The 134,582-nt window shown below is 40.9% G+C and overlaps 3 protein-coding genes across 3 annotated transcripts; 2 read left to right on the top strand and 1 right to left on the bottom strand.

The window, feature by feature from the left end:
* The first annotated feature begins 36,810 nt into the window (after nt 1–36,810).
* Nucleotides 36,811–85,669, top strand: znf462 (zinc finger protein 462). The gene is made up of 13 exons (XM_080046744.1): nt 36,811–36,932; nt 57,574–57,824; nt 58,388–63,627; nt 64,575–64,709; nt 68,002–68,405; nt 70,459–70,577; nt 72,656–72,853; nt 75,754–75,994; nt 76,593–76,732; nt 77,588–77,811; nt 80,180–80,513; nt 81,212–81,350; nt 81,825–85,669. Exons 2-13 carry the CDS (start codon nt 57,614–57,616, stop codon nt 82,042–82,044), a joined length of 7,605 nt encoding a protein of 2,534 aa, XP_079902870.1. The 5' UTR covers nt 36,811–36,932; nt 57,574–57,613; the 3' UTR covers nt 82,045–85,669.
* A 2,679-nt stretch (nt 85,670–88,348) lies between these two features.
* Nucleotides 88,349–95,705, top strand: rad23b (RAD23 homolog B, nucleotide excision repair protein). Its single transcript, XM_080047169.1, has 10 exons — nt 88,349–88,531; nt 89,671–89,752; nt 90,924–91,003; nt 91,558–91,730; nt 92,420–92,475; nt 93,119–93,246; nt 93,450–93,573; nt 93,686–93,813; nt 94,772–94,945; nt 95,101–95,705. The coding sequence occupies exons 1-10, from the start codon at nt 88,466–88,468 to the stop codon at nt 95,212–95,214; spliced, it is 1,125 nt and encodes a 374-aa protein (XP_079903295.1). The 5' UTR covers nt 88,349–88,465; the 3' UTR covers nt 95,215–95,705.
* Nucleotides 95,706–97,310: 1,605 nt separating this feature from the next.
* klf4 (Kruppel like factor 4) lies at nt 97,311–102,037 on the bottom strand. The gene is made up of 5 exons (XM_080046321.1): nt 101,753–102,037; nt 101,490–101,601; nt 99,864–100,749; nt 98,918–99,088; nt 97,311–98,416 (listed from the first exon to the last, which is right to left on the bottom strand). The coding sequence occupies exons 1-5, from the start codon at nt 101,755–101,757 to the stop codon at nt 98,241–98,243; spliced, it is 1,350 nt and encodes a 449-aa protein (XP_079902447.1). The 5' UTR covers nt 101,758–102,037; the 3' UTR covers nt 97,311–98,240.
* Nucleotides 102,038–134,582: the final 32,545 nt, after the last annotated feature.

Genomic DNA, 134,582 nt, shown 5'->3' with positions numbered 1-134,582 from the left:
GTTTTCCTCCTTCTTTCACTCCATCAGTCTGCTTTATTTTCTTCGACTAATCTGCTGTATCTCCTCCTCCCTCTCTCCCTCCCTCCTTCCTCTCCTCTCTCACTCCTTAGTCCCCTCCGTGTCCCTCTCTCGCATCCTGGGGGAGCCTCATTTCCCCACCATGACCCCTCCCCTCCTGTCCGCTTGGCCCCTCCTGTATGCAAAGCAGGTGTCAGGACAGCGTCTACCTCACAAAGGAGGCGACAGGGTCTCACACACACACACATGCAGTAATACTCTGTCTGTGCTGTATGCCCTCCCATCTATACACATGCAGTTAACACATATTTGCTCCCTTTCTTTCACTCACACTTTAGGTCTATCTCTTTCTTTCTCTCTCTTGCACACACACACACACACACACACACACACACACACACACACACACACACACACACACACACACACACACACACACACACACACACACACACACACACACACACACACACACACACACACACACACACACACACACACACACACACACACACACACACACACACACACACACACACACACACACACACACACACACTGACAGCTCCTGTGTGTCGGAGCTGGGGCAGGGGACAGGAAGAGCTGGAGCTGTCTGTCTGTCTGTCATTAGTATTCCAGCAGGAGGCTCCTGGCCCGGCCAGACATCTGAGCGGAGCAGCCGCAGCAGATAAAGAAGAAGCCATTAATCCACGGAAGATTACCAGCACTGATACTTTATCCCACCGTAATACAGCAATGCAACCAGACTCATTCCATTAACAATGCCGTCAGAGGAAGAAAGGGGGGAAAGAGGAGGTAGAGAGAGCTCACCTTGTGGATGTGGATGGGAAGATGGCAAGACACACAGAAAAGGCCAGCTTTCCTTCTTAACTCTTATGATTTGAATTTCTTCTTTTATGGAGCAGGCGTTGGGCAAAATGCATGTGTGTGTGTGTGTGTGTGTGTGTGTGTGTGTGTGTGTGTGTGTGTGTGTGTGTGTGTGTGTGTGTGTGGTCTTGCATTTGATTTGCAGATGTTTTGAATTCAGAATGGGTCACCCGCTCTGTGATTGGTGTGTGCCGCAGATGGCCACGGTTGGAGTGAAATACGTTGGTCCAAAGAACAGCTGGCTATCTTTCCTACGCCATGCTGAGCCTGTTTAAATCTAATATCCTTAACAAGTGTGTTTAAATAGGTCTGTGCATGTCTGTCCCTGTTCCACTTCCCAAATGAAAAAGCAAGAAGCCACACCGCAACAACCTTACACTAAAAATGGCCGCCATTCTTTTCAGGTGGAATATCATATCTATAAAGTTGAAACCATTGGTCTTGTGATAAGACTATCAGCACAGTCTGGATAATATGATAGAGAAGAGGCAGGCTTGTTTGAAGATACGGTGAAACAAAGAAAACAGGAACAATTGTGCAGCAGATGAAAGAGATTAGATTGGACTAACTGATATACAGTATACGCACTAACTGATAAGGCCCAGTCATGGTTTGGATTTTTTATGGATGAAGAAACAAAACCAGGACAGGGAGACGAGATGGTTGACTCAACAACACGCAGCGCTGAGGAGAAGTGGAGACAGATAAAAGGAGACAAAGGGTTCCTGGGCCCGCGAGGAGGGAGGAAGAAAAGCAACATTTGAGATGAAGGAGGAAAGGAGAGACTGAGACAGTGGGAGCCAGGCGTTCACTGCTGGTACAGTGCTGAGCTCACGTGTCCAGCAAAAAATCCAATCCTTCAGACTTGGCAGATAGTGTTACCATGAGAACAGCAGTGGGGTTATTGTGAGGAGAGAGTGAAAGAGAGAGAGAGGGAGGAAGTGAGGGAGAGAGAGAGGCGTGGAAAGGCCAGGCTTGCTCCAGCGACCATCTGTTACTCCAGCTTACCCTGGCACTGAGGCCAACCTGCCTCTGGAAAGGAATGTACAAGTCCAACCACGAGAAAAAGGCTGAAAAACAAAGGCCAAAAGCCCCAAGTCAAAGGACTCACCTACAACCTCTACTGTATATCTCCAACGTTCACTGCTGCAGTAATCATGTCGACAGTTACATATTATCACAAGGGGATGTATACTTAAGCATATCAAGAATGTATTTGTTGGTCATTGATAGTCTTGCATTTTAAAGACCAGTTATCTTCTCATTATGTTGTCACTGCCAGTACATGATAAAGATCAAAGAGAACCTGTTAGAACAGTGACTACTGAAAAACCTGAATGCCCCACTTGAGAAACTGGCACAGTCATGTCAGAGTACTGCTGGTGTTTCAACAGTTAATCTTTCCGCCACAAACAACCATGTCTCCAACCAAAAGTGTTAATAGCTGAGCTCGCGGTGGTCCAGCTGTGGACACTGGTGTAGCAAACAATGACTTATTATTCTCTTTTTTTGGTTCTTCAAAGGACAGTAATAATTTTTCTTTAGTAAAAGCTAAAGGAAGCTAATGAGTTTTAAGAAGCCTTTAACAGATCTTAGTTTTAATAAACCGGATGTGTTTGTTGGTAACCAAACCTGAGGTGACTGCACAAACTGTAATTGGTCAGCTTGGGCTGCTTGTGTTTTATCTTAAACATTCACTTACACCTTACACCTTACTTACTACCTACAAATTAAAATTTGCATGATGAATAAAATTAACTGCTATGAAGTGCTGAATTGATCTACAGCAACTCATTTGCATGTCCATAATGGAACAGAGGTCAGCACTTCATATTAAACCATCGAGCCCTCAATAAAATATCTGATGTGCTTCGAATTAAAACTCACCACTTGGACAAATGGCAGGGGCTATAACTTTTACATTTCACCTTCAAACAGACTCACATTTATAGTCTTTAAGCAGTCCACAAAAAAAATAATTTGATTTCACAAAAGAAAAGAAAACATAGTCAATAGGTGTCAAAAGTAGAGCAAATCAGCTCCAATTGATGTGCAGGGCTCAAGCCTGGTCCCAGCTCTCTAAAGCTTCAGTATTTGTTGTTGTTATTTCTCAGTTTCGCCCACTTGTTTTCAATCATTAATCTCGACTATCTCGGGAACAGTTTTGTGCTTGTGTGTCTGGAAGAACCCTTCATCTTGATGCTTCGCCTGGCATCAATACAGAGTCAGACATGCAGAGATAACCTGGACCCTGGACATGATGAAATAAAAGGAAGTCAATGACATTCACTGAATATTTAAAAAGTATGTGACATTTACATTTTTAAGCAATTTTAACTGTAGTATATCTCATCAGATATCATCAGGGACTATTACATATTTTTTCATACTATTGTATACGTATGTTTATACTTTGTTATTCCAAAGTCAGTAGAGGGTGTCTTTAACAACTTGGTTTCAATCAATCAATCAATCAATCAATCAATCAATCAATCAATCAATCAATCAATCAATCAATCAATCAATCAATCAATCAATCAATTTTATTTTATTTTCACTCGAAAGACACTGAGGTTTGTCTCAATAAACACAATCACAAGGATAATTAATAATGAGCAGAGAAAACAGAAATAAAATAGGATAAACATTCATACATATTACTTTAAATTAAGTATATAAAATACAATAAAAAGAGCAAGAATAAAATTAGAATAATGATTTCAGCTAAAACAGTTACAGTTAAATGTGTGCAATTCAGAAATCATAGATTTAAATAAACCAAAAGTAGGAAGAGCAATAATTTTTAAGTTGTTCTGCAGAGCATTCCATGAATTAGAGGCACTTCCCAATGAAAGCTTTAAATATGAATAAAAAACAGTGTATCTAACTAATTAAAAGAGAAGGCCAACCAACTTTTTCATACAGGGAGCAGTAATGAGTTTTAAAGCAATCACCTGTGATGAATCTAAGAGCTGAATGATTAATTGAATCCAAAGGTTTTAGGGAAGAAGCAGACGCATGCTTATAAACTACATCCCCATAGTCCAACACTGATACAGACACCGCTTCGATAACCCTCTTTCTACATACCATAGGGAAGCTGGTTCTATTCCTATATAAAAATCCAATTTTCTGACGTAATTTGCCAACAAGTTTATCGACATGAGATTTAAAAGATAGTTTTGCATTAAGCCAAATGCCTAGATATTTGATACTTTTTCAATAATCAACCCATTGACAGTGGAAATGCATAAATTATTATGGTAAATGTCTCTTGCCCTTAAGAACAACATTAATTTCGTTTTGGTCTGACAAGTTTGAGTGAAATAAGAGCATTCTGAAGAGTATTAAAGGACAGTTGCAGATTCTCAATAGCTGATCTCGCTGATTTCGCAGAGTCAGAAACAGTACAAAATGGTATCATCAGCATATATAAATGAATTTGACAACCACTGACAAGAGACACAATATCATAAATATAAATGGTGAATACCAACGGACCTAAAATGTATCCTTGTTGAACACCCTTGGTTATGGGTAAAAAACTGGATAATACAGATTTATTTCAATACACAACTATTCATTAAAGGTGGAGTCAGCATTCTGGAGAACGCTTGTCAAAATCACTTTTTGTCAAAATCAGTTAATTTACTCAATATCACCTACTATACCTGTCCATACTTTGTGTATGTGTTGAATTTTTTTTTGAGGTAATACACAGCCTAGGCTCTGTAAACAGGCATGTGGCTAGCTACGGTGAGCTCCTTTGTTTACATAAACAGCACAGACAGTAAGTACAAGTTGCGGATCATGAGTAGATATTCACTGATTTTGACAATAAGGGATTTTGACGACAAGCATTCTCAAGAATCGCAGACTCGATCTATAAATGTAGGAAAACTATGATTTAAGATTAAGGTAAAACATTCATAACTTCATAAGTTATACAGTCTGCTTTAGTTACTGCATTAGTTTCTTAAAAATACAAAGACTTGTCTTTTGTTTAATAGTGTTTCCTAACCTATGTTTTAAGAAGTCTTCAAATAGGGATAACGTACTGCAAGCTTTTCACATATCAATTTGGTCATGAGTGTGTGTTTTGCAATACTGGAATTTAGGCGTATAATAGTACCCTATGATTTGCACTCTTTTCCACCGAATTCCTGAATTGAGGTTATATGCTTTTATGGCACACATATAATCATCAAACATGACACTGCAATAATTAATGCTGGTCATTGTATTTCAGCTACATTGCAGTTTAAATGTGTTACTTTTAGAGGTGGTGATAGATTTTTGGTAAATCTTGTGCAGGTCTCAACAAATGCATACAATTTGTTTAGTCAAGTTCTATACTAGTAATTTGCACTCAAACCCTTTTTTTACTCATTACTTAGTCGTGTACATTTTACATTAATAGATTATTAATTATTTAATCTTACAATTGTGATCACTGTGTGATCGCTAAGAAAGAACGAAAGAAATGTTCGAAATCACTCTTTATTATTATAGCAATAATTTACTTTCAATGATGCCCTTCTGAGTGATCTAGTTTTTGTGGTCTCCAAGGAAGAGGTTTCAATTCCCCAACCATCCCTGACCTCCACAATTAACTCAGCGACCAATCATATCAGAGGGAGATGGAAGTGGATGTGAGCCACTCAGAGCCCTTGAGACTACAGGTCCTCAATACTTCATCATCACTGTCATTATCAGCCGCATAACACAAGTGTTACTGGGGAGAACTAAATGTGATATTATCAGAGTAAAGGAAAAAAAGGATTTTCAAATACTGTTGAATCTGTATTTAAAGTCAATATTTTTGTGTTTGTAAGCATTTCATATTGTGCTGTGTTTAAGGTGTTTTATGTATACTACAGTACAAAGCTTAAACATACATTTTTTAAATTAATTTAAAATTTAGCAAGAAATTTCTTTGTGAAATTTCATATAGTTCCAGTTACCAGTCAATTTCCCTGTGTTCTAGTGGCATTGTCTTTTCATGTTTCATGCCTGTGTTTCCGGTTTTATTTTGGTAACCATTTTCTTGTTTATACCACATCCTGTCAAGTTTCTCTCAAGTTACCTGAGTCCTGAGTCTTAGACTATTTAAGTCCTTGTCTTCCTTTTCTCAGTTGTTGTTTGGCTACCCTGTTTTGTTACCTGTTTAGTCAGAGAGTTAATAGTGTTTCATCTATAAGCTACTCCTGTTTCTGTCAGCTGCAAGCCTGCTAGCTTTCACCTCTAGCCCAGCTAGCAATCCACCTGCCAGTCCTGTTGCGACTCCAGGCCTCATGTGACTGCCTCTGGGCATTTGGGTCCTATCTGTGTACCTGCTTCCAGCGTAACACAGGTCAAGATTTTCTTCACTTCAAGGTAAATATCTCAACATCTATACAGGATGAATTAGCACAGAATTGTGTACCGATATTATCATAATAACTTTCCCTGTTGCGCCACCATGGAGTTGACATTCATGACTTTGAGTGAAACTTCTAATACGCTTTGGTAATTCCCTGACATTTTGTATAGCGCTATTATCAGATCAAATGTTTAATTTCCCAAATACTTTGGTCTACTTAGGTCCAAACACGTGCAAAACAAATAACATTCAAATAGCCTCACCTGCAGGGCTGGACTGGCCATCTGGCATACCGGGCAAATGCCCGAGGGGCCGGCAGCCTTTTGGGCCGGTGAGGTTAAAAAAAAAAAAAAAAAAAAAAAAAAAAAAATTAAAATCTTTTTTTTTTTTTTTTTTTTTTTTTTTTTTGGACCCTCGGCTGTGTGACTCGGCCCGGCCCGGCCAAGTCACACAGCCGAGGGCCGAGGTCCCTTCCCTCTCGGGAGTGCCATGGACATATAAATGTGCGTGCAGGCTGTCAACTTCACCTGAAAGTTACCAGGCCATTACTATTATGATTGGTTCTAGGCTAGGCCTGGCCCAATCACACACACAGCAGAGGGCTGCCCATTCAGAGGCTGCATTGAGTTGTATTATCACGCATTCAACTTGTACTCAGTAATTATGAGCATCTGACGATGGTCAGTTTTACGTTCAGGGCCGTCGGACTGCGGACAGGCTTGGGGGGGCCCAAGGCAGAGGGGGGCTGCACCCAAGAAAAAATTAATTATTTTTTTGATTTATATTAATTTTACTGGCTCAATATAGGCCCCTGATCTTTGAAGGCCCCGACATTTTTTATTTAGGGGCTATGAAGATCAGGGGCCTATATTGGGCCATTAAAAAATACAAACGAAGGGAAAAAATTCCCGAAGCTGACTGGATTTTTTAAACTTTCTTCTTTCTGCTTTTTGGTCATTCTGTGTCTTTGAATCATTCCAGAAAATAGTACTAAATAGCTTACATAGGAAACAGTTGATTTAGCCTTTGTTTTCTCCTCAAAGTGCACCAGATTGATGAATTTTACTTTAACATTTAAAAAAAAATCTTCCGGGGGAGCATTCCCCCGGACCCCCCTAGAAGGTCCAGGGTCCACGACACAGTCTCCCAAATTCCTGTGAGAAACACTGTGTGTGTGTATGTTTATTAAGAGTCATTAGACCAGGGGTTGTGTTCAAGTACGCGTAATAATCTGGTCATTCATCAATAGAAACATTGTGTTATCTATATATATATATCTGGCTCAGAGAGTGACCAGTCACTCATACGTTTTGGACTATAGACAAACATAGCTTTTACATGTTTGTGTTGTAAGACCGCCTCTCAGAGAGCCCATCAGGACTTTCTGTATAGGGGCCCAGAATTTGGTGCAACGCCCCTGCCTCCGCATATCGTATAAACGGTGGGCTGCCATGGCCAAAAATGCCAGGGCCGATTTTTTGTCCCAGTCCAGCCCTGCTCACCTGTAATTTCTTTTTAATGCTAATCAGCAAATGTTAACATGCTAACATTAGATGGTTAACTAAGATGACCTCTCACCTACTGTAAGAGAGTCACAAGAATATTCTGGTTTCATAGAGTAGTTTAATAATGTTTGAGATGTTGTGTGGAAGATATACTTTCAACTTATCATCTGACTGTTTCTCTTATTGCAAAATTATTTTTAGCAAACATTTTGTAAAAGTCATGGTACTTAAAACAATCTACCAACCCTGGTATTTTCTAATAAAGAAAATGTTCACTAATCTCATATTCCTCACTATTGGAATGACACTTATGTCTTCAGATAATTTCTTGCCCTGTCATGGGACCAGAGCATCGCTGTAACGGGCTGTGTTATCTCCTCATTTAACATCCCCCGCCAGTGGCTGCTTATTTAGCTGGCTGTGTAGTCGATTGTGGCATATCGCCACCTCCCACAGAAGGTCATCGATTTCTTCTTGGGAGACACTTTTGAGGGAGGAGGGGGATTGGGTCTCTTTCATCAGACATTTGCCCGGGCCTCACATAACGTCACTGTTTATCAGTGACTTTTCTCTACACGAGAATACTCACAATACGTGTGAAGAACTACTGTCTTAAGCTCAGAAGGATGTGGTTTCAGTGGGTATTTGTAGGAAGTGGTTTTGGTGGTTTTCTTTGGGGGTTTAATGGAATGTAAAGGAACAACAAGCTGTTGTTTTTTCCCCCTTTTCTATTAGTTTAGGTACCTACCTCTCTGTGCTGCTCCCTGTGTACTGCTTGTTCCAGGTTCCCCGGAGAAAAGCTACAATTTACATTTGTTGTTACACATTTATGTCTTTATGAACCCACATCAACAAGAAGTTACATTTTCTCCAAACTGCATGTTAATAAATAATTTGAGCCCAGTGGCATCATGCATCTTTTTCAAAAACATTTTTTTTTCAAAACTTGTCATCTCATTCAGTGATGATTTTCTTCAGCAGAGCTCCTATACTGCATCACCATTAAAATTTTGATCCTTAAACCGGGGATGAAGAAAAATGTCTGAGAGTGCTGCGCTCTCACAGACACTCACACATTAATAACACCACCTGCGGTCAGCACATCTTTTGAATCTCAACTTGATCTTCTCTCCTCACCCCATAATCTCTTCTTTGTCCCACAATGCACTTCCTGCCTCCTCCTCGCCTCATCCTGTTTCCTCTAAGCCGAGAACATCTCAGCCCTTGCTTTGAAATCAGGAAATGAAAGAAAGTCTCAGTTTTTGGCTGAGTGAGGAACCATTCTTCCGAAAACAGTGTATGATAAAGGTTACCGAGTCACAGTAAGAGATAGAGCACCACTGTTTTCAAGACAGGGCTTATTCCCATTGGTGGATGGCTGCTTCCCATTGAGTAAAGCTCCCGGTGAATGATATGGCCTGTCTGTGTTGACAGGCTGGAGATAAGGAAGTGCCCTCAGGTATTAGTTGTCATTCCTTTTCACAGAGAAAAGCAGCTGAGAGAAGCTACCTTATTTTTTCCCCCTTTCTCCTTGGTGGAGCACCTCTCCTCCTCTTTTGGATGAATAGAGAAATTCACAACAACAAAGCCTTCCACTCTCATTAAGTCAGCCGCAAAGCCAAGCACCACCAAGGAGCACAATATCTGAGGCAGATGAGTAATCCCCCTGCTCAATCTAGAAACTGGCACAGAATTTCAAATGTCCATAATAACTACAGGAGAATGATGTGAAGGACACACACACACACACACACACACACACACACACACACACACACACACACACACATGATGTGCTCTGGGATGAAAATGAATCCGTTATTGACCATTAGCCCACTGCAGCAGAGCCAAAACTAAAATGTCCTTCATCTCACAAATGTCACACTGTGAGTGGATGTGAATATGTGTGTGCACCTCAAAACCAATATCTTCAAAGAGACAGACATGGACTACAGTCTGGTTTTTGACCATTAAATAAATGATAAACTCAGATAGCCGCGTCTGAATTGAGGAATAACCCCAGACAGCCATTAGACAGCATATGCATACACAAACATTGAAAAATGATATAGATGCACTACACTGTTATGAGCTGCAGCCTAGGGAGATAAATAGGCCTTCGTAGGCTTCAGATCAAAGTGCAGCAATACATTTGGATACTGTATTTTCTCCTTTTGCATATTCAGCAGCAGAACAAGCAGGACAGCTATAGCTGGTCAGAAGGCAAGGCTATTGGTAAAGCCATTTAGCTCCTGCCCACTTTGGAAATATGGAGCTGAAATGCAGTGATGAGTCAGCTCTTCTCGCCGGGAGGATGAATCATTCATCATGGCCGCCAGCAGGGTCTAGGACCGGGATGGAAGGGCGGCAGGGTTGAGAGGAGGTCGATCAGGATCTGATGGCAAGTTCCTCTGCTGACTCCACACACTGTATGCGGGGCTGTAGAGGCTTCTTAAGCAGCTCCCCTGGATTGATAAGAAGAGGTGGAAGGAAGGAGGCTGAGCAGGAAAAAATGTATGGTGATGATTAAATGAATGGTTTGCTTACGGGTTGAATGAACTTTAAAAGGTATTCTACTTCTTGAGAGACTGTTTTAATAATTTGGACATAAGCCTTTGGCTCAATTAAGCGAAATCTCCCGATCTCCCCAACAATTTGGGAAAGGCCCTTTCCTGTTTCTGCATTACAACGCCCTTGGGTCAAATGTGACGTCCCTCAAGGAAATTGCATTTGAGCGACAAAAATCTTGATATTGGACAATTCCGTAAAACTCTTAATTAAGTTGTATTTTAACATTTATTTTCAAATTTCCACTCTCCTACAACCTAGAACTACAGTTTTTTAGAGGTTGGTTGTTTTGGCAAATTGTACCTTGTACAGGTTATGGTTAGGATGCAAACTCTGGTCTTCCATAGAAAGATAAACTACATGTGTTCCCCAACAAAAACTCGACAACCTTAAAGGGCCAATAATATGTTGCATTAGATGTTGCTTATGGATGTTGGACAAAGATTTGAAAACCGCCATCTCAACCCTATCACACGTTTGGAATGATGAGAAACACTTAATGCAAACCAGGGATCAACTTCACTTGTGGCTGGATGGGACAGTCAGGCTCCAAATTCTCAGTGAAAGACCTCACAGAAGATTGCAGGCTATTTTATCCACATATTTGTGTGGTTTTGAAATGAGATCTCCCTCAATCACATATGGATGTAATAGTTGGCCGTTCATATACTTTTGACCGTGTAATGCCGCTGTGGTTCTTCTTGCTTTTGTATTTTTGTAGGGCAATTCATATTATCAGTCTGCATGTCTTCACAACATCTGCCTTGAGTGAGCAGCACATTCCTGACATTCTTTCCGTATGTTCAGGAGTTACATTGTCCTACAAAGAACCTGCCTGCTGTAATGTGCCATGTTTCAGCTCTTTACTTTTTTCCTGAGGGAGAGAGAGAGAGAGCGAGGCAGCGAAAGAGAGAGCTTACAATTACATCCCGGTAGGACAAGCTCACCCAGAGGGCTAGGGGGAGAAGACGAAGGGGAGGTGGGGGGGGGGGGGGGGGGAGTGGACAGACAGACAGAGCAAAGCAGAAGAAAGGAGAGATGGGGAACACTGCATTTTAGGGAATATGAGGAGAGCAACAGAGAGCAGAGTCGAGCTTAGGGGAGGCATCAAGTGACCTCCTCCCTCTCCATTGTTAGAGAACAGAAGAGGGAGGCTGGCCAGAGGCCACCAAAGGGGTAGAATACATTAGAAACCAGCCAGAATGGAAGAAAGAGTGAGTCAGAGGTAGAGAGAGCCCATGCTTCTTAATGTTGAAGTAGCAGCAAACATCATACTGGCTTAACAAATAATGCTTTATACACAGGCATTCAAAGAGAGCTTTATTACTGTTGCACATGCAAGTTCATTGGAAAAGTGTGGCAAATGCATGTGTGTGTGGTTTTGAAAATGTTAAGACATTGTATCTTCAAAGGGAAGAGTTTTTAGAAGGAGGAAATGGATGGTGATGAGAAGTAAGGATTGGATTTTGAAGCATGATGACAACAGGAAGAGGAAGTAAACCATGACACAAAAGGAAGTGTCTGGAGAGGACAGGGAAACAGGTGGCGGTACAATATGAGACGAGGTCAACATGTGGGGGTCCAGTTCTGAGGAATGCCTCTTTCAGGAAGTACTGTCAGCTACCTGAAGAAGGTAACAATCAAAATTGTTGAGATTGTTGACCTCCATATTCTGACCAGTCCAGACATTAACCCCTAATCGTCAATGGCTGGAAGGGGAATAAGTTAAATTCCTACATGGTGGACGTGTCTGACGGTCAGTCTGACTTTCAGGAAAGGGACTGAAACACACCTGCAAACTCCAAAGGTCAGAAGTGAGAATGTTTCAGTGGCAATGGACATAGACAACGGTTGTCATGGAAAGTAATGGGCATTTTTCATACAGCATCTGAGAAAGCCCAGCATTCCCCTCATCCCCCCTCCTGCTCCATTTATACAAATCCATGATTGAAAACATCCTTAAATCCTCCACCACAATCTGGTTCCAATCGGCCTCATCCTACATCAAGGACAAGCTCTAACGTACCGTCTGCGCTGACAAGTGGGTGAATGGCGGTCAGCTGCTCTCCACCAAGGAGCTGTGTGACACCAGGGTGACACACATAAAAAAGAAGGACAGGACGGATTGCCACAGAGTCTGCGCACCAAGGCAACCATCTGCTCCCAAACTCTCCCTGTGGGAGACAGGGCTTCTTCTTCACAGCCCCCTATGGAAATGTCTGTGCACCTACTACGGTTACTGCTTACATGCTACTCACTGTCAACTGAAGCTTGTTTGCGCAGTCCCTCAGAGACTGTGAAAAGCCACTGCAGTTCCTCCGTGTCCTGCAATGTTAAGTAATCTTGCATTTTGTCCTATTCAGACTATATCAATATTCTCCAGTTTTAGTATTATTATTTTAAATTTCAAAGTTGCTGTATGCACAATGTCCCCCATTGCACTGTGAAGTCCTTTCTTAGTGCATGTGCACCTAGGTTTCAAGTTTCCGCATCACAAACAAATAGTTTTCAAAGTGCCAAAACATCATGAGATGCCATAACCTGACTTTCATGAAGCCTCAAATTACTATCATTCTCTTGCAATCTTCTTTGAAACGCTGTTAAATTTCCCCAAGCATAATTTGTCACATCTGTGACATGCATACTGGTTTTTCCCATCACAGCACTGAGCTCCCAGTGTTTTTTTCACCATCACACCAGAGGGAGCCCCATTCACTACTCAGCTATGTTTTGTCCCCTTGCAGTTTCTAATGCCTCATCCCTTATGATAAATGAATGTTGGATGATGATGACGGATGTCACCGTGCCAAGGTAACTGCCATTATGGAGCAGTGATTGAAGACCGGTCAAGCGAGGCTGTTGTTTATACTGCCTCCCTGGTGTAAAGTGCTGGTGTGGAGCCCGTGTGATAACAAGGGTCATTAGCTTAGGGAAGGTCAGCGATGTTAAACTTATGCACTTAAACCTGATGGAGACTGATATCCAGCTAAAGGAAGTGACTCGTCTGAGCCTGCTCCTGAAATGGGTTTAGTATAGCTATCTCAAATGAGTCTGACACAAAGAAAAAACACAAAGGTAACACATATTTTTACTCCCACTAATAAGCATTCATAAGCAGCATACGAACACTTCACAAATCATTTATGATACACTATAAAGAAGTTGTACGCAGGTATAAGGCCGGGTGTATTTGTTCATGAAGTATTTATCATTAATTAATTAATAAGTTTAAATCATATATAATTATTAATAGTATGATAAACATAGCTCATAATGGATTATGAAACATTTATTAGGAGTGTATGCTACATGGACAACTTGTATTCAATACTCATTAAGACATGTATCCTACATCTATTTATTATAATTTAATCTGTTTAAATACTGCTTATAAATGAACTGAGCTTGACTGACAATTACCACTCTATTGACCTTTTAGCCCTTACATACGGTGGCGCTGAGCATTCACCAAATAAAAAAAAGTTTCACAGCTAATGTAGCCGTTAGCACACTCAGGATCTCATAATTACGAGATCCTGAGTGTGCTAACGGCTACATTAGCTGTGAAACTTTTTTTTATTTGGTGAATGCTCAGCGCCACCGTACTTACAGGATATGCAACTATGTTACTTTGTTTCACATCTGTAGATTAGCGGAAAAGGAAATGCTGCTGACTGGGAGTGTGGTTGTTGTGTGAAAATGATATGAATCAAACTAGAGTGTGTGAATCTGAGCCTGTAAACGTGTATGAGTGTTTTGGAAACAGAAAGTGTGTCACCGACCATAGGCACCTGAGCAAACCATGGAGGACTTTATGAAACCACTATGATGTGACTTTGTTATTACTTTCAACAATGTTGACTCCTTGAACATGAGACCATGTAAATGTTTTAATAATAAACGTATTACTGGGCCTGTGGCATTGGCCCTCATTTATCAAACTTGCGTGGAAACTGGTGCAGATTCTGGCGCAAATACCTCCCTACGACAGCTATCGCGTAGGATTTATTAAACAGTCGTATCTCGCCAATCTCGGTGTACGCCAGGCCATTATTGATAAATGCGGCGGCTGAAAACAATCGTTATTTGAATGTCACGCCCCTATATTTTCTCAGTTTAGATGCATCGCCCAGAGGTTTTACGACATGGATATGCGCATTACGGCAAAGAAGAGGAACTTCTCTGAAGTAGAAATTGACAGAATAACAGCGAAAGTAGAAAAAAAAAGAGTTTAATTTCGGAGCATTACAAGCGGCATCAAAGAACGACAGAAGGCAGCAGTTAGGAAAAAGACGCACCAACTGTCCGATGATGGTCCCCATGAAATAAATACACGTATGCAGAGATTTGAATGATTAGAATGTATTGGCCCTTTTAGATAGCACTACTCAAAAGGGTTTTAAAAACTAAAAATAACACGTTTAGCGTTTTACTGTATGACAGCATGCGCTTGGCACGAGTGGTCAGCCCGGCCGTCAGCTGCACAAGCCGACCCGGCAACGATCAGCTGTGAGAGCGCCCACCGTCCTGCTCCACCAGCAGATCAGAAAAACAAGCCGAAACGTGCCGGTTAATGGTGGAAATAAATCGCTCGCTTAAGCGATCAATGACACATTAAAAGAGGACCTAACATCTCAAAAGTGCGTCAAATATATAAAATGTTAAGCTGAATGTTGTGCCGTGGATTTTTTATCATGAAGAGCAGCGTACTACTTAATTTACTATTTAATATTTAGGCTAACATTTTGAATGAATGCAGCCCCCGTGCCTCAGAGTCCCCCCAGCTGCTCCAAGTTGGAGATAACTGCCCTTACGCAGTCCCATGCAGCGCTACTAAGTGGCCGGTGTGCGCACTGTTGAATCAGTACTCCTACTCAGTTGCACACCATAAACTGCAAATTTTTAAGTGATTAATATCTTTATTTCGGTCTGAGCAAACATTGCATTTGTATTATCTTCTAATAATTGTCCAACAAAGTCATCGGCTACCCGACACAGCCTGCACTGCGAGTCCATGCTGTTTACAAACTTGAGTACACGAGCTGAGAGCTGGCGTGGGATTTGAGCGTATCGTACGCTCACGTCCATATTGATAAATGCCGAGGTTTGCGTGGAAATGTGCGTACACCCACTTTTCTGGTCTACGCACGGTTGATAAATGAGGGCCATTGTCACTACATGTTCCAGCCAGGTGTGTTTTAGTTAAGAAACAACAAGTCTCTTGGGAATACTGTGTTTGCTTCAAAAGAAATGTCCCCGTTCTGACAGCAGTTTGGTGGAGGGTTGCCATCAGTTTGTCGGTTTGGTGTTTGTCCATGCAGTGGACAGACTAGTTCGGTTGCGTTGGCTTGGCGCAGGGTGTAGATGTGTTGGCTACCAAAAGAGGAGAAACGTGTAACTCCAAAAAAAGCAGTCTTATTTACATGCTGTGTTTTCTTAGCTGGCTTGCTAATGTTAGCCACTGGACAGTACAGTCCTGGACAAAAGTCTTGTCACTTATCCATTTTGTAGAAACAGCAGTTTATAACTTGACTTTTAATTAATCCATTGGTTGTAGAAATGCCTCATTTGAAAGCTAAAACCCTCCCAAATTATGTTTAATAAACTAAAATAAATTTGCTTCACTGAAGAAATATTGATCATTTAATGAACACAGAAAGGTCAGATGTTGGCAGGACAAAAGTGTTGTCGCCTACAGAGAGTAATGTGAAAATTTAACAAATAATTTACTTCAAATACAAAAATATGTTGCATAACATCAGTGAATTAAGTAGTGGTGCTGTGAGATCCATATTTAATATCTTGTATGACTTCCATGAGCTTGAAGGACTGCATCCTTGCGGTTTGACAATGATTCATACAATTTATTGATGAAGTCATCAGGGATAGCAAGGAAAGCAGTCTTACATGCCTCCCAGAGTTCATCAAGATTCTTTGGTTTGGTCTTCCATGCTTCCTCTTTCATTCTATCCCAGACATGCTCAATGATGTTCATGTCTGGTGACTGGGCTGGCCAGTCCTGCAGCACCTTGATCTTCTTCGCCTTGAGGAACTTTGATGTAGAGATGAAAGTATGCGATGGATCAACCATGTGATGTAATTCAACCGAAGATTCATCTGAGAAATCCACCTTCCTGGTCAAATCAGTGCCCAGAAACCAGAACTAAACAAAAGGCAATTAAAAAAACTTTTTTCGAAGGCCCACAGCCTGCTAAAAGGATGGACGCTGAAAAGTGGTAGTGGCTACCTCTTACATTCCCAACCATAAAAGGGGTAAAATTTTGCAGTAGGGTGGTGCTCCATCGCATACTTCCATCTCTACATCAAAGTTCCTCAAGGCGAAGAAGATCAAGGTGCTGCAGGACTGGCCAGCCCAGTCACCAGACATGAACATCATTGAGCATGTCTGGGATAGAATGAAAGAGGAAGCATGGAAGACCAAACCAAAGAATCTTGATGAACTCTGGGAGGCATGTAAGACTGATTTATTTGCTATTCCTGATGACTTCATCAATAGATTGTATGAATCATTGTTGAGTGTCTTTTTCCTGCATCTAACTGTTTACCTCAATTAACTGAATTTGACAATGAGTGTGGCTGACTGGTAATGAGTCGCATGAATAGTAATAAGTAGCAATTCAAGCTATTAAATTTTTTCCGTTACTTGCCTTTTTCTAGTTGGTAGGTTCTTTAATGCAATTTACAATAGTGAAAATGCAATGAAAAAGGTTGAAATTTAATACAAATTATTAAAAAGTAGACGGTAAAAGAGAATTAAGGTAAGCAAGAAAAAATTTTCAAGGGATAAGGCTCTGGGTGGTGTACTGCAATAGTAAACAACAGTTGCATGATATTTGTATTCATTTAAACTCAGTATTCACCTCACAATCCTTAACGCCGCCAACTCTCCATCTCCTCGCAGTATTTCTCCTGTTTGTCATTTCCTCTCTTTTGCCTTTGCCTATCACTACGCACAATTATATTTATTCATGCATGCCTTGGTGTGTTCTGTACAGTATGAATATTCTTATTAGATACCGCTGTTGGACCCATTTGTTTATGTGGCGTTGAATTTATATTCATGATCATGGATGCACATTCTACCTGTGTGTAATGATGGAAGAGTCATGCCCTACTACACAAGGCTATGGAGGAAGTATTATTTGTCCTATTTGCATCAGCTGGAATGATCCTGTGTTGCACAGGATGACACTTGAGTCAGACAAATAAATAAACAAATGATTAGATCTGTGTAACTAAAGGCGTATGTGTTGCAGATCTAACATGGGAAGGTTGTTTGTTGTTGAGCGATGAATATTGGATATAGAAGGTGATGTTGGAGCATTTGGATCTTAAGCTAATGAATGCATTGATTTATACTCTATACATGTTTGAGTCATGTATCAATTCAATTATGGCCACTTGTTAGCCTGGAGGTAAGATTACAATACGGATGAATGGAGACAAAAAGGGGGAGTAGACAAGACAAGGAAATGAATAGAAGACTTTTACAAGTGACATTATGGTGATTATGTTTTGTGTATGACAGCCAGGTAATAAATCTAGCAATGCAAGTAATTCACAGCTCAACTGACTGTGGCGTTACATAAAACAACACTGGCTGTAATAGAATGACTGTTTTGCCATTCAATATACAAAAAAAACCCGAAATTACAATGCAACATGAAGCCCTTGCACTAAAACCTTTGTGCAATCGTTGATTTGAATGTGTAAGAAAAACATAGAAAGGGTCTTCGAGCAGTGAATAGAGACCACCAACAGAGAGAGTACAAATGAGACAATAGCACAGCAGTTGTTCTTATTTTGCAGAAATGAGGGACAGATCGCTTACGGCACTGGACTCAGGGTAAAAAGAAATTGTCATTGTCAACATACACCTGTTCTTCATGGATATATTCACCCATATGTAGGTAGAACAGTGTAGAATAGTAGAGGGTGGAGACTTATGTTATAGTAAAGACCATGACACATGACCAGGATCAGAGTGTATCAAGACAAAGACTGTGATAAATACAGTATATGAAAGCTAACATATTATGCCCAAATTTCAGGTTCAAAATTATAATTTGGGTTTCTACTAGAAACTGTTGTCATGGTGTTGTTTCCAAAAGAAACTTCCTTTTTCTCACAGTGCCATTGCTAGATCTTCTCTTCTCAGCCTCTGTCTGATACGCTCAATTTTAGAGACTGTCTTTAAAATGGAGCCTTCCGGACTGTTTTTTTTTTTGGAACACAGCTTTTCAGGAAGGTGGAGATAAAGTGAGCGGGGTTTATTTTCCATAATAGGTGACCATTAGTCTTTGTTAGTATTGACAAAGCTCAGGTTTCACAGAAGACATTATTCAAATGTTTTTACAGGCAGGAAGGTAATAAATTTATGTAATGCCCCTGTAAAATAAATGTAAGGCAACATTGTCGGCTTTATGATGGCCAACTTATCCTGAGCTGTTCTGCAGTACTTTACAGTAATGTTTTGAAGGCAGTAATGTTTTTTTTCTGATGCATGTTTTTCTTCATGCAGCACAGACTGCACTGCGTTATTGTGGGCGTCCTTGGTTGCAGAGGAGGCAATGTCGCTCTTTGTCAAGACATCCATAATGGGACATCTGAGCCAGAGTGGGCCTACGTACAGTAATGCTAAACATCTGCTTGAATTCCTCAATCGTCTCTTGGTGCTTTTAGAGGGAGGTGACGCTGGCCAGAGCTGGTCTGCTGTAACATCTGGAACAATGACTAGTTTCTTCTGATCCCGAATCCGCTGCTCTGCTGAAATCCTTAGAACCCCCCACTGTTTTTCCTTCAAACCTTATCCTAGGTTGCGTTCCGAATCGCATACTTTCTACTATATAGTATGTAGAAAAAAGATTTAGGATGTCCCGATTCTTGTGGCCAGATTTAGGATGGTTAGAATACCCGGATGGTCTACTTCATGCGGCCAAGATTGTTAGTGTTGAAAAGTGCATCCTATTTGGGCGATTCTGACCCACAATCCAGTGCGCACGTGAAGTGACGTAACATCGACGAAGCCTATAGGTCCATGTTATGAAAACAAACGGGGATGCGACGGATATAAAAGCAAGAGGCAAGATCAAGGCGCAATGTTATGATGAAATAAGAGAGAAAAGTATGTCCCAATAGTATGTCTACTGCATCCTAACTAGATTCTTTTTATCGTCGGATGTAGTATGTAGAATAGAAAAAAGAAAGAGTATGCGATTCGGAACGCAACCATAGTTCCTTCTTCCGCAATGGAGTTCTTCTTCTGGTAGTGTGTTGGGTTTGTTTTCCAGGCTGAGAAGGGGGCTTGTGGACAGTGACACAAAGCTTTGGACATATGCCAGGTGAATTTCTGCTGCCGGCTGGCTAGGGCCAACATTGTCTGAGACAGAGACCTCTGGTGTGACCCAGCCCAGAGGTGGAATGCTGGGAACCAGTAAATTCCCTGTTTGGACGAAAATGTTGTAACATTTCATGAAACATGTAAAAAACAGAGAAATCAGACAGACAAATAGAATGAATAACAGGTGGAGGGGCAGGTGGACAGATGAACAGACATGAAAGAGGTCAATGAAGGTAGACGGACAAAACTATTGTTAACTATTCATCTTTAAAAATAATATATGAGAGGTAGCTATGAGGGAGTAAAAGCACAATGCTTTTGGTGAGGGAAAATTGAGGGAAAAACCACTCTTCACTGCCCGAAGAATGGATTGTCATTATAACTACCAGCTGCCGCACAGCGAAACACCATGGTGACAGGTCTGAGATTGGAAATATGATTGGCTAATCCTGCCGGATGAAATGAAAAACTGCACCTTTCTGAAGACCAAGGTAAACTTTGTTGAGGAAGGGGAGTTAATTGAAGTGTCACTCCATTCCCCATTTGAATGACGTGTCGGACAAATGAGACTCACTGTTCCCCCTCTCCCTCACTCCACTGCTCTGCATAAATCTCCATGTGGAGGTCACTGACTCTGAAAACACCATCCGGTCAGTTAGTTCACACCAATATCTTTAGTCACTCTCAGGCATAAAACGGTGGCTGGGCTTTTATCTGCCGCTGGTAGGCTTGACTGACATGCATATTAGCTCCTCTCTCCCAAGGCTCCGAAAACGCATCATATTTTCCACAACTTTCATTTTCTCTATTCTGATTGCGGCTACATTCGGGAGTCTTTGTTGCATACTAATTGTACGCCGCTCACCTCTGAGAACCAGCCAGACAATCTATGCAAGGAACCAACAATTTTTCACTGTCTCCGTCTGTCGCAATAAAAAGTGTCATCCAAGACAGGTTGCCGAATAGCTGTAATTCTGCATCATCTGGGGAGAAACGGTATAGATCAAAATACGGACCAAAAAAAAAGGAGATTGTTTGGGGACAAAAAGTCTACATGGGAATATAAACGCATGCTTTTTTCATCTGCAAACCCACTTTTTATTCCTCTCGTCCTACAGCAACGTAGTGATTTCCCCACCTTTCCCAATTCTAATTCCACGGCAATCACCCTTGGTTTGTTTTTTCAATTTAATGACAAAAATAAGCCCTTTGTTTTCTCTCCGGAAGGTTATCAGAAGATCCCTCGGATGCATCTCTCAACCTTCACGCTCCCGTTGTTGTGCTGTAAAGATATGTTATTTTCCGCCACAGAGAAGAGATGATCGCAAACAATGAAATGCCCGAGTGACATGTAAAAACATTACAGTTCCGAGGCTCGCCCAGGTTCCAGTTGTTCCACTCAAATGTAAAGGTTTGGTGGAGGGACAGACGTATTTAAAATAACTACTGAGACAAAGATCACATCTGAACGCACATAACAGATTTTGTGTTACCAGTGAGACTTCTGCAACGTACGACTTTAATAGTGGAGAGGGCTGCTTATTCACTGTATCTCATGTCTCTATTATATCTGCAGCCCTTTTGATTATTTGTATGGTGACGGTGATGCTCATGGAAAAGATAAAAACATTTTTTTTAAATTAAGTGTATCTGCAACCCTGTCTTGTTGCCCGTTTTATTGATGGCGTGATGAAATATGGTCTGAGCAGGCCTTGTATTTGGAATGAAATTAGTAAGTGTGTGTGTGTGTGTGTATGTGTGTGTGGTTAGGATGGTATGAGTAACATGATGATGGGTGTCGGAGCCAGAGGATGCATGAGTCGCACTGTGAGGACGGAGGAAATGGCAGCTGCCGTGGCACGATCACAGACCTGAATACAAAGAAACCTCAAAAAGTAAAAGCCAGGCAACAAAACCTCTTCTTAATTTTTAATGGGACGCCTGCTGTGGATTTTATTTTTAGGTAGATATTCTTGTACATTTGTTATTTGATTTGATTTATCAATTTAAGCATTTTAAATCGATCAATCGATAATAAGGGTTTACTAGACATTTAACCGTTAACACTGGAATCCGGAACGTTGATCAAATGATTAACAAGAAATGGAAAACGAGAACAAAGTGATTTCAAGATACCCACAAGGAAATGTTTTGTGTCTCTTTCAGTCTGTGGCGTCTTGTCTCCTATGTTGACCTTTCGAAAAGTCTGTGTCATAGAGCCCATAATCTATCCATGACTGTAGGCTATTTAAAGTTACAAATAGCAGCTATCTAAGGACGGCTATCACCAATCCAAATCGTCTTGGTAACAGATGGAGACAGTCAACAGAAATGGATGAATGCTTGTGGAAAAATGTATTTTCTTTTATGATATAACTCGTGCTTTTTTAATTTAATTGCAACCTCTTGATCCAATTGAACATATGTAGGAGGAGAAACAACATTGTTCTAGTTTTTATGGTGGATTTGTGTTACAGATAAAATTACAGATCATTTTCAGATTATTCATTAAGGAATGTGCATGGACCCACCTGGGCTCTGACACAGATGTCTGGCAGGTGCACGAGGAGCCAAAGTGTCAGAGGAGCAGTGGAGTCTGTAAATATGAATATTAATATACAGTAGAGAAGCTGCATTGTTATGCTAAAACCACTCTGTCCTTCTGGCTTAGGCAGATTTACAACCAAGATGCACAGTTCACTGTCAGCTTGCTCCATCAACTTTTATTTATTTATTTTAATTACAGAGGAAGAGAAGGAAAAAGAATGAGCAGCTTTCCTGAGGAAATTTACTGGATTATATTGCATATTGAGTGTTTTAATAGACGTTATAATTTCTTTAAGCCCCAGTCCCTGCTGGCATCATTTGACGTGTGTGTGTGTGTGTGTGTGTGTGTGTATTTTGTGTGCATGTTGTGTAAGCGAGAAAGTAAGGGTGAGGAGTTTGACAAAGGAATGTCTAAATGAAATGAATGGCTAAATCTGCCCATCAATAAGCAGCTTGGGCCGGTGCCACGAGGGCCGCATGCCTCCCTGCAGCTCCACTTAAAAAAATAAAAAAGCAGATACATCTGGATCTCAAATTTTGAGTGTGATCTTGTGGATGTGTGTGAGCGTGCGTGCCACATGCAACTTGGTGCTCCTTCCAACGAGGATTAAACTCGTGGACATAGACTCATCTAATCACTGATGGCCAAAATGGAGAGAGAAAATCCAATCCCCTCCCTGTGGTCACAAATACACACAGAAGCAAATGTGCACCAAGGAGAATGGCTCCCTCTCTTTCAGGCCAGTGACTGTTATTTTAAGGGATTGGTCCATTCAAATAGCTCCACAAAAAAAAGACTGCAACAATTCAAAACAATACTCAATTAGAAGTAAATGTTCTGCATTATTGAGAACACTATTTATGTTGAAGTAGAGAAGTATTAAAAGCAAAATGTAGGCTACTTAAAGTATAAAAGTACTGGATTTGCATTAAAATGGCACTTGTGACTGATATACCTATGACATTTTTCTTGGGCGAACAAAACCAAGGCTCCCTATCTCTCCATATCTCTGGCAGTTGAACTGAAAAAATATGTTGTAAACAAACAAACTCTTCTGATAAAAGAAAAAACAAATTCATGAAATAAATATTTATAGCCTGTCAGTTCTTGAATTACCTGACAGGAGGAGATGGAAAAGAGAAAGATGGAAGTGGATATAGGCTTGCAACAAAGGAATATATTAAATACATCATGATATAGTATATGAATAGTAGCCTATGCACTGAAACAAATAGTCAAAAAAGACACATTTTTATTGTTAGATGCTGTGGCAGTATAGCTCATCTCATTCATGTGGATTGAAATGAAATTAAGAGAAATAGCCAGGGAGGAGAGGGAGATGGAACAGATCTGACTTAGCTTTGATTGAATTCTGCACAGACAGTGGCCAGATACACCTGGGTTCCTCTATTCATCTGAATATGGATATTACTCCTGAATATAAAACATCACAAGCCTGAGAAAGCTGCCTCCAGTGTTTCCAAGATAAGGTGGAGCACCTTCACCTAGTTCAGATGTGTTTATATATACTATATATATATATTTATTTTTTTACAAAGGTGCTGCCTTTGTGAGCCTTAGTGCCCTCCAACATAAAAACAAAACTAAGAGCAATCCAGCTGAAACATGACTGCTAACACTGACGCATGTAAAGTGGCCTTATCGGAATAATTTGTTTCCACCAAAAGTAAGAAAATGACTGTTAACAAATGCAGAGACATATATTTCCTACTGAGGCGTACCCACCTGTGAAAGCTTTTGCTTATTTAAAGCAGGTACTGTATGATTACCTTGCAGCTCGAACAACTCACAGTTCTCCAGTACTGATGCATACCAATTAGATCCGACCGGATCATGATGAAGACATTGTTTGAAATAATTCACAACCAATTTTCACTCCACTCAACATTTTTCAACACAGTAGCTATGGAAAAAAGTGCAACACATGTCATCACACCTAATATTTTTTTTATAGTTTGTCAAATGTAAAAAATAAAATAAAGTACAAATACTGTTCCCTGTGGCAACACACCATTGTCCATTGTAAGAAAATAATCAGGTCTTCACTTCTTTTTCAAATCCACACAATTCCAACCAACCTCGAGAAATCTTTACTATGTAGTAACTGATTCATTTATATTTTCTTTTAAATCAATTGATTACTCTGAATGGGGCCTGTATTTCAGTTATGTAGCTATTTGTTGTTTTCAGAGTCAGACAAACAGTGTCTTATAAAGATGAATAATAAACATTACTTATTGGAGCCCAGGTTTGCCCTCAATGTGACCTACCCCCACAGAAAGTGTCAATTACTCTGTAATGTCGCTTCCCACAATTACATCTTGGTACACCGTACACCTCCTGACTAATTTATTGTTTCTGTGAAACTGCACTTCATGCGATTTTGAGACCTTCAAATACAAAGAAAATTGTGGCTATCTCAGCGGTGACATTCAACATGGCCGGTCGTGAGATCAATAGCTTCATAATGATGCCCTGTGAGGATTTCGATAGACCTGGGGAGGATAGGACTTTAGCAGACCTCTGATTCAGCTCCATTTCACTGATTTCCTCACAAGAAGCAGCGGAAAAGTAGACCATATTCTCTATAGAGGAGCTGCAACATTACAGCCATTTCCACAGCATTATCCGATGCTATCGCAAACTGCTGCAACACTCCTGTCATTTCCACCATGTTACATCAGCTCCATGTACAACACCTGAAAGAGTGGCTACTGCCAATTGGCCATGCACAATTGAGGAACGTAAACTTTTTTTCAAGGATTAAGCTGGGTGATTTTGTCATGTTGGTTGTCTGTATACCTGTGTGTGTGTGTGTGTGTGTGTGTGTGTGTGTGTGTGTGTGTGTGTGTGTGTGTGTGTGTGTGTGTGTGTGTGTGTGTGTGTGTGTGTGTGTGTGTGTGTGTGTGTGTGTGTGTGTGTGTGTGTGTGTGTGTGCACGCTGTGAGGGAGGATGTGGATTATAGCTCCGCTACCTCTGTCTAATGAGCAGAATCCTTAATCCACACCTACCAGCTGCTAATTCCTAACCTGATTCACCTCACACTCTCTTGCAACTGAGTGTGAGTGTGTTGATGGCAGCGTGACGCAGCTTCACAAGGAGTTATCCAATAGCACCTGACATTGAGCAAAAAGGAACAAGGAATTAAAATCGCATTGTATTTTTCTCCAGTTAAAGATCAACTGATTTCACTGGTGACACAATTTCTAAATTATCTTTCCCTACCTGTATCTGCTATAAGCTTAATATTGGTAGCAGTAGCTAGGTTAACCATAATTCTAAAAAAAAACAGACCTGGACCCTCGAGTGTACAGCACGTTCATGCATGTGTGCATGTATGCATTAATGCACTCACCATCGGCATCAGCATCACTTTCCGAGAGGCCTTATTAACGTATACCGCTGTTTCCACAAATGTGCCCAAAAATAGTTTTATCCAAGAGAAATATACACGATACTTGCAGTATTATTATAGACTATATTTTTTCAAACAAAATGTAAGGAGACTTCTAATTCAGTCCAACTTTAAGGTGTAAGGTAGAATTTCCTTCATGTAGAGATCAAACAAATGCATGTCAGCACACTCCCAGACGAACCAGCACACATACACAAACACAAAGACACAGACATCCACACCCTTGCTCATAGACTATACACACATAAACACACACACACACAGGGGAACTACACAATGTGTTGCCCCATGTGAGAACCGTGTACCCATCGTTCAGCCAAAAGGACATCCTCTTTGAATAGGCCCCGATCACAGACACACCATATTATCTGTCCTTATAATTTGGGCTTACTGCAGCTGACAGTTGTGATGTCCTTTTATACACCAGCTGAGGGGGAGAAAGTGCTGACACGGACACTTGTCCCATGAATTTTGTGCCAGCGGCGAGAATCTGCTGACGTCGCTGACTGTCTCAGGAAGAAATCGCCACAAAGAAGTGAAATTAAATGCCGACATCTTCTTCTGTGCTTCCTGGAGTTACGCCCCAGCTTTAATATTTCATACCTGCTTCCATTCCTTTTTATTGACAACTATGACCTTACTAGAACTCAGTTGAAGGAATAAAGACAACATAACAAAGTGCTGTTTCATGGATGGTGATATTGCCAATTGTTAGGTCACCCTTCAATTACCCTTATAGTAAGTCAATAGGGAAATTCAAAAATCCATTTTGGCTAGCAAGTTAATTGTAATATAAAGCAGTTTACAATTTATGTAAATGTTATCCTCTTCTTTACGTATCGGTGGTTTAGTCTACTTTTCATAATTCCATGCACTCTGTATTTTATTACTGGAATTGTTTATATTAAAACCTTACCATAAGATCAGTGACAGCATTAGAGCTGCAACGATTAATCGACAAATAGATTATTAATCGATTATTAAAATAATCGCCAACTATGTTGATAATCGATTAATCGTTTCAAGTAATTTTTTAATAAAAAATTTCCAAATTCTCTGAATTCAGCTTCTCAAATGTGAATATTTTCTGGTTTCTTTAATCCTATTATGACAATAAACTGAAATATCTGTGTGTTTTGGACATAACAATACATTTGAGGACGTCAACATGGGCTTTGGAAAATTGATCAACATTTTTCACAATTTTCTGACATTTTACGGACCAAAACACTAATCGATTAATAATCGATTAATCGAGAAAATAATCGTCAGATTAATCGATTATCAAAATATTTGTTAGTTGCAGCCCTAGACAGCATTAGTGAAAAAGCTTGACAAAGATCTGGTGAAGTGAACCAATCTAGTCATTTGAGGGAACTGACCACATAATGAAAATATGGGTCACTATGTTGCCCGGAGTTTTGGATTTGATTGTTGGCATGTGATTTAAAGGAAACATTCACCCAGATACCAAATTCACAAATAATATTGCTGTCATCTTGCCTAATGTAGGAATTCATATAATTAAAATATAAATATGTATGAAATCCTAATAGATAGTGCACCCTTTGTGGGATTTCAAAAGACCAGAGCTCAGTGTTTGTTTTGGTTTCCCCCTCCTTCGGGATGCTGCATGCTTTTCATTTATTTCTTTTGATTGCTTGACGGCCTTGGTGGAGAGAGTGTGACCTTGAAGAGACTGTATGTAAAGTCTATGTAGCTTCTGTTGGTGTATCAGAGATATCCTCTCATGATGGTGCAATGTTAGGAATTCATCATTTTATAAGAAAATGTTCAATGGTATTCCTGCAATACTTGCATATTTACCGAGCTTGCAAGGCTGTCATCAAATAGCAATGGAGAGAAGAACTCATCTCTGATCTCACCGCCCTCAGAGGCTTGTTGAGAGTTCGGTAAAGATAGTCCTTTGAATTCTTGATCAATTCTATGAGGAGGTTAAAATGTGTGGTTTTAGTGAGATATATCGATGAATATGCATCAGGAGATCAAAATAGTACAGTACTCAAGTACTTTGTCAATACATGAACACCCAGAAACTCCCATTGAAAAAAGAGCAAGAGTGCCAACACGCAAAGACTAAAACAGTGAAGATTTTAACATAGTCATTGTGAGCATGTTAGTATTTTGCTCAAGGTAGGCTACCACTTTGCTATGTTGATAAAAAAAAACTCAAATATCATTGTTACAGACAGCAAAGTCGCGTCGAAAGAACCCTGCCAAATCCACATAACGACAACACCAAAAAAAGCAAAGCTTGTTGGACTTCCAGATCTGGTACGAAGAAAAAGTATTGGCCACAAAAACTGCTCAATGCATTAATAGGCAAGGACGAAAAATACAGCAGTGTATAAACAACATGTAGTGGTCCCATATGGCAGCAACATCAAGACGAAGACAAATGAGAAGCTGTAGTAATATCAGTGCTTTCACAGGAACTAGAGAGGATGTGGAAAGACTGTGGTTCCCCAATCTTGATGGGACTGCTTGGTGCTTTGACCTCAGTGTCGGGATAACGGCTTCAAGACATTCAAGGAACAACTTTCGAAATGTCTGTCAAAGAAAAGCAAGATACAGCAGAGAATCCTCAAACTTCTGCTGCCCTGGTAGAAAACCAAACTTCAGAAATACATAACATATATAATATAAATGTAATATTTGGCTATGTTTGCAGAGACTTTTGAGTTCTATAGTACATGTGCAATAAAACGGCAGGAGGGATGTCAACGTTTTAAATATACTGTATGTTCCCGCCGGAGCCGAGTACATTCAGATGCACCCTGGGCTTGAGTTGCCAAAAGCATTACGTTTTAATTTAACCCTGAGCAATAAGTAAATGGAGATGTTGAGGCTTACAGTAGATGCTTTTGGGAAAGTCAGCCCTTAATGTACAATTTCAGATCTCTGAAAGACGGAGACAGCAAGAGAGAGAGAGAGAGATAGCAGTTTCAAGAGAATTGGTCAGCATTGGGAAGCATAAAAAATATGAAAAATCTCAAACGTTTCTCAGTGATTTACGTGTGATTGTTAGCTATGCATGTCGGTGTCTTGTTTGTCTCCCTCCTGCACTCTAAACTCCCCCTGTATTAGTCGAGATGCTCTTAAGGGAGGGGGGGCTGACAGCAAAATGGATTAAATGGGGTTTGCTGACGGAATACATATCAAATCTGTGGGCATGCAATTGTGGACTGCGGCATTTGCAAGGCTTATGACTTCTGCTGAGGCTGTGGATCCATCATGCCTTGCCTGCTCTCCTCTCCTCCTTGCTTTTGAGTGAGGGAGAAAAGGAGAGAGGAGGAAAAAAAGGATAGAGCTCTTGATCACCTGCTTTGTCTGAAGTGAGTCACCTTGCAAATATATGAATAGCAAATGCAGGAAAAAGTAATCTGGTGGCGCACTGGTACATCCTCCTATTTGCATACCTGCCAGCCCCTGTAGTTAGCTAGCTCTAGCATTTCAGGTTCTTCTTGGCACCCTCAAATAACACAATGGTATGCATATATTTGCTTCCTCTTTTCTTATAACTGTGTCTCTTTCTCTTCCCCTATCTCGCCTTCCTTTGTCTCCTCCTCACTGCTGTCCATCTTCGCCCCCGCCCTCTATTTGCTTCTCCCTCCCGCACTCCCTCCACACCACCGCACCTCACTCATCCTTTTTTCCTCAGACATCAGGGTGTACCCCCCCCCCCCTCCCCCGTCAGGATGCATGACAGGGGAGCAGGTGGAACTGAGAGCGAATGACAAATCTCTCTCTCTCTCCCCCTCTCTCCATCTCGGCCACTGTCCTGCCAGAGGGCCTTCCTTCCTTCCTTCCTCCCCTCCTTCCAGTTTACCTTCCCATTCCATCTGACCACATTGATATTCAAATCTGCCGAGGCTGCTGCAAACCACCTTGTCTTGCCATGAAGGTCTCCCTCAAACCACCACGGGAGTAAGAAAGAAGGTGGGCTTAATGTCCCCAACCCTTATTCTTAATCCACAGCTAAACGTTTAAAGAAGAAAGATAGAGCATATTCTGTAGGTGGTGCTCTTTGCAGCACTCATATCCGGCTCACCCAAAAGGTGGTTCATGAAAGATAGAGAGACTGCTTGGATAATAAACGTTGGTCCTCCCTGGGGATGAATACACTCATATTTCCTGTCCTAAACCATGTATGAACATCTTGTCTTTCCACATGTAGTCCCTTCTATGAGACACAATTCCCAATGAGAGAGGCCAGAAGTAAAGTGAGTAAAGACTGTTTGCCTGCTGTTGTTATTGACATGGTCCCACATGACATGCGAGTGGAGCCAACGTCTCACATCTGGCCATGAGCTATCATTATCTTTGCCTTCTTCTCTCTGATGAATCTCCCCCAGCTTCCTTGCTGAGGAGCCGGGCTTTATTTAATGGGCTCTTTCAGCCGTGGTTTTGCTATGCGGAAGCCTCTTACAAACCCATTTAAAGAAGGGTCTATGGATTTCATGGCTCCCCGGGCGCTCTCTCCTCCTTTCAATAAGGTGAAGTCCAAGGCTTTATCCATCCGTCAATGGGCCAGGGACCCAGGGTAACAGTGGATGCAGCAGTTTTTTAATCCCAGAGATGCCACTGTCCACTGTATGCTTGGCTGTTCCCTGATAGGCGGGCTTCCTTTGCCCTGCTCTCACCTGGGGGACTTTTTAGTTCCTGTGGCAGAGCAGATTTATTGGTACATAGATGAGGATGAAGACGGGGCCATATTGGAAACAGCCTGCAGGAACAGACAGAAACCGTTGATAGAAGGACAGAGGGAGGAACAGAGACATGAATAGCACATTCCATTCATCTGCATCTTATACCTTATTTAAAATTGCTTTCGACAAGAAAAAATATGTCTTTGTGAGGATGTACTTAGGCGCACCAGATCTTTGGACTATCATCATTCTGCTATCATGCTCACCATGACAACGCTTACATGTTTTGCAAGCATAATGTTTTTTATGTTCACCATCTTAGTTTTGTTTTGTAGTATGTGAATATTTGCTAGCGCTATAAAGTACAACTGAGGCCTACTGAAATGTCATGGTGGCGCTATATGGAAAAGTCTTTGCACTTCACCCTGAGGGGGACATGTATGTCTGTATCAAATATCACACCAATCCATCCACTAATTGTCAATATATTTCAGTCTAAACCGACCAACTGATGATATCACATGGCTAAAATGTTCAAAACGGAATAAATTGTTGCAAACAAACTAAACACAATATGTTAATAATGTGTTAAAAATGGTTAGGGTTAGGATTAGGGTTAGAATATGAAAATCCAATATTGTTTAAAGCAGTAAACATATTTTACATTAGAGTACCATTTGTTACGGACCATTCATTTGACGGTCTTTCTCCGCCTCAGCCACTGGCATACAAATGAAGGCCTTGGTAGCCAAGTAACCAATCGATGTATGATTCAGTTAGTTTTGAAGCAAATAAAATGTGGTCAATTTGTGCCCTTTTATAAATCAGGAGTGAGAAACATCCACACCTCTACCAGAAAAAAAAAATCTATTTTCTGTCTCTTGACTGTGCCCCAGAGAATTGCAGGGCAGTGGTTAATGGCATTATCAGAGGCAGTCACTTCACTGAGGTCAGTGAATGAGGACTTGAAAGCAATAAAAATCCCCACAATGAGAAATGATCTGCCAGCAGACAAAACACACACACACACACATACATGCACACTCAGTGGTATTTCTATTGTGCAAAAGCATTTGGCAAAGCACTTTATAACAAATTAAACCTTTTTTTTCTGCAGAAATTGAAATCTTTACATGTGGCATCAATGTACCGTATCTTATACGTATATCTCCAAATATAGAAAACTGAAATTAGTCTTATAAAAGCCATGTTGGCCCGCTTTGTCCACCACTTTGGTCCAGACTGAACTATCTCAACACACTACTTTTATAGTAGCACTGCTGAATACTACCATGCCATGACATTTTGTACGGACGTTATCTAGCAGCACCTGCAGGTAAAAGTTTTTTATAACTGCAATCAGTAAAATATGTTATTGTATTGACACACAATTTTTCTTCCCATATCCATGCGTCCTGGGGGATTTATGCTATTGATTTCATGAGGCTACCATGATATTGACATTTGTGGTTTTAAGTGAAATGTCTTGAGTACTATTGTATACCTTGACATGGAATTTGCTGCCGGCATTCTTGTTTCCCTCTGGATTAATTCTAATAACTTTGGTCATCCCTTAACTTGTAATCTAGAAACAAAAGTAATACTAATTGCATTACTTTACATTAATGGCATTTCCATTAGCCCTAGTTGTAGGCCTACGTTGTGATCAGTGTTCAATAGCAAATGTTAGTATACTGATATGCTAAACTACAATGGTGACAATGGGAAAATACACCTAATACTAGCTTCTAACATCAACATGTTACCATTGTCATTTAGGCATGTTAGTAAAGCATGTTTATTAGAAGTATTTTATCTACTAGATGAGGGCATTATTGTTTGGCGAGTATACCCTATAGTCAATTATTATATTTGTATTTTTTTGTGTTTATGATCTGAAAATAAAAAGCATGGAACCCACATGTTGTCTACAATCCAAGTGTACGAGTAGTTCCATAAGTAGCTACCATCAGCAGCAGAGAAGCAGTCACATCCAGTCAGCCATGAGGGAAACCAGTGATAAACAGGAGTGGCAGAGCAATCCCTCAGCCCTTTAGAAAGGTGATACATCTACAGATTAGAATAGGATAGTCAAATGAGCTGTGGAAAGGTTATGCAAATCACTGTGAGCCTGAATTTAAAAACTGGTTCTGAAATCTTGGAGCCTTTGTCACAAACAAGACTGCATCAAATGTTGAAATATTTAAAAAAATACTTTTTATTTTTTCAAATGCTGATTGAAGTAGCCTAAGTACAAATGCATTTTTTTTTAAATAAATGTATCTATTATTTATTGTTGTTTTTCTTGCTGAAGGCCATTGGAAAAAGAACTACACTAATGTCATAAATAGTTTTTTGTTGTATTTTGTTAAAGCATTAAATTAAAATTAAAATTTGACTTGAAGAAACATAAGGTACAACAACCCAACTAAAGAAAGCCTCAGAGACATATGAATTACAGAATGTATTCATATTGTATCATATTGTATCATATTGTATCATATATCATATTGTATGAAATGTAAAGTCCACCGAGACAAATTTATTTGTAATTTTGGGCTATATAAATAAAACTGATTTGATTTGATTTGATTTGATTCGTCTTTTTACGAGACAACCTCATAAACTACTCAAATGTTATATCTTTACTTGTAGATTATTTTCATCACATATATTTGCATATTCCTTGTTCAGAGTCCTGGGGAGCTGGACCCAACATTCCTTGAGAAGACAGCAGAGAAACATGTTCTACAGGTCATAGAGACTCCAAGGTACACAGAAAAGAGCCATGTGCACACTAAAAGAACATGTTTCATCCCCGATGGGCAAGATCCGGGTTTGTTTTAAAAGAAAGACGCCTGAGCGACAATTTCTAGTTTTTCCGAAAAACATGAAGACATTTCTGAATCACTTCTGACGAGTTATAGGGGCTTATCTAAATGAAATAATAACTGAAGCATTAATACTTCATGATCAGTCCTCCATTTAGACATATGCCACGACAGTTTGCTTGATCTAACATCTCTGTTTTAATAGTCCTCGCAGCCACTGCTCTTTATTTCCCATTCTATGCACATCGTTCTACTTTGTGTTGTGTAATTCGAGTGATCGCTCATGCAGTGGCAGCAGTGTAATTTTGAGAGAAAAGTCTATTCTGGGGAGATGGTGTGGATACTGATGAAAGAAACAATAATACGTATTGCTATTACTTTCATCATAATCTCATAGAAAAATCCATTTCAATTTTGAAGACGTGTCAAAATCCATTTATTGGAAGACTCCCTTCAGTCTGCCGCCTGTCGTACATGAGGATATACAAATGGCATCAGAACTGAACTGGCAGGTATGTATTTATATGGACATGTATGTGTTCATTGTGCCTGCATGAGGTTGTCTGTGTTTTGTGAGGGGGGAGAAGTCAATAAGATACACACACACAAACACAAAAACATGCAGCATTATCACACTTGTAGTCACACATACTAACGTTACTCAATGATTATTCAATCATTGTATCTACTTGTATTTTCTCTGTCCCTTCTCTATTGGCACACAGTAGACCTCTAGTAATGTTTTGCTGGCCCATACCGGACTCCACTTTTCAAGGAGGTGCATTTGAATTCTCCCAAAGCATAAAGAAAGGTCATGCAGCCCAGAAGGTCAAGAGCTGCTTTTTTTTTAACCAATATATTTTCCCCCAGTGTAATGGTGATACATTCATATTAATGTATCCTAAAAAGTTACCAGGCACCTCCTAAATCTGGACAGCACCCTGACCCCCCCGCCCCCCAAACAGGTCTGTTTTTAGCCGTGCTGGAAGGAGGCCTGGCACAGTGTGCGGGGGAGGCCGCACCCGTGGGGATGTCCTGGTGCAGTCTGTCCTCTGCTGTACGCTGGACTCCTGACCATCCCATATTAATCAGATTTTGCCGCAGCAGCCATATGTCCAAGCAGCATGATAAACCCAGGCTGCTACCTGGCACCCACAGGACGCACTGTCAACTCAGTGTGTGTTGACAGTGTGTGTGTGTGTGTCTGCATGGGTTTGTGTATATCACACATCACTCCTCTAAAGAGACACTCTTTCAAAAGGTCTGTTGAGATGTCAAAAATGCTAATTAGGCAAAATATTACCAGAGATATTTGCGGCGTTTTTTCATTTACTTAAAAATGCTTTGAAGAAATAAAATGTATTGTTAAAAAAAAGGAGAAAAAAAGAATGAACAACAGGGCATCAGAGGTAACCCTGAAGGAGGAGGAAGTCATGTTTGGTCCAAGTGATCATTTGTCACAGTGTTTGGGAAATACATGGGGCTATGTACGTCACTGCAACAGGAGAACTGGCACTATGGCCCTGCATAAAAATTTAAAAAAAGGCTCATTCCTGTTTCCATCTGTCACCGTATGCTTAACATACATTATATATTTTTCCCATTCTCGTATGATTCGGATCCCATGGTGTCCTAGGATCTCCAAGTTTGATACGAACAATGTCTAAAATATAGACATCCTAGCCCTGCATTAACACCAGTGTCACGGATAACAGGTTGGCAATACAAAGAAAGACTGTCTGAACATCATTTCTAATCTGAGGCTTTCTATTCAATTCCACACAAAAAAATGTATTCCACAATCCATAATTCATACCCGAAACCTCGCAAGAGGCAACACCAACACTTGTCAAACTTGATTAACTGCGTCTGTATCTTACACAAATTTAATTCCTCTCTGTGTCCCTGCCTGTAAATCAGCCAACAATCACCAGCCAAACTCGGCTCACAAGATTTGTGGCTAAGGTTTTAAAGGTGTTTGAATATCACAGACAGGATTATGGAGTGACAAAAAGCCAAGTTCCTGGGATTCAAACAACCTTGCACCTTGATATGAATAGCAACTTGCTGTTTAATTGTGCAGAAGAGTTCAAGTGATTTTGGTATAATCAGAACACAAAGCATCTCTCTCTCTCTCTCTCTCTCTCTCTCACACACTCACACACACACACACACACACACACACACACACACACACACACACACACACACACACACACACACACACACACACTTCAAACTAAATATATTGGTATTTAGTTTAATAAAATGTAAGTATGTGTTTTCTATTTTTTAAATCTTTTTTGCATTCTGCTGTAAGACCAAAACAAAATACGACCTAGACCCAAGGGGAGATAACTTCAATGCAACTTTATATCCTGAATATATCATTCATTCAGCTGCAAGAATTAAAGATCAACTAAGGTCAGTTTCGGAAGAACAAAAAAAAAACATCACACTGAATCCTAATCTTGAGACAGTCTGAGTGTTTAAAGATAAGTGCTCTTGACATAAGAACTCTGACGTTTAGAAATTGTCATCAATATCCTTACAGAGCAGCGATATGACAAGAACTCTTACATTGTGTTGGAACTTCTCAGTATTACATTAAAGGGCGACATTAGTGGTAATAAAACATGACAGTGGCAGATAAATGTTCCACCAGGGGACATTGTTGTTGCTCAATCATACAAGGTGGACTCTCCTCCTAGCTACCCACCCACCCAACCTGCGCCTGCCCATGCGTGCCCCTTCTTCTCCCCCCACCCCCCACACACACATCCATCCATCCTTAAGGCTGACATACATCTGAGCAGGAACCCTGCACCTTTTGTCTTGGGCTCCCTCTTTGTTAGCAGCTGGTGGACAGAGCAGCAGCAGCAACATGTTTACTATACAGTGACAATGTAATGACAGCATACTGCAACACATCAGCCATTGTTTATTTCTACTGAATGAATTGTGAGGCACAATGTGTGTTGTTCATAATTGGTTTTCATTTGATTTGATTTGTTATTTTTGAACACATGATAAAGTGATAAAGCTCAGGGGCAGTGTTGGATTGGATGGGACTGGTGTTTATTTAATTTTTTAAAATATAATATTATTCATCAATTTTGATAGAATTTAGGCTATTAGATAAAAGTGTTATTTTTTCAATTCTGTATAAACAAATCTATCCATCTCTTTTGTGTCTGTGTTGTGTAAGTGTGATTGTGATTGTGAAGCAGCATCATCATCACCACCAAAGTGAACTGCAGATAACCCCATGACGTGGCAGACACACTATGGAAAGCCTAGCCTATATATTTATTTAAAAAAAAAAAAAAAAAAAAAAAAACGAGGCACCGTGGCCGCGTGTATCTTGGTGGTGGTCTGAAACGGCTTTGCAGCAGGCGATATCTGACTTCTGTCTAGATGAAGGATGAGCTTCTCAGACACCATAGACGTTGTCCATCCTGCTGCTGCTGATGCTCCCAGTTCGTCTCATCGTAAACTCTTGTGCACCCTCTGGTGCTTGCTAGTCACCCAAACTTCTTTGTGTGTAGCCTGCTTTGCAGATTGTCTTCCTTGTCTGTGTGGTGGTGGTTGCTCATTATTCAGAGACAGACGGATCTCAGGTCATCTGCAGCTGCAGCAAAGGAGAAGCAGGAAAGATGGCGATCATCCATTAGACCGACCGGGCGCACGCATGAAATACGAGGACAACTTTTGGGAGGATCGCTTGAGGAGAAGATTGTACCAGTGAGTTTGTTTCTTCTTCTCTCTTCCACTACTTATTATTTCCAGTTTCGCCAAGATTTCGGCTGGGGGGCTTTCAAGGTCTGCGAGAACGTCGCGTTGGTAGATCATGGGATATAATGTGGAGAGCGCCTCGTGAATGACCTGGAAAAAGGAACTGACCCCCCCTTCTCGGTCTCTCGTTCTTCTCTGTTGCTGCTTTTGGTCCAGGGTCCAGCCGACTTGGTTGGGAGAGGAAGCCGGGGCGAGATTTTTTATTTAGTCGGGTGCATGGGCACTCCGGCTGGCACCCATAGGCTACACGCAGCTAAAGTCAAGCGGGTCTCCTCGCTTCCCGGTTAATATCCTATACCCAACCTAGCGCGTCCTCTCGCTATGTCGCCTGTCGGTTTGTTGTCAAAGTGACATAAGGAAATGGACGCGGCGGTGTAGGCTACCGAGAGAGGAGAGAGAGAGAGAGGAGAGAAGAGAAGGGGTCTGCTGCCTGCCTGCGTGTTTCGGCAAAGCACCAGAGGAGTGCGGAGTAGCCTAATGTTTTGTTATTCTGACATGTCTGGTCAGGGGAATTACTGGCTGTGGTGTGTGTATAACCACCCCTTCCCTACTAGCCTACCGCGCGAGTTGTTGCGCGTAAGCTTCATGGAGAAGAAGCCATTGCACTGATTGCTCTCCTCTCCTAAACCAGCCTCCATTAGCGACACAGGAGGAGCTGGCATAGCCCTTGGTCCACACACATACACCGACACTCAAAGAGAGACACACACACTCACTATGCCATGAAAGCCATGTCCAGTGTGAGGAGGTTATGTGTGCTCCCTTCCCCTCCTTCTCATGCGCCTCACAATCTTTCCATAAAGAAACCTTATCTGGTGGTGGTTTTGATTCCACATGGGTTGGAGCTAAAGATCTCTGTGGTAGGCTACTGCTGAAATGACACAGTATGGTTTTTCTGATTGATCATATTGTTCATTCTAATGTTTTTGTTATTTGGTGCTGCTTGCTGCTGCTATACATTGTCCCCTGCAATCTGTTTGGATGCCTATTTTATTTTGCTGTCACATGGTCTCAAGTCAGGTATGTCATGCTACTAGGTAGATAGTGTCAGGGCTCCAGCATAAAATGGAGGAAAGCAGATGAGTCTCCAAGGAGAGCCCTGGAGTCACACACAGGCAGGATCCCTCACGCCAGAACAAAGGTTGTGTTCAAAGAGAGAGAGAGAGAGAGAGAGAGAGAGAGAGAGAGAGAGAGAAAGAGAGCGACCACAAGCTCTTCTCTTCTCCTTCTGCTTCCTCTTCTTCTTCATGTGCTTCTTCATTCCCCCCTCCTACTTGCTGTTTTCAGCTCGGAAGTTTGCAAGAGGAAGCAGAAGAACTATGAAAAAAGCCAGCCAAGGTCTCCTTTGGTGGTGCTTTTCAAGGTTAACTCCAGGGGGTTTTCTTTCGCACCAATAAGCACAATTGTAGCTTGTAATAAACGTGGGATATCATTTTTTTTTTATACATTTGAAGGTTTGCAGCTGACATTTTATTTTGGACAGTGTGTGTGTTTGTGTGTCTGGTGATGCGCTGAGGGACATGAGGGAGGAATATTAATGCCCAACAATGCAGTGTTTTGGCCGGGCAGGTAGTTAATGTTCAACAAAGTGGTCTCACACACTCCCTCTCTCTTTCCCTTTCTCTCAGTATATATATATATATATATATATATATATATATATATATATATATGTGTGTGTGTGTGTGTGTGTGTGTGTGTGTGTGTGTGTGTGTGTGTGTGTGTGTGTGTGTGTGTGTGAAAGTTTCTTAAAGGAAGTACTCAAGATAATTCTTTTCTTCTGGAGGAGTTTTCTTGGGAGAAATTTGACCCATATCTGTAATCAGTAAAGTGTCCTGGTTTGTAGTGTTACTACTTATAGCTATTGATGTTGTTTATATGCCTGTTTCAAGTAACTGACCTTTCAAAGTTCTAAAGACTAATAGTCATCTGTTAACCAGCTCCATGTTGTCCACTGCCCCAAGGTGCTTTTCTCACGTTGTGTCCTAAAGGTGTCTGTTGACCAGACCACAGGGAGGTGTATTAGCAAGCTATAGTGTGTGTGTATGTGTGGGGCTACGCTCTGCAGTTCCCCTGGCCACTGTGTGTGAAATCTTGCTGACAAGGAGACTGTGAGCTTGACACACTGTGCTGCGACAATGCCGTGGCTGAGGAGAAGCAATCAAAATGGTGGCGATGTTCCTTCTCCTCTGGCGTGGCAGCCTGGCAGGGCAAACAGGTTCTCAAGGAGGAGCCCACAGAGGACAGAGGCTGGGCCGGGAAATGTGCTGCGCTCAACACATTTGTCTAGCAGGCTGGATACAGTGCAGTGGTGGATGACTTGGCCCATGTTCTGCTAAACGAGCCCAGTGATTTCAATCTGGATGTGATTGTGATGTTTTTTAAGTTTTTTGAAGATAGTCTACTACACACAGATTGTCTCGGTTACTCGACACTGTGCGCTGTACTCACTTGTGCTTTGAGTTCCTGTTGTAACTTTCACAAGTCCTGAACACATTCTTGACTCTGTCTCCGTTGTAAAGCTTATTCATGCCATACTGGTAGCTAATCTGTGTGCTAAGGTTTTTCAGTATAACTCACCAACTGAGGTCAAGGCTGTTTGCCTTTTGATCATAGGCATAGATGGCTTTTCCAATAGTTTGTGTTGTGGTGAAACCAAGACCTTTTTCCCATTTTGTTTTAGTTCCACAATGTACTACTAGTACTGCAATGTTAGGATTTGCTGCTTTTTCTCATTTTTATAGTATTCTAAACGGTTGCCTCTCTTTGTCATACAACATGTTAGAAAATGTAATATCTTTGGACCTGTGCCATTAGATTAAACGAGAAGCATGTCACGCTGGACTGACGTCTTTTTCAGATGTGTTCAAACAACCTCATTCAAGAAATGAATCACTGGATTAGTTGATACTGAAAAGAATCACTTGTTGCATTTCCACTACATAGAGTTTGATTTATTTCATACCAGCAAACATGGGGAGATACTTGTTGCTTTGTGAGACTTAACATGCATTGGAGGGATGCTGTGTGTGGTGGGCTTAAATAGTTTTTAAAGTTGCTATAGTTTTATTAAACACACAACACCATGTATGTTATATTCACACTTAATGGATTTGTTAAAGAGATAACATACATTATTGCAACTTGCTATAATATTATGTTGTCATGTTGCTCCTTCCACTTCGGTCCAATGGACTTGACTAAATATTGAATCATGTTTGGAGGTCTACACAGGTGATCCAAAATTAAACCGTGGATTTTAATAGTGTGTTTTTCACCTTCTATTAGATGGTATTAAGCAAAGGATTGAAAGGGGAGAGAAAGGGGGAATACAGGCTGTATACGGCCTAGGCCTTAGTCAAACCTGGGCCCACTACGATAAGGACCTCTGCCTTAATGGTAAGCGCCACCGGGGCAACCAAACCAGTGGAATTTTTGGACATATTGTTGCCGCAGTTCATACAGGGCGGAACTGATCTGTGGTAGTAACTTTTACAGGACAATTACCTAACTGGATTATGGCAAGGTATTTCAAGGGTTTCACTTTAAAAGCTCGACAGGGGATTTAACAAGAGAGACTTCTGCGATGGTTACAATGCTGGAAGGAAGTCGGTGTGAAGCTCATCCCTCACTCTGATACTCTTTTCACACACACACACACACACACACACACACACACACACACACACACACACACACACACACACACACACACACACACACATATGCACACACCCCTCCCTCCCTCCCTCTCATTCACCCACTAACATTGGGCGATGCACTCCTCCATTCTTCTCTACCTGGGGCAGCGACGAAGGCTTGGGAGACGCACAAAAGCAAATTGAAATGCTCCAGTGAGTGCTTTCTTGACATGATGCATGGCTCATGAGATGCAGCCCTGGCCCGGCCTGTACACTCAGTGTGCTGAAACACACAAGGCCCCAGATCCACACATTAGTCATTACATTGCAGAAAAAAATAACTTGCTTTCTCTCTTTTTTTTTCTTTTTTTTTTACTGACCTTCCCCACTGCGTTAACACATTTTCTCCCTGGATTTAGATATTTAGCATCAGATACTAAAGCCTTTTTGGCATTGTTGAACAACTTGCCTTATGAATAACTGAATGTTGTGAAACTAGCTGTAGGCCTGTCTGAAAAAGCCAAAAAGCAGCAACATCATGTCAGGGGTTTAAATAAATGGAACAAGGAAGTGGCTTGCTAGAGGTGTCATTCCAGTTTTTGTTGTCAGTTGCCATGTCCCGCTGCTGCAGAACTGGTTCCTCCTCTCTGCTTTCCACCAGAACATCACAACAGTTCAAACCTCACCTTAGCTCACAGTTGTGTCTGTCCCTGCCAGCTTCTTTGTTTAGCACATTGGGGGCTTGTTTGATATAAAATTAGGACTTTTGCATCTAAGTGGCCATGCAGATGAAACAGTTTGTCCGGTGGGATAAATGAAGCCCTCTACACGGGTCGTGCTCAGGTTTCCAGCCTGAATTCAGGATGTATGCCCTTCTCTAATAAGACACAGTGAACCAACTCTGTCAGCCCTGGAGCTGCCTGTGGTGGAAAGAAAAAAAAATCCTGAATTCTTTGGAGACGCCCGTTCCTTGGGCAGTGTGTGGTGCCACTGGACAAGGCCTTCATTGAGCAGGAACAGGAGTGGTCTTGTAGAAGGGATCCACACTGACTTGGGCCTACGAAGCAACAGAGCTGTCCGAGGACGATTAAATATTTAAGAGCTCGGAAAGGAGGTCTCATTGGTAAGTTAATATTAATGGGTCTCTCGTCTTTCCCCTTCTCAAACTTGCTGCCTCAAGTGGCCGGCTCGGTGAACCTGGAGACAGGAACCTCACCTCTCCTCTTCTTCTTGAGACAAACATACCAGTAGCTATAAACAGCTGTCCGTAGAGACTGCCTGTCCTCCAACATTTCTCTGACGAAATCAGACTTTTGAGGTTGGCTTTTCGTCTCTGTTTAAAACAGAAATGTTTTATTGCTTCCCGTGTCCTCTGTTGGTCACTCTGAAAAACTCCATCCTGACGAGCTTGTAACCTCACCCACTCCCTGTAACTGTAGTAACTGCCATGTCAGGCTCACAAGGAAGTCAGCATTGCAGTGTTTTCTGGCAGTTGTCCACTGAGCACCACTTACAAGAAACCCTTCTTTGCATCTTACAGACCTTTTCTGGTAATCTGTTTTTTTCTTTCTATTTCCAGAGTGCATTTTAATTGATGAAAGGAAAACAGAATATCTATCTATCTATCTATCTATCTATCTATCTATCTATCTATCTATCTATCTATCTATCTATCTATCTATCTATCTATCTATCTATCTATCTATCTATCTATCTATCTATCTATCTATCTATCTATCTATCTATCTATCTATCTATCTATCTATCTATCTATCTATCTATCTATCTATCTATCTATCTATCTATCTATCACTCAGATACTGGATACTAGTTTGGCATCTCGAGAGCTGACCTCAGTTTTGTGTTTTGTTCTCAGTGGTCCATAAATGCTGTCTGATGTAATGGAGAATTTATTTGAGACAGCAGCATAATGATTTACGTCCGGAAATGGTTTCCTAGGAGGGATGGACTACAAGTCTGCGTGGAATGTAAGGTTTCCTGGAGTGATTGTCTTTGTGGAAAACCACTTCCTGGTTTTTCTCCAAGATCTGTCCTCGGACATCCCTCACTTGCCCAACTCTTCAGTGTGCTGTTTATTCAGCCTGTGAACCCAAGTTCTTGGATGTACTCTGAACAAAACACCGTTTTAAAAAGCCTCATATGTCTGACTGTGAACATCCATGGTTTGTGTGTGATTTTTTGCTCCCGCCTACTTGTGTACAGTACTTGATAAAATAAGAGTTTTCTTAGAATTTTTCTCTTTAGGCTGGAGGGAAGAAACCTCTTGAGGAAACCATATATATCTACCCATTCCTTCCCATATAACAATTGTAAAAGATAATCACGCCCAAGGCTATTAATTAAACTGTGCACTTAATAATTTTTGGGTAGAATATTTAATGGTGTTTGCTGAGGATTTCCCAAAGTTAAATATTTTGTTCTTTTCAGTCTAGAAGAAACGAATATTCTACTTCTCTCCTAGAGGCACTAAAACACGTGAATACCTTTTTCGGGTCACCTGTATTTGTTCCCAGATATCTTCTTAAGCTTTTCCTATTATTCAAAGCTCCATACTTAGAGAGACAAAATCCTCAGATCTCCTCAGGACATTGCCTTCTGCTCGTGGAGAACAGCACAAGCCGCACTCTAGGTGGCTATGTTTTGCAGCGAGCAAAAACCACACATCTCACTTCTGCTTCTGCCGACTGCCATGACAGGTCTGCAGAGGAACAGACAGTCAGACAGACAGGCAGGCAGGGGAAGCTGCTCGCTCAGGTCCGTGCTCTTTATGGTTAAACACTTCCATCTGTGTAACGAGATAGCAGAGTGAGCAAGAGGCAGCAGCTCCACTCAGCTGAGCAGGACAGTCAAAGACCTTGAGGAGCACAAAATGGTGGATGGTCATGCCACTGATACTCCAGCATGATTGGCTGGATTGTCTCCTTGGCCACAGTGGGGCTGGCTGTGTGAAATGGAGTCCTCTGTGTGGAGCGCTGGCCCAGCCTCAGCTCTGATGCAGAAGATAATTCTGTCAGCCCCGAGAGAGGGAGAGAGAGAGGGAGAGAGAGAGAGAGAGAGAGAGAGAAAGAAAGAGATGACAGTAGTAGCCAAGTGAGGTGACTTTACCGAGGGAGGGTTGAGCAGTAGACTTCCAGAGAACTCAAACCTCCTATCCTCACTCAGCTACTTGATTTCGTGGGCTCTGACTTCTGCTATGGTATGAACACACACACCTTGGCTAGAAAAAAATATTTTTTTGGTCTTGTTAACAGGAATGAAGAGAGCGGCTATGCAAGGGTATTCATTATCTAACCTTCACACCCAGCAGTCTTTATCTGGGGGAATTATAACCCCCCCCCTTGTTTTGTTGCTTTGTAAAGATTTCAGGTTTGAAGGTCACACAAATATCTCTGAAGGCTAGTGATTAAAACCTGAAGGCAGGAGATGATAAAAATAATAATGTGCAAACTACATTTTGAATGTATAATTTTTTTTCGACATACCAAGTTTTCACCATGACAACCTGAAGACAGTGGCCACATAAGGTTTGTCTCCTCTTAATCTGCTTGGTCATTATCTTCTTGTGCAAAAGAGGTCAAATGTTGTTGCTGAGTACTCTGCATTTGCACCCCCCCCCCCTCTTATTTTTTTTGTAAGAAACAATCTGAGCCCTTCGCCAAACACAAAGGCTACCCTTGGAGCAAGGTTACTTCTGCCATGATGGCCAGCTTCTCTCTTCTTCTTCTTTTTTTTCTTTTTTCTTTGGTGCGGCTTTAGAGAGAAACATGTCATTAGCAAGTTGGATATCTTTGATTGAGAAAGGGGACAGTGAGTGCGGTGATATTAAGTATTAAAGGCTGTCTCACTTTATGGGTGATGTCAGGTAACATCTGTCAGAGAGAGGCAGGCTGACACAGGCGCCATCTGACCTTGCAGTATGGACGACCCACACATGAAATAGAAAATGATCCTCTCGTCCTGGGATTAGCATAGCATTGCAACTGGGAGCCATTCTAATGGCATCCTGTCCCTCTGCTCTTTCAGCTTCTCTGTCTCTTTTTCTTTGGTACGATGACCTGCTTGAAGGCCTCAGTCAGCAGAATAATCTGAGGTTTAAGATCAAAATCCGCCAATGCTCTAGAACAGGGGTTCTCAAACTTTTGATAGCTGAGAGCCAATTTAGGAACCCAACATTGGACCGAGGGCCGCCGAAGGAAAAAAAATTATAAAACTGAAATAATTTCAATGGCCAGCGTCTTTGCGTCTTTACAGTTTACATGTATTGGTCAGCATCCAATACTGTGTAATTAACACATTTAAAGTAATAAATGAAGGGCTAGGTCTCATTTCAACATTGGGGAACACACATTAAAAGCGGGGGTCTGGGGGTTGTCCCCCAGAAAAATTTGAGGTTCGAACACTTCATTTTGTGCATTTTGGTTAATTTTTATGCAGTAATTTGTGTCTTCTGTATTTATTTATGGTGGAAATGTTAAGGAAAAGACAACTCGCTCCCATTGACACACATCTAATGGAATATAAATCAAGGCACTGAGGCATTCTGTATTGCATTCAAATATTTATTCTACTTTATTGTTCAAAACTTTCTACACATTGAAAACGTATCACCTTTTGGAGTGTTTTTTTGTAGGACTCACTACTCATGATGCATCAGCAGTGTTAACTATTATGACACTATACATTGGAAATAAACAGGGTGGGCTATCAGCAGTCAACTAGGCAGATAGTTCCATGGCTATCAGCAGCTAGCTAACGTTAGTTTGTTAGCTAAACTTTAGGCAAAAGAGTTAGAAACCAGATAATGTTAGCATCCATCCTTAGACACTTGACCTAATCTAATTCACCTTGAATGTGAGAAAGTGCATCGTATTGGGCTTGACAAGCTCACTATCTAACAACTTACATTGGGACCACTACACTGCCTGCTGCACTGCGGGAGGCTGACCAGCCGTCTGCAACGAGAGGCAGAGGCCAGCCGAACTTCGCAAGTTTAATAAGTGGGGAATGAATACAAACAATTAGGAGGGATATTTAAGTGTTTCGACCCCTGTACTGTTTTTACTGTTATGGGGGACGCATCCCCTCCGTGCGTTTCAATTAAAAAAAAAAATAAAAAATTATAATTTTTTTTTTTTTTTTTTTTTTTTTTTTTAATAATTCATAATTCAATGCGGGCCGCGGGCCGCCAGATATGCTTCCGCGGGCCGCCATTGGCCCGCGGGCCGCACTTTGAGAACCACTGCTCTAGAACTAGCTCCCTGTTTCTACCATGTAATGCATCAGCATTGCTGTTGGAATTAGAAGATATACCTAGCATGATATTGATATTTCAAAACAGACTTTTAAGGGGCAGTGACTTTCCGTAAACACTGCTGCAGTGATACAGTAAGAGGGGAATTACATGATGCATCTTCTTCCTCATTTTGTTCCATTAAACCTGCATTTAGTCAACCTAATAGGATGGTGGTAAGCCTACATGATCCCCTTCTTAACCCAGAGTCCTTAATGGTTGCCTGGGCCCGCAGTGGTGAGGTCTGTCTTTTAAATGTCCTCCGAGTGTGACACCGGTGAAGGTCAGACTGCAGACAGATCAGCAAAGCTCACTAGATTGCAGCGCAGAATTGTCCTCTGAGACAATTGGGGTTTAGTAAGCCGGTTTCCTGAATGTTCACCAGAAAAATCTAGACCATTGGAAGAAAGCTAAATACACAAAGCTACTGTTCGTAGTCCCTCAGTATACACATGCTGCATTCATTTAGGGTTGTGTTGTTGAGTTGCATTGATGATCAAAAATGGAGCTAATATTAATTAGTAGTGATTCTAATTACATCAAACAAAACTAGATGTTCAGTGAATGTCAAAGTGTATGAAGACAAACATGGACAGCAAGGAGCCAACACAATAATTCTGAGATGGTACTGCTGAAAAATTCAGAGAAGGAAACAGATAAAATCAGATTTAAGACCTTTCTGGAACATAATGAAGACAAACTTAAAGACTTAAGAGGAGTCACTGCACCACCGAGACCTTATCTAGATCAGGTCATCTTTCTATGATGGATGGTCATGTAAAGAGGAAGCTCTAAAGGAAAAAGTACCAGGAGGCCAACGGCAAGCTAATAATAACTAAAGGACTGTATAGCACATTCTATCCACAACATGCACTTAGCAAGTGTTTTATGTAGTCTGAACACATCTGAGCTGAGGGGCAATGGGATGAATAACACGTGCATTTTGCAAGTATGCTGTTCATTCCCATGGAAATGGAACTTGTGATCTGGTGAAGCCAAGGTAGAGTGTTTTGATCTGACATATAGAGCAATAGCACCTTAAGGACAATGCCTGAGGTAACGCACTGCCCATAATAGTACACAGCTGTTGTGTTGGCTTCAAGGGAAAGAGAACAGTTGAGAACACTAACACAGTATTTGGGAAAATATTTTCCTTGTAAAGAAAAATAAATGGTTAAAGGGAGTTTCATATTCACGGTGACTTAAAAGAAATATCCTGAATCCACCTGTACAGAAAATGCAAGGGATGTTTTTTTCTGAGTAATGCTGCTCACGCCATGTCTCAAAAAAGAAAACGTTTTGTATATATTTATATTTTAAGAACCACATCTTGTCTCCAAAAGTAAACCAGAGAAGCACTACGTCACAATCCGACTTTAATTTAGCACAATTTTATGTGATCCTATTATAATTTTGCCAAACAGAGGAATCGGTGGCAACAAGGGGATGTGGGAAGTGTTAAAATATAGCTGAACAGTAACACAAGTAGACAAGAGTCACAAGGTTAGAGAAGTGACGGTAAAGTCAGCTACAGAGGAACCTTAGCTAACATTAGCCCCTCTTAAGTTACTGGTCATAGCAGACCAAGTGAGTCTGTAGCAGAAAAAGGGTGCAATGTATTTCTTAGGAAGTCACCTTTTTAATTTGTAAGAGGAAACATTTCTCATTTAGAAAGCGACATAGTCTTGTTTTCACACTAAGTGTTTTACTTCACATCAGATCTTTCAGATGGATGTGGCTTAAGACGTGCTAAGAACGTTTCTGGTCAAGGCTGTGTTTGCTGGCTAATGGTTGACCTACTTCTTTGAATCCCATCTACTTCCTGAAACAGATTTGTTGGCATATTAACACCAGCGTTCTGAGTGACCTGGTTGATAATACTTTATGACACATTCTGATGATATTGGCCTGTCCCAGAGACGTTTTGAAGTTTTTGCCCATCCACAGTAGGTTAATTAATTATTATTGTGATATGGTCTCAGCATTGTGATTCAAATGTGTAGGTACATACTGTAGCTGATGACTTAGTTTAAAAAATGATCAGTCTGGCTGCTCAATCTGCCACATTTATTGCACATATTTACCCAAGGGAATAAAACTAAATCTATATATTTATATATAAATATGATCATAAAGATGAACAGTTTGCCGGGACGTGTGTAATGGCATTACTGTTTTATTTCTAACTCTACTCTGTCTGCTGCATTTCATACAATGTTCATCCCATTCATCCCATTCCAGCCGATGTCTGATGAATGTTATGACAAAATGTTCATGCTGAACATTATTGATTCCCTCACATCTCCCCTGAAAAGGCCTGGTCCATTGATCGGCCAGGTGGGATCGATGTCTCATCTCTTTGTATTCAGACTTCCTCAAATGAGCAGCACCATGTGATCACATCATTTAAGGAAGCTCTGTGCTCTGATCACAGGCAGAGAGGGGAGGGCTCACTGTCCTGCTCACTATAGTTCTTATCACCCACGTGGTGAAGCACTGTCGCAATGAAACAGATATGCTCAATACAGTACAGAAACAAGATATATATCTGTCACATGCAGGTGGTTAGGTTGAGGTATTTGAAATTAATCCAATATCAAAGTCTTTTAGATTACCTAAAAAAAGTGGATCATCATCACTTGTTTAAATGCATGTGTTATAATCAAAGCATTCAAGGCCAAAGTGAAAGCTAACAAGTCAAATGGTCTTCCTCCAGCCATTTAAGTTTGGTGGTATAAAGGGTTCATTATTTTTACACAAAAAACTAAATAATCTTTATATAAAAAAATACATTTATTTATTTATGTATTTATTCTTTAATTATTTATTATATTTTTGCCAGTTTCAACTCCTAATTTTTTTCTCCTAATTTCTCCTCACATTTCTCCCCACTTTATTGTCTTAACTTCCCTTTTTGCATGAGGACTTGGTTCAATGACAACCTTGGTGTCTTCCTGTAGCAGGAACCCAAACACTTTTGGGTGCAATGGGACAGAACAACAGTCTTAAAGTCACTTTTAATCAATGCACTTTTTATGAAAATCTTTGTAACCCAAACACTGATTACTGATACACTTCAATGTTTATAGTATTTCCACTTTCCATGCTAAAAAACACAATATGAGGCTCCTATGAACTGTTGTGGTTGTATTCGTCAATATGTTATTCTTATGTGAAGGGATTAGACAGCAGAACAGTATTGGAATATGAAGGTCATTGAGGTCAGACCAGCTTTTCCGTTTTGAACTAGTGTTGTTATCTGCTATAGCACTGACAGATAAAGCCAAACTGTGAGCATACCAAGAGTGTAAGCTGCATGCTGGCCAAATAATCGCTGCAAACTCTGACGCTTTTATTTTGGCTGGCTTGCATTTGAGGGCACCATTTCTAATCTGTACCAAAATAATTTTGTATTAAGAAATTCATAAGAGATCCTTTTTAAGGGAGTAATGCTCTGTGACATATTCAAAACCCATTTCTTTAATGTGCCTTTTGAGACCTGCAGGTGAGGCAAAGCTGTGAAAAATCCAAGACATGTTGGCTTCAGACCTTTGCATGTAGTCGAGGTGAGGTGTTGGTGCTGAGTAACTGTGTGCATGTGTGTTGTGTAATGGTGTTCTTCCTCTTATGTTTTGCATGGGTGCATAAGTGAACGTTAGCACAGACCAAGCTGTTAATTAAGCTGTGCGCTGTGTATGGTTTCAGTGCCTGCCCTGTAGCAGCCCTGTGTCTCTTCACCATAAATAATACAGCAGGGATGTGCCATAAACAAATTATATATGAAATGTGTCCGGCCCAATAACACTATTAACAATTTCATCTTATTTTATTTACTTAATTTCAATATCTGACTATGTTTGGTCACTTGGGGCAGCTGAAACAAATTATGAACACAACATTGACTTATCCACACATTTTAAGTTGACGTGGTAAAGTGTTAACAAACAAACTACAAATCCAGCATTTATCCAGGCATGATTCTGGCCACCTGATGAATAGAAGTTTAATATTCACTCTCTTTCAACTCTGTTTTTCATCCCTACCAATTCCTTAAGGAAACGTTTGGCTCTTTAGCTTCTAAATGCTCCGCTATGTTCACCAGCTTAAACGTTTATTTTTTAATTTACTTGATTCAAGCAACAAAACTAATAGGCTGAAGCCAGGTTATAGGCTATGTAATAATGTACTTATGCATAGCGGTGCTTTGAACTAAATGCTAACATGCTTACACTGACGTTAAAATGTTGGTTTTAAGGAGGTAGCCTATAATGTTCACTATGCTGTCCATCTCGCTAGTTGCTAACTGGGTCTGTGTGTCGTTCGTTCGGTGCTGAGCAGATAGTGAACAGTGGGTTTATAGAACTTGTTAGTCCAGAATAATTTTTGATCAATTTAAAGTCAAAACAAATAGTTGCAAGGATAGAGGGAATTCTATTAGCCTAGATGTTGTATTTGAAATGGGCATTCATAAATTATAAAGTTATAGTTTAATCATCCAACTAACAAGTCATTACAGAGCAAACTCACAAAGGTTAAAAAGGATGGTAAGGTTAAGGGAGTTCACTACAGCTCAAACTGAAATGGTATGTTAAGATTTCCCACAGATGTGGAAGAAGTGACTCAGTTATCCTGATCCTCTAGTCAGCGTCTATGGAGTCTTTATTTGAAACTCAGGCCTGCCTGGATGGTAGAGGCAGTCTGAACTGTTCCGGCGCTTCATCTGAGTACGTTTTCAATCTGTTTTAGGAGCATTGTATGTAGTTTTAACCCTGTCAAGTCTAACCCCACATATAACAATCACTTTAGCAAGGAGGAATTTCCTTAAAGATCTCCCATTACCAAAATTAAAATGACGCTTGTAAGTTTTAAGGCTGCTTTCTATCACATGAGATAAAGAAGAAAAAAAATACTTGCAATGGAGTAGCCAAAACTAGAGATTTTTGCTAGTAAAATTGATCAACATAGTTAATAATAGACCATAATTTCCCATCAAATAACTTATTATTCGACTAAAGTCTGCTTTGGATCTTCAACAGATAAACAGTGAATCTTTTACCTTATTTTACCACAACATGCACCTAATGAAGTCTGTGCATTTACATTTGTTTCATTGTCAAATTACACCCCTTGATACAGTTACTTGGTTTAGGATGAGCCAATAAAACCGAAGCTTACCTACCTCAGTGTTTCTGGTTTCAAATTCTCTCAGTTGTGTCTGGTAAAGAGAATGATTAAAGGTTTGTTGCCAAAATAAATATTTCTTGCTGCTGCCTCACTTGAGCCATACTTGCATCAGCAGATGTTGGATTTTGCGATGATGATCTGAGCCTTCAGTAACAAAGTGTTTCTTCTGCAAGGCTGCACAGAGATTTTGTCACACTGCGATAAAGACAGGTGCATGGTATTGTTAAAACAAATAGCCAAGAGGTCATTTACGTTTCTTATGTAAGTGCATTAAAAAAGAAAACAATTTGGTGACTAAAATAGCACTCTATATTTATTTCTTCTTCCTGCAAGGAAAATGGGCTTTCCCAAAACTTATTGTAACAATAGGATTATAATTGAAAAGTTATATTTACTACTGGTATTAACAATGACATTGCCATTTACAATATGTGACATTAAGGGATGAATTGACCAACATCCAAAACAAATTCAAATGAGACAGGAAAACAAGTGCAGTTAGTTCCTCACACTATGTCTAATGAGATTGCCCTGTAATTAAAGTAAACATCAGGTAGTTACGGCACTGCTCTAGTGTGTGTGTGTGTGACCTGCCTGCAGCTGCTTCACAGTAAAAGCCTTTCATTTTAGCTTATATTATACCTCTTAAAATATGACATTTTGTCATTTTTCAGTTCCATTAATTCAGTTGGTGATACATGTTATTAAAAAAAAGTGAAACATTTAACTGCACACTCTCAGATAGGCTCTTGTTGACCAGATGTGAAAGATATTAAATAGTTGTCTTGCCTCGAACGGACTCTTCTTTTGTCGTACCCTGTCAAAAGTTGATATATTTCACAGCAGGGAGTGCTTCAAAGTGGAACAATGTGCCCAAAAGACAGGTGCATATTATTACTGTGAGGAAAATGTCTGGGATAAGGGAACAGTGCAGAAAGAGGTAAAGCAATGATGAGATTGTCAGAAAAATCTGAATATTAGTTATTTACACGGAGAGCAGGTGCGGCAACATGCAGTATGCTGGTCATGAACCTGTTTGCTTTGCCATGGTGGTTCTGCAGCGGACTTCCTGTCTCCTGTGTCTGAAATAAAATGTCTGATTACATAGAGCTGCAAAGGCTAGACCAAAAAAAAAGGTCATGTGTACTGCTACCCTTGTAATGAGGTCTAATACAAATCATATAGAACAAAGATGGTAGCAGTTTGGCAAAATCAAATCTGATAATGAGTTCCATTATCATTGGTTTCTATTTATTGTTCATTGAGCATGCTTGATGAACATGTCAAGATGGTTGTGTTAGGTAAATATTTTGAATGTGGTTTTGGCTGGAGATTGAAAGGTCATGTGTTTAGTTTCACCATAAATGTGCTGCTTCATGACATTTGTTTGTGATCCTTTTGATATGGGTTAATTGATTTGATCTCATAGTTTCACATTCATCTGAATGTAATAGGGTGACATATACACCTGCACCAATACCAAACTAATATACCCTTGCAAGCAGTGCACCTGATATAGTTGTTCAGCTTAAGCATACATTGTTTTGGTGAAGGCTTCTGTTAAGAGATGGGCTTCTTCAACTCTTTGGTATTTTTTTTAAGGCCTGTATGCGTAACATCACGCAGGGTGTGATTGGTGTATGAGCAACTGCTTAGCACACTATGAGATCCGGTGGGTTGAGTTCTCCTGGGCCGATGACATCAGAGGATGGGAGTAGCCATCTTGGTCTCCAGCTCCAGCTTTTCTGATCTCCTGTTTGTGCAAAAGGCCACATTCTCTCTCCTGCAGACACAATGAGGTATTTCTCTGCTACTGCCTTCGACTCCTTTTCGAGTAAGATGAGTGGAGGCCGTGCACTAGAGAGATCATGATTTTAAGTATTACCTTTGAAATCCCCTCTTTAAAATAACTTTTCTGAAATAAGAAAAATGCATAGAATTTTCATCTCTCTGTGCAGAGAAGAAAAAATCAATTTCCATGGCTCTGCTGCTGTTATTTCAACAGTATTTTTCCTTAAAAACAAAGCAGGCTGTCCTTTTTCGATCAATTGGTCATTCATTATTGAGGGTGTGCGGGTTGACAAGATGCACGTCCTGTCTTGTTTGTCAGATAAAAGATCTAAAGCCAGCCAGGATGCTCTCCCAAATAATAATAACATTGACACAACAGTGGATTTTTCTCTCCCTGACGGCATGAGATGGTAGTAGCACTAACCAACAGTTAAGGACAAAACCTCTGTACTTCTAATCAGCTTAATGCTGGCTTAATCAAAGGCCTTCTTTCAGACAGGGCAGCAGCTGCTGTCAGGCAGTTTGAGTAGAGGGTGTGACTGCTAGCAGAGCTCGCCGATGCAGAGAGACCGGTTGGTGATTAACAAATGTCAGTAGACTTTGGAATCTAGGGAGCCCAGTCTGATGGCTTTGTCCTCCGTTTGCCTTACAACTGAAGGTCTTCCAGGTGGCTGTGTCATGCTCTCTCCCTTCTCCTCCCACCCCTTTTCCCCTTCAGGGCCCGCTCTCCCCCTTCTGCTTCTCTCTGCCCCCGTTATCGTCTTCTCCCCAGGGCTCAAGGTTTCCGAGCTTTGAGATAAAGAAGTTCAGACAAGCCTCACATTTTTTAGACCCCCTTGTGGAAGGTACTGTAGTTGGCCACTCCTCCAAAGAGACACACTTTGGCCTATTTCTGACCTATTCTGTCTTTTTTGTGTCGAAGATTGTAGCATTGTCTCTGAGAAATATCTTCTCAAATGAGAGATAATGTCCCCTAAGAAAGGGAAGGAGCAGGCAACGTCAGCAGCCGAGCAAGAGTGTGAGATGTTTTCTGCTGAGCTGTGTGGGCAGAAGGGCTTGGGTGCAGTGCAGTGCATCTGGCGGATAGATTTCTGTCAGCAGCTCTCCAGTGTCAGGCTGTCTGCCTTTGAGGAAGAGGACCAGATCTGTGGTTCCATGTTATGCACTGCCTGGAACACCTAAGCGCACATAGTCAGGCTCCTAAAATGGCTGCCCTTGAAGCTCCCGGCTCAGAGGAGGATCTGAGCAGCTCAGTCGCTGCCTGTTCAAGCCCCCAGCTGACTAGATGAAAGCGGTTACACAATATCACCCATTAACTTGGTGTGGCGCAGGCTGGCTGACTTGGCTGAAAAGACGCAGCCAACTCGAAGGCAGATGGTTGTTGTGTAGGACGTTTTTTTTCTTTTTCTTCTTCCCCTCCCCTTCTCCTGGCATTCCTCTCCCCTTCTCTCCGAAAGGATTCTCTTGATATCCATGTCAAGGAGCCTGGCATTAGGAGGCAACTTTGTTCAAAACAGCAGCAAAGTGCCAAGAGAGCAGGGTGGGGCCCCGTGGTGAGGCTGTAACCTGACCCTGAAACACAATGGATCCCCTGGTTGCTCAGGGACATACTGGCAGCTTGGCCAGCTCTCATGGAGCTCTCCACTGGCTGGCCAGTTGGGTGTGGGAAGCAGGGCGGGATTCCCAACTGTTTGTGGCAAGATCTCACTTGAAATGTTTTGGTCTCAGCAGCCAAATCAGTAGACTTCTGTTAGCTGAGTGTCTTACACAATAACCAGTTTAATATATTTGTTTCCAGTATTGCATAATTTGATTAATTGGTTTGTTTATTATAAATTACACTGAAATTGAAAAAGTAAAAAAAAAAATCTCAGAATTCAATTATTTATACTTAAGGCTGACATTTCGGTGAGTTAGACTTTTGTCAACACCTCGCATTACTTTGGATGTTTTAAGCTACTAGCAGCTAACATAGCTTTGAGCGGTATCACCTCAACCAGAGATGTGCAGTTGGCTAACAGAGGTCTGGTAAACTCACTTTTCTTTTTATTTTCTTGGCATTTTGACTTTATTGAACAGGTTGAAAACTAAGGCAGGCAAGACACATGGGTTGTGATCATATAACATGCACATTAAAACCCTTGAGCACCAATGGACTCCAATTAAGAGCTTCTCTTCTTCTTCATCTTCTTCAGCCCAAACCAATATTGACTTTAAATTACATTGCTTGAGGCAGTTTATCTTAGTCTTTGTGCAGCAACCTCTGGAGCCACAGAAGATATTATACAACCACTTTCTCATGTGTATTCACCAGCTGTACATTTTAATGTATACAATTGGCACAATTCGATCTTAAGTTTGGAAGGGCCATGTCAGAGAAGCGTTCTTTTGTAGACAATTTAAAAAATCTCAAGGGCTAACGGGAAACAAAAAACATATAGAGGAGGACTATGTGGTGTGCTATATTTCCTATTAGATTTCCTTAATGTTTTTTGTTTTTGTGCAGTTGCTTATGTAAAATTCAAAAGATGATTAAAATAAAGATGTGTTCTTAAAAAAACTGTTTGCCCAAAGGGAAAACGAATAAATAGTGATGTAATAACACCACTGTTACTCTAAAAGCAGCTTTATAATACCACTGTTTTATGAAGTAGGATGATCCATCCTCATAAAATTAAATTGGGTGTTGATTAGTCTTATGTCATGGAATGATGTTGAATATTTAACATAGTTTCATAATTAATTACTTAAGTTTTTAGTTTAGGTATTTAGGTATTATTTCAGCAGTTCATGACACATCCTCATCCTCTCGCAATAAATCAAGAGTACAGGGAGAACTGATTCTGAACTCTTGAAAGGAACCACAGCGTATCATGTCATTGTATACTTTTTTTTCATTAAGAAGAATGGGGTCGGGTCATGCTTGCTGTTTCAACCATTAATCCTCTTTGAATACATGCAAAATGTTTTTGTCTTTGGCTAGTAGAATACACAAATGAAAGTTGTGCTCCTGGACTGTAAGGATGGACAATACTGTGTCCACTGGATGTCCTTAGTATGAGTGGAGCATGGCATGACCTTTGTCACGTCTTCCTCCATGTTTCCAGTGTCAACAAAAAAAAACATAAAACACAAAATGATTTAGGTCCTTGAACATCAAGGTTTTTGGCACTGAAGAGAAACCCAATAAAATGGTCGTAACATGCAAAGGCTTATGTCCTGGTTGTTTTTAACTGTTACAAAAGGACAGTGCACACACCTGTGTTTGGAGATGTGTTGACATATCCTAGTAGTGTGAACTCAACTGTCAATGTGTACACTTGTTGTTTCAGTCTTGAATTTCATTTTTTTTGTTTGTCCATCTGACACTGATATGCACAGGTGGACAATATAAATAATACACCTGGCATTCTAGGTTATTAGCAGAATGGCCACATGTGCATTCAGAACAACTTCAGTCTGACCTAGGGTTGTAGGTTCAGATATGTTAAGACCTGGAAGATGTCCATATTGTTCAGTAACAACAGTAATATGAATCACTTTTATAACTACATGTAAAGTTAAACTCAGGTGAGGAACTTTGTCCAAAAAATGACCAATGATGTTGGATGTTTTTTTTCATAGGCATATATGGTATGACTGAATTAGTAACTTTTATTAGTTAGCACATTTTCCCACTTTGACTTAGTTGTTAATGTGTTCAAAAGAAAGTGTGAAAATCATATTGAATAGGTCCGTCATATTATATTGTTTTCTAGATAAATTGACAATTGACATAAAAAGCCACGAAGAAAGAGCTGTGAAATGATGGCAGCATCACAAACATCTATTTTTTATGGCCAAGTCCAAACTGCAGGGATGCCCAGGGACATAAAGCCTTCATCTCTCAGTTGATTCATTCAATCTTATTTCAGAGCAGTTGATTCAATCTGATGGAATAGTCTGCTCTAAATACTGAGCTGTGGAGCTGCTCTCCATCTGTTGCTTATCCCAAGGTAATACAAATGGGACAAATCAGCCCATAATCCCTCCTCAGTCCCTCCATTGTTCTTGGAACGATGTTATGCTAAAAAATGGGACCTTCTTAGTATTCTGAGTAACATCAGCATCTGCTGAATTCTATGCTTTATCCTGTTTTGTTAGTCTTGTGGACTGCTTGGGGCATTTTAGTGATTGGAGATATTTAAATTTTCATATACTGTATATTTGTGGATCTTCATTCATGCGGTTAAGTTTTGAAAATGAGACAAAAAAATGGGGTAGTTTTAGATAAATTAACAAATGTTGCATTTTCTTTGCTGGTCTTACTTGTTATTACATGAAAATATGTTTCATTCATCCTACACTCACACATCATCCCTTGTTCACGGCACAAATGGCCATTGGTAATCATGCCAAATCATCATCAACAGGCACATTTTATGGAAGGGCATGTTCACAACACTTAACAATGAAACATTGCAGGATAATATTCGTCCTGAGGTCCTGATTTTTATAGATCTGTACATAAAGTATCCATGCTACAGTAAATAACACTTAACTTGCGCTATAAATAGACCTATGGCACATGTGAATACTTTAACATGATTAGAATAAATTACTCTTCTTTTCAATCACAGCCACTTGTCCTAATAATTTATTTTTTTCATTATTTTTCTTGCAGGTTTCCCTGATTTTCCAGGGAGGGCTCCCTCTTTTTAGTGATGGAGGTATTGCAGTGTGATGGCTGTGACTTCCGTGCCGAGTCATATGATGACTTGAAGACTCACATTCAGGAAGTGCACACTGTTTTCCTGCAGCCTGCAGATGCCGATGAGTCTGACTCTCTGAAAGACCAGGAGGAGGATGAGGAGGAAGAGGGGGAATATGAGGATAAAGAGGACAAGGATTATACGCCTCCTAAAGCTGGAATGAGTATGTCAAACCACGTTAAATCAGATGTTACAGTTTTTCTTTTTTAGGATTTGATAACATTACTGTTTCTGTTTCAAAGATCTCTTCACACTAGGACGATTATTAATTTTATTGAGGAGCATACAAATGTATTGAGTTGGTTTCTGGTTTTAAAGGTGGAGTCAGTGATTCTGGGGTATTTTTAAATATCTCCTCACTATCCACTACCTGTCTGTAAGGGTGTTAATACACAGCCTAGGCTCTGTAAACTGGTATGTTACTAAGTACAGTGGGCCCCCTTTGTTTATATACCCTTCGTTTACATACCAGTTTAAACTTGGCTGTTTATTAACACCAAAACAAATATCAGCTCACACACAGTACAGACAGGTAGTGGGCCGTGAGGAGATATTAACGTATTTTGTGAAAAATGTATTTTGACAAAAAGCCTTCTCCAGAATCGCTGACTCCAACTTTAATGGCAGAAATAAGGAAAAGGCTGAATAACAACAACAAAATGTTGAAGCTTAAACTGATTTCCTATTTTTCAGCTGACATCTCCTGTTTTTTCTCATCTTTTTTAGGCCCCACCTCCACTGACAATTCCAACCATGCAACACAAACGCAGACATCTGAAACCCATCTGCCGTTTTACCAGTGCAAGTTCTGTGTCCGTTACTTCAGATCGAAATCCTTCTTAAGAAACCACGCCAGAAAAGTGCATAATGTTGAAGAAGAAGATTCAGATGTGACTATCTCATCGCAGACAGCCAAGCAACCCAGCTACACCGTTCTAATGCACGATGACAATTCAAAAGTCTTTTCCTGTCAGTATTGCACATACAAGTCTCCACGAAAAGCAAGGATGATAAAACACCAACTAATGTATCATAAGAAAATTCCCTCAGAGTTCACTGGAGATCCTTCAGAATACTCTGAGAACAGAGAGGAATCTGACTCAGCCAGTGGACTCATGAAAGGAACATTTGCGTGCGAATGGTGTGACTATCAGACTGACCAGAAAGACAGCTGGACTAATCACGTGGTGAAAGAACACAGTGACAAGGTCAAGATTGTTTCTGGCATTGCTGAGCTGGAAGGGGAGGCAAGTGCAAGCTCACCCAAACCAGGTTCTCCCTCCACCTCCCAAAGCCCAACCAGATCAAATATGAGTTTCACTAATGTTTGTGGAAATGAAGTGTCAGAAGGGAAAATGTCTGAAAACCTGTTGGCTAAATCAGTCCCAGAGCTCTCATCCTTTCAATATGCACAGATTAGTGCAGTTACACCCAACAGCACGGGCACCTCCATTTTGTCCAAGAGGTTTGCTTCATCTGACATGTCCAACAGTGTAATCGACATGGATTCCAACGTGCTCAATGATGAAGACTCTCTGAGCAGCTTGGAGGATGATGATGACGACGACGAAGAGCTGGGTGATATAGACGATGATACCAGCTATACTGGGACCCTGTCAGCAGACGCAAAGCAGCTTTTATCTGCTGAGGATAATAAACTACTGGAGACTAAGGGAATACCATTTAGAAAGTACATGAACCGATTTCAGTGCCCCTTCTGCTCCTTTCTCACCATGCATAGGCGGAGCATCTCCCGCCACATTGAAAACATTCACCTTTCCGGTAAAACCACAGTTTATAAATGTGACGAATGCCCATTTATTTGCACCAGCCCTCTCAAACTAGGCACGCACAAACAGAGCCACAGTACCTCAGATTTAGAGACGATGGACCTAACAAGTGACAGCCCAGACCCCTTGAATAACAATGCCGCAGAGCCAGTCAATGGGGGTAGCGCAGGCTCCAAAATCAATGGGAAAAAGTTAACCAGCACGCCAAATGACCATCAGAACCCTCATCGCTGCACACTTTGCAGCTTCTCTACCGCCACTCTAAAAGGTCTGAGGGTTCACCAGCAGCATAAGCATTCCTATTGTGACGACCTAGATCCAGCTGTCTTTGAAAGCCAGCTGACTGACCAGCAGGACTCTGAAGTGGACGCTTCCCCAATCTTACTACAAAAAACCCAGACCTCCATTTTGGGACTTGCCACCAAAAAGCCCTTAGTGACAGGGAAACGAGCCAGGAAGTCCATCAATGACTTGCCTTTGGATTTGTCCTCGGTTAAAAAAAGAACTAGAATCGATGAAATTGCCAGTAACCTTCAAAGTAAGATAAACCAAAGCCAACAGGACACAGTCATAAACTTAGATGACATGGATGATGAAGATGCTGGAGAAGATCACGCCGGTGCTGAAAACGATGGTGGAAACCATGATGATAAAAGCCCTGTCTTCACCTATAACACACAACAGCTTACAAGAGAATCAATGATCGCTAACGAGGGAGGAAGAATAGGGAAAAGAAAAAGCAACCCTAAGTCAAAACCTAGAAACATTCCTATATCACTGACTCTCTCAGATGATAGTGAAAACATCTCTGCCGACCCCAGTGACAGTACTATTCAAGAGAACACCGATTTTTCAGAGGAACCTGGAATTTCTCGTTTCTACTGCAAACACTGTGATTACCACAACAAATCAGCTCGTAGCGTCAGCACCCATTACCAGAGGATGCACCCATACATCAAGTTCAGCTTTAAGTACATTCTGGACCCCGAGGACCAGAGTGCGGTCTTCCGCTGCTTGGAGTGTTACATCGAATACACAAATTACAACGATCTGCATCAACATTACATGGATCACCACCCTGAAGCCAGCAACGTGCTCAACTTCAACCAACCAAATCTGGTATACATGTGCCGCTTTTGTTCATACACAAGCCCCAATGTCCGGAGCTTAATGCCCCATTACCAAAGAATGCATCCTACAGTGAAAATCAACAATGCTATGATTTTCTCCAGCTATGTAGTGGAGCAGTCACAGAAAACTGGTGAATCACAAACTCTGAGGGAGATATTAAACTCTGGCCCGAAGAATTTAAACTCAGCCTCGTCAACGCCCAGGTCGACCTCCAGCCCAGTCCAGAAAACTGTCTCCAAGACTCCCGAAACCAATGTTGAGACAGACACTGTCAAAGAATCTATAGGTGGTAATGTCGTTGTCTATGATTGCGATGTCTGTTCCTTTTCCAGCCCCAACATGCACTCTGTTTTGGTCCACTACCAGAAGAAACACCCAGAGCAAAAGGCATCTTATTTCCGTATCCAGAAAACCATGAAGGTAATCTCAGTCGATCAATCACAGCAAGTTGCAAACTCTTCATACAATATCAGCAGGCCTACGCCTCCAAAACAATCAAGCACAGCACTGTATGGATCAGATGAAGAAATGTTCTACTGTAAACACTGCGTGTACAGCAATAGATCTGTTGTTGGTGTGTTGGTCCACTATCAAAAGAGACACCCAGAAGTAAAAGTGACAGCAAAATATATCAAACATGGCGCTCCCACCCCTGGTTTGTTGAAATTAATGGATGAATTGCAAATTGCTGCTCCCAAACAGTTCATAAAGCAGTTTCAGAACAATGGTCACGATGGATCGAACAACTCAAGCCCTAAACCAGGAAATGGTGACAAAGGGGAGGACGAGCTGTTCTTTTGTCAGCAATGTGACTATGGCAACCGCACTGTAAAAGGAGTGCTTATTCATTACCAAAAGAAGCACAAGGAGACCAAGGCCAATGCTGACCTTGTACGTCGTCACACTGCAGTTGTCCGGAGTCAGCGTGAGCGTGCACAGATGGTGCAGTCAAGCAGCGTTTCTTCTGCTGTAATCGTGGCCCCTCCAGATGCTGAAAATGCGACGTCCCTGCGGTCCCTTAAGTGCAGGCATTGTTCGTACACATCCCCCTATGTCTACGCCCTAAAGAAGCATTTAAAGAAAGAGCACCCCACTGAGAAAGCCACAGCCATGACCATTTTACACTGGGCTTACCAGGATGGTATTCTGGAGGCTGGCTATCACTGTGAGTGGTGCATTTACTCCCATGCTGAACCCCAAGGCCTGCTGCTCCACTACCAAAGACGGCACCCTGAGCACAATGTTGATTACACATACATGGCCAGCAAACTATGGGCTGGTCCAGAGACCACTCAACAAGGGGGCAACATTGAAACTAAACATTACAAATGTAAAGATTGTGCCTTTGAGGCCTGTACAATATGGGACATCACTAGTCACTATCAGGCAGTCCATCCCTGGGCCATAAAAGGGGATGAATCTGTGCTTTTGGATATCATCAAGGGAAATGGCTCAGCCGAAAAGATCCACCTGCAGGTTGCCAATGAACACACATCTTATAATTGCCAGTCTGTGGAAGATGATGGCGCACTGGTCATTGCCACCCCACCTCGAGAAAGCAATCCCCATTCTTCCCATCCACGTCTTTCCATCTCTAACAATACTTATCAGTGCACTGTGTGTCTTTCAGAATACAACAGTCTCCATGGCCTCCTCACACACTATGGGAAAAAGCACCCAGGCATGAAAGTAAAAGCTGCAGATTTTGCACAAGAGGCAGACATCAACCCCAGTTCTGTGTATAAATGTCGTCACTGTCCCTATGTAAATTCCCGAATCCACGGTGTCCTAACTCACTATCAGAAAAGACACCCCTTAGTGAAAGTCACTGCAGAAGACTTTGCGGATGATATAGAGCAAATCCCAGACTTAAATGAAGGAGATGACAAGAGCAAGACTCAAAGGCAGGGCTATGGCGCATACAGATGCAAAATGTGCCCGTACACGCATGGGACGCTGGAAAAACTCAAAATCCATTATGAGAAATATCACAATCAGTCCGCCACTGTGTTGTTCACTCACTCAATGACACATTTCTCACCGAGCAGAGACACAGAGCCAGTAGCTGAATGCAGTGCTAGTAATATATCAAGTGCAGCAAAAGTCCAGAAGGTCAGTGAATTGGACCTTGCCCTCTCCCAGTTACCCATCAATAAGACAGAGAAACATGCTGTATTCAAGTGCCAGCTTTGCAAATACTTCTGCTCCACCAGGAAAGGCATCGCTCGCCACTACCGTATCAAGCACAACAATGTCCGTGCTCAGCCGGAGGGTAAAAACAATGTCTTCAAATGTGCTCTGTGTCCATACACAAACCCTATACGCAAAGGCCTGGCAGCACACTACCAGAAGCGGCATGATATTGATGCTTATTATACCCATTGTCTGGCCGCTTCCAAGACTATAACTGAAATACCTGCCAAGGTGATAGCCCCCCCACCATCAGAAGGGGACAATTCAGAAATGAGTGAAGACTTGCGATTGGCTGTGGAGAGCAGAAGGTGTTCTCTTTGCTCCTTCCAGGCCTTCAGTAGAAAGAGCATTGTCTCACACTACATAAAACGCCACCCTGGTGTCTTCCCCAAGAAGCAGCATGCTAGCAAGCTTGGTCGCTACTTTACCGTTATCTATGCCAAAGATCCCGAGAACATTGTTGCCAGTGCAATGGCAGAGGAAGACAGTGAGATGTTAGATGTTCCACTTGAAACAGAGCAGGACACAGAGGGTGAATGGCTGCAATTCAAGTGTTTCAAATGCTACCGGTTGTCCTTCAGCACAGGCGAGCTGCTCTCTATGCACTACAATGACTACCACAGCAATGACTTGAAGAGGGACTTTGTGGTGTCACCTGATCCCAGGGATGAGGACTCTGAGTTGTACCAGTGTTCTCACTGTGAGCTGAAGTTCCTGACACTCCCAATTCTGGCTACGCATCTGTTGAACCACAACGAGGAGTTTGAGAAGAGGGCCATGAGGCAGGAGAGGAGGAGGCAGCTTCTCAGCAAACACAAAGCTGCAGAACTACCTGAGACAAAGCCTGAGAAGGTGAGCGGAGACACACCTTTAAGGGGGAGGCAGCATTTCTGGAGAACGCTTGTTGACCAAATCACTTTTTGTCAAAATCAGTGAATATCTCCTTACGATCCACTAACCGTCCTTACTGTGTGTGTGGAATTGGATGTTAATACACAACTAAGGCTCTGTAAACTGGTATGTAAACAAAGGGGGCCCACCATAGCTCGAAACGTACCTGTTTACAGAGCCTAGGCTCAGAGTATGTACGAATAGCAGATTTTTTGAAAATAAAAATGATGACAACAAGCATTATCCAGAAATTCTAAGTTAGTGAATAAATAAACTGGCATAATTTAATTTTCCTTTTACATTATTATTTGAATGTGTCCTCAATCCGATGTTGTAGTCACAAGCTACCATTGTCAACCACAGCACTTCAAGGCTCAACATTTATTTTTGTCTTTAATTTTATTCAAAAAGTTAAACTTTTTTTGGGATGATTACAGTTTACAGCTCATGGAATTTCAAAAATACAGCATCTCAAAATATTAGAATATTACATAAGACCAATAGAAAAACTGAATACTCAAAAATTGTGCAGATGGATTTTGGATTTCTATGAGCTATAAGTCAACAAAAAAAAAGCTTAAACTGTATTTCTCTCTGTTGAAATAATGAACTTTCTATGATATTTGCCTGTATTTAAGAACAGTTTCACACTCTTCGTAGGGAAACGATTTCATAGAAGAAAAATTATCTTCTAATGTAGAAAATGCATCAGCTGTTCTATCAATAATTATAGATATAAAGGGCACTAGGTACATTCACTGGTATTGTCCTAAGAGGGTTAAGTAATATAATTTTAATTAAATATTTAATTCACTAATCACTTTCAAACACATTTGTTTAAAAGATGTCAAACAAAACAAAAACCGAATGAAGCAGTTTACACTTTTGCATTCTTTTCCCCTGAACAGGAAAACCCTGGAAATAAAGCTCCCATAGGATTCAGGTGTAACTTCTGCGTAGAGGTGCATTCCACCCTCCGAGCCATCTGTAACCACCTTAGGAAGCATGTCCAGTACGGAGAGGTCAAAGAGGGACACGTTAAGGTAAATGGATTTGGATAATTCATGAAATATTTCTAACTAAACACATGCCAATATTAAATCATAATTATGGCAAAAGAAAAATGTATTTATTTTATTATATTGTTTATGATAAATATCATTTGAAATGTTTCAGAATATCTACTTTCTTGGTGAAATTTGGATAAAAAGATTGATATCAGGTTGGATTTATGACTGATAAATATAATCTGTTGCTTAGTTTACCTTAACATGAACACTGAAAACTTTTAACTTAGTGAGTTTTAACAGAGATTTTCCCTGCGTTCCTAATCGCATACTTTCTACTATTTAGTATGGTAGAAAAAAAGATTTAGTATGTCCCGATTCTTGTGGCCAGATTTAGGATGGTTAGAAAGACCCAGATGTCTACTACATCCGGCCAAGATTTTAAGTGTTGAAAACAGCATCCTATTCTGACCCATAATCCAGTGCGAACCTGAAGTCACGTCACATCAACGGAGCCTCCATATGAAAACAAACAGGGATGCGACGGATATAAAAGCAAGAGGCAAGATCAAGGCGCGATGTTATGATGAAATAGATAAGGAAAAGTATGTCCCAATAGTATGCCTACTGCATCCTCACTAGATACTTTTTATCGTCGGATGTAGTATGTAGAATAGAAAAAAGAAAGAGTATGCAATTCGGAACGCAGGGTTTGTTTATTTTGGACTGAGCCAAGCTAGTTGTCTCCCCTTATGCTAAGCTAATCTGCTGCTAGCTATTGCTTAACATTAAGTGTACATTTGAGAGTGTTATCAACCTTGGCATCTAACTTTTAGCAAGAAAACTAATTTTAGGGTATTTTCCAAAATATCAAGCTATTTCCTTTAACAAATCCTGGAGCTAGCACTTCAGATTTCAAGCCTATGCACATCATGCATTACTACTCCACGTAGGTGATATTAAGATTCCATTTTCTCAAACAATACTTGAAAGACTAACTTAATCCGTCCCCAGGGTTTATGTCTTGAAATCTAACCCTCATCCTCTTAGCTCTTCAGTGATCTGTTTTACTGGGGTTGGGTTCTGTTTCCCATTTGGTTTATTACTGACGGAGGCTTCTGGGTGGACAGTCTGTCAGCCTCCCCCTGAGAAAAACAAGCAATGCTGTCCCAATTGCAGCTGAGTGGGGAGGATTGGAGGGCAGAGTCGTGAGCAATAACTTTTAGGGCAGTGGCGGGTAACCATTCAAACATTAGTATTCCACTGAGGCTACCAGTGAGGGGAACAGGCCTAAGGATCCAACGCTTCCTTCGTCCACATGGAGGCCTGGTTCTCCCCTGTCAGACACTCTGTCTGTCTTTGTGTATTTAAGATGAGATGGTTTGAGGCCACTGTGAGTGATGCACTGAGAGTATTTCTGTTGTGGCTTTTAGGTATATTCAGCAAATGGAATAAAATGAGAACCTATGTAAGCTATAATGGCACTTTTACCCTGCTGGAGTTAACCTGCAAGCATCCAGGGCCTATAAGGCAATGACCATGACCATGTATAACATCTCTACCAGATGGAATATAACGCCTGTTTTACACATTGCAGAGCCTCGACGTTAAGGATGCTTTTTTATGGCGTCATGAATACAGTTTCAATTCCACAAATGCAATGGTTTTCTCATAGAGTTGCATGACGAACAGGCTGACAGTGCGGTCAGGGCAGACTGGATGGCAAGGTTGAGCCAGTGGATGCCACATCTTATTTATGGCTGCATGAAGTGCAGGGTCAGGTCCTTCCACAAAAAGAATGAGCTTCCTCCAGGCAGTAAAAGAGTCATGGTGATTGTCTGTCCAATTGTGACGACTGCAGAAAAGCAGCCTGCACTCCAGCAGATGAAGGGAGAAAGAATAGATGGGGGGGTAGAGTTTTGTTTTTCGACGATTGGTGCGTGTTATTTTTGGTAGATTTGACAATAAAGAATTGTCGTTTGAAAAGACGCAAAGCATTGCGGGGCGGTTGAGTAGGAAAAGTCTTATTATTGGTAGATTTGAGGTCTTCTTTTCTAGCTCTTTATCTGTTTTGTTATAAGACTAAATTTGTTTAGTTCCATTTTTGTATGCATGCTTTAGCTTCAGCAGCAGCTTGTCCAGTAGCCAGAAAACAAGTTTATTAATCAATTCGAATAAATGCTTAAGGTGTGGTGTAAAGACAGGAATAAGTGCATATTGTCAAGTATTTACTTGAGAAGAATTGGATTGCATTTATTCTAATAAAGTTGGTAGATCTATAAAAAAAGATGGAGGAAAGAGTTGCACTTTATTTGTAGCAAAGCTCCTGGACTGATTCAACAGGGTTGGACTTGAATTTTCCATATCACATTCCATTTGAATAGCGCAGTCAACTCAATGTCAACCACAGTGTAGTGTCTCAGTAAATACTGGCAGGCTTAAGAGTTTCAGGTCAGGGTTGGAGTTGGCCTAAGGTTACTGTTAAGCCCTGACATCTCCGTCAAGTCCTTCAGTTGATCGTTCCTGGACCAAAAAACACCCTAATTTTGCCCTCGTACATGCACACTGGTAGCCTGGCACCGCCCGCCTGCCTACTTCTGCCCAATTTTCATTTCCCTCCAGTAGTCAGCCTGGGTCTGTTGTATATTAAAGGGTTTCGTCTGACAGATTTTTTGGCTGTCCAATCAGCGGACAGAGGGAGTGGCTGAGAACAATGACGTTGAGGTTGTGCGCCAGTTTCATTTGAAGTCAGAAGCCGGCGCATGACATACGTCACGTCCAAACGTTATGCAATTGGTTGGCAGATAAAGAGTGGCACTGGGCACATCCAATAGTTTTAAACTTCAACAGACGCCCGCTTTCAAGTGAGTTAACGTTTGTCAATTGAGCGATTCCAGACCCTCTGTACAAATGAAATGAAGTACGATGGTCTGGTAGGACCAGGCTAGCACACTGTCACTATTTCAGGAAAATGTTTTGCATAGTAAGACCCTCAGGTCAATGAAATACCAACACCTTGATCTTCCAGTAGTCAGTACTATTGCATAAATGTATTCAATTGGATGAGTGAGAGAGCTGTAACTAGAACTGTCTTTACCAAAGGTTGCCTGATGGATTTTAAAAAGGGTTACAGTTGCGGGACTAAGTCGTACTCCACTGATTCTTCAGTGAACAGCTATTTTTGTCATCTGGTATCAACATTGGACTATCCAAATAAATTGTTAGTCGTAGTGTTGCGTCCGTATAATATAAAGGGTTCGACAGACAAAATCAACAGATACAGAAAATGTAATTAAACATCTGAGATTTTTTTATATATTTTTTGCAGCAGGAAGTCAGCGAGGTCCCCCTGACGCTGCCTTCTGAAAGCCTAACCAATGGTGACCTGGATGGGGACGAATCGGCTGAAGTGGATGGCCTGGAGAGAGGGCCTTCGGAGACTATGATGGGTGGCGTGGCTGTTGGTACGGCGACGCTGGAAGCTGAGGGAAGGGGTGCTGTCGGAGGGAGGGCGGCGGCTCTGGTTGCCGCGGCGAGGGCCTCGGTGACAGAGGATCAGCTGAAGCAGCGGTTAGCGGCGCGGGGCCACCCGTGTGCCCAGTGCGACCGCGTCTTCATGTCCATGCAGGGACTGAGGTCGCACGAGAGGAGCCACTCGGCCATGGCCATGTTCAGCAGAGAAGACAAGTACAGCTGCCAGTACTGCCAGTTCGTCTCACCCTTCAGACACAAGTAAGTAGAGAGGGGAGCGTATCGATGTTCCCAGGGCTCAATAGTCCCAGGGCCCAGACTCAATGGCTGTGTTCGAAAAGCCCTACTAACCTCCTCCCTCCTACATACTCAACATGTATATACTACATACTGTCTACTTAACGATCGATTGTGTATGCGAGGTTCGTCGGACCGTTTAAACTGAAGTATACAGAAGCAATTATGAATTGTCGTTTGAAAAGACACAATGCATTGTGGGGCGGTTGAATAGGAAAAGTAACCTATCGATCCATACACAAAATCTTCCCGGAAGTAAGTACTCATCCGGACATTTCTCATCTACACAAACTCGCCTACACAACCACAACATACTGAATTTTTTCGTAAATTGGGCCTATTTGTCCAAGGTGAACACAAATTTACCTGATGTCATTCTCGTTCTGATTGGTCTGGTCATTTAGTCTTTTTTGTAATGTTAGTTCAAGTCATTCAAGTTAAGTTTTTAAGAGAAACTGATGTTGCTATTTTTATAGTGCAACCAAAAAGTAGTGAATAATTGCCACAGCAATCTGATTTCAAGCTCACTGTGACCACTTTTTCTTTTTCCAGTGCTCCCTTGCAAAAAAACGATGTGCTGACAAATAAAAGTTTGTTTTGTCGATGGGAATTTGATTTGAATTGGTTTGCCAGTCGAATGGTTTTAATGTGAAGCAGCACCACTAGTGTTTGGTTCGCGTTAGCAGTGACTGAGTACAGCTGTGTTACGCCTCTGTGATATGTGGCAGAGGGAACTGTTAACAGTGAGGCTGATGTTTAAGAGATACAATTATTGACAGTCACTCTGGATTACGTGGCAATTTAAGTCTAGTGTAGGAATCCGCCACAAACAATGAAAGCTCCTGTATTGTGATCATAAAATGTTAAACCAGTAAAGGCTATTGCTAGAATAACACTGATTACATAAATGTTATCTAAAGCTGCGTTTGATCTCATGAAAATATGAACGATTACAACCTTTTACTTTTATTGTCTCTATTCCAGACAGATTTGTGACCTTTAGACATTTCAACTAGAGTAACTGTATAATTTATCTATAAAAGGACACTAGTTTTCAGTGTTGGATCAGTATACACACACTGTTGCAATATGTGAAATATGTAACTATTGTTGCATATATATTTGAAACAAATGTCTATTTGTGATATTGGGCTATACAAATAAAACTGATTTGATTTGATTTGATTTGATTTGATTTGATTTGATTTGATTTGATTTGATTTGATTTAAAACTCTAACCCTTATATACCTCACCAGTCTTGATTCTTGAAGCAACTGTTCTAAAAAAAAAAAAATCAACTGGACGTTTTGTAGGAAGCACAGTTTTACACCTTATGATGTTTACCTTACCCACAATCCCTTTGAATCTCCAATCTTCTTTTGAGATCCTCCTGCCTCCTTGGAGAGTAGCACAAACATTAGAGTGAGACAGACATTTTGGGCTTGAGCGTGATTTGTTTTATCCATCACAGAGACACACAGCGCGAGAGAGGTGGAAAGAGAGAGTAGTCCTCATCATCCTCCTCTGAGCACCCAGGTGTAATCCCTCTATACAGTATGTGCCCTGACCCAGAAAGAAGCCACATCTCCCCCCATGCCACCTAGGAGGCTGGCATTAAAAAACACAGCCGCCGTCCCCACAGGCACTCGCACACTCATTCCCACCCGGGGGATTGTGGGTGGATGAGTTCACCCCACGGCTCCTTGTTCTGTAGTCATTGGCAATGTGCGACTGTTGTTTGTGAGGTAAACAGAAAACGAGCGAGCAATTTTTTTAGATGCTGCTGAAATACCCTGCTGTTAAAATCCTCAAAGTGGAGGCTGTAGAGTTCTCTCTCTCTCTTTCTCTCTCTCTCTCTCTCTCTTCCTGTACTCTTGTCACTTTCTCTCTTTATCTGCTATCTTTTTGTCCTGACTTCATCTGTCTTTTATTTTATTTATTTTGTACGTCTTTTATTCCTCTTATCTCATATATCCACCTTTCTTGTGTTTTTTGTATATTTTCTCTCATCGCCAGTCTGGACAGACATGTGCAGTCTCACCACGGTCACCACAAGCCCTTCAAGTGCAAACTCTGCCCCTTTAAATCTGCCTACGTGAGTCGCTTGAAGAGCCACCTGAACAAGTCACACACAGGTAACCCCCCCTCCATACACACACACACACACACACACACACACACACACACACACACACACACACACACACACACACACACAAACACACACACACACACACTCAATCGCATTTTACAGCTGTATCCAAGACCAACCAAGTTATTCCAGGGCCAGAATAGCTGTTTATCACCTTGCTGCGGTGCTTGATTTAGCTTCTCCAGCACAATGCAACCACTGGATAAGCTGGAGGTGAAGCAGCTTCACCATTCACACAGTACATTTGACATTCTTCATTGCATATCCAAAAATAAACAATTGTGGATTCAGATTTGAATGTAATTAGGCCAGATCATTTAATGTTAATATTGTTTGAATGGGAATCTTGGAAGAAACCCTCAGCATGCTACAACAAAGGTGAAGGCATACAGGTGTCTTTAGTTAGATGTATTTCTTCAACTGTGTTCCATTTTTTTCTTGATTGAGGAACCCAGACAAAGACACCAACATTCAAGCAAATGCAACAAAAAAAGGACAAATAACGGTCCACCTGAGCGATCAATATGCGAGTCATTTTAGTGCTTTCAACTGTCTGAGCAGACATAACAAGAAACAGCAGCCGCTGTGGATAATCAACAACAAAACAATTTTCTCTGCCGATTACATTTGGAAAGTGGAGTTTGGTGATTTTGTGCACTTTGTTAAAAAAAAACATTTGCATTCATCATTGTGGCCTGGTTCTTTACCTTTGTAGCATGCCCCGCTGTCCAACAAGCTAAAGATATTTTGTGATGGTTGCATCCACATTCAAGGGCTGTCTTATTCCGAACATGTACCAAGTGCACCAGAAAGCATGAAGCTTGCATTCATTTGTTAAGCATTAAGTTGTTGGTTTTATTAATGGATGTTTATGGACGGAACAAAGCCCTGAAATTGCAGTCGAGTGAACTGTAACCTTGCGCTGCTGCTTTTTGCCACACACATTTAGTTATTGATGCAGACGATATAAAATACTGTATGCAGTGCTACTCGTAAAGTTTTTCTTGTTCTACTGAACATGTTTGTAATTCTACCTGGCCATGTACACACACTTCCTATCACAGAAGCCTTCTATAAAATCACAGGTTGTATCATAGGTTCACTGTGGGCTATTAATAATATGACTTTTAGGCTACTTAGATATGAAATGTGGTCGGCTATTCCTCCAGATTCTCTTTAAAGGTGCAGTAGATCACACCCAAATACCATCACAGGAGTGTCAGGGGAAGTAGAGGGTGATAAGTTCAATATACAGGTAAATGGGACTCATTCCTGTCAGGTGTCACATGAGGACGTTGCTGCTAAAGCAGACGTTCCTAAAGCTGCTGCACAGTAGACTTCACATTTGTCAGAAATATTCACAAACCACACATATATTGTCATTTATTATTTGGTATTTATCACAGATAATATTCGATCAATAAATTTCTTTCACTCTTGACGTGGCCCAATGCTAAAGTGATTCCCACGTATCCTTCATTATGCAATTATTGAGTAGGACTATAGGGTTTAAATATAGTGTATATATAGATATATATTGTTAAAATCAGTTCAATCCTAAGTCAAGTTTAAAGTTTAATTGTCACGTTAGGTAGGCACTGAGAGAACGAGTGCTAAAATAAATTTATTAATTTAGCAATTTTCTGATAGCGTTCCTCTCTCGCCTCATTATTGACCTTGGCCTCTGAAAAATCATGGGTACGCCCTGCTTTCAATGGGTCGACTTTTGCAATCTGCTCCATTCAGACTTCCTTTGCCATTTTTGTAGAACAACGAGCAGTCGACAGCTTACAAGCTAGCAAGTCAAAAATGCAACAACAAAAAAAGGTTCCCCTTCAGACTTGCCTCCCTCTGACATAGTGAGAATACAATATATCCTTGCTCAAATTCAAAGGCTTTTTTAAGAAAGACAGTATTGTTTATCACTGTTTTTTTTTGGTTTGTTTTGGTTCATAAAGAATGTTCAGACGCTTAATACTCACCCAGTGCTGCCTTTGTACACTACATTTCATATGGTACTGCAGTGAAATTGCTGACTTCTGATTCTTGATCTCCCTTCAGGTGAGCAGCACACATACAAGTGCTTGTCGTGCCCCTTCTCGTCCATGACCATCAGCCAGCTGAAGGAGCACTCACTGAGGGACCACGGTGAGGCTCTGACCCTGCCCAAACTGAGGGCTGCTACCCAGGCCGCCCATGCCACCCTCAGGCCCTCCCGGCTGGCTTGTAACTCAGAGCAGACTCCATTGGACCCGGATGGTAAGAGAGATCCTGCATAATGTAATTTAAATGGATACAAGATCATACAGTATGATATGCTTGTCAAACCAGATTTGGAAAAATATCTATTGAGCATTACTGTGAAGCAGAATCCACTTGAATACAGAAATCCTTAAATAACAGTGTTCTTAGCTTTGGGGAACAGGGTTTTTATTGTTTGGTTAAAAAAAATAAAGTGAATTATGCAAATACTGCAACTCTTCGTAATTAAGAAGCTGGAACCAGCGTTTGTTTGGCCTGACAAATGGATTATCAAAAAAGTTGCTGATTCATTTCCTGTAATTAATATAATGATTAATGGACCAATCATTGCAGCTCTATCAACCATTCAATCCATATAATACATGTCAAGCTCATCAAATAGAAGAGCTATTCCATTCACATTATCATGCCTTTTCATCCAAAGTGGTTCTACTGTATTTTCTATTACAGTAAGGTAACGCATTATGTTGCTATACAGTACATTATGTAAAAAATCTGCAGTTATCATTGAGAAGTCTCTCATAGTGTTCGGTAAAAGGGTCTGAATAAATGACAATTTAGGATTTTAACTGCTGAGGTCTGACTACCTAAGTCTCCTTAAATGTTTTTTCGGACACTTTTCACTTCACTGAATCATTCTCTATCAAAAGAGGCTCATTCCATGTGTGCAGCAGCTAAATCCTGGATGAGGTTCCTGCCTATAGTCAGAGGTGTTTTCAGTGGCTGTGTGTGTAGCCGTCGTGGCTTTTAGCTCGCAGACTGTTCTTGGCAGCAGCTGTCACCTTGCTGCTGGAGCTGTGGAATCTTCCCTGGAGCTGAAGCAGGGGCAAGCATTCCTCAGTGCACCAACCAACACTGTCAGCTGTGCCCTCCCAAGACAAGTGAAGCATTGAGAAAGAGCAGAGCTGACATATTGAATGTCTTTGAACTGAGTCAAACCAGCTACCTTCAATCCAATGGCTAAAGTTTCGGATTTTTGCAGTGGGAGTGGGGTGTTTTTAATTTTTTTTGTTTCATTGACTTTAAAGTTAGAGGCGGGGATTCTGGAGAATGCTTGTTGTCAAAATCACTTTTTTCGTCTAAATCAGTGAATATTCCGCACAGTCCGTACTGTGTGTGCGTGCTGAAAAATGAAAATCCAGTGTTAATACATAGCCGAGGCTCTGTAAACAGGCATGTTGCTAGCTACGCAGCTTTCATTTCATACCCTGTGTTTACATCCAGTTTACAGAGTATAGGCTGTGTATTAACAACATATCTTTTTATGCATGCACACAATACGGACAGGTAGTGGATTGTGAGGAGATATTCACTGATCTTGACAAAAAGTGATTTTGACAACAAGCTTTCTCGTGAATCGCTGACTCCATCATTAAACATCAGCCAAAGCGTCCCTTTTTTCACGTTTTTTCACCCTTGAAATATGTTTAAGGCATCCTCCTCCTCCTCCTCCTCCTCCTCCTGTCTTACTCCACTCCCCAACACGAGTATTACACCTCTGGTTCATGCAGCGTAATAGACAGTCTGGGCCGTTAATCCGTTTTGAGAAGACACATCACCACACCTCGTGACAGTATTTTGCTCTGCATCCTGCTATCTCATCTCCATACATCTCCCACAATGCAGAGGGGGATATTAAAAGCATGAATCAACTGTGGCATTGTTTGATTTCCCTGTGAATTCCATGGCCCCTGCTCTGCACAAGTGAGAAATTGGATCCAAAGCATTTTTCTAAAGTAAAGTTTTTAAAGGGAAGTTATTTTTTTATTTTTTCATTCCCTCTCTCCATTGCTTCCTCACACGGTGTACGGGTGCTGAATGAGGCATTTTTCACATGGGTAGATATTCTATTAGTGTCACTCTGGTTTATTTATTGATGTGTCGGAGGCTCAAAGTAGGACGAGGAGATGAGCTCGCTCGCCGATATTATAGTCTTGAGAGAAGGGGATGAGGAGCGGAAGACGTGTGGGACGAATGATGACTGTCATGGTCATAGGTCTGTGTGTGTGGGAGGGCGGGGGATTTTGGAGTGAGCACAACTAAGATCCCAATAGTCTGGTCTCCCTAAGAGAAGGAAAGGATCAACTTCATTCAGCCTCAAACCTTTTTACTGAATATGATGTATCGACAGAATATATGCATTTCATTTTTGACGAAATAGTAAAAAGAGTAAAAAATGCAAAAATAGTAAAGAAATGCAAGACATAGGTTAAACTTAATCCAAAATAGGTCGATTAGCGCATTGCTTCCCAACCCTAGGGCACTACGGGCCCTCCTCCGGTTATCATGATAAATCTGAGGGGTCGGGATATGATTAATGGGTTAGGTAAGGAGAGAAACAACTATCTGCTACACAAATACGCATTCATCTTTTGGACTTTTTCTCTAGTCTTTGCTTTATTGTGAAATATCAGAGTGTTATCACAGTTATTTAAATGAAACCATATCGTGAGGAGTTTATAGGGGGACATCTGTCTTTGTCTTTGGTTGAAAGTGCTAACAACTTATAAACATCTGAAACACGACAGCTTGACCCTGCTGACCCACGGATTGAATCTTTTACAATTCCAATAGAATATGTGTTGAATTGAATTGAATTGAAAATATTTTATTTCGAAAAAGTAAATACAAAATAAACAAATAAGCAATAATAAACAAAAAAACAAATGGACAGATATGATAAAGTAATATTTACATACAATGAAAACTGTTTAACACTTGCTTTACCAGTTTGAAAAGGGGTGAGAAGAGAATAATCTCACCCCTTGTCCCTAAGTCATTCGTCCATAATGAGTTATCAGCTTCCTAATTACTGATATAAAAATCCTTATCAAATATACATGTTTTATGTGTGATACTAGATAATGAACAGCAAATTTCCTCTGGCCCTCTCGTAGATCCATCCTACCTGGAGCCAGCAGATGTTCGCCAGCAGCTCAGTCACTACCAGCTGGCCTCCCGTAGTCACATGTCTTCCGGCTCCGCGGTGGTTGACAATAGACCGGACGGCATTCTCACCTGCGAGTTCTGCGACTTCAGCTCGGGATACATGCAGAGCCTGCGTCGCCACTACAGGGACCGCCACGGGGGCAAGAAGCTCTTCAAGTGCAAAGACTGTTCCTTTTTCACCTGCTACAAGTAAGTAAAATACTTTATTAAAGGTGCACACAGCGATTCTGGAAAAAAACGCTTGTTGCCAAAATAATTTTTTCGCAAAATCACTGAATTGTCTCCTCACGATCCGCTACATGTGTGTATTGTGTGTGTGCTGAAATAAGATCTGGTTTTACTACACAGATTAGGCTCTGTAAACTGATATGCAGACAACGGGTATGTTAACTAAAGGGGCTCTCCGTAGCTATCAACATGCCCATTTACAGGGCTTAGGCTATGTATAAATATAGCATTTTTTTTAGCACACACACAGTATGGACAGATAGTGGATCGTTAGTAGGTATTCACTGATTTTGTTAAAAAGTGATTTTGATAGATTTTGAAGCATTCTCCAGAATAGCTGACTCCACCTTTAAGAGAAACCTAAGCTCTCTTACCTAAGCTATATAATGTATATGCTTTTTATGTGAGGATAGATCCTGCAAACTGTGTTCAAAGTTTATAAACTATGTACGTATAATAATAGAGAATAACAGCAATATACAACCTGAGGAGTATTCAGCTGTGCAGATTCTAGATACACAAGCTTTGGATAAATTCCCTCTCTTCCTGTCCACCACAGGAATACATTCACCATGCATGTGGAGGCCGGTCACAACAATAACGCACCTGAAGACCTCAACAAAGACCTGCGCTGCCCGCTCTGCCTCTACCACACCAAACACAAGAGCAATATGATCGACCACATTGTCCTGCACAGAGGTACACTTCATGTAAAAATGGAACCTCTTTTAATAAAGGAATAGTTCAACATTTTGGGACTTGAAGAGAGTTATATGAGAAGCTGCTTCAACCTGTGCTGGAGCGATTTTATTAGCGTTAATATCCGATTTGATGTAGATGAAACAGCCGGCGATGGTGGCGGCTGTATTGGCACCGGTTAATTGACTCTTACTTCAGTTTCTTTTCACCAGGCAGTAGATATATGTCATACATTCCTAATTACAATTTGGAGGCTGACGTGAATGGTTATTCCACCTCAATGATGCTCTAATGCTTACCATCAGGACACAATAGAGGTATCAATCAAACTGAACACAAACATTTCGCCTAAGACATTAATAGTAACCATGTGTACCGCTATAATTATTATTATTATTATTTTTACATTTCTGCAAAAAAGTAAACCATGTATGCAAATGGTGCTATGTTTTTTAAAATCATTACGACATTACATAAGAATGTTCATGAGAACTGAAATGTAACTGAACGGAAAGGATGGGTGAGATTGAGGATAAGACTTTTTTGGAAGGGGTTGGATAGTTTTAATGAGTCTATCATCTGTTATCTAGAGAAAAATGTTGGTGGTGAGAGCGATAAAATGACAAAACCACCAGAAGGTAACAGCCGCTGGGATTACTTTTTTATTTGCAGTGTGTGTATGTGTGTGTCTGTGTGTGTATGTGTCTGTATGTGTATGATTGTGTACAGAATACCATTGGATATCTCTAATGCACCCCCACATCTCCTCTTCCCATTCTGTCTACCATTTCTTCCCATTTTCCTTCCTCTGACCTACTAAATTCACACTCTGCTCTCTCCTCTCCTCTCCACCAGAGGAACGTGTGGGTCCGCTGGAGGTCAGCCGCTCCAAGCTGTCGCGCCACCTTCAGGGCCTGGTGTTCCGCTGCCACAAATGCACCTTCACATGCTCCAGCGACCAGCGCCTGCAGCAGCACCTGCAGAAGCACGCCGAGATCAAGCCCTACCAGTGCCAGCTCTGTTATTACGACAGCAGTCGACGGAGCCAGCTCGAGGAGCATCTACGCCTCGAGCACAAGGTCAGTTGGAGACCCCCATGTGATGATGTCATGCGCGCTGATTTTTTATTTTTTGCTGGGTAACTACATTTAATTTTATATACTTAACATAATCGGTTTCTTCTGTATATGGTTTTTAAACAGTAGGAAGAGGCTCGGTGGTGCTCGTTTTGGCAGTTGAGATTCTTTTTTTGGCTGCTCAACAACAAGAGAGTTTAATCGAAAGTTGTTTGCTCATAAAAACCCTGTTTGCCTAATGACTATAAGTTGAGAGGTTTACAGCTTAAACACTCCTCCCGGTCTTTAAAAAAGATGATCCATATAATGAGGAAGCAAGTTTAAGAATTAAAGTCTGGCCACCTAAGTCCAGTTGTAATTGTTTAATGCAGCAGCACAGTAAGTAATATTAAACGCTTGTAAACGGGGCGTGGTCAAAATATTTAGCATACCAAAAGAACAAGTCTGCAATACTTTTTTAAATGGATATCATTACACGGTAAAACAAGACGGACCGTCAAAGATGCAGGCAGGATGAGGGTGTTTGTACAGTAGATACACATTCAAGTTCAGCAACAGCACAGGCCAAGGTTCACCCAAACTTTAGCAAGGGCTAGGAACTCTCTGCCCCTGTGTAAAACTGATCAAATGACAAAATAAAAATAAGCTGAGATGTGGATTTTTACAACATCTCCTCAGTGACTATGATTGAACTCTTCCTGCGGCAGTGTCACATTAGAATCCATATCAGTCCGCCCATAGACTCTTTTCCAGCTTTCCTTTATTGTGTGTGTGGTGTCTTTTTTTTAACACGTTTTAATTTTTGGTGTTTTTTTTTGTTGCTTTATTTGTCTTTTTTTCCATGAACTTTACTTCTTTAATGTCCCTTAAAGTGACCAGACTGAGGGGATGTCTTAAGACAACAGGATAGCATTGCAACACACGCTTACAAAGTCAATACTTAAGGCTATGATGACACACCTTGACTGATAAGGAGATACAAAATACCAGTGAAATGGCTGCTGTAAGGATACAGTGGGATACAATAACTTGGTGCGTATTATGTATACAGTATCAGATTGCTCCTGCTTAAGTGTTTTTTTAACAAAATCCAGGAGAGAAAGGGGTTCATCTCTCAGTCTCCTTATAACGGGATATCATTCATGAAACGATGTTAGAAGACAGATATATGTTTCAAGTACATTAAACTTAAAAAGGGCATCCAAATCGGATGAATTGGATGTTTTTGCCACCAGGCGAATGTCAATATATTCCTCAATCTTTGAACAAAAAGATACAAGTCAATGTCCTTTGTCCTTTGTTGACATTAGGTCGAAAGAAAAAATGAGAGAGATGGAATCCTCCTGGGTGAGGTGGAGATTATTCGTGGTATAGGAATAGTGGAAGAGCAGGCTTAAGTCACTGCTCTGAAATATGTTGCAGGACTTCAGCTCTGATTCTTCAGGGAGTACAGTATGGGAGGAGGGACAGAATGACAAGATACATTTGCAGTGAGATGATCTTCAAAATCTTCCCTCTTCTTTGCTGAAGTACCGCTGTTTAAGGCCATTTAGCCGACTCGTCTTATGCTGCTTTGTACAGTCTACAAGTACAACCTCCAGCTCCAGAGATGACAGGCCCTCACCTTGAAAACCCACGCAAGGCTCAGTTCTTTTTTTACTGTGGTCTGCATTGTTTATATGTAGGGTGTGGATGATAATGAATCATGAACCAAACGAACACAATCTTCACTGTCTTATTCTGAGCAGTAAAATCTTCATAAATAGGTTCCAAAATGTACAATGTTTACAATGTACTGTTTCAATAAGAAAAGGTTTTAAAAAAAATAGTTTCCGCCCCTCCACCTGCTGAAGTGTTTTGTAGACTTCAACAAACTAACCCTAACCCTGTTCAAAAAAATAAAACATTTGGAAGAAAATTGTCCAAGAGAAATACTGTTTAGAATCAGAATCGCAATCAGAATTAATTTATTGATCCCGGGGGGAATTTGTTTTGTTACATTTGCTCCAATAAAGAATAGAAACACGTTAAATAAACAAGTGTAAACAATATATGCTTAAGTCCTCAAGGTTTAACCAATAATAAAGCTATCAATATAATAATATAAGAATAAGAAGTAAATAAGTAAGAACATTATTCAACAATTTGAACGCAATGTAAGTACTGGAAATTACATGATTATGTGAGATGTGTTGCATACAAATATTGACATCATAAAAGTGCTAGAAATACCTAGAGCATATGAGATATTTTACATTATGTACAAATATTACCATCAGAAAGTGTTATGTGTAAATATAGCATCATATCAATAATATTAAAACAGCGCTGTAATAATAGTTAGTGACACCTCCTGTTTCCCCAACCTCAGGTTATCCGAAACTTTGAGCTGATGGGCCGGGTCAACCTGGACCAGCTGGAGATGATAAAAGAGCAAGGGAGCAGCGTGGAGGAGGAGGAGGAGGAGGAGGAGGAGGAAAGAGAAATGATGGAGATGGTTTCAGATGGAAGAGAAGACCCTGTTGCTGCTGCTGATGAGGAGGAGGAGGAGGAAGAGGAGGAAGAAGAAAGGATGGATCTGATGGAGAACATGGTGGAGGAGAGGAAAGAGATGGACGACCAGGAGATGGACTTTGACATCAAAGAGGAAGAGGAGGAGGAGGAGGAAGTCAAGGGCGTGGAGGAGGAGAGGCCTGCCCTACAAGGTAAATACAGTGACAACAGTGTCCATATCTAAAGGGCAATGCAGGAGCAATAGAGACATATAATAAGGCTACGCTATTCATTTTATATGTGGACTTGCTTTTGCCAAACATGGCGCCATTGATGCTTGTTATCAAGTGGCAACATGCCAAATTGTTTCGGTCAATTAAAAACCAAATGTTTTTTCGAAAATCTGATTAATTCTCCACTTTACCCATGATGTTTGTTGAAAGAACAAATAGATTCTTCACACCTGGCCAATCAACACCTGTACACTAAGGAATACTGTTTAACTGCTGTGTATGAACCGCACAACAGATTTCCATACGAAACCTTCTGGGAACACACTTTAAATGGCTTTTTCTGTTCTTGTTATTTTATATGTAATTGTTATCCGTGTGGAAAAAACATCTCCTGTGTCTTGTCTCATTTTAAGCCACATATACGGGTCCACTAAGTAAGAACACAATCAGAATATTGTTTATCCGGGAATATGCTTTTTAATTCTTTGTGTGCAGTGTTATTCTTACAGTATAAATAGCTACAGGTTAATTGTAATTCTGCATCTATTTTCTCATTTCACTTCTTCTAGCTTATAATTCACTGAGTTTACTTGACTGTGGATTGGTAGCAATAATAATGTGTTGTTACAAACAGTTTTGAAATGAGACTGAACAATCATTTGAACTCTATTTCCCAGAAGTCCTTGCCTCTCCCACCAGCAGCATCAGCAGCAGCTCTGGGCCGAGTGGTGCAGAGAAGCGTCTCCCTTGTGAGTTCTGTGGCCGCTGCTTCACCAACAGCCTCGAGTGGGAACGACATGTCCTTCGACATGGCATGTTAGTATTTGTTTTCCTTATTTGCCTGTCCTTTCTTTCTCTGCTGACTCCCTGTGTGAGACAATTACCCCATACAGTCAGCCACCATTTACCTGTCTTTTTGGTCTTTGTACAAACAATATCAGAGGTTAGGTACACCTTGCATTTAGAGTTCAAGGTTACACATGGTGAGGAAACCATTTCCTTACCAAGTGTCCTGCAAGGAGCAATTTTTTTTTGAAGATCACTTGACTTTTTGTCATCTAAATTATTATTGGATTACCACTCAATTTCGTACAAACACGCATGTACACAGATGATGAATTGTAATAATTTTGCTAACATGCTAAACGACTAGACTAAATACAGTGAACATGGTTAACATATACACACACTATGCGTCCTGTTTTATTAGTCTATGTCTGCATATATTTTAAAAAATTGTTTATTTTTAAAAGCACTTACAGTATTTCTGCTCCCTACTTCATTGGCTAGGACGGTTAACAACAGTCAATTGGACACCAGCACCACCTCAGCAATAGAGGCCTCTGCTTCATCTTCCACGGGCTCCTCTCTCCTGGTGGACGCAGGATTGGACCTGTCCAGCAGCATGAACGAGGAGGCCAGCCCCGCCGATCTATCGCTGACGAGTCAAAGCCAGTGTGTGGAAGAAAAGGAAACGCTTGACACCAAAAAGGATCAACAGCTTGGTTGAACTGATTGTGGCCTCTTTGGATATTGTGCTAGAAACTTGATAGCATTGTGTAGGATCAGCCCTGAGTTGGATCTTAAAATAGGACGTCCAAGGAAAAGATTGAAACGGAAAGAAAGTGACTTCTTATGAGTTGGCGCATTACTAGATTTTAGGTGTTACATATTTAAGTATTAGGTTGTGCTGCATAAAACGGCTGTGCTCTTTAAATGGGCAGTCCCCTAGGACAGATCTTAATATATTGGTAACCAATAGTGAACAGAACTCTTTATTGCTGACATTCTGGTCAAATCTACAGTGAAAGATCCCACCTAGATAAAGACAGAGCTATTTATAAAGAATGTTGTCCAAAATGATTAACTAAATTTAGCATTTTATTATTTGAAGCACCTTTTACACTCCCCTCCTGCTCATCCAAAACAGGGTTACTGTAAAATCTACCTAAAAGGAACAAATATGGATATGAAAGCATTTACAACCGTGGCCCATTGTAGGGCTACTTTTTCTTGTTTTTCTCGTTGGAATCTAAAACTTTTCTTCATCTTAGCCTAGTGTTAAATGTGTAGAAGTATTCCTTGACGAAGAGTCGCACCTTATCTATTTGAGTGAAAAACACAATCGTGTTTTTCGTCATGCAAAGAAATACTGACAATTTCCCCCCAAAGTGTTTGTAGCAAATTGCTATATTTTAGGTCCCTTAATATTATACTACGTATAAGCCTTCAGCCTGTGGCCCCTGTCTCATTTTGACTGTACTATTTCATTGTCCAGTTATTTCACTGATGAATCAATGCAAATAGTGGGATCAGTTAAAATTCTCATGTCCCACGTAAGATATCTTACTGTTTGTAGAAAAAGAGATATATTAAATATGTTGTGAATTTATCCATGCAATGTAGGTATCCGTTGAGATGGCCATATCAAGACAGGTTTGACAACAGTGGTGTGATGTTTTTCATCACAATCAATAGACTATAGAGATTACACTTGTCTTTTTCAGTGCAAAATTTATAATCGGATGTGCCAGAATCCAGCTCTGTGCGGGGTCTGACTGACTGGTTTACACAGTGCATAAACCTAGCGTTGACACCCACGCCTGTTGTAAGTGCCTTAAAATGCAGTTCCTGTCATGGCCACCATATGGCTTTAATTGTTCTTTCAAAAAACAATTGGTTTAAATCAACCATAACATTACCCAACTTCTCCCTAAAGATATTTCTCTCCTTCTAATACGTGCCTTAGTGGCAGTTTTGAAAGTCTTTGATTAAATAAAATCAGATTAGATTAAATAGCAAAGATTTGACTTTATTGTAATTGCACAGATTAGTACAAGTACAAAACAAATGTGGTTTAGTGCTAACAGTAGCAGAGGACATGGCAGACAGAAGTGTCTTTTCAACCAGAATACAAATTATCTCTATATAAATATTCTTATCAGCCTCCCAAGGAATTAAGTCCTGCTAATAGTCTCTATGAAAACCTATGAAAAAACGAAAGCCTGGTGTGTTTGTGTGTGTGTGGTATACGTTAAAGTTGAATGAAAGGTTGATGAAATGATTGAAGTGTGTGTGTGTGTGTGTGTTTTATTGCTGAGAGCACAACAAATGAAATTCCATGCTAAAGAGGGGTTTGTGTTGAACCATGCTTGCTTGATTGACAGTCGTCTCCGGCTTTCAGTCGTCTCCGGCGATTACCTGTACTCAATCTGTGTTCCTCCACATCCAAAAATGTAGGCTCCAAATCACTGACAGGCTGGCATTGCGGATTAAAACTCAAATCTGGCCTTTAAAACGTCCCTTCAGAAACTTATGGCTAATGCCAAAAAAAACTTGAGACATTTTTTCTGCGGTCTATGATCCGGTTTTGATTTGTAGGGATGCACTAAAAAGACAAGTGTAAGCAGGTCAGAAAGTCCTAAAACCACTTGTTTCCACTTAAAGACATATTGCCACTGGGACTGTATGTTGAAGTTTGACTTTTTGAAGGTGTCAAATCCCCCAACTTTAACCCCTTAAATTCACTCATCCAGTGTTGACACAACTGTCATAGCCTGCATCTGTGTGCTTCTGTTTGGACAAAAGTTGTCACGTTTTTGTTGATACTGACAAAAGGCAGAGATTGTATTTGTTGGAAGATGCTGCTTGAATGCCCTAAAGCCTTATAAGATAATGAATAGCAATTAAGTCAAATTTAAGCCCCAATTCCACTAAGACCAATGAGCAACGTTAAATAGCCTGGAATAAAACGGCTGGTAACTACAATATCAGATTAATAGACGAGCGCAATTCATGTTATTGTGTTCTTGTTACCAAAATACATAATCAAGCCTGCTGTAATTTGCTGCTGTGATTGTCTTTCTGAGCATTGAACCATTGATGGGAAATCTGGGTCTGGACCGTAGCGTTTTAGAATTAAGAGTTCAATGGGTGGAACCCCGGTTGAACAACATGTTTGCAGCAGCCGTGTATAGAAAACAAAAACCTACTCGTTAAGTGTTTGAACTGTGGTGTTTCAGAAAGGATACTTTAACCCTATTTTTCCCCTTAGGTGTACTCATTTTTTAAAACAGAAAAAAGAAGAAGAAAAAAAAAGAATGATAGCTAACCCTATGGGCTTTTTGAGTCCCCAAACCAACATTATTACACTGTTGTACAACGTCTGGTTCAAATTAAAAGTATCTCCCTTTTTTTGTACTGTAGTGAGAATGAGGAAATAGGAAGAGCAGACACGGTTGTACCATATTTAACACGTGAAGGAAAATAAGACGGTTCTCTACCGATTGATGACTGTAGCTTTTATTTTGAAGAAGAAAAACATGGCAAATTAAGAGACAAGAAAAAATTATAAGTTATTCCTTCAGGGGAATTAATTTACCTAAACTGCTTGGTCCTTTTTCTTGGATTGGCCAACATCTGGGTTCCCAGTCAACCTATAGATCCGTTGAAGATCTAGCTCAGTCATGTCCAGTCCAACATCTGACACTCGAGTATCTTCTAATGTAGCAGCCCCACTAGGCTCCTCAGTCCTTGTTATAAGTACCTTAATAACCGTTTGAGTTGGTGCTGAATTCTCAAAGCCCTGTTTTTGTTCCGTTTTTCAGGATCAGCTTGTAGCTTTTTTGAAAGTAAAACTGTTTGAAAACTGTCGTTGTAGAAATAAGCTTTGTAAGGCAGCTCGTTGCCCAGCTTGAAAGCCCAGCGCAATCCAGACGATGGATAGCCTATGGGACTTTCTGGGTAATGAAGCTGTCGATCCAAAATAGTTTGTTGTTCTGTGATCATTTTATTAGACAAATGACTATGAATCCCTCACTGTGTGCAGTCTCTAGACTGTAATATTCCCAGTTTACCCAAAGTTACGCCCCTGCTGACAACACACTGGATACTTGTATATATGTTTAGTTTGTTTCTTAAGAATTTCTCTTTGCAGACTGTTGTCTCCATAGTTTGACACTAGAATCTCTCCTTCTTGCCTTTCTTCCCATATAAATCTGATTACCTGATGGTGGGTTGTGATGTTGCCTAGAATGATTGTTTACAATTTTATTCCATGTATCTCTGGATATTCTGTAAATATTGTAATTCATTGTCTTTTTTTAACTTGATAATAAAGTTATCAGATAACGGTTGGTTGTGTTTATCGCCTCTTTGTACAGACACACATTGTATAAATTAAATTGGAGATCTTAAATATGACTGAACAATGTGAAGGGTCTACAATGAACGATTTATTTGCACTTTTATATAGTACAATCACTTTCCCCATATTTCTGCATACTTGATCCACATTCGTAATAATATCACATTATCAAGTTTCAAGCCTTCCTCTGCCCGCTACTTTGGAAAGTTCCAGATGATTTTTTTGTTTTGTTTTTGATTGGATGTGATTCCTCCATTGTTATTTGAGTCATGGTATTTCAACAAACTAATGCAAATATACAGTATGTCTTCAAATGGCAGAACTCCTCTCCTCTGAAGTCCATAAGGAATTGACCAGAGAAAGAGAGAAATACCCAAGTCAACGTTTAGGGTTTTGTGTCCTGTAGTCTGGCAGCATTTGCAAGTGTTGACTCACGGCCCACTCAACATAGCCTTCAGGGGAAATCTTGTTGGATTTGTGTGTCTTTGTATGTCACGTTTTCTTTGAATGTTATAGGTTTAGGTTTGACATGGCTGTACCCTCCTTGTCTTGTTTTATTATCATAACTGTAGAGTTGCATATTTAAACAGTCGTCCTTCATGTTTATTCATAACAATCCTTTATAGGATGGTTTACAGCAGATGGATGGGCACCAGCACTACTTCAGCCTTTGTAGTATGTGGCCTATAATAAAGATGTGATTCACACCTCCTCCAAGGTTGATAATACACTTTGTAAACCTTCATAAAGGTTATCCATTCTTGCTTTTGTGCAACACATTCCCTCAGTTTCAGTGACGTAGTAGGATTTCCTTTTGTAACATGTCCTAGAGAGCCCCTTGGAACAGCCAATAATAGTCCCGGCAGCTTGTCCACAGGAAATAGCTTCAGGCTGAGAAGGCATCTCAGTGGCCTTCACTCTGTGTTACACCCTTCCACCCTTCTGTTTCTCTCTCTATCAATCTCCCTTCCTCCACTCCACACCCTGCAAGAGCTCTACTGACCAAAACCACATTCCCTACGAATGCCAGTCGTGACTATGTGCTGTGTAATAGACATGCATGACATGCTGCAGCTCCTGCACCATGAATACCACAGATCATTGAGATTCAATCAGCTGGATTTTCAGCTGGATTTTTTTATTTGGTCGTGTTATGAAATAAAAAAGCAGCACTTGGAGTAGTCTTATCTCCAGTGCCTTTCCATTTAAAATGTCGATTTAACCTAAGCCTTCTGCATTTCCTCTGATGACTATTTTAGAAGGGGGCGCCTCTATGTTACGCTTGTCTAACATCATCTTTTAAAAATATCTCCCAAGTCCCTGGGGATCACACTACTGTAATCTCTGTGGCTCACCACTTCAGAGAGGGGGGGGGGGGGGGCATGGTAGACTGACGACCCCTGGAGACAGGAGTAGGAAGGCACAGCCACTGTTGAGTAGAGGGGAAAGGAGGACACTGCTGCTGCATGCTGCTGAGTGGAGCAACATAAGGAATGTCTGATGAGCGCATGCTCGGGCCAAGGCCGGCGAGGGCACTGCTCCTGTCGTCATAACTTGATGAAAGAGAGACGTGGGGGTAGAAAGGATTGAGTGGAGAGATAGAAGGGACAGAAGAAGAGTAAACGTGGCAGAAAGACATGGAGAGACAGTTGACAGGAGCAGAAGATAAAGATACACAGACTCATACAAACAGAGTGGGAGTGATATGGGAATAAGAGAGAAGTGGCCTGGGGAGGAGACCTCATTGAGCTCCAGCTTATTATCTCTCGCACTTAACAGTCCTCTCAAAGTCAGTGCCAGGCCAGTATGGAGGTTTGCAGACAGAAGTCAATAAAGCCTCTGAATACTGAGTGCTGGATATTGAAATTCCTCCACGCTTGAAGGACCTGGGTTTGTTGAAAGGTGTGATAAAGCAGGCAGCAAGTTTATTCCACCAAAGTCAGTCTTAAGAGGAACATGATGAAGAAGCAACAACTAAAATACTTTTTTGACAAGTAATTTACCACATTTTTGACATTTACAGTATGGTTATTGGTTATCTCAGATTCATCTATTTATTATAAAATATAATGCAATGTTGTATAGGCTATTAAAATATATGTATGGCATTACAAATTAGGAGACAGCTCTGAAATCACCACATAGTTTTTTCTTATCGTATTTTTTTGGTAATATAAATATACAATACAAAGCCAATAAACAAAATAAATTATTATCATTATTTTCATTACTTGTTAGTTTTATTTTAATGTTTTATGGTTCTTTAATTAAATTGTAATCTTGTCTACATGTGGTTTTGTACGTTTACAAAATTGTCAAACATCTGAATATAAAGTTGCTAATTGGGTCCACAGTGACGAAGCACAAACACTTATACAAAAAGGCTACCTACTTAAATGTTGATAATCCAGTATAATAGAGACTCAGTCGTTGGCAAAACATTCATAAATCTCCAGTTCCCTCAAACAATGCCTGTAAAAAACAACAACAATGTTAACAAAAGTGGAGAGAGCTTAACACATTAACGAGTTCAAAACGTTATTATAGTGCTAACAATTTACAATGTTTAATCGAATGAAAGAAATAGTCCCTTTTCTGCTGCAATTCCAGGGCTCAGCAGCAGGAGCGCTGTAGCTACTTCCTTCCTATCGCTCATAGAAGAAGAAAGGTGAAAAGTCATGGCGGCTGACAGTTTGTAATGAGCCAATGAAAACAGACAAGATTCCTTCAAGTTGGATCTAAAACGTTTTACCCAGGCGCGGAGAAGAAAATCTGTGACGCCAAAATGCAGATAACTTTAAAAACATTGCAGCAGCAGACGTTCAAAATCGACATCGATGAAGAAGAGACGGTGAGAGTTGAAATCATGCACTAGTGAAGGAGTTGGAGCTGGCTATGTCCTGGAACAAACGACTTTAGTTTGTAACCATTTAGAAAATAACACGATCGATAGATAGGTTTCTGCGTAAAACACCATATATATTTTTAAACTGACTACCTTTTCGGGTAAACACGGCTTCTTGTTTACCACAATTTACACTAATTTACTAAATACCGGTGTTACCCGGCCAGTAAAGTAGTTGGGAATGCCCAGTATTTAGCCGTTGTCCACTTTAGGTTCCAGAAGGTGTTGCAAAATGTATTTATTTGTCAAATAAATCAAAATAACACCACATAGTTTGTCACTGGCAGGTAATAAACGTCGTCTAATGTACTTATAGCGTTTAACTAAAGTGTAAACTTGAGCTAGTTTTTATAAACCAGCTCTAAACGTTGTGTTTGTTGGAAAAATAAATGACGATAGCGTTGACGAGTAACGCCTGGTGGTTATAGTACATTCTGATAAACTTAACCCTTTGGAGCTTTCACCTTCAAAATCCTTTGAAAGTCTTAACGGCATTGAATAAGATAATAAAAAATGAGGCCGCAATTAGTATCAAAATATCTCAAATCAATCCTTCATAAGTCTTAAAAAGGCTTTTACTGGGGAGTAATATAGTTTTTTTTCTGACAATGCAATTTAAAAGATTACAATCATTGGTAATATCAAATTACAAATTCGTCTTGATGAATTATTGTTGGCATTTTTAGTTGTGTATTAAAATTACCTGTAATCAAATAACAACACTCCAAATATAAAAACAAACAGACATCATTTAAATATGTAAAGTGGTTCTTCTTACTTTTTTACTTGGCCCAAGAAATAATGTTCAAGCAAAACTTTCCCTAGCCCACTTTGGGTTGGATTGTATGGAGTTTTTCCTCCTTGTTCATTTTGTTTTACTTAATGTCAGTCTGTAATTTAACAATAACTGACTGTTGTTAACATGCTTTTCTAAGGTAGTACACACTTATTAATGAGCCAGCGGTGTCAGATATACTCCAGTTTAATGATGGTGTTTGCAGTTAACTGACTGCACCTTTTGGGCTTCTTTTTAATTATTTTAGTATTCTACAAGGTTAATAAAATTTTTTAATTTTTTTTCACAGGTGCAGACATTAAAAGAGAGGATCGAAAAGGAGAAAGGAAAGGACCACTTTTCAGTTGCTGGACTGAAACTGATCTATAATGGTATGTGTCAGACTATTTTTAACCCCTCTTAAATCTTTACTAGCCTCCTATGCAAAATCTACACTGCCTTGGTTTCAGTTGATCAAATAACCACTACACCACGAGAGCCCCAACTGCAGCCTATTTGATTTAGTTCTTGTCTAACACTACATTTTACAAGATGACATGGAACTAATCACGATGAAGTTTCCTTCGCCAACATTTTTTTCTTTTTTCTAGAACACATCAAAATGTAACTGATTATGACTTATGTTCCAAATGAAGGAAACAAACAAAAACACTGCGTGTAATTTACCTGCAAAGTATTTGAATAATTTTATGTCAGGAGTTTTTGTCATTAATGAAAAAGTATCTATTTCCATATCTTTTATAGCTGGATACTTTTTATTTAAAAGTCCACACACTTGATTTGTTCTACTTGCGCATTGGGAGACCTGAATACATGTGTCATTTTACATCCTCCAGTGATATTGTACAGATATATAAAAAAAAATAGTAGAGTGCATGGTAGCAGTTGCTTAAGTCCTTCAGTGCTAGTTTTTTTCTATTTATCAGGTAAAGGGGATATTCATAAAAGCCACTCCAAGGGTTAGTTTTCTCAAACTGTTTTAATCTGCTGCTGTAGCAAGAAGCCTGCCAAAGAGCATACCCGTCTTTCAGACAAATGAGTGTTAGTAAGATAACTGCAAAGGTACAAGCTTGGGTAAGCACAAGTGTTTTATGACTTACTTACCTGCATTTGTTCAAACAAGCTTTGCAGTTCTGTCTTCTAAAATATAGACACAGATTAGAGAAACGTGAGGTGGGGAGTCTCAAAAATTCCCCAATTCCACCACTTGTGGTTCAAAACAATCCACATGACAAACTCCGACAGAGGTTAAAGACATTTATAGGCACGGTATAAGCATATTGTCGCATATACACCGGGGAATTGTTCAACCTACTTTTGGCTTCTCTCAACATATACAACACAAAACAAAGGAAGTGCTTTACAATATAACCACACAAACCCGCTGTGATGACAAAAGCAGGTGATCTATATCAGCTCAGCAACCCTTCTTTTCAATGCTAAAATATGATACCATCTATTGTTACATCCCCTCATGTTGTTTCAGAGGTCATGGCAGGTAAAGCCAGTAGACATATGACTCACCTTTCTGCTTGTCCCCAGGTAAAATCCTCAACGATGAGTCGGCCCTCAAGGAATACAAAATCAGTGAGAAGAACTTTGTGGTTGTCATGGTGACAAAGGTTCGGAAATTAACATTTATTTTAGTAAATGTCAGGTGTTGTTTGTTAAACAGATTTTGTTGTGTGTGTTTTTGTAGATGCCCTTGAAAGTTGTAAATATGATGCAGTTTGGTTATCTCTCTGTCTACTGCCACTACTGCTGTTTTAACTCCTTGCGTGATCCACAGCCATATATAGTATAAGATGGACTGTAGCTTTAAAACTGCATAAGTATTTTTCTCATGCTGGAGATGAACGGAACTTGGCTCAATCCTGCTCAAACCTTCCTGATGTAACACAGACTTCGTATTACATTTAATTCAACAATGCTTTTGGGCAGTGTACAACATATCCCTTAGAAAATGTCTCCCTTCATGCACTTATTTTAACAGACTCACATTATGAGTCTGTTATTATATTGCTTTTATTAGTATAATTTAAAATTAAACAAAACACATTGCTTAAGCAAAGAGACACCAAAGTGAAATTCAATTACAACACAGAATCCACATTTATGTGACCATTTTGACTATCAAGTAACCATATTTATATATGTTTTTTAAATGATCTTGCAGCCTAAAACGGCTTCGGCTGCAGCACAGCCTTCAGTAGCTTCCAGCACCACGGCCCCCGCAGCCCCTCCTGCCTCATCGTCCACCGCAGCAAGCACAACACAGAGTGGCTCTACAGACAACAAACCAGAGGAGAGGCGCTCATCCACTGCTGAACTGGCCACCACTCCAGTCGGGTAAAGATGGCCGCCTATACATTGGTCTCTAATGCCTCGTTTCCACCAAGTAGAGTGGGTCGGAGCGGTTCGGTCCGCTTATTTTGGCTTTCCATTTGCCAAAAGTTGGGTAGGGTATGGATATAAGCGAGCCTAACCGCTCTAAGCCGCTCCCATTTTCGGTACTCCTTTGTTGGGGTACCAGCCGCCTGAAAGGGTGCCGAAAAGGTGGAGCTACACACTGCCGTCCGTTGATTGGTCGAAAGAATAATTTCTGCCGTGTGTAGTCACCTCGGCAAGAGCGCTGTTCACTCACTGTCTCTGTCGGCTTGCACCGAGCCGTCTCTGTGCTTATACCAGCGTAATACGCTCACAACACGGGGGAGAATAAATTAAGAAGCGGCTGGTTTGACCAAGCAAAAACGAGAGACCGCTGGCTTGAACATAGTTGTTCCACAGCCTGATAGTTAGACCCGTATTCTGGCGGCGGCTATTGCAGTCCAGCCTAAACCCCGCACTACCAGTAAGGTTAGGGTCGGCGGTGGAAACACCACGAGATTCTTAATCGAGCTCTCCCGCTCTGAGCCGCTCCGACCCGAATCCCTCTACTCGGTGGAAACGAGGCATAACTGTCTATCTGCTCCCAGCACATTCGTCTTTGAGATGTCATGTTTAGCTTAGTCTCACCCTGCATCTGTTTTCTCTTGCAGAAGCTCTGAGGCTTCAACCAACACAAACCTTATCGAAGAAGCAGTTTCAACTCTAGGTAAATAAGCAGCCGGATACTGCGGCTCGGCCACAACGTTATCCCACTGTTACCCGTGGACACATGCTTTCAGCTTTGCAAATATTGCTTTGCTCAGAGCAAGTCTTAATTATTATGACTCATGTAGCAAATTATGTGAATTTAATTTTCAGCGGTTAAGGTAGATTTTTTATTATGGGAAACGGTCAACGAATTGATTGTCATGAATGCTAACTGTTATAATGCTCTTCCTCAGTTATCCATTAAAGTTAAGCTCAACTGATTATTTTGTTTATGACAGAAGAAAGTGGCAGGAGCGCTTCTGGTTTCTTTGAAACAACAGGTGCTCATGGAGAGGAAAAAACGAAGAGGAAAAAAGTTAGCAAGACTTGCCTAATGAATTAAATGCTTCTTCTTTTTTACCAACATTCAGTGCCTGGAGTATTATTTTTTTAAATTCAGTGTGACATACGTTTCATTAAATTGTAAATGTCTTGTTAAAGTTTCCACAATTGAAAACATTTCAATCAACATCTTCCTTTCTGGTGGCCATGACAGATTTACAATCACAGTGCTGCACTTGACAGAACCAAAGTCACCCCACTATGAAGTTCTTTAGTCACATAACTGATGAGGCCCTTGCTGTGTTTGTGTGTCTTTTTAGTGACCGGCCCGTCATATGACGCCATGGTCACCGAGATGATGCTCATGGGCTACGACAGGGAGCAGGTGGTGGCAGCTCTGAGAGCCAGCTTCAACAACCCTGACAGAGCTGTGGAGTACCTCCTTACAGTAAGAACAGTGTTAAATATGTGGGCCCACCAAGTGTCTTGAGGCAAATTGCTAGATAGGTGTAAACACATTATAGGTTATATCGCTAAATAGTCCGAAAATGTGTCACCCACAAACCTTAAAATGTCACAATTAATGTGTGCGACCCGAGCTCGTTTAGATAAAAACAAAAATAAATAAACGTTTTTTGGTTTCTCCTTCAGGGTATTCCAGGCAGAGATTCAGGATCTGATTCTGTGTCGCCTCCAGTGAGTGGAATTCCTGCTGGATCCACAGGCGGTATCAGTGTTCCCGCCAACACTGGCTCTTCTCCAAGTGCTGGGGGAGGTAAGTGACCCACACACGCTATGCTGCATATTTCAGCAGCCTCAGCTAATGTTTGATTCTGTTAACATACCTTTTGTGTCTGTCCCCTCACTATTTGCTTTTTTCCTTTCAGGCAACCCCTTGAATTTCCTCAGAAATCAGCCCCAGTTCCAAGTGATGAGACAGCTGATCCAGCAGAACGCCTCCCTGCTTCCTGCCCTGCTGCAGGAGATCGGCAGGGAAAACCCCGAGCTGCTGCAGGTGAAGCACCGACACGGCTTGATGTTTGGGGCCCTCAGTTCAAATTCAATCATTTCCTGGTTTTAGTGTGAGGTCACGGCTCAATTTTAAAGGGCGTTCCACGGATTTTACAAATGAAGTTCAGATTACATGTCGTGGAAAAACGTGCAGGCTCTGAGAGCACTTGCATAATGTCTTCTGTGGTTCTGTAAGGGAGTTTGAAAAATCATTATCACAGTTTGGACTTGATACTTAAAGGTTTCAACAAGCCTGTGATACAAACTGGGATTTAGGAGGCAGGGTCTAATAAAAGACACTATAATTCCAATGTTGGATTATGGGAATCCTAGCATGGTGACCCATACTAGAGACTGAAAGTCAGCATTTTGCCATTCTCTTTTAAAGGCACTTTCACACCTACCTTGTTTGGTCAGGATTTTCAGACTTAGTTATTTGACATGAACCAAAATTTCAGATGTGAAACCTCCCCCGAACCATGGTCAGGACCTTACAGCTGGACCTTGGTCTAATGCAAAGAGGTACTCTTGGTCCAGATCAAACTGAACCATGGTTTGGTTTATGTCCAGTGTGACATTTTTGGGGATATTTTGGTCTTCCGGACCAAATACAGGTACTCCTGTTGGGCTCTCGCCAATCGCAAAGAGGAAAAATGATGTAGCACAGGGGGAGAGAATGAGACAAAGTTTTGTATTTAAATATGGTCAGACATCGTAACAAAAAGTCAACTGGAAAGACCTCAACTAAAAATGCAGTGATGACGACAGAATGTCATGCAAAGTTCTAAAGTGCGCTTGAATAATTGCCATGATAAACCAAACTTAACCGCATCAAATCCACATAATGTAACAATAACATGAACCCTGGTTCAGACTTGCTCCACTTCACAATGAAAAATGCCAAGGAACAAGTTTCAGCGCCGCCACAGCAATGCCTAAAACCATTTGATTTACCACTATAGGAGATTAGCAATCACCAAGAGCAGTTCATCCAGATGCTGAATGAGCCCAATCCAGAGGGAGTGCCAGCAGGCGGTGGTGGAGGAGGAGCCGGAGGGATGGCAGGGGATCCCTCTGGCGGGAGTGACATGAGCTACATCCAGGTCACACCGCAGGAGAAAGAGGCCATAGAAAGGGTAAGGAGAAGCACAACACTGTCGCTATAACCTTTTCACCCTCACTCCACAAGTTCAGCTTTGATGACGTTACCAAACTGCTAACTTTAATTTTAATTTAATTTGACTGTTAAAACATGTTTAGCTAATTTTCACCCATCTCTCTCTTGTTCCAGCTAAAAGCCTTAGGATTTCCAGAGGGACTTGTTATACAAGCGTACTTTGCTTGTGAGAAGAACGAGAACTTGGCCGCCAACTTCCTTTTACAACAGAACTTTGATGACGATTAAGCGAGCCATCTTAATTTTGAACCTTTTTCTTATTTCTTCCTCTTACTTTTTTTGATTGCTGATATTCAATATATGTGTGTACAACAAGCCTTTTACCATTTCCAACCAAAAGTTTTATTCACTACTTCCACATTCACCTTTCTTTATAACACTGGATCAGTATCAGCAGGTGAACAAAGACAGGCTGTTGTTTGTGATCAGTTTGAAACGGAGGAACAATTAAAAGTACATAAACTTTGCATCAGAAATCACCTGTTTGCTATTGATTATTTTAATACTTCAGTTAGGACCAATCTTTTTTTTTTTTTTTTTAATGAGGAAAAAGAATTTGATTTGCAATGCCAGTATGTGATGCATTTAAAGTGATTTTAGTTCAGGTTAGATCTACAAGGTAATGACAGTATTCATGCACTCTTATTGTTCTGGTTTCTGTTTTGTTTTATAAGTTGACAAGTAATGGAGATTTAAAAAATAAATAAAAAGTTGTGCACAAGCAACCTGAATTGCACTGGTTCTTTTTCTATAGAAAATCCTTCAACTGCATGTGAATCAACCAGAGTGTTGGCAGGAGATGAAGTGCACTGCATTACATGAAGGCATGTTAACACTTATACATTTAACATACATTTGTTAGGGTTTAATTGGGATGACTGACATTTTAACACAAGAATACAATGGCCTAAATAAATGACAGCCATGCCTATGCTGCTGTGTTTGCGAGAAGTGACTTGAGACACCTGAATGTGGGCTGTTTGAAGTGAACTTGAAGTAGTATGCCCTTTAAAAGTTTCTTCACACTATATACATTTTTGTTTTAGTAAATTATGCATACAATTATTTCATAACATTATAAATTAAAATCAAATCACAAATCTAATCTCTAAAAGACAATATTTTGTAACTGCTAAATCTAAACTGTCCTATAGGGGGCAACATAGACCGCAACATGTTTCCAATAGTCACCACCGTCAAGCTCTATTTTCCTGAGGAGGATTCTTATGTCACAAAACAAGTGAATATCAGAGATATACTTTTTAATTTTTGCAGTGTAGGAAGTCAATGTGGCAACATATAAACTTTGTTTGAATAAATGAACATTTCATGTCGTGATAATAGTTCAACCGGCCGACATTAACCGCTATATAAGGAATCTCAGTTATTTTTTAAAACGAATGTTTCACTTTAAACAAGTTGCCACAATCGACAGAATCTAATTTTTTGTTTTTAAAGACATGTTTAGTTGGGTGTTAAAATGCAACTACGCTGTACAGTAGAAGAAAAAATGTTTTAATTAATACATAACTTGTCATTTAGCAATCATGCACTCAGTTTTAAATCTTTATAGAATGTTTACTGATGAATATAGCTTCATCTTATTTTGACTAAATTAATATTTGCGCAGCAATCTTGACCTCCGTGTTTAAGAAAAACGTTGCTATATTCAGAATATTGTTTTCTTTAGCATAGGCCTACTATAAAAGGTGCAGTGTAGTGTTTACATCAAATGTAGACGGGGTTCTTATCAGTATTGTATAATTCGCTCAGTGGTTGAGTGGGCACAAAGCAAGATTTCATGCATCTAGTTTTATAATGTTGCTGTATAACTTTGTCAAAAAATGTACATGTACATAGACCACAGATGATACATAATCACATAGCATAAACATATTAAGACACTATCTCTGTAGTATCTTTATGGATGTAATCCACATTGTTGCACCTGAGAGCTTTAACATAGGGGCGGTAGTCAGATTCGATGTCACCATTGGATGTAAGCCACTAACTCGTTTGTCCTTTTCTTTCTTCCCACTGACAAGTGGAAAGGGAAACCACCACGGAAGCAGGACATTGTAAAAGTGTAATTTAAAAAAAAATTGACTGCAACATTGTGTTTGCCTGTGGCAATCTCACTTATTATCAGGGGAGATATTGTGTGTGAGCTATTGCTGCCATTTGAATGGGCTTCTCCATTACATGACCTGTGTGCACCAAACTCTGCTCCATATGCACGTCATGTTTAATGCAACTAACATTTAGCTTTTTTATTTTTTGTTGTTTTGTTTTCAATGAGATGATAATGTAGATATGGTAGTTTTTTTCAAATACATTTTATTTCATTATACTGTGAAATACAAAACAATAACAAAGCAGTTTTTATTCACAAATGTACAAAATTCAAGATTATATTACATATTTTGGCTATAAACAAACAAAATCTTTGTTCAGAGTTCACTCATTGAATACAAAAATATGAATGTCTCATATAAATTATTGCACTTTGCAACTGCAGTGCATTGAAGATTGCCATCACCATTAATAAGTGAAGTGTTCATCTGATTTAAGTCAGATTGTGGAAGAGAGGTTTCTAAGAAACACACAAATAACCATATGGCACTTTTTCATAGTTTTACCCTTTTTTACATTTTCCTTTATCTTTGGTACCTTTTCTTTAAAAAAACCTTCTTCAGCATCACTGAGCACCATTCTATATAAATTAACATTGTACCTGAAATTAATGGCATTGCAGGTGAAATGTGTATATAAATATATATGTATTTATTAATACAGTATTTGAACAGTGTGTGGTTGTTAACAGAGCCTATATTGGCATGTTGCTGGTGGAAGGCTTCTGGAGATGTTTGTCTGTTGCTCCTGGTTTCCCTGACAAAAAATACATTTCCAGTTAAAAACTGTTGGCACCTGGTCCTCCAAGTTTTGTCGGTTAAATAAGACAAATTCCAGTTTGGTCCCTTTTCATAAAAAGTTTACAACCCTGACTGAGAGGTCACGTCGAGTCAACTGCACGACGTGCGAAGACGGGATTGGCCCCGAGAGAAAAAGTTCAGGCTCTCGAGGGAGTAATGCTCTTTTCAGCCGTGAACTCCACAGCTTGTCTTGTCGCTTAACAACGGCTTGAAGGCAAATTATGCTTTAAAAAAAAAGTGTATGTTGCAAGTTTGTTCGGGGTCCCGCTAACATATACTTTGTTGTTGTTTCTTTTGGAGCCTTCATGCCATCGCTGAGCCTCATAAGTGCCTCTTCATATGGAGAGCTAGGTGGTCTGACCTTGAGAAGGCCCGGTCGCACTTCTGACACTGGAAAGGCCGGTGGCCTGTGTGTTTCCTGTAGTGGCGTGTGAGCTCGTCCGAACGTGCAAACTTCCAACCGCAGCCCTCCCAGTCGCAGTGGTAAGGCTTCTCCCCTATAATGGAAACACAATACACACACATGGAGCAGTTAGTGGGGGCCACTGAGGTCAAACTGGTCCAATCTCCCCCCACCTTAAGGAGAAAAGAGGTCCGTCCTGTCCCGCAGCCAGCGTATAAAGGGCCCAGCTAATGAGCCTGGGGTTTGTATTTGAGCAGGGATCAGTATCAACCTGTTTCACCGCACCTGCCAAACAACTCCTCTGCCCCATCCCCCACCCAACTAACCCCCATTCTACAGTCAATTATTCAGTGTGTTGGTATATAATGTGCAACAGACGTGCTTGTTTTGGGATAGGAATTGTCTCAATTGAAACAACAATGAAAACAGTATGAAACAACAGTGTCGAAACCGTGTGGAATAGCTCGTAATCAAAATAAAAAGAATGCTTCCCGCTTCATTTAATTTAAACCAGATACAATGGGCACAGAGGACAGTCTGGCAGTTACGGCTTACAAAAAAAAATGTAAAGAACATCTAAGAAGTGGTTACATACCTGTGTGCGTGCGGTGGTGCGCCTTGAGGTGGGAGCTCTTTGTGTAAGTTTTCCCACAGCCGACATAGTCGCATGTGTGTGTGGCAACTCTCTTCCTTGGCCAGGAGCGCCGGCCACGTTTGGGCTTGGGCTCCTCCGGCAAGCAGTCCCCGCTGGAGATCATAAGGGACTCTGCCAGGGCAAAAAGATCCCGTTTAACATCACACGTATAGAGAAAATATTCAGCTCATTAGTATATCAGATAAAGCACGGCATATTAAGGCCGCAGGTTCCCATACTTGGCTTTTGGTGGTGCCAGAACATTTTGTATTTTGGAGCTCTGCTTAAGAGAGCACGTTAGACGCATCGGTTGATAACACAGTAGAAATTGCAAAATGTCCCTAATCATTTAGAAATATGTTTTTTTTTCCTGTCGTATACTTTAAAATGTGACGGAAAACATAAGCCTCCTTTTTTTAAAACTTAACAAGGAAGCAGGAACAGACACTTTCCCAAAGTACATAACAGGACTGTACTGTAAAAACAACAATGAACACTGATCCTGTGAAAACACCATAATAACCGTCTATTTTGTTAAACATCTGGTTATGTCTTGTATGTTGGCTGGTTAAATAACTTTATGAGTAAAAGAGAGTTTGTTCTCCAAGGCCATGGGATGTAGGTTTCAATCCTTTAGAACTGCTGGTTTTGGGGGGGATATAAATAGAGCCCTTGTGTTTGTTAAAGATGTATTTAAATAGACTTTGACTTTATATTCCTGTAGTCTAATGTGTTCCTTGTTAGCCTGTTTTACATGTATGTATGCATTTTCTATGACTCATGGACTAAAAAAAATAAGTTCTTTCCACATTAAAGTCACCGCAGTAGGCAGCCACAAGATATTACAAGATAGTATATATAAAGAAGCTGTTAATAATGAGAATAAAAGAAATATGTTCACACAAACCTTGGTACTGCATGGCGGATGGCTGAGGGTAGGTGGCATAGCCCTGCGGGGAGCTATGGTGGTATCCCTGGGGAGGTAGAGTGAGGGGGTGCCCCAGGACCTGGTGAGGATGGTCCGGGGAGAGGGAGGAGGACGAGGACAACCTGCCTCCAGTCATGGACCTTCCACCAGTGGGGAAGCCGTGGAGGTCTAACTGGGTAGGACGCTGCTGCTGGCTCCCTCTGCCCCCGGCCATGTGCAGGTCTATGGGCTGAGAGATGGTGCAGTTGCTGGGGTTCTCCTGCTTTATTATCCTGTGGCAGGGGAAGGACGGCGAGACCCGCGAAGGAGCCGGGTCGGACACGGCGGTGGTAACGTTCCCACCGCTGCAGGCCTTGCCCACGCTCACGCCCTGGCTGTACTCCCCCAGGTCCATGGTCGTCTTCACCACAAACTTGCCGTGGAGGCTGGTGGGGTGCAGGTACGCCGGGTCCAACTCTGGCCTCATGAGCTCCGCCACGAAGCCTCCGGAAGGGGACACGTCGCTGATGTCCGGGATGGTGTAGAGCAGCTCGCTGGCTGTGCCCTGAGGGGAGGGGAGAGGAGCAGGGTAGGACGAGGAGAAAGAGCCAGGGGAAGGAGACAGGGCCTGGGCAGAGCCGCACGCCATGGCCTCCTCTTGCTGTTGCTGCTGTTGCTGTTGTTGTTGTTGTTGTTGTTGTTGCTGTTGTTGAAGAATAGAATTGGACAGGATGAAGTCGTAGTCCAAGTCGAGGTCAGGCTCGCTGTGTTTCTTGGACATGCCGGGGCTGGTGGTGCAGGTGGCAGTGGGATGGTCAGGGTCAGAGTAGCTGCTTCCGGTTGGCACACTGGGTCTCCTAAGAGTGGACAACTCCTCCTTCCATCTCTATAGTGGGGGGAAAAGGGTTAGGGTAAGGGGTTATTGGCATCAATGGTTGTACTCGTTATGATCTGTTTCTTGGTGTCATGTTACGGTTTATAAGATGGGGACAGTTTAGCCAAGAAGATCTTGATTGAGTTTGTCCTGTCCTACTTAGAGTTGCGAGCCTATCTTGAAAAGATAAGGACATCATGTCATTTTAAGCATAAGTCAACGCTTAAGGGAGAAAATATAACTTCCAACTGTAATGAAAAGTGATGATCGTGACAGCCCAACTAAAGAGCTAAAAGTCTGGTGTAGCAAGCTTTTTTGGCACAGATTAAAGACTATTCTCCTTCACAAGAAAAGTCTACTGGAAAACACAAGTGCGTGGTGGCACAGATAAGAAACACGTCAGATTATCAGGCTCAGGCTACCATCAGAAGATTCTGATAGGTAGAATTGTGAGATACCATTCTGAATAGATATAGCCTAATAACAATCATCAGCATGTTTTCTACAGTTATTCCATGTGCGCCTTCGTGCGTCTCCATGCTCGCTGGAGTAGCCTATGTAAACTGGTGCACGCCCCAAAAGAGCGTGGTGTCAGGCCCCGACTGTGCCCATAATAACATGGGAGCGACACACTGGAAAACAGCCACACTGTAAACAAACTGCATAGGCTACCTTGTATATTTCCCACTCTCCCTCCCTCCCTCGCAGATTCGATCGATGCATGCAATAAGAAGTGTCCGCAGTCTACTCACGAAATTGGCACTTCCTATGGATTTACTCTTGACAGTGGGACCGCTGGCGAACGTGGATATGGATGGCAGTAGAGTTCCGCCTAATGCCATCTCGATGTCATTCGGAGGCTGCCTGAAATCAAACAGAAAATATCGTAAATCCATGTGGAGCGATGATCCCATGGACCGCGAGCGCAGTCTTGCTGCTGCTGCTGCTATTAGTCCACGAGTAGGAGATGATCAGATCACCGGTGAAATGTTGCCATTAAAAGTTTTCTCCGCACCTCATCAATGAGAAATCTGGACGCGGAGTTTTCTTTGCGGTGGCTCTCCTCACCGGGTTGTGACTGCACTGGCTGTCTGTGAAATATCTCCGGGCTGTTTTTTAAAGTTTCTGCTCGGCGTCGCGCGCTATTCTACGTCCCAGTACATGCTGCTGCTGATGGGCGCGCCAGGTAGAAGCACACCTCTGATCTATTAATGTTAAAGCTTTTTCTTTTTTTTTCTTCCTAAAGGTGAATACAGAGAGGCGCCGTACGGGGGGAATCCCTCGCGCCTGTTGCCATGCAGCGACCGGCAGTCTGAACTGAGAGAAACCGCGTGAGAGGTATCCTTAAAAACTGGATTTGGAAACGCCTCTACGTTGCCTCGCAACCTCGGAAAACACTAGCACGAGAGAGGAGGAGGAGGAGGGAGGGAGCACGTGTGGGAGGCTGAGTTGAAGAGAGGGAGGGTGTGGAGAGAAAGAGAAAGAGAGAGAGAGAGAGGCAGGGAGAAAGAGAGAGGTTTGTTTGTATTCATTAGCAACGGCAGCTATCCTTATTCCTGCCATCCATGTGAAATGTGGGTGAAGAAGCGCACTTTGTTTTCTTCTTCTTCTTCTTCCAGGCCGACTCAAATGGGAATAAGAGTGAGCAGGCTATTATTTCATTATGTGTGGAGGTTCACCTGAAGCCAATAATGCGCCTCCCCGGAAACAATAAACTCACACTGAGAGGCTGCAGGTGAGGTGGGCCTGTGCTTTATCACATATAATAATAACCACTTTGTTATGTATCTGCAATGGCTCCACTTGTTGCCAAATGCATAGCCTATGTGAATGTGTACCGGGAGATAATAAGACAGAGTGTAAGTGTACCAGAGAAGTGGCTTAGGCTACTATGGGTAATCATGCAAAGTATTGTGGGTACACGTTGGGTTTATAAATGGATGTCAAATAGGAGCCAATTACCATGCAGCACACGCCCATGCACTATGCATTTCTGTGCATTTCATCTGTTATAAGTAAAATATTGTAACCATATTATTTTAACTTTTACTGTTTTAAGTAGTGATATGCAGCAGGCAGTGCCCTACATTTCTACATTATACACAGAGAAATAGGACATACTGTATGAAATACATGGCATATAAGAAATGTAAATTATTCACAACCAGAATTCTTAAAGATAACCTCTCTTAAAGTTGTCTTGACAAAATATCAGACACAAAAATACATACACAGCATGCTAAAATTAGTCTATATTGTTATTCAGCCTTATTGTTTTGTCCTCCCTTGTTATTCACACTCTTTCCCTGCCCGAAATAACCCCCCTAGAAAACATTAAATTAGACTTCATCTAGCACTACAGTATAATTATGTTTCCTTACCTGGGAGCCTTCGATCGCAGTGTTGAGTTTGAATTGGGCTCAGGCAGTGTTTGCTCAGAGCTAGCGAGCTCACACAAACCTCTCTGTCCAACATAATTAGACACATTTACTCAAGAGTTCAGTGCAAGAGCAAACAAAGCGTTTGCCGCTGATCCTGCTGCATCAGGATCCTGTCCGTTAGGCATGTCAACAAACATGCCGTCACTGCAACAGGACACATTTACTGTCAGTGTAGGTTGGTGTCATTCATTCAGAGTTTTATATTGCTTGTAAGCACGTTGCTTTGGTTGGCAAACAAGAAACTATTGGAATAAATATAACTGCAATGTCACTGGGACTTTGCAAATATAAAGTGTATCCTGTTAGGCAACAGGTAATTAATTAATTGAATAGTATGTTAATAGTAAGGCACTAAAAGTAATGTGTTTCCTCTTAATTGACTTCTGATTTGCTGGTGAGAAGTGATGAACTTGGACCTGCTTCCGACAGCAGGTAGGGCCACAATGGAAGCCATGTCATCATAGCCATACTCTTTATGGTGGGGGATAATGGTTGTGAAAATGATCCTGAAAACAATGGCTTGACAACCGAGGTTGCTTTGCATGGCAGTAATGGCAGAGAGAGGAGGAATAGAGAAAAGAGATATAGGAAGAGAAGATGACACCATGTGTGCTTTTTTTCCCCCTGACACAATGAAGTCATGGCGAAGACCAGAAACTCACACCAAAACCCTTGTATGGAATATGTTAATGAATAACTTACAGTATTAACTGATTGCAGTACTGAGGATATGAAGGAGTGCGCTGCAATAGCTTGCCCACAATGAATCATGTCGAGGGGTAACAGTTCCAGATTTTCGACATGATGTCAAAGGCATCGGTGACATCCATGCGTAATCGGAAGTGGAGATGTTTTTCTATCTACGTGGAGAACTGTAGAGTCCTGACTCCATACCTAAGAGGTGTCCCATTTTCCTCCCATTACCCTCAACCAGTGTCCTGAGGATGTTGCTCCTCCGTGGTGAGCTTATCAGCGTGGATCAATGGCGGATGTCATCACACACCTACACAGAGAAAAACCACCTTCAAAATAATTACTGTTTTGAAGGTGAGCTCAGGTGATGTTCTTGGCTGCGCCAGCCGAAAGTTTCGGCTGTTTAGACATCCGCTATTTCTCAAAACACCCACTGTGCAGCAAGATCAGACAATTGATAATCAAGTCACAAGGTTGTGATCATGGATATATAATGTCAATAGTGTGTAAGTGGTCGAATAACTCGTCCGCACAAGTCTTGAGTATTGTGTATTTCCCCTTCCCTCTTGCTGGTGTGCATGTGACAGACATGGATCCCCCTGGTGTCCCCTCGGTTATATGCCCCCCCCCCCATCCTGGAAAGCACCCAAGTGGATATGAGTACCAGTTGATCATAACTCCAGATATTGAGGTTTTCAGTGCTCTCTTCCAGATGCTGTTCAGTAATTAAAAAATAGCTTTCATTCTTTTCTTGATTCTTGAAAGCTGAGTCGAGCTTTTTCTGATTCTCAGCGCTGCACTTCCCTCCACTCCACCTCACATTAGCTCTAATACAATTATACATGTATGGAACATTCTGTCTGTTTTTTCACGGACAATAGATATTATTATAAGATTTTATTCCCCCGCCCTTGAAGTTTTTTTTTTCCAATAATTAATTTCCTTTCTCAGAAAGAATTTGTATACGTCACTTTCATTGCACAAAAAATAGCTATGTTTTTAAAAACTACTTGCTTAAAACGTGTCATTTCAACTGTTGTCCATGATTCAACTGACACCGCCTTTTTCGAAGATCCTAAACTGCTGTTCAGGCATGACAAAGTCATCTAGAAAATAACAATAATATAATGCTGCCAAACATGTGTTCTTAAAAAATAATTAAATAGTGGAAAAAATTTCCCCACGTTCCCAAGAGACCATTGTGACATCTTCAAATTACTTTTTTCGTCCAACGAACAGTCCCAAACCAAAAATATATGCGATTAAAATACTGAAATGTTTTATTTATTTTAAACTGAGAGCATTTTTTACATACTTGCTTGGAAAAATTACTGAAATTATTACATTTTTGGATGATTGACCAGGGCTTCTTGACCTTTTGGTAACACTAGACAAAAATGTAGTTTATTTATAATAATCTAAAAACACTGTGATGGACCCAGGCCTGGTGACAGAGTTCCTTACACCTGTTATTGTGGTCCAGACATTTACCAGCGGCACATAAATCATTCCAGAGACAGAAATTAGCTCTGGTCATTTTCATGATAAAATAGTTCTCTGTTTGTTTTCAAAAAGGGCTACTATACTAACAGGCGAGTTGGTGGTTGACAGTTTTGCTGTGTGATGGTATGCACAAGCATGAGGTCTGAGTCAGTGGGGGCTGTTTGTTTGTACTATCCTGGCCAATCCTCTATAGCTGGACATAGCTGTGGCCGGGGCTGGGGCAACCGACCAGTACTAAGCTTTCATCACGTTGTATAATTTAGAAGTGGGCTTCTACAGGGTTAGGAAAATGTGGTTGAGGTACTGGGTGGTGGTCGTAGTCATGTTGCCGGGGCTTGTGTAAAGGGAAACGGGCTTAGAGGAGGAAGCGACAGAGGGAGAAGAGAGCAAGGAACAGACTGGAGAGGGAGGAGAGAGCTCCTGCCGGGCGGCAGGCTGTCCAGCCTTTGCCTGTCCTGGGATTCCTCGGCAGCCTTAAATATGCCAGTTATTTTTAACCAGCGACGTAACAGGGCCCAGTGCCGGCCCCCTCTGTTACAATATTTCCTTTCTGTCAGGAGGGGAAGTGGAGGGGAGCCACACTTCCTGGTCACATGTTGCAGCCGAATAAGAGACATACAACGGGGGGAAGTGGAGACGAGCGAACGGAGGGGCGGGAGAGGGAGCGTGGTTGGCTGCCTCATACCCACACCAGCCCAAATATTCACTCAGCACATCCTCTCCAACGTTTAACCCCCTCAGCTGGCCCGATGAGGCAGTCTGCTTTAATCAGATGCTCGGACGTCAGAAAGGAGCAGAGCAGAGATTGGTGTTTGTGAGCCGCGGAGGAAATGAGAGTGTGGGTACGGCACATCGGCAGACAGAGGGCTGGGGGGAGGGCCCTGTGACGTCAGAACCGGGGACCCGCCAGGATTAGAAGCCTCTAAAAAGAAAAGGCCCGCGACTGGGCTGCCAGAGCTGAAGAAAATGTGTTTCTCTCTCTGTCTGTCTGACATGGGAGAATCAGGGACTTCCCATGAGCTCACCTTGTTGACATACAGGGATCTTGGTTTAGAGCCTCCTCAAGCCTCTTTAACCTCACTACTAGCAAAATTAGTATCAACCTCAAATCATAGACTGTAATATTTGACCGATTTGCATTGTTTCACATCCGCAGTGGACGACTTTTATTTAGTTTAAATACATCTGATCAAAATCACACTCAACACAAGTCCCTGGGCGAACTGTTTTGAGTCTACTCTAGCTCTCTTTAAACCTAGGTCACTGATTGATAATAATTCTTTAGCTTTCTCAGTTTTTAATGTCATATGCACTAATTGCGCTATATTGGCCCTAATGGGCTACATTGTAATACCAGATACAGTATAACAGAATCAAAAGTCCAATAAACTCTTATTGACACGAAAAAGCAGGATTCACATCTTTGGATTGTTCTCTTTCTTTGACGTTATGATGAAACAAAGAGCAGCTCTAGGCAATCCACTCGGGAAACATCCTTTCTGAATCCGTGGAATGTGAAACCTTGCATGTAAAATGGAGGAATGAAAAGTTGATGAATTGATTTGTAATCTTGGACTTTATTCAGCCGAGCAGTTGGTGTGAACCCCTCAGCCTGATTTTCATGCTTTATTTTTTTTTTTTTTTAAAGGTGAAGTGAGCAATATATTTATGTTAATATGAGTGTTAAATCGATCTATATTCATACAGTGAGCACTTATATAGTGTGCATGCTTCATAACACAGGTCTCTCAGCCACCCGCTCTGCATGTTATCAGCAAATACACTTTTCGGGTATCCCACAACCTGATATCCAATCAGAAGAGAGAACGCTACAAACCGGCACGTCTCAATGCCGGTGCACGCGCAGATAGCGACACTGGGGTGAATGTGTATGCGACTACAATGGCGGAACAGGTAAAAATCATTCCCAATGTCTGTTTTGATGGTTTTTATCATGTTTTATCGCACTGACGGATCTGAGATGACGCTAGATGACTTGCTGCTTAAAGACAGTGCATTAATGTGGTGACGTCGGGACGAGGGAGGGGACTACTAACTGCAGTCACTGACAGGAAGTTAGCTAAAAGTACCATTTTGCTTACTGAACCTTTAAATGTGACTCACTATTCAAATGGTTGAGTCGTCCGCATATACAACACTGCGTCCTTAAGAAAATAAGATGCTGTGTGTGTACTTGCCATTCGTAGGGTGTAGACAACGTAATGTAAACAGGGAAAATAACTTAATCCCTTCGGTACTTCAATCACATTTAGTAATGCTGCTTTAAAAATGGGTTGTCCAAGGTTGAATACAGGTTAGCAGCATTGGTGGGCTATGAAAGAGATCCAGCAATTAGCTGTTTGATGTGAGTTTGCAAAGATTCACTGCAATGGGAGGATAATTAAACAAGCTCCTAGTTAGCCGGGACATCTGGGCCTTAAGTGTAGGTACTGGTAAAATAAATATGTAACAGGAATAGGAACAGTTTCATAAAATCATGATAACATGCTGTAAACAAGGATGAACTTCGACAGAAGACAAGAACTGCATTTATGTAGGAAATGCATTGTACATTGTTCCGTACAGTTCTGCTCATCAGCAACCTAATATGACCCACATCTGTTGCCATGCCGGCAATGAACGTGATTTGTCTTAAAATGTTTCCATTATTATGTCCACCCCCTGTATCTATGGCTTACAGGCCTAATGTATATTCCAGAGGAAAATGAGCCGTAGAACAATCTAATTTAACATGAACCGTTTCAGCCAAGTGTAGAGGCTGTCAGTAAACCAAAACCACATCTTTACAACGTTATAGAGGTTCCTAAGTTTTTCATTTCTTTGTATCGGAACCCTACTGCACAGCAATTACGGCGATCACCAGCATTCTTAAACCCTTCAGCAGTGCTCTGGCATTGATTCAGAGGCAGCTAATAGGTCGTCTATGGTCTCCATACATTGCCGTCAAACCGTGGCTGTCACATTTACACAACATGGACCGAAAGATTTAATCAAACCTTTATGTCCGTGAGGCACATTGTAATTTGAGATGCAAGGTGATAAACGCTCTGTGTATCATTGCATTCGGAATTTTGAGCTCTCAAATTCTATTTAGCTGAAGCCTAAATACTTTAAATGGATAGCTTTTAGAGGAAACACTACCATATAGCCTACACATCATCTGCTGATGATCTCCAGACTGGCTGAACACCACTGAGTGGAGGGCTGCTGATAAAGTGTTTGGCATTATAATATGCCGAAAATTCACAGAGTAATTGTTGTCAGATTTCAGGGTAGTAGGCCTCTGCGTTCCAGAGAAGGTGTGGACTCTCCTGTTTTCCCACTGGGAGTGGTTGGGAATGTGTGACCTTTTCCACGGATCGCTGTTTTCCAAGCCCTGGATTGACTCTCTGGAAACCTGCCTGCAATTGGTGAAACCATTCAGAAATGCAGAATGACAATAATGATCTTGAATATCAGCACGTAGGCGCTGCAGGATGATCCAGGATTTCTTTGAGAGGAGACAGTCTTAGGTTAGGTTAGGTTAGGTTAAACTTTATTGTCCCCGTGGGGAAATTTGTCTTGGGCACAGTGCATCATTGCTTTCTGAAACATTCAGAGTACAACAGAACAAAAACACAAACACAGACACAAACACAACCAGACAAACTAACATTTAAACATTGAGAACATGGAGCTTGATATACTTCAAATGGCACTTTGATGTAAAGCATAGAAATCTACAGTGTGGAGCTAGAGTACTAGTGTGCATTGCACTAGAGCTCATGGATAAAGTGCTATGTGCTTGTTGGGGGAAACTCCCATTTGCTAAAAGGCACAGAACTCCTTATACATTCTTTTTGCAATAAGAGGGAAATAAATGTCACCACTGTTTCTCCAAAACCTCTCAATGGTACAAGCTTTAATATTAAATTATAAATCTAATGAGATGAATGGCAAAACTTTGAAAGAGCTATTCATTATAAGAGAAATGTTGCGAATGACTTCGAGCAGACACATGAGATTAAAGTCAGAAATAACAGTTCAAATTATAAGATAACTTTTTTTTTCTTAGTCATTACCACTAGTTTTCCTTCCCGTAGTGCATTTTCTCCCCGTGTATATAGATCCCCAGTAATAGGCAAACAACTTTTATGGCAACGTTTTCCAGCCAAGTGCCCAAATGAAATCAGAAATGGCACATTGTGGTAACCTTAATCAAACTACAAATCATTTCAGAGCGATGGTCCCTGCTGCAATGCCGAGGATAGAACAATACTTGACAGGCTCAATTTAAGTGATAGCTTCTCCAGTCTGACGTTTTATTGACATCATGCTGAGTCTAATTGAGGAGGGGGTTTCAGAAACTCAAACCAGATGGGCCACCAGCTCATGAGCAGGCCCCCCCTCTCTCTGTCTCCATCCTCTCTCTCTTACCCCAAGAGCTGTTTTATTTTGGCTCGATGAAACACTTAACTATGAAAGTAAACATTGCTATTAAAAAGTGACCTATTTGATCACGTATGGAATAATTTGGCACCTAGGAAATATTTGCTTATAAGGTGTCTTGCTAAAGGTTAGATATGAAGATTGACACCACTCCAGCATCTGTATGCTGAATATGAACTCAGAACCAGCAGCTGGTTAGCCTAGTTTAGCTGCTAGAGATGGAAAGCTAAACTGGCTTTAAGGCGAATCAATCCAGCTAAAAGCACCTCCAAAGCTCACCACTTAACACGTTATATCTAATTTTGTTTAAACTAAAGTGTCAACACCCGGCTTTACACAACGTTATGTGTTGGAATAGTTAAGGACAGCGGCCAGATGCCAAGCACAGAAAGTATAACATGTTAATTAGTGAGCTTTAGAGGTGCTGGTATACAGATTTTGGTACCATTGGAATTAGCCACAAACAGCTAGCTATTTTCCTGTTTCCAATGTTCATGCTAAGCTAACTGGCTGCTGGCTCCAGCCACATATTCAGCATTCAGGCCTGAGAGTAGTATCAGAAAGCAAATAAGCACATTTCCTGAGAAGACAAGCAATTCCTTTGAGCCCAAAGTAAAAGTTCCATTTCAGTGCATTAACATGAGACACATATGTGCACGCACTCATTCACGGAGAGAGAGAAAGCCACTACATAGGCCGTTCATTAGACATATGGATTTAATGAGTCCAAAAAAGAAAAAGAAAACCGGCTGTTAGAACTGAACTAAATTAGTAGGTTCACATTCTTTAGAAGCAAAAATGGGAAATTTGCCACTTCAGCAAAACTCTTCATTTGAGGGGGATTTTTTTTGAAAAGGCATCAGAGACTTTCTGATTTCACACCAATTGCGTTCAATAGTGAAGGGCTTAAAGTAATTTCTTAACCAGTGTTAATGACATCCATGACGCAGTCTGTACACTATGGTACTGTAATCAAACAGGCTTGAGGAAAAATAAACACTGAGAAGTTTATAAGAATTAAATTGGGATTTCCCCGGCAAAACCTTCCACATAAATGCCCATAAACATGACAAAAGCATGGTTATCATTAGAGCTTGGCCATCAGTGGAAATACATGCAAGTCGGTTTTTAGAACACGGAATAGTGCTTTTCTTGCCCAGAGATTTTATTGATCTTTGGTGGGAAATTGGTTAAATTGTGTAAAGATGGCCTATAGACGAGAAGGGGAATCACATCCATTCTTAATATTTGTATCTGAAATATTGGAAAAAGGCATCAATCAGATCACAGTAACTGATCTAAGATTAACATTTGATCCCAGGCACATTGGTTATCTCATATTTCAGTTACTGGCACAGGGACACTGTTGTACGTACACGATACTGTTAGAGACAGGGCTTTAGAGCTTTGGCTAACAATTGGCAGTCGCTACAGCAGAAAAACAAATATTTAACTGTATTTCCACCTATCAAGATCACTGTTTGAGGGATGGACAAATACATTCTTAAACCACAAATTTATTTGCTGTGTCCTAAGCCAGTTTTATTCCCGTAGTCTGCTTTCGAATGTGCATGCAAAGGCCAAATATACTCACTGTGAAATTAGGTATACGTCCATTTAGTGGCATGTTTGCCATTGGAGGAGATGGTGAGCTGTAATGGTAGAGTCATCGTAGACGTATATGTCACCTAAAGGGTGCATGATGAAAAGTTGAATGATGAATGTGAAGAATTTTGAAATGTTATTACTGGTTATTGCCTCCACAAGCAGCAGAGTTTAAAGCTGTTGCCATTTTGCCTGTGTGGACACGTCAAGTTGGAACCTGAAGAGATGCCAGTTTTGTTGGCAGAATCCTCTGCTCCGACAATTGGTTTTAAATGAATGCTTTCATCTGCTGACAGTTTTTAAACAATTTTGCTTATTATCTTGAAACATATCTAATTGTGTGTGCTTTTTCCAGCTAATACATCAATCCACCAGACGTCTTAAGTGAACTGGGTGACTCACACAGTGGTTGTGTTTCGAACTATGCGACCCCTTTGCCCCGCTTTGGTTTATTAGACCTTACACGTCCAGTGTGGACGCTATCCAGCTTGTTGACGGTGTGTGTGTGTGTGTGTGTGTGTGTGTGTGTGTGTGTGTGTGTGTGGACTTATTCCACTGCCCATCAATGCCAAGCTACAGTATGTATGCCTGCTCACATACAGAACAGGGCAGTCGGGCAGACATCTGTACTAGGGAAAGTGTGATGCCGGGCACTGTGCTGCGGTGTAATGTCGACACTTTATGGAACTTCAAAAAAAGGCCTGTAAGACGTGGGCACGCAAACACCATGAAATATATGCGTGAACACACACACACCTCCACTCTGAACGCTGAGGGAAAACTACAACTTTTTGTTTGCCTTGGAGGGTTTAGCACCAGTGTCACTGCACTCTCATACAGCCAGAAAAAGTCATTCTGCTATTTAAAGCACACCAACGTTAACAATTAAGGGCTCATTGAGCAGGCCTTGTATTTGTATTTTCTTGTTAAATAAGTAAGGGGCTTCTCTAGCAAACAAGGTCCTGCGCTCACATGAAGAGAAGAACAATAAAGTGTGTGTACCTGTTGTGACTGTGTGACCAAACGGCTGTCTTCATGTGATCACACGTACCCGTTAGCTCATTTTGCATGTGCGTATGCTTTTGTGTGGGTCTGAATAGAGGAGCGGGGTATTGTGTACCTAAGAAGATTATAGTTCAGTGTGCTAAGTTTCCTTCACAGAGCTGGGAACCACCTCAGGGAGTGCATTAAGCTATTTTGGGAGCAAATGACCTCTGTTTCCCCTTTTGGTTAAAGACTGCCCCAGGGGGTTTCAAACATGGTCATAATACAACATAATCAGAAACGTAATCATTTTTATTCATCATTTTAAACATCTCAACAAAGTTTGCATGTCCTGGTTAGACTGCTTTACTATACTTAGGCCACTTAGGACACTTCCCACATGTCCACCTATTAAGTTGTGTGAGCATGAAGATGTTTCCTTTGCCATGACTGACCATTTCACCATATACTGTACTGTATTTGAAGTGTGTTTCCATTTTCCCTCAGAATAAAGTGGTTTAAATAACTTAACTGTTAACTGTTGGCTTGCTCACAACCTGTCTAATCCTCTAATTGTTTATTGCCCCACCTAGATTAATAGTAGCGGTGTCACAGGGTTCCCAGATCTCTGGGATTATTTTGGTGAGTACATTGTTATAACAACCTATAGACATGATGGTTGAAGCTATCAAAAATAAGCCCTAAATTGTTACAAACCATAAACCGACCTTTAATGTACAGCAGGCTTATTTTATGCAGGGTGAATTGGATTAAAATATCATCCTCTCAAAATGTCAATATTGATTTTCCTTTTTCTTTCTTTTCCTGTCAACTTTCTCTTCATCTCCTCTCAAATCTTTCCCTCATACATACCATGCAGCAGTGTGCACGCATACCCCTCATCCACAATTTACCCTGCGTTCCATATAAAGAATCCAGATTGTGTAACTGTCTGTCAAACCAGTTTTTTTTTCTCCTTACTATGTTAATACCTCACCACAGAGTTGCAGAGGCAGGGAGGACCCTCCCCTCCCTGTGACTCATTCGTATACGTGCGTAAGCAGCTGCTGCAGACCTGAGAGTAGTATTCCATTACTCTTACCATTATTGTTGTCCTCATCTTCATCACCATCACCACCGTTGTTGTGATATAAGCGTAAATGACGACTATGTTCGCAGAGAAAGCAGAGAGCAACTTACTGTGGCAGCCAGGCTTAGATCCTGATGCAGATAATGCATCTCCATGGAAATGTTTGGCTGTTTAGTTTATTTTTCTCTCTCACAGTGTGGCATATTTGTTTTTCAGTGTATGAAAGGATTAAGGAGGAGGCAGATGCCGTAATGTTAAGACAACTACAGGACAATAAAAGCAAATAGTGAAGGGGAAAAATGGAGGCGGATGTAAGATTGAAAGAACAGCAGAAAAGCAAACTTGTGAAGAGAAAAGAGGAATGTGGAGGGAAGAAAAAGGAGACGATAGAAATGGGGAGAAAGAGTTAAAGAGTTTGAATAAAGCAGGTGTTGAGGACGTAGTAACACAACTCTGGGTCAGAGCGACATCTTTTTCGATGGGGGTTTTCCATAGAGCTGAGGGTCTCTGTAGGATTATGTCACTCTTACAGCCCCATTAAGCCATAATGAGGGTGTTACCTAAATCATAATGTCACACAGTGGACACTGCCAGCAATACTATTACACTTGGCTTCGCAAAGAATCATAGCCGTCAGTGTATCAGCTTGTCCGTACTATGACAACATACAACTTGGCTCTGGCAATGTTCTGAAAATTGAGTAAAATAGCCAACAACAGGAATTTGAAAATCTTCACCTCAGCTCGGATCAAAGCGTGTCACCCTCCACGACCCAGTAGAGCATGGAGGCACAGCAGCAACCACGTCAGATGCCATCGTGAGAGCGCAGCTAGGGCACTGTGCCAAGAGTAAATATTCACTTGTGCGTGCTGATCTGCTGTACACACCCTCTGCCCACAGATAGGAGCAGCCTTTTATCTTTAAACTGTACACACACTGGCTCACTAACAATGACGGGACAATGGCGCTGAGCAGTGAGGAAATGCTGATCGGGCATCTTCACAGTGAGCCTGGAAAATATCAAGAGTGAATGATACGGTGAAGATTTAGATGCTAGGTGTTTAAAGGGATTGTAGCTTGTACCTCACTGAATACTGAATACTTTTTCTGAGGTACTTTATTTTTAGGGTGCATAAAAACTAGTATTTATGATATGGAAATAGGAAGGAGCCAAGAGAAAACCCTCCACTCACACACTCAGCTTGTATACAAAGATAGATGTTAAATGGTTTGACCACTTGTCATTCCTTACCTAAATGCTGTGATATAGCCCTGCCTCTGTTGCCTACTCCATAATGTGTCTTATTCAGCTCTGTTTCAAAAGGCTCCCTTTTTCTGAGGACCAAGGCTTGCGCCTCAAAATGGGAGAAACAGAGACGTTTTTTGTCGTTGACGGGAGCAATTAGATGCTTATCGCCATTTCTTTGCGCCAATTGGTCTCCACTCCATGCCACGATCATGTACAGCACAAACTGGTCTAGCTTTTGCAGTTGGAAATGTTAAAGTGGACCTCAGAAACGCCTGCTTCGTCTCACAGTTCATCAGATAAGGCCACAGACCACAAAATGCAGTGACAAAATGCACCTGAGGAGATTCTCAATGAGACCTTTTGTGACTTGAGTTGGCCTCACTGTCTAAACAGAACTAATAACTGTGCTCAGAGCTAAGCACCATTTCTAGAATACACACAGGCACGTAATTATTGGAAGCTAATTGGCTAGTGCAGCGTTACGGTACAGGGGCAACGTGGTCATTAAAGAAACATTTCCTGTTTGAGTTGACTGATGCTTTGATTGATAAGCACAAAGACACAGTTTTATATCGCCGGGGATTGCAGGCATCAATCCAAAAACGGAGAAGTTCCATGATATAAAAGGTGAGTTGTGGGAAGGTGTCACAATGCAATGTTTTCTCATATAGGCCTGTAGAAGAGAGGACCTAGATCCAGTTCAAAATAGTACAAGAGAAAATGATGCTTCCTGTGGTTTCAATATGATAGATACGAACTAGGTTGTGTAACGTGTCATACGACCACGTCTAAAGCCATACTTGAAGGTGGGGCTTTCATAGCCTCTAATATGCCTGGCCGCACCACAGAGCCTCACTGATCTTGCTCCATAAACTACTGTATGATTCTATTGTTTGTATTTGTTGTTTCCAAGCAAAGCACGGTACATACGTGGTTCATGACACACCTTTTCAGCAGGCACTGCTTGGAGGCATTTTGGTGTTGCCAAAAGTGACGGCGAAAGTAATTAGCATTAGCTTGCTGTGCTCACAATGGCAAGGGTGACGTGCAGATGTTTGAGGTATAATGTTCGTTTATTTTTTTAAAGAAGGGAATCACCAAATTCATTAGGATACATTATTTGGGTAGGATGGATATACTGTAGGCACATCATTTTCATGGAGTGGAAATTAAGATTGAGTTTACTTTGGAAATTGAGATTTCTTAGGATAAAGGTTTTGACCTGCTGGTGGCACAAGAGGAAAAGTCCAAAACAATGATAGTTCGTCCTTTTAGTGCGTTGGATATCTGTACCTAATATAATCACAATCCATTCAAATAACTTTAGAAAGAAGTTTGAATCCTGAATCCTTTGTAAGGTAAGTGCGGGATTGTTGGTTTTGCAAAGATGAAGAAATCGGTGGGAGCCCTGAAGTTGGGGCGGGAGGTGTTCCAGATGCTGATAAATACCAAATAGTTGAAAAAATTAAAATAAAATAAGCATTTTGTTTGAAGCTTACTAATAGCATTACGAATTAAGTGAGTAAGTTGCTGCCCAATACAAATAGCTCTGTAGCACATTCTAACGTTGTGACATTTATAATTTTTCACCCTTTGTTGATTTCAGAAGGTCAAAGGGTTTTTTGTGTGTGTTGAATTATGACATAATAACAGCCTCAGTGTAAGTGTTTCCACCTCCCTTGTATGTGCACCCGCTGTAGCATGGAGCATGACTTAACCTCAGACTCAGACCTACTTTCACTATACGGCCACAGGATGCACTCAGGAAGGGAGGAACAGGCTGGAGCTTGAGCCCGGCGAAGGAGAAGGAGCTGCCAAGCAGTATGTAGGTCACAGGATGATGACCTCATAACACGGTGCCTTCAACCTGTTGTTACGCAACAAGCGCCAGCCGCCACCCGCGTTGGCGAGGGCCCGGGGAGGAAGCTCTGAGGACAGACAAATCCCCTCTCTGCCTCTCGGGGGGCCGGGTGGAGAGACGGGCCAGAGCTCAGATCTGATTTCGCAGGAAGGAAAGGAGGAGGGAGGGGAGCGTCGGATAAGAGCGCTGCCATTGCTTTATTTTATCCCTTCTCCCCCTCTTAACTGTGACCCAGGCCTGTGTTATGAATGCCACAGAAGGTGGGGTTATTACACACACACACATACAAAGCCCAGCCAGGTCTAATCTCGTTACTATTCTGTTCGCTAACAATGCAGGACTCCTTTTACGGGGGCCCACGATTCAGATAAGTGTCGTTCGAGGGAGAAAGAAAATTAATCAAAAAGTTATGTAAGGTCTTGACTCTTGAGCGACTGCTGCCTGCCACTCCAGGCTGATGTTAAGGCTTCTTAATGATTGGCCTCGGGGCCCTGTGACATTTTAACATTCCCATATTCACCTCAAGGCATGTAATCCTGTCTGTTCTCTTTCGCTTTCTTTTGCTGTCTTTCAGCATACTTGAAACAGCTTGTTCACGGGGATAGCAGGTGATTTTGTGCAAGTGTCTGTCCGCCCCTAGGCCAAGGGGCGTCTCGGTCTAGCTATAAAAAGACAATTACTACAACAGGAAGCTCCTGTCAGCTACAGGGATATACACATAACAAGGGCCCCGGCCATGATCAAGGAATGCGCACACACCCTAGTGCCTGTGCACACAAATACAAGCACAAGTACCTTCATACAAGACAGTTTATCTTTCTATCTGTGTACACCCACTGAGGCCAACAAGCACACCTAAAAACGACGTCCATGCCCACTGTGAGTCTCTTATCTCCAGTCCTCATTCATGTACCGTGACTGGGCACTTCATTGCCCAGACAGCCCAGCATCTCTCCGCCCAGCCGGGGATGTGGAGCCCTGTGCCAGAGTGGGGGAGGTGAACCCACACCCTGCTGTCCAGGGATCAGCCAATACAGACCTCACTACCTGCCTGCCCTGCCCGTCCTGCCAGCTTATGCATGGGTAGCATGTCCTTTATTACTGTAGGTGAATAGGGTAAAATAATTTACTTGAAAATATCATTATGAAACTTTCTGATTGATAGCTTACATTAAAACAATTATTTTGTGTATAAAACTATAAAAAAAAATTGCGAATGAATATAGAAAATGTGGCAATATCTAACTGATTATGCGTACATTTGCATCTCTTGATCGCTGGATAGTGTCCAGAGTTTTTACAGAACAGATTTTGGAATGCTCCTTTTTTCATTTTATAAATCAAAACATGCTACAGGCCTTTAAATTGCCTTATCAGTATGTTTTTAAGAACACAATGTATCATAAATCAGACAATTACCAACATATGAACAAATCCTTCTGTAAAAGCCTTTAGAATAGTGCTAGAATAGAATGATTATGGAAAGTTTAGTTTATGTAAGTGCTCTAGAAGTTGCGATTTTTTGTTAAGAGTATTAAAAAAAATGATGTTGAGATAATGGCTTTGTTGTATTTGTTCTATAGGCTATATATACAGATGCAAACAGAGAATGTTTAGTATATTAAACACCTAAATATAAATGTATTCTACCTTTTGTTTATAGAAGTATGAAAGAAGAAATGTATGAAATGTGCTTCAACTCCATAGTTTTCAGTTCACTACTAAAAACGCTCTGTTATAATACCCGAAAGTATTGCGATGGAGAGCTCTTTCTTCCATATCTGTTCAAAATATCCTGTGTTCACACATGGCCGTGTGTATCAAACTCATACAATGTTCACTAGAGTATGGACCTTTTAACACTAAAATGCTGCTCTTTAATCTCATTGTTTGATTTCATATTCAGAATGTTGAAGTAGAGTCAAAGCAATCCAAGTCATATCTATATTCAAATACCTACAAACTCCACTCTATCAGTAAATCTGTATGTTTACCATAAAATATCAGTTCACATATTAACCAATGGCATCTCATTTCTAGAGGAGAAAGAAATCATAAATATGTTCATACTGCAAAGACATGTTTAAGAGCCGTGCCAAGGTTTCTCTCCCATAATCTTTTATCATTGTGCTGTGGAGTGTTGCTCAAGTGAACCATGCAAACATTGGCACAGTTAGAGTTCTCTTTCTTCATCTTTGACTCCCAGCTACTAAAGCTGGGCTTATAAAAGTAAATTACATGTCTATAAACAAACCTCTTGGGTTTGTGGGGCCATATTTGAAGTTGCGTCATAGCAGCAAAACAAACCCCTAAATTATGCAACGCTCAGTCATGGCACTCTCCGCTCAGCAGCTGTAGGTATTAAGATATAAAGTGTATTTATACCTTGTAAGAAATCTCCCTCACTGCTTCATGGTTCCTTTTCTCTTTTTTTCATCAGTTTGACAAAAGCCCCCTCGTTAACACACGAGGGAGCACACACACACACACACACACACACACACACACACACACACACACACACACACACACACACACACACACACACACACACACACACACACACACACACACACACACATCTTTAATCAAATTATAAAACGATTGCTCCAGACTTCATATTTTCGGTCATTGCTTTAATCTGTTTTTGACATTTATGCTTTACTTTGTGACTGTTTAAGCCACGGAATAAAGTAGTTTTAATTTATTTATTTTTCAACTTAAGTAAGAAAGCTAAAAAGCAATAAATTGAATTCAATAAAATAAAAAGTACTCAAAGGATATGAGCACCAAACATTTTTTTAACTGAATGTATAATATTGTCTATACCTCTCTTTTGACAAATGAAATGTATGCATCAAACACACACAGGGAGATAGCATTAGCTTAAGTTAAGGCTTCTGATATGTCTGATACTTTAACTTTAGTTACAAAGCTTGTTCAAGCTAAAAACAGAATGAAGGAAAACGAGTTGTTGCTAGATTGACTAGTTATCTAGATTCCGCTCAGCAAGTGATAACAGGTCTACCAAGTCTATTCTGTACAAAGTTTTTGTTCAAAACCAGCAGACCATTGGTAAATAAATGGCTTGTGGAACCACTTATATCACACCTTTATCGTATCCATGAAATGCGTACTACTATTTGTAGAAATGAGTTGTAGACTATGGTAACAATTATTAGATTCTCCAAGTTGCTCCACAGTACTAATAATAACACACACAGGTTTTCATACGTATAATGTAAAAATAATAAATGGGTGAGGTCGGGGTCTGTTGGTGAACTCCATGGTAACATCCCACACCTGAAAATCTCCGACTGGCCAACTTTCACCCAAACATGACTCATTGCCGACCTGCCCTGCTATCTGATAAAGACTCATTGTCCCTTTCACCTATTTTTTGATGAAACAAGTTTGTCTACCTAGTTTTATTCTGTTACTATTTCCACTACCCATTCATATCCTAAAATATGTAACTGTGTGCTGTCAGTACAATTTAACTGTGTGTCTCCTCTGCTGTTGTGACAACACCAAAATTATGAAGGGCCGCAACTGCTGATATGCTTTTATCGTGTGTGGACTGCGTAGGAGGTTTTGTGGTTTGTGGAGCAATTTACTGCCACAAGGAGGGCCAACCAAAGTCCAAGACGTGACACAGGGTTTACCTTTAACTGGCAGGATGAGGGAAAGAAAACACAAGCTTTAGGTCAAACCCATTGCACTGGTGTCCACAAAGGGAGAACACATGAGATTAGATTAAATATGCTATCACAGGTGTGCAGTGCTGGGGACTGCCTTCGAGTTCAATCACTGACTACAGCTTTGTTCAAAGGTTGACCTGCATTCCTGCACTGCAGCACAGACAAACTTCCCACTTTAAATATAATTGCTCAAAACTTCAATAATTGTGACAAAAGGGATCTCAGTAGAGTTCTATTTCAATTTCCTTCGATTTCTAGCTTTGCTAATGGCGTGTCATTTTTCTCAATCGGTTGGTTACTCCATCTTAAATTAACTGAATATTTGGATGGATTCCTATTACATTTGATTCAGACATTCATAGTTCCCAGTGGATGAATCTTATGCCTTTTATGATGCTCTAGCTTTTCTTAAATTGCCACCATGACGTAGACATTTGTGGTTTTTAATAAAATGTCTCAGATAAACATCTCCAGTATGGATGGAGCTACATGAAATTGTTGCACACATTCATGTTTCCCCTTAGGTTGAATCGTAATAAACATTGGTGGCTCCCTTTAATTTCAATAAAGCTCCATTGTCAGGTCAAACTTTTCATTCGTCCAATAACTTCTTTATATATATATATGTGTGTGTGTGTGTGTGTGTATATATATATATATATATATATATATATATATATATATATATATATATATATATATATATATATATATATATATATATACCTGCAAAACCAGTGGCCTTCTTATCAGCCTCTGCTGTACTTCGTGTTAAGTGCTAATTGGGCTTAAACACTAAACTAAGATGGTAAACATATGAAACATGTTACCTGCTTAATATCAGAATGAGTTATTGTGAGTATGTTAGCATTCTGAAATTTGTATTTAGCTCAGTAAACAACACAAGCATGTCTGTAGACAGTCTCTTTTCCCACTTTGCATCTCTTTACTTTATGCTTCTCTTCTTTCCTCTTCTCTTCCTCCTGCTCTTCCGCCTCCTCCCTTCAACTCTCTTCCTCAATCTTTTCCTCCACCAGCACGAGCGAAACAAAGTCAGTGTCCATCCAGAACTCTGACTGACTGCAGAGAACCCCGGAGGACACTGCATACTTTCACCCTGCCCTAACCATGTGCGCACACACACACACACACACACACACACACACACACACTTATACACATAACCCTTCTCAGCTGCCTGTCCAATCACCACACCCGTTTGCATGACATCAGCCTGCATGTGATGTCATCATGGGACCAATGTTGGCAATGCTGTCCAGTGCAACTTCATCATCAGCATCATCATCCCTTGGCAGTGGCCGACGAGCCTCGGATGGGAGGCAGCTGGATTGTAACAATTCCTTCACCCTTTGCACATGTCAGTGTGTGTGTGTGTGTGTGTGTGTGTGTGTGTGTGTGTGTGTGTGTGTGTGTGTGTGTGTATTCAGAGGGAGCAGAGGGGAGGCTAAAATACGCAATTGCTCTAATTCAAACAATCTGAGCCAGACGGAGCTTGGCTTTCTTTGGCCACTCAGTCCTGTTTATAAAGCACTCTCTGGGCAGATTTGCATTGTGTTTGTCAACATATTTCAACCACAAGGTCAATATTAAAGTGACAGCGCTCCTTAAAGTATAAAAGTAGAGAGGAATGTGAGGGGGAAGCTGAGGGAAAGGAAGAAAAAGATACAAAAAAATGACATATGGTAAGAGAGGCAAATGGTCTAAGGAAAGCAATGAGATGGCATGGATTGGGCAGCACAGGATGGGGTGGGGTGACAGGGAAAGGCCAGGCACGCCTTGGGAAGCGACAGGGAATGGTACAGTAGGGTATGGTGAGGCAAGACAGGAAAAAGGGCTGTAAAAACATGATGACAAGTGCAAAAAAAAAGAAAGGTGAGTTAATTCCAGGATCTCTGCATTTATCTTTATAGATGGATTTTCACTATTGAGAACAGTTCTTTATTCCAAAAGCAATTGCCAAAATTTTACATTTTACATTTAGCCCGTGCTTTTATCTGAGGTGACTTGCAAAAAAGTGCAAGAATCATGCAAGTACATCAACTTCATCAAGTAAGCTGAATTGCTTCAAGTGGTACATTTAGAAACATAGAAAATAGTTCATTTTATGGGTTTATTTAAGTACAGAAAAATCCGACCTGATTACTTTTCATATAGAATAGTTTACCTCATGGTTTAGGCAACGGAGAAAGTCGGGGAAAGTCTAATTTTTAAATTTCTAGCCATTCACCCGCATATACAAGGACAAAAATTAATTTCCGGGTCCCAGGAGGGTATAATTAAAATGGTTTCATAAATGCTACAGTGGACCTTAAAGAAGAGGGATGGCCATTGTATATTTGTGTTATAGCCAAAAAAATTGTTTTGAAAAGAACATAACCAACATTGTGTGCTGTCTGTTAATACTTTCCGACTTCCCTACCCTGTCTGTTGCTCTAAGCACCACTTGTTCCTTCTGAAGGCGTACATTATGCATATGTTGGGGAACATTTTTAGACATTTCGACTTCCACAGTCTGAATAGCTCGCCCCGAAAAACTGCCTTAATTAACTAAGACGTTGTTATCCTCTGAGTTTGTGTCACTGGAAGTGGCTCTGATTCATCCAAACCAACAGTTTATTGAAAACGTATTTTTGAGGAACCGCAGTCCTCTGGCGCCTGTGCAGCAGTGAGTGTGTGCCCTGGAAACAACCACGGTGTTACAACACACCTGGAGCCCATCCCAGGCACAGACACAGAGACAGAGACTGAGAGAAAGACAGACCTGTGGAGACGGATGGATGAGCCAGTACCTCAAAGCCTGAGACAGCATCTCATCTCTCTGCAACAGTATGATTGCTTCATTCAAAGCAGACCATGCTGCTTTTAGGGGACCCTCTCTCTCCATCCCCGCTGGCTGTCAGGCGTTAGTGTTAACATCGTGCTGCCATTCTGCATATATCGCCTCCAGATGTTGTTGTCATGTATAGTTCACATCCACTAAAGCAAAAAAAAAAACACTTTAACCAGGCATATAATATGAGATATAACTGTCTTTTACTGTTTTTCTTATAAACAGTTCTGATGTCTTTGACAAGCCTTTGGGGTCACCAGGCTGAGAAGAAATCCCTAAAAAGATTTTGACTTGAGAATAAGTTGCATATCTTGCTGTATAACTAGGGCTGCATTTAGAGCTCCAGGCTCTTAGCCAATGGCCTTTAACCCACTTAACAGCGTTGAGGACAAAGGTATGTAAATCTGATGATCTCAAATATGCAGTTTCTGCGAGGGAGCCATGTGGCTGCCAAGGGGGAAAATGCTGCATATACTGTACAGTATTTGGCTGAGCTGGACAGCAGAAATCATCAGCGATGAATGTTTTGCATTAGTGTAATATGGCAGACTGGAAGAATCCACTCTGGATCAATAGCGCGGGGCAGCTTGCCAAACCATGTCATTAACCGCATATTAATTCTGTCAGCAGACGCCTGAGCCACATTGTGATCGGGGCGGTTTCTAGAGGAGTGTTTACCAAAACAAGACTTCCAGCTCCGCTTAAGTGGTTTCACAGAGCTATCCAGTGACGTAGGAAACTTCGATATATTACTAACTGTATGTACGCATGTAGAACTGTGAGGTCATGTCAGCCTTGTAAGTGTACTTTCTCACCATAAATATGCGATGTTTGTGGACTGACTGACTCCCAAAAGAAAAATGAAAGCCTGGTCCTACAATGGATCCAGAGCCAACTGTTCTGACAAAACTTAGCTCCAAACAATAAGTGCATGGAAAGTTGTTGGCTGAAAGAAAAAAAAACACTTTAACATACAACCGCATATACCACTCTATATTACAAATATAGAGTGAGAGTTTAGTTGGAATGTTGAGATTTCCCAGACACCTTGAATGCACCTCAGTACGTTATGTACTCTTTAACAACAGCAGTGGATAGAATGTCAACCGTACAAACCTCCACCACCACCTTCCTCCACTGCTGATATTTCACCCCAAATATAAGACATGTGTCAAAATGTTCCTCCCCTAATTGACCCCTAATCACATTTTCTAAACACACAGACGTCTGGGGGGTCCGTCGGACTTATCTCTCCCGAGGGTGTCATGTTTGCACGGTGCTTTCGATCTGGCACAGATTGGGTCTCACAAGTGCATCATACTGTCCACATATATATTTTCTGTGAGCCTCTATTTTTGACCTCTTCACAGAACAAATTAAATCTTCCGTTTCAATACTTCCTCAGCTTTGTGCATTATATTACTGTTGAGGAAAAGCCTGGATGTATAAAGTAAAGAAAACAGAGTTAAAGCAGGCGAATGATGGCGCAAGTGTGAACATGAACTTCAATGGAACCTTGTTTTATGAGAAAGACGTGTGAGATTCAATCCCTTTGTCTAGTAATGCACTGGGCTGAAGATGATGGAGGTGAGGGTTCATGCTGATCCTTATTATTGGCTGATTAAGATGTATGACGACCCCTGACCTTTCCAAAAATCTAAAACACATGTGGCCCAAAGAGGACACTAATAGAACTCTGATGAGCGATCACGTAGCCCTGTATATTGTGCGAGGGCTAATCAGTTAGAGTTGTCTGAAAACCACTTCTTTGTCTCGTGTTTTTTCTGATCTTACAGTATTTATGTCAAAATACAATATTTCAATCTGAGCAACACATTGTAAAAGTCTTGGCGAGTCCTCAATGTAAACTCGCAGGTTGCGAGTACATGTAATTGTTTCAAGTTAATTTATTCCAGTCGGGATAAAAGTGTTCAAACACTTAAAGGTTAAATGTTAATTAGATTTTTTTATTAAGTCTCCGGTCAAAACAATGAGCCTTAAAAGAGTGAATAGCTATGAAGATTTACGCTGACTTTGTAAACTCCATACCAAGTACATCAGACTGTCACAAGCAAAGAAGATGTAAGAGTTAAAGCCATATTATCCTATCAACTTTTTCATAGTTCAACAGGCAAACCCGAAATATTGGCTGCAACTTTCTGCATCTCTGACATCAGCGCTTCAGTAAAACCTTTGAGAAGAATTTGGCCGCCCGTGTCTGTCTCTAATTAATCAGTGCTGTGTTTGGAACAGAGAGACACAGAGAGAAGAGTTTGGAGAGAGAGTGGGGCTTTAATTTTGCAATCAGAGATAGTCTCCATCAAGCTTTCCTCATCAATAAAACTCTTTATACTTCTCTGTGCGTGCACTGTCATATGAGTCGCTCGCATCCATCAGAGATGTCCCCGAAGTGTTCTCCTGAGCACGGAAAAAGTTTTAAAATGCAAAGATATTCATGTTCATGAAAAGTGACATAGGTATTTTTCCCAGCGCTTGAGGATTATGTGGAGGAAGCAGCCAGTGGCTTTTTTTCAAATTGAACTAACGTGGTGGAAAGCGAGGGTGTTGTGGTCAGGTTGGTGCATGGGCGGATATGGACTCAAACTCTGGTGACCCACTGCTTGCTGCTGCTGTTGGTTCCCAGCTCACACTGAAGTTTCACATTTGAGGAAACACATTTCTTATTTAACCATCATCAAAACCATATCCTTACTTAAATTTCCTCAATTCAAAAAACCATCATCTGAACCGAAACGGTTTAAAGGGAGCCAAACCGTAATCCCTTTTTTTCTTAAGCATAACACTGCATCTAGTATTTTTGGAACTAGATCTTTTAAATGATTTATGTCGAAAACATGCCATCTGAATTTCAGAGTGTGGCTTGTTTGAGTTGTTGGATCATGTGCATATCATTAGTACAATATATCAACTAGTTAGGATGTAGCAAACTCTATGTACTTCACTGTGTGTTTGCTAAAAAAGGGATGTACCCGATTACAAAGCCTGTGTGTGATGACAGCATATTGAACAAAATGTGCTTAATTTTGCCAATGTATTTTTGCTAAATTGCTGGAAATATAAAGCCTTCTTTTAAAAATGTCCCTGACGCATCTCACAAAAGATGTTGTTTTTGTACAGATTAAATTCTCTCAACAACAATAGGATGGATTGCCAGTGTTTTGTGCATACATTCATGTTCCACAGAGGAAGACGCCTAGTGAATTTGGTGACCCTATGACATTACGTATAGTGCCACCAGCAGGTTGTCATTTGTAATTTTGAGTTAAAAGTATTGCATATATTGTCACTAAATGTTGTACACTTTCATGGTCCCCTCAGGAGTAATGGTAGTACATTTGGTTAACCCTTCACTTTGCATCTAGTACTGCCATAAGGCCATAGTCCCACTTGATCCAATACTTTGTTTTTACAAACACATACCTGCAAAACTAGAGACATTCCCATCAGCCTCAGCTATATTTTCTGTTGAGAGCTAATAAGCAAATGTGGCTGCTGGCATGACTGTGCACTCTTAATCTTGTTCATTTGATTTTCCTAAAAGAAAACCTGGATACTGACACTTGTGTAGAAGCTGTAATCTGTTCTCTGTGATTACAGTCAGTGATCCGCAAAAAAGGTTCAGCTCTGACACAGGAAGGTATGTCCAGAATGTCAGCTACTAAGAAATTGGGAATTGGCAATGTAAACTAATTTATTAAAAATGGTTACCTTTCACATTTTATAAACTTAATGTGGATACAAGTGCACATTTGTGACAAATATAAAACAGGGGAAATGTTTTTGTTATAATCTCTCCAAAACAGCATTAAGTCAAAATATGATTGGATGGACTCAGACGAGGGAAGAAAAGCAGCTTGATGCCTGAGTAAACACACATGGCTGACAGTGAGATCAGACCATTTCATTAGTCTGCCACGGTTACAAATACAAATACACATCCCCACTCCGTATACATACCCGGATATGCATGTGTAAATCAAGCTAATATGGATGTTGGCATTACTTTTTTTAAATTTACTCCCTTACTACATATTTTGGTTTACACCGAGCCACTGCAGTTAGCCGTAGTTGTAGATGTACTGCCAAAAATAAGAATGGTTATTATAGAAATAATAATAGCAAAACATTGTAGAAGATTGAGTAATACTGGAGTCCGCATTATCTCACATTATGTTTAGGATTGCTGTGAAAACACTTTCATAGGATCACGGAGTTTACCCACAAACATTCTGCCTAAGTGAAGTTATGATTACTATAATGATATAATGTGCTAACCACCTCCAATTTTTCCCCCTCGACACAGAAGGATTGATGGCGGCCAGTCAGACCGTTCCCCGAGGAGTCCTTTGAAAGCCTGCAACAATGTTGATATAACAAAGATTCATTATGACTTTTACAATATAAGTTGTCCAATAAGATTGTGAAAATGATTTATTGCCATTCAAGGGGAACATTCCTGATCCCTTATAGGTTGCAATCATTTCAGAGCAATCCGCTCCATCTAAACTAGTTATAATACACCAGATGTAAAGTCTTTCACTTGCTAAATGAATTAGCATTTGCAAACAATGATTTTCTCTGGGGGCTTTGACCACAGGAATTTGACAAACTCATGCTGGTTAAATACCAAACTGTGGACAGCACAAATATAATTGTATCCCAATTTAAAGTCTCATCTCAGCTCGCAGTGTCATTGTGTGAATGTTGCATGTTATCTTAATGTGCAACATAATTTCTGTTTGTTTATTGCTCAATCCTTCATTGTCTATGTGCATTAATGATTAAAGCTGATTTTGAAAATTTAGTTTTTCTTGAATATCGATTTTATTGGATTTCTCAAGAGTTGTGTCAGACCAACATCAGTATTTCAGGCCAAAAAACTGATTGAAAGCTGAAATTGCACAACCAATTACTAGAGGTATTAATCATTCTCTGATCCTATGCCACTAATGCCTTATCCAAGTGTTGATCTAACTCATCACAAGCCTTTAACTCTGCTCTCATATCTTCTAATTATTCACTTTATTTACGTTTGCTGTGGTTCACCGGTCGTCTTAAAAAACTGGATTAGGCCTCTCCTGCTGAGTGAAACATGGTTTCAATAACAACACTGTAACAATTAGACAATCATCATGGTTGATATTCGCCACATCTGAAATCAGCACATTCTTGGCCCCATGCGTCACCTTGAGGCAGCTCAGAGGAGCCATACCTCTTGTGAAATGAATGCATCCATGCATGCTCCTCTAGCGATATTTCTTGCCAAGGTCAAAGGTTGAAAAGTCTCATCTGACAAATAATACTTGCGACGGCCCGAGGTGATCACTTGAGATACTGTTTTGTTGTGAGGGGGGAAGGAGCTGGATTTGTCGTTTGGCCAATGAAATGAGCTCATCAGTACCACATGAGGCAACATCTGGGCTGTAGGGTGTAATGAGCCACTGCAAGCATACAGATAGGGAAGTCCATTCACCTTTGCAAACTCACATACAACACAAACTTTGGGTTCAAACCTTTAAAGTCAGAATTCTGACTTAATTCTTAGAATTCTGACGTTTTTCTCAGAATTCTGACGTTTTTCTCAGAATTCTGACTTCATCAAAACACTGAAAGTTATCAGTAACATTTGAATCAAATTATATGTCCTGATTGGTGAGTGGAAGTATGTGATGTAATTTTCCCTACCTGATCCCGCCCACTTCAAACCTGGCAAGGACACCTCAAACAAAACAACACAGAGAAATGTCTCCAATTGGATAACCAAAAGTGTGCAAACGTTGTGTTCATGTAGGACTCCATTGCTCATGATAAGATTTCGGTTGGAAAATAGGTTTTGTGGATTCATATGAAGCACCTGAAAAAGTATTTATATGTCTAAATGTGTTAAATTTAAAACAACTTTGTTGTGAAATTTTGATTCGAATCATGTCCATTGGTAGCCTGGTGCTACCAGACCATCGTACTTAATTTCATTTGTACAGAAGGTCTAGAACTGCTGTAATTGGCAAACTTTCACTCACTTGGAGGCGGGTGTCTGTTGAAGTTTAAAACTATTGGATCTGCTCAGTGCCACTCTGGATTAGCCAACCAATCGCATAATGTTTGGTCGTGCCGTATGTCATGAGCCGGCTTCTGACGGAGCGTTCCAGTTGTACAGGGAACTTGGAAATTTCCGACTTCACTACATATTGTAGTCTATGGATCTACCGGTACCTGGCAACGGTAACTTGCTAGAGCCGAACGTTTAGTTATTTGGATGAGAAAGGTTGTAGGCGTCAATACTTTCCCGAGCAGATGCACTGGAACACAGACAGGTCGGAACTCGGAACTACCAAGTCGGAAATTTCCGAGTTCTGAGTATAAAGGAACGCAACATTCAACTGAAACTGGAGCGCGACTTCGACGTCATCGTTCTCAGCCTCTGTTCGCTGATTGGACACTCAGAAATTTGTTCAAGCAAAATCCCACTAATACGCCCCATCCCCAGACTGACTACTGAGGGGGAAATGAAATTTGGGTGGAAGTAGGTGGGCAGGCGGAGCCAGGCTAGTCCATTGGTATATGGAAGTATGTAACATCACTTTTTTTTTTCATGGGATTCCGGTTTATAGGGCCTTTAAGACTGAATCCACATCATTCAGATCATGATTTCTGACTTGCTTTTGACATGGGAGTCCTATCGATTTCTCCGAGGCGTTTTAAAGTCTAGCAACATTGGCAGCCTCTCGGGTGGTCTTGTCAGTGAGCTCATGTTTACACATACTTATTCCCCTAAATCACACTGCCTCTGGAAATCCCCCAAAACAAAAAAACTGTAGTTAATGCAAAGTTGTGGAAAAGTGTTACATTCTCCATAAATTCCGATGCTATAAATGTCCAAATCACCACATTGCAACATTTAAAAAAAATGACCACAGAAATCTCAAAATCATATGCAAAGTAAAACGCAAACACATGAACACTGGAGGTGGGTCCATGAATGCAGCATCATGCCTCTCAGTCAACACACATCACAGACGGACGGAGTGAGATCAAGAAGAAGCAATTGACATTTTTACATGGTGCCATGAAGAGAGGAAAACAAACATGTGTTGTGTAAGGCTGTAATATGCTTTTAATTACATCCTGGTGCTAAAAGATATATACATATAAATATTTCCCTTTTATCTCCTTTCCAGGTAATAAAAACTTAATTGATTATTGTGATAAAATAATTTAACCATATGCTGGATTTTATGACTCCAGAGTTGTGTTATGCAAACTAAGGGTGACTTTAAGGGCAAAACACAGTTGTATCTCACTGACAGAATCAATGTTACAATCACATCAAACATAACACAGTGTTGGACTTTTTCTGCTGCCATTCTTTTATGGTTATTTCACTAAGCGTAGCAGTGAGATGTTTAGGAACTAAAAGGAACAATTGATAAATTGTGTTCTCCGACTTATTGAAAAATATCAATAACAGTTTAATGCCTGCCGGTGGTACAGAGCAATAGGTCCAGGATGTGTTTGCACAGCTCAGCACATTGACTGGAAACAGTGGCAAACAGCAAGCTCCATTATAATGAAAAATGACCACAGCTGTCTTATTGACATATTACATATCATAAGTTGTATCTCTTTTATTTATGTGGCCTTCAGTCTCTTCAGCTGTGGCATCTTTTAAGCAAGGTGCAACCTACGAAGACAAATCCGTAAGGAAGTTACTTGCAGCATGTGAGAGATGATGCTGGTTTAACAGTACGTGCGATAAAAATATTGCATCCAAATTTTCAAAACCTCTGAGCCAAACACATGTTGGGTGGACTGGAAGTGTTTGTGTGAAATTCATCTCGACTGCAGGCTATTCCTCTATGTTGGATATCACCTAAAGGCATGCCATAGGTGAAGAAAATAATGTTGGAAAAAACATCATATTCCAATTTGGTCAAGAATGATTTAGGATATCTCCTCGAGAAAAAGATTGTCCACAGTGAAACATTGTAAGGGGAACGTCCAATCACCCATGGAAGGGACATTGCTTAAGTACACTGACAGGCCTCAGACAGTCTCTACAGTTTGACAGTGATTAGATTCAGGCCAGAAAGAGGGTGCAAACTAAGTCAAGGATATCCTCGCCGCACCCTGCCTCAGCCGGCGGGCTGCCTGCTGCCTCGTGCACAATGCTATGCTCACTATTTTCCATCGATCGCTCTCATTCCAGCTCTAATTTCAGAAGAAAAAAAACATGTTTATTTGAAACATGCGGCCCTTCTCACACCTCTTTCTCTCCACTTTTTCTCTCATTCTCTTTCTCCTTCTCCAGGCCTCCAATGACGTTTTTTTTGTCTTTTTTTATTCATCCCCCGCCTTTTGGATTTCTCTTTGTTTGTCCTCTCCGGCATGTGTCTCCTGTCCTGTGGTCTTTCTCTAGCGTCCATATGTTCTTAGAATTAAAAGAGAGAGAGAGGAGGTGGGCAGCTCAACCCTCCTCCTGAGGGAGCATCTGCTTCTCTCTTTCCTCTTGTTCTCCATCATCCTCCTTTCCTCTCTCTCATTCTCTCTATCTCTCTCTCCATCCCTCTCTCTCTCTTTCTCTGCGGACTAACAAACAACTCTGACCTCAGACCGTTGGACGCATTACAGAGAAGCAACATGATATAAAACATAATATGTGTGGCCAAAATGACAAATCAGGTTAGGGAGGTGGACGCACTCCAGTACAGCACAACTATTTGCAGATAATTGAAATAACTACATGACATATGTTGTAATCTGAAAATAAAAACACATTTTCAGCTCTGATGCTCTCTGCTGTGGTGTTTATTAACATTTGGGTAAAATTAAAGTCATGTTCTGCAGGTGCTTTTCATCAAATGTAATGCACAATGTTTGAGTTCAGCTGCTATGTAATTTATAATACAACTTCACGGCAGATAACTGCAACATCTTGCGGTCAGTAATGAATATTCTTTAAACGCCTAACAGTGTTCATAAGTAAATGATTACTTTATTACCTTCATAAAAGGTTCATTGTCATTCCGTTGGCGTGTTTTAATGGTTATTTTGTTTGTTAAAGCGCATTGGTAAAGTTCCCCTATTCACATTGATGAATTTGTTTCAATTATCGTTTCAATTAATCATATACAGAATGTGCCCAAATGTAAAGTATAGGAATAGTTCAGCATTTTGCGATTTTGCAAAGCCACTATGTTGGTTAAATATGAACCTACAGTATTAGCCATACAACAGTTAGCTTAGCTTAACATAAAGACTGGAAACAGGGAAAATAGCTAGCCTGGCTGTGTCTAATGCCTCTAAAGGCCAGGACACACCAATCCGACTACCCGAAAATCGCGACTGCCGATCCAGGGAGCTCCAGTCTTCCCGTCGCGGCCGAAAAAGTGCAAAGAACACACCAAACCGACTGCTGACTTTTCGTACGCTCTGCGCTTGCGCGGGACGTAATGTCTCCATAACAGCAGGCGGCGCTAATCTGTATTGTGGCCCGAAAAAATACAGAAGCCGGAAATGATGGGACGGCTCTCTAGACCATACACATAGATATAAATACGTATTTATATTTATGGACCATAAAGAGCACAATTTTTAGCAGAGAGTGTCGAGCATGGTGTCGAGCAGTCAACAAGGGTTGATGCATGTGAGTACTCGCTGAACGAAACAAACAAACACATTAAAACGATGGCTAACTGTTGTTAGCTGTTTGTGCTACCCGCCTCACTTCCGGCCTTCACTGATTCGCTAGCCCTCCACAAATCAAATTGCTCCAACTGAAAGACTGTCCGCTCAAAAGAAGCCCGACGACATCTACTACGACCGATTTCACGGCACACACCAAACAGATTTGTGTCCCCGACCCCTCCCGACTCTACGACGGCGATTATCGGGCCGGTGTGTCCTGGCCTTAAAGGGTGCAGTGACCTCCTGGAGTCATGTGGCCACTGCCACTGTGAAAAAAGCTGAGACGACACATAGAAAAGTTAATATGCCTAGCTCAAAAATTGTCCAGCACCAGCCAGCACCCATAAAACCACATACTGTAGTTTTTTACACTTTCTGTTTTGGATAGATCAAAACAATAAGACATAGCGTGTTACTGATAGCTTTAGAGGTGTTTCTAGGCAGAGTGTGACTTTTAAACATAGCCAGGTTAACCTTAACGCCTTCTTGCAGTCTTTATGCTAAGCTAAGCTCCTTGCTATAGTTTAGATTGACTACCACTTTAATGACTATTTGGGAAAGGTTATTATTACAAGTTCACACACACACACACACACACACACACACACACACACACACACACACACACACACACACACACACACACACACACACACACACACACACACACACACACACACACACACACACAATTAAAACAACACATGTTTTCATGAGCATAACAACTATGTTTTAATGTCATTACTTCTTATTGCATTTGTGCCAAATGTACCTTGTCAAAGAGGAAATGATGACATTGACTCTACAGCTTGTAAAAAGTTTTTTTTAATCTATTTATGTCACAGTTATTTCATATTCCAAAGCTTTCCCCATGAACACACATCTTAATGAATCGACCCTACAGTTTCCAGATACCCATAAATAAACACGGAGAGCACCTGAAGTGGTAGGCATTCAATGTGTCCATAAATTACCAATGAACCCAGTAACACACTCAGATAAGTCAATTTTCCGTGACGTATTCCAGAATTTGAGTGATATAAAATTTCATATTTCCAGACGAAACGAAACTTTGACACGTGAAATACATCAGCATCGCGTTGCCCGTGAGAGGCCGAGCAGCTGTTTATGGCGAGCCGAGCAACAAATCCGGGGCCCCTAAAACACAGGCGACATCTAATGTATGCCTCAGAGGGCGCAATAAATACTGTAATAAAAACTATGCTTGTGTAAATGTTTCCAATCTACCGCAAGGGGAAGGGAGTGAAGCAAGGTCCAAGCACTTGTGTCAAAAACAAGGTCTTTTGTTATGTGACATATAAATTAGAACAGGTCTTGTAGATATTTATCCAGGAGTATTTAATCAACTACAGTTCCCTTAATGTCTGTGGTGTTTGTGTTGCCTCGCTTTTCATCACTGCATACATGAAAACCTCATTCTTTTCAGACAAAATTATGGAACTGTATGTTTATTGTTTCATGTTACTTTATGTCAAATGTTTCCATCTGAATAATCTGGGAGTGAGTATCTCATATTTCCTTTTAGCTGTGCAAAGATTATCACATTTAATAAAATGAACAACATTTAAATCATGTAGTAAGAGTAGAACTGAACCCCGTGCTTTTCTATGATTAAGTGATTACCTTCTTAAATACCTTTTTTACTCCCTCTCACATACTATGTCATTAAAGTTGCCTAAACCATAGCTCAGC

Source organism: Ammodytes marinus, assembly GCF_949987685.1.
Source record: "Ammodytes marinus genome assembly, chromosome: 18".
NCBI lineage: Eukaryota > Metazoa > Chordata > Actinopteri > Uranoscopiformes > Ammodytidae > Ammodytes > Ammodytes marinus.
The sequence above is the reverse complement of the archived record's forward strand: the minus strand, read 5'-3'. Positions and strand labels throughout refer to the sequence as shown.

What these genes read in the sequence shown, in the direction of transcription:
- klf4 (XM_080046321.1), bottom strand. An exon ending in CCATAGGAAGTGCCAATTTC is followed by an intron (nt 100,750 to 101,489) that starts GTGAGTAGACTG and finishes CCCCCACTATAG; the next exon opens with AGATGGAAGGAGGAGTTGTC. An exon ending in GCACCACCGCACGCACACAG is followed by an intron (nt 98,417 to 98,917) that starts GTATGTAACCAC and finishes TTTCCATTATAG; the next exon opens with GGGAGAAGCCTTACCACTGC.
- znf462 (XM_080046744.1), top strand. Translation starts at nt 57,614, where the DNA reads ATGGAGGTATTGCAGTGTGATGGCTGTGACTTCCGTGCCGAGTCATAT. An exon ending in CCTGAACAAGTCACACACAG is followed by an intron (nt 70,578 to 72,655) that starts GTAACCCCCCCT and finishes ATCTCCCTTCAG; the next exon opens with GTGAGCAGCACACATACAAG. An exon ending in TCCTTTTTCACCTGCTACAA is followed by an intron (nt 75,995 to 76,592) that starts GTAAGTAAAATA and finishes TGTCCACCACAG; the next exon opens with GAATACATTCACCATGCATG.
- rad23b (XM_080047169.1), top strand. Translation starts at nt 88,466, where the DNA reads ATGCAGATAACTTTAAAAACATTGCAGCAGCAGACGTTCAAAATCGAC. An exon ending in CTGGCCACCACTCCAGTCGG is followed by an intron (nt 91,731 to 92,419) that starts GTAAAGATGGCC and finishes TTTCTCTTGCAG; the next exon opens with AAGCTCTGAGGCTTCAACCA. An exon ending in AAAACCCCGAGCTGCTGCAG is followed by an intron (nt 93,814 to 94,771) that starts GTGAAGCACCGA and finishes TTACCACTATAG; the next exon opens with GAGATTAGCAATCACCAAGA.